The sequence below is a fragment of the Euleptes europaea genome, chromosome 6 (assembly GCF_029931775.1).
Source record: "Euleptes europaea isolate rEulEur1 chromosome 6, rEulEur1.hap1, whole genome shotgun sequence".
NCBI lineage: Eukaryota > Metazoa > Chordata > Lepidosauria > Squamata > Sphaerodactylidae > Euleptes > Euleptes europaea.
The window spans coordinates 10,734,523-10,878,701 of NC_079317.1; the positions used below are offsets into that span (position 1 = coordinate 10,734,523).

Genomic DNA, 144,179 nt, shown 5'->3' on the forward strand with positions numbered 1-144,179 from the left:
CCCTAAGCCAGGCTCAGGGCAGTCGACAACATCAATAAATATAATTTAAAATATAAATAACCATATACAATTCAATTAAACTATAATCACGAAAATTAAGACCAACAATAGCGTACTGGTCATGATTCTCTCAGCTGATGCCTTCACTTTCAGTTCCAGAGAGAAATCATGCAAATGCAGAGTAGAAGAGCTGATGAAGATGTCAACGGGGGGGGCATAGACAGGGACAAGGGAATGGGATGGAAATGAGGGGGAAGGGGGGAAAAGAAAAGGAACAAAGCATCATCAACAAAGCATCTCTTCCCCAAAGCACATAAGACCACAGGAGACATCCCCTTTGTGTCTGCAGGGAGCACCCATTCAGAAACAGCTACCTCCATCATAGGAGGATGCTTGGCTTTCCACCTCCCAACATTTTGCGACTGACCCTAGCACCTCATGGCAGCCGTTTTGGGGTGATGCCCACTCCTCAAACTTCCAGGCTGAACAAGATTGAGGTCCCCCCTCTTTAAGAAACATCAGGTAGAGGACTACCACACTAGGGAGAGGACAAAAGGATTTCCGGGGAGCCTCTGTGAGGGATCTTTTAGCAACCAGAGAGAAAAAGCCTCTGAGAAGTAGAGAAAGGAGGTTCTAAGGGGAGAGCCAGAGAGAGAGAGCTGAAGGGCTGAATGCAGAAGAACTGCCATTCTACTGGAGGAGGAATGGAGTTGTCCAGAGGAAAATATAACCTCTGGAGCTATTGAGAAGCTGGTTGAGGAAGAATTAAAATGAAAGAAATGCCACAGTCTACTGCGGTCCATTTCCCCAGCAGATCTAAGAACGAGGGAAAGGCTGCTTCCCAAAACCCATAAAAAAGGGAGACGTATGCATGCATCCAATCTGACAATAACTAGTCTGGGATATAGACAGAGAGAGGATCCAGGTCTTTTCTGGATTTGGAGGAAAGATCTAGAGACTACAGAAACTTATTTGGGACTACTCAGTATTTGCTGGGGTCTATTCCCCAGTTCAGGTTAGAACAGGCCAACCACAGCTCCATGTCCATTAAGACCTTGAAACCTGGCCCTTTTTGCCGACAGCTGTTGGACGATTTCTTCCTCCCTAGGATATTATTATCCTAGGATATTATTAACCAACAAAACAAACCTTTCTTGTTTTTTACATACGTAGAATGTGAGAACATCAGAGGTACCCTGCTGGTTGAGAATGCTGGCCCATCCTGTCCGGCATCCTATTTCCCACCATGGCCAACCAATTGCCCTGTAAGGTCAACAAACAGGACACAGAGGGCAAGGCTTCCCTCTGGTGTTGCCTCCTAGTGCTGGTATTTAGAGGTTGACTGCCTCTGAATGTGGAGGCACTGGCCTTTTATGCATGGTCTGCTTTGACTGGATCTGCTGCTCTCTAACTGCACAGTATTCACAGTCAAATTCTCAAAACACTAAGCACAAGGGCTTTTTTGCCCCGAAGAAATTCCAGGAGTACTTTGTGATCAATTATGCATTGATGGATCAATTATCCAGCGAAAATGTGGAGCTTCTGAACCATGTGTGAGTCCCTCCCCCTGAAAACACTGCTTTGTAATTGGCTGTGGGGTGTTTTTTTGAAATACGTCGCCTGCCCCCACCAGCCCCGCAGTGGGATTCTTTCATTTGATCTGAACCGATGGCCATTTTACAGCCAAAGCAGAGAAGGGTCTGGACAACCCCCTCCCCTCCACCAATCTGTTTCTGTGTAACTCCATGCAGGGGTCATAAGAACATAAAAACACTCGCACAGTCATTTGGGACATTCATCGTTCCATCGGTAGTCTTGTACTCGCAAACTAACAAAAAAGGCTTCCGTGCCTATAAGAGGACACAAATAAGGCGAGGAAAGCAGCCCGGCTCTGTTCCATCCTGCTGAGAACTGAAACTGACCCACACTCACTGTGAAACTGACCAAAAGCAACCACATAGGTTGTTTGTGATTATTTCAGCCTTCTCTCAACTGTTCTGAAACTGACCCACACTTGCTGTGAAACTGACCAAATAAGCAGCCTCATGGTATTCCAGCATTATTCTCTCACTAGAGCACATAATGGCTTTGAGGGGAGAGGTTGGATGAGGGGGGACAGACACATGGGAGGGAGAAGTGAGAACGAGCGAGGGGAGAAAAACCTGAAGTGACAAGTATGCACAGGACTGGGATCAAAGCAGACTTTAAACTAGGGGTAAAACAGCATCCTAAAATTGCAGGGAAAATGCGAGGGAAGAGCAAGGCAACTTCTGAAGGTCAGAAAAAATATGCATAATTAAAATGAAGCCCCGAACTAGTTGGGAGGGAGTTTGACCGTGATGGGACCAACCCGTGCATAAAACGCCTCTCTTTAGTCAACTTGGCCAGTTGCCTTGGACAGACCTATCCTCCTCGAAAAAAGACAAGGTGAACAAATTCAGTGTACAGAAACAAATTCCAGCGGGAGCGATCCTTTACTGGGTCTCAGCGGATTTTGTTTGCTTCTGCTGCAATTGTAAAGCTTTATCTGTCACTTTTTATTTTTACCGCTGCCTCATTGTTTATTTTTGTTTGCTTTTAGCGACTGATATCTGTCATATGGCCCTGACCTGGATGGCCCAGGTTAGCCTGATCTCATCAGATCTCAAAAGCTAAGCAGGGTCAGCCCTGGTTAGTATTTGGATGGGAGACCACTAAGGAAGTCCAGGGTTGCTATACAGAGGAAGGCACTGGCAAACCCCCTCTGTTAGTCTCTTGCCTTGAAAACCCCATAAGGGGTCGCCATAAGTCGGCTGCGACTTGACGGCACTTTACACACACACACATCTGTCATATGATCCTGACAGTTGCCTTGAACATTTTCCTTTTCCAGGACAGTGTGCCCAATAAGGATTGCGAATAAACAAACAGCAGCGGGCGGCTTCATTGGTTCACTTTCTAAAGAGGAATCCGTGGATGTGCTTTTTCTGCATCTCTCGGGTTCCCGAGGACCAATAACATGGCCAGAGGGAGCAGGAAGACCAGAACATCCCATTGGGTGCTTCTCCGAGGCCCATTAAAAACCATTATTTAGAAACATGCTACATCGCAGAAAGTGGTACATTTTATGAAAGAGCAACAGAACGGCACGAGAGAAGCTTATTTATAGTCTTGCTTCGCCTTTCCATGGCAACCGCAATATGAATCATTAAACTGACACGATCAACCCATTCAGCACTGGGCAATACTGTGGGCATGAAACCCTTCAGCTGAGGCTGCTGGTTCAGATCACAGCGGGGCAAGGGGAGGGGCCGTGGCTCAGTAGTAGAGCATCTGCTTGGTGTGTAGAAGGTCCCAGGTTCAGTCCCCAGCAACTCCAGTTGAAGGGACTAGGCGGGTAGGTGATGTGAATGACCCCTGCCAGAGACCCTGGAGAGCCGCTGCTGGTCTGAGTAGACAATACTGACTTTGATAGACCAAGGGTCTGATTCAGTATAAGGCAGCTTCATGTGTTCATGTGTGCAATGCGCCATTGAAAAGGGAGAGATTGCAGCAGAAGGGCAAGATCCGTGGTGAAGGCTGGCTCTTAAATTGATTTGTAAAACCGTCTTATGCATTCATGTTTTGTTATATCCTTAAAAAGCACTTCGTATCAACTACAGTCATGTGATCAATAGCTAGTAATTCTTCCATTAAATAAAAGGGGTTGGGGCTCTTGGCACCCACATACCTCATACCGAGGCTATTTAATATGTGCAAGCTGAGGCCATTTAGTTGGTTTTTATACCCTGGTTTTCTCTACCTTTTAAACCGGCTTATAATCACCTTTCCTTCCCCTCCTCACAACAGCCACCTTGTAAGGTAGGTGGGGCTGAGAGAGTTCAGAGAGAACTGTGACTGGCCCCAGGTCATCCAGCAGGCTTCATGTGGAAGAGTGGGGAATCGAACCCGGTTCTCCAGAGTCTGCCGCTCTTAACCACTACACCACGCTGAAGGACTGGAAGAGAAAAATGGGGAAGGGAATTCCATGATTCTTTTTTTTCTTTTTTCTTTTTCCGAAAAACTGGAAATTTAGGCGAGCATTGGGGAGGACCCTGCATGACTTATTTTCTCTTTTGGAATGAGAAAAATGCTTTTAAGACAAGGTTTTTGCTTGCTCAAATGGTTTCTAAGATGATTTTTATGTAAGCCAGTCTACAGCATTACATAACAATCTACAAGAAGAATGTAAAAGACGTTCTCAGGTCGGTTGTTTCCATTCCAAACATTTTGTTTCAAAGGGGTTCTTATACGGGACAGATCCTCAACCACTGAACATGTCAGATTCCCAAAGTTCAACAGGAAAAACAGAGACCAGTAATTCACTTATTCGAAAATTGGCTATTTATTCTTTCATGTTTTTAAAACATCTGGGTGGGGTAATGTCTAATTTTGTTTGCCTTCCCTCGGGGATGGAGAGTAACCATGTCTCCCTTACTGATCTATCATAGTATTTAAAACTCTTCTGTTTTATTATATGTCGTGATGAATTTGTTTCATAATGTAGGCAATGGTTTCACAAAGCAAAGATTTTACTTTAATGAAGTTTACAATGACAGATAAGGATGCAATTTTAGAAATGAGATCATGCAATCATTTTTCCATACAATAGTCTTCTGGCAATGACCAGTGATATTTATTTCTAATGATATTTATTTACACAACCTCAGCATTGTAGCCCTGCCCTCTTTTGGAACACAAAATATCCTGCCTTATTTGTTGAATACTATAGCCTGCCATTCACCCACAAACTGCAACTGCTGTTTAAAACAAAGTCAACCAGGTCATGTTGTTAAATGTAAATGCCAGTCTGGGAAATAAAGGTCACCCGATACTAAAAGCCCTCTGCAATTCAATTGTGTTTATTTGTAAAAAGGGAAGGGGTTAATTTGTACAAAAGAGAGAAAGAGAAGAACGGCATGAAATGTTCTTTCTGGGCAGGGCAGAGATACTTCATCTCCATGATATAATATCCACCGGCACCAAGAACAGGGGAGATAAAGTATCCCTTTAGGCCACATTGATTTCTAAATGAGAAACATTCGTTCTTCTAGTTTGCCATAAAGAGAAACCAAGGGATGGATGAAGAAGAAGAGTTGGTTTTTATATACTGATTTTCTCTACAACTTAAGGGAGAATCAAACTGGCTTACAATCACCTTCCCTTCCCTTCCTTACAACAGACACCCTGTTAGGTAGGTGGGGCTGAGAGAGCTCTAAGACAACTGTGACTAACCATACGAACATAAGAACATAAGAAAGGCCCTGCTGGATCAGAGCAAGGCCCATCAAGTCCAGCAGTCTGTTCACTCGGTGGCCAACCAGGTGCCTCTAGGAAGCCCACAAACAAGACGACTGCAGCAGCACCATCCTGCCTGTGTTCCACAGCACCCAAAATAATAGGAATGCTCCTCTGATACTAGAGAGAATAGGTATGGAGCATGACTAGTATCCATTTTAACTAATAGCCATGAATACCCCTCTCCTCCATAAATATTTCCACTCCCCTCTTAAAGCCCTCCAAGCTGGCAGCCATCACCACATCCTGGGGCAGGGAGTTCCACAATTTAACTATGCAATGTGAACTTCCTTTTATCTGCTTTGAATCTGTCACCCTCCAGCTTCAACAAATGACCTCGCGTTCTAGTATTATGGGAGATTATCTAGTATTATAGTTTTTCTCCCTGTCCACTCTCTCAAAACCATGCATAATTTTATAGACCTCTATCACGTCTCCTCTTGGCCGCCTTCTTTCCAAGCTAAACAGCCCTAAGCCTTCAGCTTTACGGGAGCGGAAGAACCAGATTCTCTGCTGTGAATTCCTTGGAGGAAGGGCAGGAACAAAATGGGAAAGATAGTCTTGGACTCTCCTGGCTCATCACAGACAAAACCTTTGCGCACCATCTTTGCTCATCACGGACAAGTAATTTGCCCGCCATCTTTGCTATGGGGTCTGTTATGGGGTTTGAAGATTTTATTGCAGCTTTTATTGTTTTATTGGATTGTATGTTATGTTTTAATGATGCTACCCGCCCTGAGCCAGCTTGTTGGGGAGGGTGGGATACAAATTTGAAAAACAAAAAATTAAACCTCCTGCCTCTTCTGCGCACCGCCTCCCCATGAACACTTGTAAATTTATTTTAATTTCCCCTCTATTACAAGGAATATTTGCATAGGAAATTGTGCTCGACAGAAAAGGGAGCAAACTTGCAAATTTAACAGCGGTAGGTTAATTTCGTGATAATGTCGGACACGCATAATTCTGGAAACAATGTAACCGAGGGAAATAACACCTTTTCAGTACTGTGCATAAATAAACTTTGCTGTTCTAAGCTCAGAGCACATTATTTCTCTCTCTCTCTCTCTCTCTCTCTCTCTCTCTCTCTCTCTCTCTCATTGTTGCCTGTACCCCTTGAAGTTTTTTTTTTAAAGCAAAACAGGGAGGCATCATTGGAGCAAGATGGACATGTGAAGTTGCCATGGATTGTGTGCTGCCCAGTAAGGAATGCATAATGTGCAATTGTCCCTTCTGTTACCATAACAGTAGTAGGTAAAGGTAGTCCCCCGTGCAAGCACTGGGTCATTACTGATCCACGTGGTGATGTCACCACTAGGCAGACTTTGTTTAGAGGGTGGTTTGCCATTACCTTCCCCAGTTGTCTACCCGCAGCATGCTGGGTCCTCATTTCACCGACCTCGGAAGGATGGAAGGCTGAGCCAACCTTGAGGCGGCTACCTGCAACCAACTTCCGTCAGGATCGAACTCAGGTTGTGAGCAGAGCTTGGACTGCAGTACTGCAGCTCTGAGCCACGGGGCTCTCAAACACTAGTAGACATGTGTTATATTCTCCCTGTTGGGAGTCAGCATGGTGTAGTGGTTAAGAGCGGTGGTTTGGAGTGGAGGAGTCTGATCTGGAGAACCGGGTTCGACTCCCCACTCCTCCACATGAGCGGCAGAGGCTAATCTGGTGAACTGGGTTGGTTTCCCCACTCCTACGCATGAAGCCACCTGGGTGACCTTGGGCTAGTCACACTCTCTCAGCCCCACCTACCTCACAGGGTGTCTGCTGTGGGAAGGGGAAGGGGATTGTAGGCCGGTTTGATTCTTCCTTAAGCGATAGAGAAAGTCAGCATATAAAAACCAACTCTTCTTCTTCTTTTACTGCCGTTAAGGATTCTCAAAGCGGTTTCTCCAGATTAGAGTCCACCATTCGTAACTGCTATACCACACTGGGAACAGCGCAGAGTTGAACATGGGACTTCTCCTGCCTTGCCTCTTGTGTACCGTCTCCCCATCGCTTGAGATGCTGTTTGGGTCCCCTGTGTCCTCCATCTCCTCACTGTGTCAGTTGAAACGGTTTGATTTTTATGTTATATTGAAAGGGATTCCTCTGATTATTTTAGAAGCCTTCTCTTTTGCCAGTGGGAAGACAGAAATGTTGTGTGCCCAACCCACAGCCTTCCGCTCAGAAAAGGTTACTAGTGTTAATAAGGTTAATTTTAAGTGATATAATTTTATCTGTGTTTTTTACAAAGAGATTATTTTATCATGTAATGGGTTTTATTGACAAGGTTTGTATTTTTTCTGGCTAATGCAGTAATAATAAATCTCTCTCAACTCTCAGTCTTGTTTTTGAGTGCTTTGTTGTTATATTTGGTGCCACTGTAAAGTAAGCCAGCATGGTGTAGTGGTTAAGGCTGGGGTGTCAAACATAAGGCCTGCGGGCTGGAACCGGCCCCTTGAGAGCTCTTATCCGGCCTGCAAGCCAGCTGAGGCAGCCACCCCCCACCAAATGACATTTATGTAGTATCTAGCCCTCGTAACAATTGAGTTTGACACCCCTGGGTTAAGGTGTTCGACTAGGATCTGGGAGACCCAGGTTTGAATCCCCGCTCTGCCATGAACAGAGCGCAGCCGAAATCTTCCTTGGTTTGGGAAGCTTTCGGTCAAACTCGAATTTTGCAGGACATCCAAATTTAGGAGCGTGTTGAAAATTTTGCTTTCAACCTTCAGTTTTTGGGAACAAAACCAACCCGAGTCAACAGGGCATGCAACCAAAGGGCTACTTCCACCCATGGGCTTCCGTGGATCTTATCGGCCCCACATCTGATTATAACTTCTACAAGCACCACTGACAAACTGATAGACAACCTGCTAGGTGACTTTGGCCCATTCATTCTCTTTCTCTCTCTCAGCCTTACCTACCTCATAGGGTCATTGTGAGGATAAAATGGAGAGCTATGATATACATCGTCCTGAGCTCCTTGGAGGAAGGCTGGGATAAAAATGTAATAAATTTAAATACGTACAGAAAAAAATGTGAGTGTTCCTTGGTAACAATGGAGAGGATGGGATGGACCACAAAGGAATAAATATACCTCCCACACCACACTGATTTCATTCACCTCTTCCAGCTCATCTCAATGTCATCCTGATATGCCCTCAGACGATGACAGTATCACGGACCCAACGGGTTGGAAAGATGTGGAACGGTTCTCACAAATGCTAAAAATAGTAGATGTTTTGTGTTGTGAACCTGTGTAATTTGAAATAAAATTCTGTGCAGGCAAAACACATGCTTCTCATCCTTGGTCTTTGTGGGGATAGGTGAGGGGGAAGCATTCTTACATAAAGCAATTTGCTTTATAAAACAGACATTTCACCAACAATCCTGACAACTGTTGTTTAATAGGAGGTAACGGTTGCATGACAGCAGGATGTTGTTTATGTTTCTGTGAATAAATGCCCTTTATATCAGAGATAATTCATGATCTCAATTCCACCAAGGGGAAAAAAAGGGTAATTAGAATCATAGAGTTGGAAGGGACCACCAGAGCCATCCAGTCCAACCCCCTGCACAATGCAGGAAATTACAAACCACCTCCCCCCCTCACACCCCCAGTGACCCCCTACTTCATGCCCAGAAGATGGCCAAGGTGCGCTCTCATCATCTGCCTAAGGTCATAGAATCAGCATTGCTGACAGATGGCCATCTAGCCTCTTCTTAAAAACCTCCAGGGAAGGAGAGCTCACCACCTCCCGAGGAAGCCTGTTTCACTGAGGAACCACTCTAGCTGTTAGAAAATTCTTCCTAATGTCTAGACGGAAACTCTTTTGATTTAATTTCAACCCCTTGGTTCTGGTCCGACCTTCTGGGGCAACAGAAAACAACTTGACATCCTCCTCCATATGACAGCCCTTCAAGTACTTGGAGATGATTATCATATCCCCTCTCAGTCTTCTCCTCTTCAGGCTAAACACACCCAGCTCCTTCAACCTTTCCTCACAGGACTTGGTCTCCAGACCCCTCACCATCTTTGTTGCCCTCCTCTAGACATTATCTGCTGTAAAACTAACACTGCCTTACACAGGGTTAACGCCTTACTGTGCAATCCTAAGGAGAGTTACTCCAGTCTAAGCCCATTCATTTCAATGGGCTTAGACTGGGGTAACTCTCCTGAGGATTGCACTGGTGGGCTATCATGGTCAGTGGTGGGCTATCATGGTCAGTATTGTCTACTCAGACTGGCAGTGGCTCTTCAGGTCTCAGGATGAGGTCTTTCACCTCACCTACTGCCTAGTTTCCCTGAGATGCTGGGAATTGAACCTGGGACCTTCTGCATGCCAAGCAGATGCTCTACCACTGAGCCAAAGCCTCAGATAAGGTCAGTATTGTCTACTCAGACTGGCAGCGGCTCTCCAGGGTCTCAGGCAGGGGTCTTTCACATCACCTACTGCCTGGGCCTTTTAATTGGAGATGCCGAGGATTGAACCGGGGATTTTGTACATGCATATCGCTGAGCCAGAGCCCCCATAAAAAAATAAAAACCAGCGATTGCCTGTATTATGCAACAATGCATAAAATAGTAATGAAGTTCACATGGAGAACATCGAAACAAGAATGGCTGTGGCGTATGTATTGCAGCAGCATGTCAGGCTTACAAAAATAAATCTCAGCCCGACCCCTATATGGAAGGAATCCCAGGTTTGCACGTGGGAAAATCTCACCAGCCAGTCATACAGACAATAAGAAATAATAACAAGGACTCTTCAACAAATGGAAAAAAAAAAGAGAGAGAGAGTCTTCTGGCACTTTTAACAAATGTATAAACTTTCTGCACAAAATTCTTTGATATATTCAGTTGACAGATACACGCCTCACACAAAACTACAAAAAGAGGTACAAGGGAGTTATTACGAAGAAAGTCCAGAAGGGCAAGTTTCCCAGGACGATGTACACATTACAGTACATTTCAGAGCAAAAATAGAAACAAGATCCGCTCAAAAGAATAAATGATCTACTCAGATAGATCACGATGGGTAGTCATGTTTTAATCAGGGTGACTCTGGCTCCCAACTGTTGGTGTAACACCCTCAATCACTTCTTATGAGTCAAACAGGGTTAAAAAAAAAAGCAAATTAGGACGAATCTGAATAGTGTTCATGAACCTATAAGGAAGGACGATAAAAGGGCTCTGTTATGATCAAGTCCAATACCCATAGATTAGAATTTGCAGGTGAGTTTTAACTCAGCAGCATAAGGACGTAAGAAGAGCCCTGCTGGATCAGGCCAGGGGTCCCAGGATGGCCAACAAATAGGGAAGAGGCCCTGATGTTGTCTCCCAGCTAGGGTTGCCAACCTCCAGGTAGTAGCTGGAGATCTCCTGCCATTACAATTGATCTTTAGCCAATAGAGATCGGTTCACCTGGAGAAAACGGCCACTTTGGCAATCAGACTCTATGGCATTGAAGTCCCTCCCCTCCCCAAACCCCGCCCTCCTCAGCCTCTAGCTCAAAAACCTCCCGGTGATGGTGAAGAGGGACCTGGCAACCCTACTCCCAGCTCTGGTATTTGAAGCTTGGCCACCTCTAAAAATGGAGTTTCTTGGTGGACTCTCCCTTTGAAACTCTTACATTGAAATAGTGCAGCTTTTAAGTCTGTATCCCCTGAGGTTGGTTGCTCGGTTGTGTCTCCACTGGGCATCTCACCCTGTCGTGGGCGAGGAGCTGATTCAGTTTGGAAGGCTGTCTACAAGCAAAGACAAGCCTTAACCCATTCCCACCCACCTCCAGTCCGCAAGAGGGAAGAATTTTCTTGTAGGAGTTAGATCCTGATATACAACTGCCATGATGGTGTAGAGGTTAGAGCAGGGGATCCCAACGTAGTGGTCATGGGCATCGTGGTGGCTGCCCACCCTTTTCCTGGTGCCCACCAAGTGTTTTTAGAAGAGTTGGTTTTTATATGCCGACTTTCTCTACCACTTAAGGGAGACTCAAACCGGCTTACAATCCCTTTCCCTTCCCCTCCCCACAGCAGACACCCTGTGAGGTAGGTGGGGCTGAGAGAGTGTGACTAGCCCAAGGTCCCCCAGCTGGCTTCATGTGTAGGAGCGGGGAGAGCCAGGTGGGGGTTTTACCCTGTAAGGTTTCTGATTGGCTGTACAGATTTTAAATATGGTGCTTTGGTAGCAGCTGCCACTACAACACGAGGATCTTCACCATGCGAACAAAGGTAAGCTGCGCCAGCCATTGTGTGGCTGATGCCACCTCCTGCGCCAGCCATTGTATGGCTGCGCCCACCACGCTGTGTCAGAATTCCAAAGGCGCCCACGGGTTCAAAAAGTTGTGGGCCCCTGGGTTAGAGAGTCAGGCTAGGATATGGGAGACCCTGGTTTGAGTCCCCACTTTGCCACTGGTGCTTAATGGGCGACCTTTGACCTGTCTCTCAGTCTAATCTACCCCACAGGGTTCTTGCTGCGGCAATGAAATAGAGAGAACGGGGAGACTGATGTTGTAACCTGCTCTGGGTTGCCGCGGGGGAGAAATGCAAGGTCTAAATAATAAATCAATGCACAGTAATGCTCTAGAGACGTTTTAGCTGTGAGCTGTAGGTGATACCCAATAGCATTCGGTCATATCCCCTGCTAGGCTGGTTCTGTATGAATTGACTCCTGGCTACCTGGCTACAAGCATGCGTGTCAAGTGCTGTCAAGTCGCTTCCGAATCATGGCGACCCTGGGAATCAACGTCCTCCTTGCTCAGGTCTTGCAAACTGAGGGCCGTGGCTTCCTTTATAGAGTCCATCCATCTCTTGTTGGGTCTTCCTCTTTTCCTGCTGCCTTCAACTTTTCCTAGCATGACTGTCTTTTCCAGTGACTCTTGTCTTCTCATAATGTGACCAAAATAAGATAGCCTCAGTTATAGTCTACAAGCATACCTCGAAGGTATTGGGAATTTGGTTCCAGACCACCGCAATAAAGCGAGTCACACAATTTTTGGGGGGTTTCCAGTGCAAACAAAAGTTATGGTTACACTATAAGCCTATTAAGGGTGCAATAGCATTATGCCTAAAAAATGTACGGTAATAATAATGAAAAAGTGTGAAATATTGAGAGAATACCAAAATGTGACACGTTTTCCTTGGTGGTCTCCCATTCAAGTACTAACCACGACCAACCGGACTTAGCTTCTGAGATCTGACCAGAGGGCTCACCTGGACCATCCAGGTCAGTGAACATGTCGCTGAAGCACGTGCGTGGTATAGTGGTTAAGGGCAGTGGACTCTAATCTGGAGAACCGGGTTTGATTCCTCAGTCCTCCACATGAAGCCAGCTGGGTGACCTTGGGCTAGTCACACTCTCTCAGCCTCACCTACCTCACAGGGTGTCTCTTGTGGGGAGGGGAAGGGAAGGTGATTGTAAGCCAATTTGATTCGCCTTAAACGGTAGAGAAAATTGGCATATAAAAACCAACTCCTCTTTTTCTTCAGCTGAAAAGAATGGAAATAAACCTTCCTGTCACTGCAGATTCTTCTGCTGGGCTCAACTGGTGACTGGACCAGTTGATAATATTGCTGAGCGAGTTGATGGAATCTGTCCCGTGGCATGCAGGAGTTTTGGTATCCTGGCATCCTTCTTGTTCTGTAGAGAAAGAATAGTTGCCGCCACCGCAGGTGGCTTGCTTCATACCTGAAATGTCTTCCTAAGTGCAATTTTTTTTTTTGTGCAAATGCGCAATTTTCGAAAACACACATGGCTGAGAATTAATCCCTGCTGCTGCCACTAAGAAAGGTCAGAAACCGATTACTGATTTTAACGTACACGTGGAGGGGAATGACAACTGAGACGCTGTTGGGATTCTTCATGCTAGAAGAGCACTGGGGAGGGGCTGTGGCTCAGTGGTAGAACATCTGCTTGGCATGCAGAAGGTCCCAGGTTCAATCCCGGGCATCTCCAGTTAAAGGGACTAGGCAGGTAGGTGATGGAAAAGACCTCTCTGCCTGAGACTCTGGAGAGCTGCTGCCGGTCTGAGTAGACAATACTGACTTTGATAGACCGAGGGTCTGATTCACGATAAGGCAGCTTCATGTGTTCACGTGTTAGACTGGAGTCCAGTAGCACCTTGGAGACCAACAAGATTTCCAGGGCCTAAGCTTGTCAGATATCAGAGAGCTTTGACTCTTGGAAGCTTATGCCCTGGAAAACTTGTCGGTGCTACTGGATTCCAATCTAGCTCTTCTACAGCAGACCAACATGGCTATCTGCCTGAAACCATCACATGACCACATGAAGCTGCTTTATACTGAATCAGACCCTTGGTCCATCAAAGTCAGTATTGCCTATACTCAGACTGGCAGCGGCTCTCCAGGGTCTCAGGCAGAGGTCTATTCACATCACCTACTTGCCTGGTCCCAACAGGAGATGCCGGGGATTGAACCTGGGACCTTCTGCATGCCAAGCAGATGCTCTACCACTGAACCACAGCCTCTCCCCTATCCTCACGCTAAAAAGGCACTTTCTATGTTAGCTGCTTTGGTTGCCCTGATGAGGGTAGAAAGGGAGTATACATTTTGTAAATAAATAAAAGGAGGTGGGGAAACAACTTGGAAATCTGGGAAACCGTCGTTTAGCTTCTGAAGTGTCTGATTTTCCCCATGCAAATTTAGGCAAGTCTGGAGCTCAGAGTAAACCACAATTCCTAGGCTTACATGGTAGGGTTGTTCTGTTTACTTTCCCATCCCCATCTCAAACTCATTGTGAACAGGAGAACCAGTGTGATGTGGTGGTTAAGATCAGTGGTTTGAAGCGGTGGAGTCTGATCTGGAGAACCGGGTTCGATTCCCCACTCCTCCACATGAGCGGCGGAGGCTAATCTGCTGAACTGGATTTGTTTCCCCACTCCTACACACGAAGCCAGCTGGGTGGCCTTGGGCTAGTCACAGCTGTCTCAGCCCCACCTACCTCACAGGGTGTTTGGCTAAGCAAACTTCATAGTCATGGGATAAGAGGACAAGTCCTCTTATGGATTGAGAGCTGGCTGCAAAATAGGAAGCAGAGTAGGAATCAATGGTAGTTCTCCCGATGGAGAGAAGTGAGCAGCGGGGTCCCTTAGGGATCTGTGTTAGGACCAGTGCTTTTCAACCTGTTCATCAATGACCTGGAGTTGGGGGTGAACAGCGAAGTAGCCAAGTTTGCAGATGACTCCAAATTATTTAGGGTGGTTAAAACAAAATCGGACTGTGAAGAGATCCAAAAGGATCCTTGGTCTGATCCAGCATGGCTTTTCTTATGTTCTTATGTTGTGGGGAGGGGAAGGCGATAGTAAGCCGGTTTAATTCTGCCTTAAGTGGTAGAGAAAGTCGGCATATAAAAGCCAACTCTTCTTCTTCTTCACTGTGAAGAGCAGTCATGTGAATCAGGCATCAACCTGCCGCCGCCTGCAGATCGCCACGTTCAAGGGACGCCTCCCTTAGAAACGGCAGAGGAGCGCGGCGAAGCAACACGTCCCTCGCTAAGGACTAACCAGTGACCCAATTACAACAGTCCCCAATAACACAGAGGATTGCCAAGAAAGCCAGTGTCTCACGCAGACAACACAGGGTCCAGGGTTGCCAGGCGCCAAGGAAGACAACGCCCCCCCCCCCGGTCCCTACGCATACCATGAATGCAGGGAGGCATCTATTTTCCCACCAGAGCACACGCAATAGCTGTTCCACCTTCTAATGGGGGAAGGGCTGGATCCTGAGCAGAGGATTTCACGGCAAACGATTCTGTGGTGGGAAGAACGCATAAATCGCCATCTGTGTGGTTAGTTGCCTCTCCTCCCCAAAAAACAGGACGCGAGCTAAATATAGGGATATCGCATGTAAAAAACAAAATCAACGAAGTAAGGTAAAACATAAAGGATGCCAGCTGTTGTTAGAATCAGAATCATAGAGTTGGAAGGGACCACCAGGGTCATTTAGTCCAACCCTCTGCACAATGCAGGAAATTCATAACCACCTCCCCCCACACACACCCAGTGTCCCCCTTCTCCATGCCCAGATGATGGCCAAGATGCCCTCCCTCTCATGAGCTGCCTAAGGTCATAGAATCAGCATAGCTGACAGATGGAACTCAAAAGAGTTCCATGTTCCTCACATGGAAAATAGAAAGGTTTCAAAAAGTAAAGACTATAAAAATGGGCACAAGTTAACATTTGCAAAGCAACTGGCCATTTTTGTTCAATGACTGAACTTCAAGCAACAGAGAGATCCCCTTAATGATTCAACTCGCGTTACTTCTAATGACGAAAAACCAGAAATCAGGCATGGATGCAAACTGCCACGTTTTACAACTGAAATTTCACCGATTGCAAATCTTGTTCGAATCATAGAGTTGGAAGGGACCACCAGGGTCATCTAGCCCAGCCCCCTGCACAATGCAGGAAAGTCACAACTACCACACCCCCAGACACCCCTACTCCATGCCCAGATGGCCCAAAAAAACCCAACAACAACTAACCCTCCAGGATCCCTGGCCAATCTGGCCTGGAGGAAAATTGCTTCCTGATCACAACGTGGCGACCTATCCTCACCTTCCCTCATGGGCCAAATGTCTACGCTACTTTAATAAGAATATGGAAGCAGGGATTCTTCTGGATTCACTGACAAGGAATACGCGGCTGTGATACATAACACACACATGACTGCACAGCGTTTAGCACATGAACACACGAAGCTGCCTGATACTGAATCAGACCCTCGGTCCATCAAAGTCAGCATTGTCTACTCAGGCCGGCAGCGGCTCTCTGGGGTCTCAGGGTTTCATGTCCTATACAGCATGCATACGTCCCTGTGCAGCGGGGACTAGCGTCACACCAATCCTTACACCCCCTGAGACACACAGAGACATATTGCATATGCTTAGATACATGCAGGGCCGGTGCTACCATCAGGCGAACCCAGCAGTCGCTTAGGGTGCAGAGTTCAGAGGGGCGCAGAACTGGCCTGAGGGGCACAGTTTTAAACAGGTTCATTTCTTGAAATAAATTGATATTATTTATTCTAAGATAAATACCACAGCGGTGCTATGGCATATAATTAATTATAATGTCTTATAAAAAAAAAGTTTTGTGTTTTATTTTTCTATTTTGGGGGGAGGGGCTGTGGCTCAGCGCTAGAGCCTCGGCTTGGCGTGCGGAAGGTCCCAGGTTCAATCCCCGCCATCTCCAGTGAAAGGGACAAGGCAAGTAGGTGATGTGGAATTCCTCCCTCCTGAGACCCTGGAGAGCCACTGCTGGTCTGAGTAGACATTACTGACTTTGATGGACCAAGGATCTGATTCAGTGTAAGGCAGCATCATGTGTTCATGCGTACAAGACATCTGTTTTTGAAAATTGGTTTGCAACGGGGAGGCCCAAGTAGCCAGCCTTGCCTGCGTGTGTGTTAAGTGCCGTCAAGTCGCTTCCGACTCCTGGCGACCCTGTGAATGAAAGTCCTCCAAAATGTCCTATCTTTGACAGCCTTGCTCAGATCTTGCAAACTGAAGGCTGTGGCTTCCTTGCCTAGGGCGCAAAAATGACTGGCGCCGGCCCTGGATGCGTGCATAGGTTAGATCTACTTCTGCACATTGAGGATCTGCACATTGAGCGATCTGCACATTGAGAGGTAGGCGTCAGGGAGGCGCATGGTGTATGCTTAGGCGCGCACGCATCAATATGCCAATGCACACATGCCCGATGGAGGATGCACAGCCTGGAGCGATGCACCTCCCCATATGCCCACACATGGTGCACGCCTCCCGCTCTCCCCCACCCCCACCCGCGACCCCTCCGTAAGCTCTCGGGGACACGCCGCGTGGCTCGCAGGCGGCTGCCCGGGAGGGGGGGACCACCCACCGCCCCCCCCCGGCGCTGCGTCCCCTCCGGGCGCTCGGCCAGCCCCCTTCCCCTTGCAAAGCGCTTTCCCCGCCACCCACCCACCCCCCGGCGCCTGGCTGCGTTTGCACGCCGGAGCCCCCTCGCCCCTCCCCGGCAGCCCTGCAGCCCCGGTGGGTCCCGGGTCCGCCCCGCGCCGCCCGGCTTCTCACCTGGCGCCGCGGCCGCCGGAGCCGGCGCTGCCTCCCGCCGCCGTTGCGCTCGCCTGCCGCGGCGGCGCGCAGATCGGCCCGACGCCATGCACGCGCTTCGTGCACGGACCGGGGGTGTGTGTGTGCGTGTGCGCGCGCGGCGCCTTTGGCGTGTTGTCCATGCGCACGTGCATTTGCACCCGACGGGAATGGGAGGGTTCGGATCGCCTCCCGCTGCTGGAGCAGATCGGGTGACCTTGGGCCCCAAACGCTCTCCCCCCCCCCCAGCCTAACCTACCTCGAAGGGCTGTTTTTTTTAAAAAATAATTTTTTAATTTTTTCCCCCAAATTAGTTCATATTCAATTACAAATATCCATTAACAAGTTATATAATATAACAAACTTTTTCTTATCATACTAACATATATATCTTTGACTTCCCCTCTCCCCTCCTCTGTTTCTTTGTTATCATTGTTACTCTCTTTGTGTCTATTATCTAATTCTTCCTAATAAAACCCATATCGTTTACTTATGAATATAATTAATTCGTATCTTTTCTTAATTATGTCAGCATATTTGAATTAGATCAAAATATATCCCTTAATGTCACAATTAAATTCATTCATACGATGTTTTGTCCATGCCTCCCATTACCTCGAAGGGCTGTTGTTGTTTTTTTAGTATATTTTTTATTTTTTTCCAAATTAGTTCATATTCAATTACAAATACCCATTAACAAATTATATCATATAACAAACTTTTTCTTATCATACTAACATATATATCTTTGACTTCCCCTCTCCCCTCCTCTGTCTCTTTGTTATCATTGTTACTCTCTTTGTGTCTATTATCTAATTCTTCGTAATAAAACCCATATCATTTACTTATGAATACAATTAATTCATATCTTTTCTTAATTATGTCAGCATATTTGAATTAGATCAAAATATATCCCTTAATGTCACAATTAAATTCATTCATACGATGTTTCGTCCTTGCCTCCCATTACCTCGAAGGGCTGTTGTTGTTGTTTTTAATAATTTTTTTATTTTTTCCCCAAATTAGTTCATATTCAATTAAAAATATCCATTAACAAATTATATAATATAACAAACTTTTTATCATACTAACATATATATCTTTGACTTCCGCGCTCCCCTCCTCTCTCTTTGTTATCATTGTTACTCTCTTTGTGTCTATTATCTAATTCTTCGTAATAAAACCCATATCGTTTACTTATGAATATAATTAATTCATATCTTTTCTTAATTATGTCAGCATATTTGAATTAGATCAAAATATATCCCTCAATGTCACAATTAAATTCATTCGTACAATATTTTGTCCATGCCTCCCATTACCTCGAAGGGCTGTTGTGAGGCTCGGGGGGAGGGGAGGGAGGACGCATAGCGCCCTGCGCTCTTTGGAGGACGGGTGGGATTACAACGTGGACAGGAGGGATGGAAGGGAATGGGAAAAGTACGTTATACAAACAATGTATGTAAAATAAGAAATATATATTGAAACTTTTAGTTTTTTTAAAAAAAATTTATTGCTTTTTATAATTAAACACAAAAAAAGAAAAAGAAAAAAAAGAAAATATAAAACAAAATTAAAATCATAATTCAATACAAAAACATAGATTATCCTTTGTAAAATGCATAGTGCCCGAACCTCCACCACCCACCTTTGTGCCCTCCACCCTTGGACTTCCGGAGCGGTGTTATGACAGTGTATAATAATCTATTATTATAATCATTTATTAAAAAAACACATTAATCTATAATTCATTAACTATAGCTATAAAATCCGTTTTTGCCAATTTATCCCAATATGCAGCGGCCTGAAATATATATTGAAACTTGTATAAAAAGAAACAATAATAAAAAACAACAACAATGTGGACGGAAAAAGCGGGTCCACATTTCGCCCGGTTTGCGCAAGAGGCATTGCGTGTTTACTCCTGCGCTGGAGGGCTGGTGGTTTGCATTGCCATTAGCAAGGATCGTTTGCATGGCTAAGCCGCGGCTGGGATTCTGCATGCTTCTCTCAGTGAATGCTTCGATGTGGGGGCAGAGCAAACACAAAAGGTTGGGGTAAAGGGGCTCTCAAGAAATGTGAAGCAGGTATGTACCGGCTTCGCAGTGACATCTGGAATGACGGTTCAGCGTGAAGAAAAAATATATATATACCAGGCACTTCAGCCTGGAAGGCGCTGCGAATTGCCAAGCATAAAAGGCCTCAGAAAGCAGGGACACCCGAAGCAAGGACCCCGAAGATGACTGTCATCGTGGTCAGGAGGGGTCATAGACCAGTATGGATTACAAAGTATGATCCAAAAAATGCAGTCAATTGCTGCAGCAGGACATTTTCTGTCTTTGGACTGGCATGGATGCAAAACACACCCCAGCGGTTTCAAGGTTGCCAGCTCAGGGTTGGGAGATTTCTAGAGACTGGGGGGTGGAGCCTGGGAAAGGGGGGTTGGGGAAGGGGAGGGAGCTCAGTGGGGTATAATGCCACAGAGTCCACCTTCCAAAATCAGCTCTCCAGGGGAGCTGATCTCTATAGCCAGGCAATCTCCAGCCACCACCTGGAGGTTGGCAACCCTACCTGTGCCTTGGGTAGGTCGTGCGCAGAGCACTTCTCAAGGGGATGCACCTGGTTCCAGAGTTTAGGAGCTGCCGCGTTAACAGATTTTGCACTCACAATCAGTCTCATTAAAATTTTGAATTGCAGTAGAGGTTGATAAGCGGATTGATAAATGGAGAGATTCTAATTTCAGTGCTGAATACCAAACCGGCATAATTTGGGAAAGATTCCCCACTTACAACTTGTGTCTCCTAAACCACATATTTTTCTCAGTTCAAACCGGAGATGCCCTTTATCCTTAAAAACCTGGGGGGGGGGGAAATACTTTTCAAAGAATCCCCTGAGGAACCCAACTCCTGCAGCGCATCTTCTCACATCAAGGAAGCCCAGAGCAGGGACTCCTGCAGAGACACAACAAGCAGGCAGCCTCCTGCCCAGCAAGGGCATTCGGTTGCATTTTGGCTGCCCAGTGACTGGATAATTCCAGGGCAGATGAAGAATTTCCCGTCCCCAGCAAGCACAGGCTGATCAGAGGGCAAGGGTAATAAAAAAAGGGCAAAGAAATAAATCAAGCAGCCTTCTCTAGGGGCAGACGCTGGCTTCGCAAGGGCCTTTAATTAATTATTTCCGGCCTTGTTCTCTGGTATACTGTTCCCTGGGAGAAGGCATCCGAACGGCTGGGCCCCTTCCCTTGAAGACCCTCCCCGCACCTGCTCCCTGCTCTTGAGTCGAGTTAAAAAGAATTTAAAGGCACCATTTGACACCTTAAGCGGTGAAGCTTTTTGTGTTCCGAACAATCAAATAATTGTTCTGTAAATTTCCCCCTCTCCCCAGCAGCTAACTATATATAGCTGGCGCGAAAACAGCCTGACGCCCACAAACCCCACCCTTGTCAAAGCAACCCTGGAAACGTTGATATTGTTCATTGTTATAGGATATATGATTATTTCCCATTTTACATGGCAGAAACCTGGGTGTACTCTTGCCAAGGGCTGCAACCCCATCCTTCCTTCTCTTGAGCATGCCCTCCTAGGGCACATCTGTGTTTGGAAACCCGTGTGTGTCTCCATTCACACATTACATTGGGGAGGGGCCGTGGCTCAGTGGCAGAGCATCTGCTGGGCATGCAGAAGGTCCCAGGTTCAATCCCCGGCATCTCCAGTTAAAGGGACCAGGCAAGTAGGCGATGTGAAAGACCTCTGCCTTAGACCCTGGAGAGCTGCTGCCGGTCGGAGTAGACAATACGGACTTTGATGGACCAAGGGTCTGGTTCAGTATAAGGCAGCTTCATGTGTACTCCAAAGCATGTAAAAGGGGCCAGTGCAATATAGTAGTCAGCATATTGGACTAGAATGTGCTGAAACCTGGGTTCGAATCCCCACCATGACATTTGCTGGCTGACACTGGGCCAGCTACCAACTCTTAGCTTGGGTAAGAGAGGCCAGTGGATCCAGAGGAGGTAGAGGAAATTGGCATATAAAAACCAACTCTTCTTCTATTCTAAAATAAATTATTTAAAGAAGAGTTTGTCTTTATACCCTGCCTTTCTTTACCCTTTTAAGAAGGATCAAGCCGGCTTACACTCTCCCTCCCTTCCTCTCCCCACAACAGACACCTTGTGAGGTAGGTGGTGCCAAGAGTGTTCAGAGAGAGCTGTGACTAGCCCAAGGTCACCCAGCTGGCTTCATGTGGAGGAGTGGGGAATCAAACCCGGTTCTCCAAATTAGAGTCCACCGCTCCTTACCACCACAATGGAAATGTCACAAGTTATCGATCCACAAATGGATCAAACCACTGCTGCGGATGGGGCAGCACACCCACTGGTCTCACAAGGTTGTGGCTCAGTGGTAGAGCAGCTGCTTGGCATGCAGAAGGTCCCCCGTTCAATCCCCAGCATCTCCAGTTAAAGGGACTAGGCAAGTAGGTTATGCGAAAGATGCCTGAGACCCTGGAGAGCCGCTGCCGGTCTGAGTAGACAATATTGACCTTGATGGACCAAAGGTCTGATTCAGTATAAGGCAGCTTCATGTGTTCATGTGTGTGTTCAATCCCTAGGCAGATATACTAAATCTATCTGGCATCCATACTATATCAAACCACAGTTGGTCATTTCAGGCCTCAGAGAGAGCCAGCGTGGTGTAGTGGTTAAGAGCGGTGGTTTGGAGCGGTGGACTCTGATCTGGAGAACCAGATTCCCCACTCCTCCACACGAGCAGCGGAGGCTAATCTGGTGAACTGGATTTGTTTCCCCCCTCCTACACACGAAGCCAGCTGGGTGACTGTGGGCTAGTCACTCTCTCTCAGCCCCACCTACCTCACAGGGTGTCTGTTATGGGGAGGTGAAGGGAAGGTGATTGTAAGCTGGTTTGAGTCTCCCTTAAGTGGTAGAGAAAGTCGGCATATAAAAACCAACTCTTCTTCTTCTTCAGATTTGCCCACCGAATCTAAACCCAGGAGACAAAAAGGGGCACTGATTCAGCCCAACCGTTTTGCTGCACTGCAGATTCAAACGGCAACCATCATTTGTTTCCTCAGCTTGTCAATACGCGGGGCCTCCTGCCCACAAGTTCTGGAACTTGTCATAAAAAAATTAAGTCCCTCTTCATTAATCACAACGAATACATTAAACACCAGAGAGCTCTTCAAGGATGTATCGTTTTATTTGTGCTAATTACAAGTCTGGCAGTGGTTACATTTTCACATTAAAAAGAAAAAAGACGCGTGGTATGTTTTGGTGCCGGGTGCGGAGGGAAGAAAGGCACCGACAGCTCTGATTAAAAACAGATTTTTGCACCTTTGTTTCATTGAAAAGGTGAAGTTTAAAAAACACCATAGAAAAATTAAAAATTTGGCTCGGAGCCTGTTAAAGGACAACCAGAGGAAACGTTCTTTTCCTCGAGTTGCTGGTGGGAGAGATCCAGTCTCACCACAACAAGGGTTGAAGGCATCTATTGACTTTTTAAAAAACAATCCGGTTGGCACCTTAATTTCTGTACATGATTTTGGTGCAAACAGCAAAGGCAAGTGCCGATCTGGGGATTAGGTTATGGGCTTATCCAGGAGCAATTCCACTCTGACATTCCCAGCACTGGAAAGTACTGAAAGATGCTTAGGGCAAAGGGTTCCACTCCATCTCGTTCATTTTCTCCACCAAACTGGTGCAATCTAAATGCTAGCAAATAAATCTTAATAAATCTTAAGGCTCAAACCAGGACCAAGATAGCAGCTTCCTATGTTAATTCCCTGTGTTCCCAGCTGGGTGCAGTAGGGCCATTCTGGAAAAGAGGTATTCTTGGGGAACCAGGTGTCCTCTGGGCGAGGATACACCTGTGGTCATCCTGGGAAGCCCCCTTGAACAGACGCCTGAAGTTGCTATGGTGTGGCTGTGATCTGTGTGGGCTTTGAGCATCCTATGGTTACCCTGGGAAGCCCCCTTTGAACAGATGCCTGTAGCTGCTGTGGTCTGGATATGATCAGTGGGGGTTTTGAGCACCCTCTGGCCATCCTGGGAAGCCCCCTCTGCACAGATGCCTGTAGTTGCTATGGTCTGGCTGTGATCTGTGTGCGCTTTGAGCATCCACCCAGCTTGGAATGTGTGTCTGAGAGGGACCAAAACTCAGCTTCTCGTCCCCCATCACAAGAGCAATTGTGGAAGCCATCCAAAGTTAAATCTACAGCAGCCAGAAAATGAGTATTTAGACTTCAAGTCACCTTGAGCGTCCCTAGTGGAAACTGTATTTAAAAGCAACAAACCGTGCTGGGCAAGGCCAGAATCTTGGCGCTCTGCTGGCAACAAGATTATTGCAAGATTAACTGTCCCCTTTGGCTCTGGTGTACCTGGACTACAGGCCAGGTACAGAGCTTGTTGGAAAAGCAGGACGCTCGTTAAAAAGAAATATGGATTTTTAGCATTGTAAAAAAGGGGGGAGGGATGGAAAACTGGGTGCATGTTTTAAGACTGTTTTACCAAACCAGTTGCCATCTGGGAGATTCAGTTGCCTCACACCGCAGAAGTCTTTGCATACATGTGTCCAAAAGTCATGAGCATAGGGTCTGTGATACTGCTTAAGTGAGCAGCGCATGGGGTCATGCACAGTCTGTCCTGATGTTATGGGGTGCCATCGCCAGAGACAACTGCCCCGCCGCGCTAAAGAAACGGCAAAAATGACCCGCAAACCGCTCGGCTCGATTCTGAGCCAGCAAGCTACGTGTCGGGGCCCTGAGAGGTGTGCAAGAAACAAAAACAGAAGACTTCCAAAATCCCTGATGGGATGCAGTCAGCCTGCTAGGCCATATGCTATGCAGGCTTACGTTAGAGGGCTGGTCGACAGCCAAATTGGCTCTGGGATTTAGACCTGTGAGGAGCTTGGTATATGGGCAGAATTACTTGCTGTCATCCCAGAGGAATGGTAACGCATCCACTGTTACTAGATCACAGGTCACCTAGAATATTTACAGTGCATTCCTAAGGAGAATTACTCCAGTCTAAGCCTATTGAAATGAATGGGCTTAGACTGGAGTAACTCTCCTTAGGAATGCACTGTTAGTAAGTTAAAAACAAATTCAAAATCCTCAGCCTTTATCAGAGACAAGAAGGTGACTACTGACTACTGTAAGCCATCTTATGAACCATTAAAAAAAACAGTTATCAGTATTTAGAAGACCACTGTACAGATTTTCATCTGTAGGGAGTGAAAAAGTAAATCACTCCTTAAAACTGCAGTATTGCAGATTTAAAAAAAAATGCAGGAGAGTTTCCCAAAAGGCTTCTCGTTTCCAGTGTTCAGATCTTTCTGTGACGATTAACTTGTTCATGCCTTGTGAAACCGACATTACTAGAAAGAATAGGAAAGAGGGGGATGTTAGTAGTCCACAGGGCCACCAGTCATGTTGAATGCTGCGAAAACAAATAAAGAGCCCAACACACCCACCAAAATAGCACTGTGTATACACAATGTAAGACTTAGCTCAACAGTTAAAAAGGAAAAAGGAAACATACATATTTCTCCAGGTCTGTGTCTAGGAGAAAAGGCATGTTTCCAATAGCCCTTAACATAAAATCTGGAAGTTCCATATTGATTAGATATGCCATGTTTTTAATTAACATCCGTATCTTACACTGGGGGGTGGAAATGCTACCATTCTATATAAATTATTGCTACAATATCAGGAACGCTTTTTCCATTTCCTAAAAATTATCCTCTCTTTAGAGCCCCTTTAGGTCGTTACATTTAACCGTACATATAATAAATGCACTACATACGATCCTCCTGATATTAAAAAAATCACGGTTTTAAGTCTGACAGAGGCGAGACCCGTTATCTTCAGCCTCATGCATACCATGGCTGAAAACACACACATCACCCCTTTCAGATTATGGTGGTCATGCGTATCGGGAGGATCCCATGTTGTGCATTCTTTCCCCTCAGGGGGTAAAACCTAATTACTTTAAAGGGTTTCAGACTGTCTTGCTTGCTACGACATCCTCACTGGCTGTTGTAGAAAGGTGGTCACCCTGATTTTGACTAGGATACGCTTAAGCTTGCTCCCATTGCCCTTCTTGGCCATTTGGCCCCAGGGTTTACATTTTTTGCTTCCCCTTCTGTACCCACTGGCACCTCTCTCTACTCGTTGGGATCTCCAGTTAAAAGGAATTTACAGCAGCAGGTATCAAAGGAAACGTTTCTCTGTCTCAGACTCGGGATGGTTGCTGCCAGTAAGAGATGATATTGAGCTAGATGGACCAATGAGTTGACTTGGGGTAGCGAAATATAGTTCATCGGTATAAGGAAAAATAGTCCATACATTATGAGCGTGTGTTTATGTATACAGACACGTCAAGTTTCAGATATCACTTCATGCATCTTACAAAGTAGACTGTGGCCCATCAAACTTGACGCCAACCATTTTGAGCCTGCAGGCACATTTGGAATTTTGACACCAACATGGTGCCCATGGGCACGGCAACAAAATGGCTGCAGGAAAATGGCATTAGCTACCATTGGCAATTCTTACTTGGCATCAGTTGTGTACTAAATGCTTTACAGAATTTGGTCAGGGACTCAAGAGGGGCTTCAATAATAAATAATAAAATATAGAGGGTCTATTCAAGAGTGTTCTGGAAGGGAAGGAGGTATTTGTGAGAGTAGAGACCTCACAACGGGCCCCCTCCCATGCCGTTTCCTCATCCGTAAACACACATGATCCTGAAGCGCCCTGGGATCACACCGCAGGGAAGGCGGTGCTCACATAATGGTGCAGGAAGATGTGAACCAGTCCAGTCAGGATGGGAAGGGAGGAAATGAGGAAAAGTGACATGCGAATCAGCTCAATCACAACAGGAATGAGGAAACTACCACACTGTAAGGGTATGATGAGGTGCCATTCTCTGTCTCAGCATCCCTTAAGAACATAAAAAAGCCCTGCTGCATCAGACCAAGGCCCATCAAGTCCAGCAGTCCGTTCACCCAGTGGCCAACCAGGAGCCTCTAGGAAGCCCACAAGTAAGGCGACTGCAGCAGCACCATCCTGCCTGCGTTCCACAGCACCCAATGGAATAGGCATGCTCCTCTGATACTGGAGAGGGTATACATCGTGACAAATATTCATTTTGACTAGTAGCCATGGCTAGCCCTCTCCTCCATGAACACATCCACTACCTTCTTCAAGCCTTCCAAATTGGCAGCCATCCCCTCATCCTGCGGCAGGGAGTCCCCCAATTTAACTATGCTGTTGTGTGAAGAAATACTTCCTCTTGTCTGTTTTCAATCTCTTACCCTCCAGCTTCAGCAGATGACCCCGCAGTCTAGCATAAGCTCCCCTTGCTTATTTAAGAGCAACAGGTCATTCAACGAGCCTTGAAATACTCACCCTGGACTGTCAGTTCGTTCTAGAACAGGCCGGTCACGTCTCCCGTCACTGGGTCCAGATCGATGTCATAGAAGCAAGGCCTAGTAGGGAGTCCGGGCATCGTGCTCATCTGAAAGGAAAGGCAAACAGCACTGAGACTCTTTAACTATTTGACGGTCTTTTGTGAAAAGTATTCCATTCTATTTTCATCCTACCTGTCTCCCGAGGGAGCACAGAGCGATATAGGTTTGCCCCTCTTTGTCTGCCCAACAACCCTCTGAGGTAGGCTAGGCTGAGAAAGAATAACTATCCCCATGGCAGCATGGTTTAGTGGTTAAGAGCGGTGGACTCTAATTTGGAGAACCGGGTTTGATTCCTCACTCCTCCACATGAGCGGCAGACTCTAATCTGTTGAACCGGGTTGGCTTCCCTACTTCTCCACATGAAGCCTGCTTGGTGACCTTGCGCTAGTCACAGTTCTCTCCGAACTCTCTCAGCCCCACCTGCCTCACAAGGTGTCTGCTGTGGGGTGGGGAAGGCGATTGTAAGCCAGTTCGAGCCTCTTTAAAGGTAGAGAAAATCGGGGTATAAAAACCAACTGTTTCTTCTTCATCACATGGTGAGCTTCATGGTGCTCTGAATCCACATCGCCACAGTCCTACTGTAACCAGTGCACCCCTCTACTAAGGGGAAGGTTGTTGCCTCATTTCCCCCATAGGTAAAGCCTAGCATGAGACTGAAATGAAGGACTGCATCACACTGCCTGCCAGGGCATTGGCTAAAGGTACTTAATACATCGCCCTGACCTGGGTGCCCAGGCTGTCCCAAGCTTGTAAGGGCAGGGAAGCTAAGCAGGGTCGGCCCTGGTAAGTACTTGGATGGGAGACCACCAAGGAAGTCCAGGGTTGCTACACACAGAACATAAGAACATAAGAACATAAGAAAAGCCATGCTGGATCAGACCAAGGCCTATCGAGTCCAGCAGTCTGTTCACACAGTGTCCAGCCAGGTGCCTCTAGGAAGCCCACAAACAAGATGACTGCAGCAGCACTGTCCTGCCTGCGTTCTACAGCACCTAATATCAGAGGCCTGCTCCTCTGATCTTGGAGAGAGCAGGTATGCATCATGACTAGTTTCCATTTTTACTAGTAGCCATGAATACCCCCATCCTCCATGAACACATCCACTCCCCGTTTAAAGCCTTCCAAGTTGGCAGCCATCACCACATCCTGGGGCAGGTTCCACAATTTAACTATGCATTGGGTGAAGAAATACTTCCTTTTATCTGTTCTGAATCTCTCACCCTCCAACTTCAGCAGATGACCCCGCGTTCTAGTATTATGAGGGAGGGAGAAAAGCTTCTCCCTGTCCACTCTCCCCAAACCGTGCATAATTTTACAGAACCTCTATCATATCTCCCCTCAACTGCCTTCTTTCCAAGCTAAACAGCCCTAAGAGGCAAACCACCTCTGTTCATCCTCTTGCCTTGAAAACCCTATGGGGTTTCTGTAGGTCAGCTGTGACTTGATGGCACTTATACGTTAATGAAACACAAGCTCATCTGATTAGAACGTAGACGAGAGATTCCCTTGGAAACGCTACATAAGCTGCCTCGAGACCCAATCACCTGTGAGCCACGCCCATCTAATTCCCATTTTAAATCAGGCAAATGACTTCCCTGAAGCAACGTAAGCAAAACCTTAAGCTGGGCTAGGATCGGACTCCTGTGTTTCAAAGATCTTTTGGCTTGATATCCTGGCCACTCAACCGCACCAGGCAGCCAAGTCTTACAAGTGAGGCGGAACAGCAAAGCCACAAAGCCAATCTACTACCATCTGAAAATGGCTCCTGTCTGCCCCAGAACATTATGGGAACGAATTCTAGTCAGGGCTTCTTTTATTGCTGTGTTGAAAATCTGGCTGTGTCTTTAGCTCGGCTTGACTGCAAACCGAAAATTGGTCAGGACGCTGTCTTGATACAATCGAGAATCCTGGGGGACCCAGCATGCTTCTTAGGGTATGAGCTTTTGAGCTGATTCACACACCTGCCACAAGAAGCACGCATGGTTAGGGCTTAAGATGGCATCCACAGCCGCCTTTGCCACTGGGAATTTCAGCTTCGGTTCTGAGCGGCGCCTCGTGGAGGCAGCATGCACGACCGCGTCGAACGACAACGCCTGAAGATATTAGTGGGGCGTGCGTTAACAGAAGCGGCTACCAAGCAGACACAGGCTGGATTGTTTAGTAACCGATTTAACCATTTGCTCAAAAAACGTAAGATCGTATCCAAGAGTGAGAAAACATGCAAGGAGAATATCCTCTTTGCTTTCTTAAGAGAGTTCTGCAGAATCATCCTGACAGTTTGAGTAGTGAAGAACTTGCTGCGATTTTGAGAAACAGGGTTTTTCATTTCCCCTTCAAAAAGCTCAGGGCCAAAGAGGCTGGATGAAGCCCAGAAAAATGGCTGGACGAAGCCCAGAATGTTTGGCTGGACGAATATTTGGCTGGACGAAGCCCAGAAAAATGGCCACTGAACAACCTCTCCCACTCAGACGCTCCACCGTCCCTCCACGTCATTTGTCACAGGATCAGTGTGGGAGAGGTGGAGCATTTGATCCCATCTGCTCCTGTCTGCAGTCAGAAGAGATACAGGCCAGACACACCAGTCTGACATATTCTCTGACACTGTTTGCAAGGAATGGTCCTTGGTTTCATCCACGCGCTACATTTTCAGCAGTATGAATTAAATCTTATGTGCACAAAAATGAGCACAGGGAGTGATCTGATTCACTTTCCAAAAGAGAGAAGGGTCATTTTTTTTTTGCGTCTGTTCCAGTAGCCTCAGGAAATTGCTTCTGTCCCCGAGCATCAGCTAATCTAATTAAGTCCTTCTAGATTACGATATGAACTGCAGATTTGCGGCTATGCTATTATGTCCTGAAAATCCCTCTCCACCCCCCCTTTAAACACTGAACAGTCTAATGAAGATTTGGGGGGAAATGGGAAAACATCCTCACCTGAACACCTGAAGCTGCCTTATACTGAATCAGACCCTTGGTCCATCAAAGTCAGTACTGTCTACTCTGACCGGCAGCGGCTCTCCAGGGTCTCAGGCAGAGGTCTTTGACATCACCTACTTGCCTAGTCCCTTTAACTGGAGATGCCGGTGATTGAACCTGGGACCTTCTGCATGTCAAGCAGATGCTCTACCACTGAGGCACAACCCCTTCCTCACTTTATGACAATTTGGAAGAAAAGAATGGTATCAATTCCTGCTTTATTTTACAAAAACCATGTGAATTGGAAATCTCAGGTCCAGGCTGGGTGAAGAAAAACTGGTTGCCAACTTCATCACGCATGTGTGAACCCACGTAGAGGAGATCACCACAGCTGAACGCCTGAAGTTGCCTTCTACTGAATCAGACCCTTGGTCCATCAAGGTCAGTATTGTCTACTCAGACTGGCAGCAGCTCTCCAGGGTCTCAGGCAGGGGGTCTTTCCCATCACTTACTACCTGACCCTTTTAACTGGAGATGACAGGGGTTCAACTTCTGTAAGCCAAGCAGATGATCCAATGTTGAGCCATGGCTCCCTCCCCACACATGAAGCTGCAGTATAAGAAGAAGTTGGTTTTTATATGCTGACTTTCTCTACCACTTAAGGCAGAATCAAACCGGCTTACAATCACCTTCCCTTCCCCTCCCCAAAACAGAAGCCCTGTGAGGTAGGTGGGGCTGAGAGAGCTCTAACAGAGCTGTGACTAGCCCAAGGTCACCCAGCTGGCTTCGTGTGTTGGAGTGGGGAAACAAATCCAGTTCACCGGATTAGTGTCTGCCACTCATGTGGAGGAGTGGGGAATCAAACCTGGTTCTCCAGATCAGACTCCAAACCACCGCACTTGACCACTATACCACGCTGGCTCCCTGTATACTGAATCAGACCCTTAGTCCATCAAGCTCAGCACCGTCAACTCAAACTGGCAAGCGCTCTCCAAGGTATCATGCTGACGTCTTTCACATCACCTACTGCCTGATCCTTTTAATGGGAGATTGCACCTGGGACCTCCCTCATACCAAGCAGATGCTCTACCACTGAGCCACAGCCCCTTCCCAGCAGCCTTTGCTGCTGATGTGGGCAGGTTTTCCCACAACAATGAGAGGAAGGATCACAAACTACAGGAGTTTCGAATTTCTCTTGAGGGGGGGAGGGGAGCCACACTAGTGAAGGAGGGTCACAACCTTGTACTGAACAGGCGTACAATCAGGGGTCCTTTGACAAACCCTGACTCCAAATGAAACCAACCGGCTCAAACCCACAGGCTCTGCATCATCTCAAAGAGTTCTGTAATGATGTTAACAGGAGCACTGGCAGTGTGCTGAGTGAGTGGGTTGTAAAAATGTCAACTTTAAAAGGGGGTGGGGGAATAACCTGATTCTTTTAACGTTGGCACGACTGACATGCGCTAGTTACGCTCCCTTGTGGGCTTGCGGTTTGAAAAACGGAACGACGGCGACAGGAGGCCACATTTCACTTTCAGTCCCGGCCCACGCAGGGAGGGGAACCTGTGTGCCTAATCTATGGCTGCAGGAATAAAGGCTGGTTCCCTGTGCAGCCTACAGCTAAACAGGCACATGCGGCTTCTTGCAGCAGCTCCTGCACACCTATGCTGATGGCACGGATGCGAGTTTGTGCAACAACTGCAGGGGAACGCGCGAGTCACTTTCAATCACCTGAACTCGACTTGTCATAAGAACATAAGAAAAGCCCTGCTGGATCAGACCGAGGCCCATCAAGTACAGCAGTCTGTTCACACAGTGGCCAACCAGGTGCCTCCAAGAACCAACAAACGACTGCAGCAGCATTATCCTGCCTGTGTTCCACAGCACCTAATGTAATAGGCACACTCCTCTGATCCATGGATAGCCCTCTCCTCCATGAACGTGTCCACTCTTAAGAAGAAAAGCCATGCTGGATCAGAGCAAGGCCCATCAAGTTCAGCAGTCTGTTCACACAGGGGCCAACCAGGTGCTTCTCGGAAGCCCACAAACAAGACGACTGCAGCAGCATTGTCCTGCCTGTGTTCCACAGCACCTAATATAATAGGCACACTCCTCTGATACTATGCATCATGACTAGCATCTATTTTGACTAGTAGCCACAAATAGCCCTCTCCTCCATGAACTATGTCCATTACCCTCTTAAAGCCTTCCAAGTTGGCAGCCATCACCACATCCTGGGGCAGGGAGGCAACTTAAAAAAATCAAAGGGGAACTAACTATGAACACATGAAGCTGCCTCATACTGAATCAGACCCTTGGTCCATCCAAGTCAGTATTGTCTACTCAGACCGGCAGCGGCTCTCCAGGGCCTCAGGCAGAGGTCTTTCCCATCACCTACTTGCCTAGTCCATTTAGTTGGAGATGCCGGGGATTGAACCTGGGACCTTCTGCATGCCAAGTAATGCTCTACCACTGAGCCACAGCCCGTCACCAAGTATAGGTGACATGGCTTACATACAAGCCCCATCACTTATGATTTTGTATACACAGGGCTCTGCACAAAAATGTTACAGATCTACTGCTGCTTAATAATGTGATTTGATTGACAAGTGGCTTGCGGGCCCTCACAAATTTGACTCCAGCATGAACATGAAGCTGCCTTATACCGAAACAGACCATTGGTCCATCAAGTTCAGTATTGTCTACTCTGATTGGCAGCGACTCACCAGGGTCTCAGGCGGGGGTCTTTCACAACACCTACTATCAGTTCCTTTTAACTGGAGATGCCAGGGATTGAACCTGGGACCAGCATAGTGTAGTGGTTAAGAGCGGCGGAGACTAATCTGGTGAACCAGGTTGGTTTCCCCACTCCTACACATGAGGCTAGCTGGGTGACCTTGGGCTATTCACTGTTCTCTCTGAACTCTCTCAGCCCCACCTACCTCACAAGGTGTCTGTTGTGGGGAGAGAGGGAGGGAAAGGGAAGGTGATTGTAAACCGCTTTGAGACCCCCTTAAAGGTAGAGAAAAGGCGGGGTATAAAAATCAACTCTTCTTTTTCTTCTGCATGCCAAGAAGATGCTCTACCACTGAGCTGTGGCCCCTCCCTTCAAACACCTGGGAAAATTCCATCCTGAAGAACAACAGCGAAAGGACACATTCTGTCCTTTTGCTTAAGCTCAGTCACTGAGGTCAGTATTGTCTATTCTGACCAAGGTATCCCGCAACGAACCTTGTTTCAACTGGAGATGTTGAGGATGGAGCCCAAGACCATCTGTATACAAAGGGAGGACTCTGCCCCTGTCATATCCTATAAGTAAACCAATTGCAGACTGAATCTAGAAGCCTTCCACCACTCTGAAGCTATCTAGCTTTTTTCTGTCCTCCTGTTTGGGTACAGGGTTCGCTTCCCTTCCAGTTTGCCCTCACAACATCCCCATTAGGTAGTTTTGGGAGGGCAGCCATGTTGGTCTGTAGTGGAAGAGCTGGGTTTGAGTCCAGTAGCTTCTTCGAGATCAACAAGATCTTCAGGGTGTAAGCTTTCAAGAGTCAAAGATGTCAGACTGTATCTGATGACGGGAGCTCTGAAGGGGGAGGGGCTATGGCTCAGTGGTAGAGCCTCTGCTTGCCATGCAGAAGGTCCCAGGTTCAGTCCCCGGCATCTCCAGTTAAAGGGACTAGGCGAGTGGGCGATGTGAAAGACTTCTTCCTGAGACCCTGGAGAGCCGCTGCCGGTCTGAGTAGACAATACTGACTTTGATGGGCCAAGGGTCTGATTCAGTATAAGGTAGCTTCATGTGTTCATGCGACTCTCGAAAGCTCATACCCTGAAAATCTTGGTCTCTCAGGTGCTACGGGACTCAAATCTAGCCCATTAGGTTGGTTAGACCGAGAGAAAGACTGGCCTAAGATCACCCAGTGACCTTTCTGGCTAAAGAGGATTTGAACCTTTGCCTCCCAGGTCCTAGTCTGACACTCTAACCACAATGCCACACCGGCTGTTATGCAGCCTCGCCTTCTAAGAGCAACCATCCCGTTAACCTATCAACCTGTCCCCTCTTCTGTACCATATGGTTCAAAAAGCAAGTGCTACTGAAAGACTTGTGTAAGAAGCTCAGGGTTTTTAATTAAGACCCACACTGTCCAGGATCTGGCAAAGCCAAAACACGACCCAGTGTTTCAGTCTTCCGAACATTCCTGCAACATGTGCTTTTCTATTTATACCAGAGAACGTTCTTTGCTAAAAGAGCCCACATCTCAGAAGAAAGCATCTTGGAACCTTCCCTTCCCTGGTCTTCTTAAAACCTTCAAAAAAGGTTTTAAGAAAAATTACAAACCCCCCTCTTCACTACTTGGATAGAGATCATTACTAACCGGGCTGCTAATCTAATTTAGTGTGTTGGAGGTTTTCCTTTTTAAAAAATAAAGATTGTAACAATATATGAACTATGTTGAAGGAAAATTGTTCCATGCACATATGAAACCACTCTCACAAACCCTACCGACTTCCCTGCCGCTCATCCGCCTTACTATTAAATCACTGGTGGTGGTGGAAAGTGCTGAATATTGAGTACAATATTCAATATAAATCAGTCCAAAAAGGAGAATCTTCCAAGCAAAAACTTCAATGTCCAACTGAGCGCTGGTTACTTCCAATATCAGGCAACTGTACTGAATACTGTATATGTATATTGACATCTATCTTTGGATTTGAAAAGTCCATTTTGGATTTCTCTGGACTATATGCAGGTATTGAGTCCATTTTGGATTTCAATACAATTTGGATGAGTGGACATTTTGCTTGGCATCTTGTACTCTTTTCATATGCAACCTCCAGGTTGGGCCTGGAGCTCCCCCAGAATTACAACTGATCTCCAGGCGACAGAGATCAAGTCCCCTGGAGAAAAAGGCTGCTTTGGAGAGTGGACTCTATGACATCATACCCAGCTCAGGCCCCTCCCACTGCCTTCACAAGACTCCACCCCAAATACCCAGGGTTTCCCAACCAAGAGCAGGCAACCCTAACTATTGGGCATGCACATGATTAAGAATAGCCCATATAAGGGGCCAAATGGCAGGGCAGTAAGGAAGCACCAGGTCTTCTCCAGGCTGCAGAGGAGAGAGTTGAGAAGACAGGAGGAAGAAGGGGCGGTTAACCCCCTTCCCCCTCTCTCTGCTACCCTGGGGTCTCGGCTGGAACCACAGAGGTGGACAGGGAGAGAAGAAGAAGAAGAGTTGGTTTTTATATGCCAACTTTCTCTACCACTTAAGGAAGAATCAAACCAGCTTACAGTCACCTCCCCTTCCCCTCCCCACAACAGACACCCTGTGAGGTAGGTGGGGCTGGGAGAGCTCTAAGAGAGCTGTGACTAGCCCAAGGTCACCCAGCTGGCTTCATGTGAAGGAGTGGGGAAACCGACCCGGATCACCAGATTAGCGCCCGCCGCTCATGTGGAGGAGTGGGGAATCAAATCCGGTTCTTCAGATCAGAGTCCTCCGCTCCAAACCACCACTCTTAACCACTACACCAAGCTGGACCATGCAGGCACAAATCCACTGGATCCCCACGCTATGGGATCCAACGTTTGTCAACCCAACACTTCCAAGTACCGGGTACTCACCGTTCCTACTAACGGATATAAGAATCCTGCACCCACGCTGGCTCTGATGTCTCTGATGGGCAGGATGAAACCCGTGGGCACGCCTTTCCGTTCTGGGTCATGGGATAGCGACAGGTGGGTTTTAGCCATGCAGATGGGCAAGTTTCCAAACCCCTGCGTGACAAAAAGATGAGGTTAAAGATGCAGAAGAACAGGGCAGTGTTTGAATGGCGTGTGCCAGTAAAAAACTATGTAATCACTCCAATTAAGTTTGTTCAGCTCTGTCACCCTCGATCTAAACAGATCGGTCCTATCACTAATTGATTTATTCATCCACCACCTGCTAGATTGTTCTTGTCAGTCACACACACATTCTGTTCTTTTCCATCTAGTAATTAAGGGAACTTTAAAAAAAAGAAAAGAATTGTCACCAGAGACGGCTATTGTGAATGGGACACAGGTAATTTTGTATACGTTGGGGCTCTGCAAACAAGTGTCACAAATCCACAGCTACTTATTATCATGATTTGATTTACAAGAAACTTACACATATATACACACAAATCTGATTCTAGCACTTTGGAACTGAAGCGTCAACTGAGATCTTCAACTGAAATCAAACCCATCCCTTCAGAAGGGCGTGTTCTACCAACTAGGGTTGCCAGTTCCGGGTTAGGATATACCTGGAGATTCGGGGGGGTTGGAGTCTGAGGAGGGCGGGGTTTGGGGAGGGGAGGGACTTCAATGCCATAAAGTCCAACTGCCAAAGCGGCCATTTTCTCCAGGGGAACTGATTTCTATCAGCTGGACGTCAGTTGTAATAGCGGGAGATCTCCAGCCACCACCCGGAGGTTGGTAACCCTCTCTACCACTGAGACACAGGTCCTCATCAACCACTTTGCAAACTGGTAAATGGGACAATTACTGGTTCATGCTCCTCTCCATGAGAAGTTGAAGAGCCACGCTCAGAAGAAACAAAGTCCTCATTATTACGGTAGCCATTTCAGGGGTGGGAAATTTCTGGAGATTCTAGGGGTGAAGCATGGGGAGGGAGGGGTTTGAGGAAGGGAGGGACTTCAGTCATGTTTAATGCCTTAGAGTCTTCCCTCAAAAGCGGCTGTTTTCTCCAAGGGAATGGATCTCTGTCGTCTGGAGACCAGTTGTAATTCAGAAGATCTCCAGGCCCCACATGGAGTTTGGCAACCCTACTTAGTATCAATGTTGGATGAGAGAAGAATTAGCTCAAACATGCTAACGTGATGCATTTTCTTTTCCTGGTGGATTTCTCTTCTGCAACACACTATTTCTGCAGCTGTGCCCAACTCAGGCTGAGCACGCGTGATCAGAACTTGCGTTTAGTTAAAAAAAAGCAAAACCCAGTTTTTGCAAGCTTACCTGCTTAGTGTACAACATGACTTTCTGCTCTGCTTCGGGCAGCAATTCAACATCATCTGCCCCATATATTTTCTGTGCAATAATTTTGATCTTATCTAGAATTGGCAGCTAGGAGAGAAAAAACAAACAGAAAAAGAAATCTCAGGCGGCTCTTCCAATATTTCTCCTACTCCTACTGGATTCTGAATGAAGACACAGGGGCCTCTAAGAATGTAATTTACAACAATCTGGAAGAAAGAATACCGCAGACTGTACTTATGTATTTATTTCCTTTAGGAGATTTCTATGCTGCCTCTCCAGAGTCCGACTGCAACAGAATAGGGCCAGGGAAAAGGAAGGTTGGCACGGTCTGTTTAGATCAGTGATTCCCCAACGTGAAGAAGAGTTGGTTTTTATATGCCGACTTTCCCTACCACTTAAGGAAGAATCAAACCGGCTTATAATCACCTTCCCCCACCCCCACAACAGACACCCTGTGAGGTAGGTGAGGCTGAGAGCTGTAACTAGCACAAGGTCACCCAGCTGGCTTCGTGTGTAGGAGGGGAAACCAATCCAGTTCACCAGATTAGCCTCCGCCGCTCATGTGGAGGAGTGGGGAATCAAATGCGGTTCCCCAGATCAGAGTCCACCGCTCGTAACCACTACACCACGCTGGCTCCCATGGTGTCCTGGGCACTATAGGGTATCTGACGAAGGGAACTTCGACTCTTGAAAGCTTATCCCCTGGAAATCTTGTTGGTTTTAAGGTGCTACTGGATTCAAATCTTGTCCTTCTACTGCAGAACAACATGGCTACTCTCCTGAAACTGAGCATCACGGCATATTATTGATGGGTTTCCTGGTGCCTACTTCCCTCTCTTCCCCAAAGCAAAGAGCTAACCTTGGCTTTATTGCAAAAGGAGGTGCTTCAGCAAAGCCTAAGAGGTGTCATCTTTGTGTACGCAGGGAGCCTCCATTTGGAAAACAGCTGCCGCCATCATAGGAAGATACTCGGCTGTGGAACTGTTCGGCACCTTAACTCCAGCCCGTTTTGTGGTGGCACTCACTACCCATTCTCAAAACCCCCAAAGTGATCACGGGTTCAATAAAATCGGGGACCCCTAATTTAAATTATTACCTAGAGGCACCGAAGCAAATGTCTGGTCGACTGGAGTTTCCCTTGCTGCAAAATTCAGTGCAGGGATAACAACAGAAGGGAATCAAATGACGCTGATACACCTCTGGCCCTGAGTGATCGCAAGCGTTTTCTTTAAAATATCCATCAAATCACAGTGTTTATCTGAATTCTTTCCTAGAGCTTTGGACAAGGCAATCAGATTTGAGATATTTGGGACAAATGTACGGCTGTGTGCCTTTTGTTTCAGGTTCAGGTTTAATAAACCTGGAATTTTTCAAAAAATATAAGGGATTTGGCTTTTTCGAATAATCAAAAAATTTCAGGTTTAGTAAACCTGAACCTGAAAAATGCACAGCACGCAGCTGAACGCAGATCCCCACTGCCTGCACTTCCAAAGTCCACTTGGAGGCTGCAGCCAGAGATATGAATGCAGAGATATGAATGCAGCAGTGAGGACTCAGCCAGCAGGTGAGGGGGGAGGGAGGAGGGGAGTGGGGAAATGGCAGCAGGGCCAAAGCAGCCCCAAATAATGCCAGAAAAAACGATATTGTTCAGGATCAGCTTTTTCGGCTCCGTTTTATTGCCGGCGATGTTTTTTTACAGGTTAAACTTCCCCCTCCCTGAAAAAATATTTTTCGGGGCTTTTTTTCTGTTCAGCTTAAGCTAAATGCACAGGCCTAGACAAATGACTCTACATCGTTCCAAGGACATTAGAGAGTGATTCGATTACACTGCTGACAACAGAGTATGAATTAGATTTGGTCTGAAGTCAGATTTGTGCGTGTGTCAGGCTGGAGACGGAGGAAGGATGGGGGGGATACAGTTATTGTTGAAAACCAAGGCTGGTTTTAAAAATCCCAAACCCCTGAATATCTGCAACATGCTTCAATGAATATACTTCAGGAGACTTTGGACGATTTTGGAAAAGTATCAGGCTTTAAAGTGAATCAAGAAAAAACAAAGATAATATTTAAAAATTTATCGGAAACACAGCAACAGGAATTTATATCATATACTGGCTGGGAGAAAGCTAACAAAGTTAAATACCTGGGAATTTGGATTACTGCAAAGAATAAAGATCTGATAACCAACAATTACCTCAAGTTATGGGGTAAGATTAAAACTGATATGATTATTTGGTCAAACAAAAAATTGTCACTAATGGGACGTATTTCAACGATCCAAATGAATGTCTTACCGAGGATGCTCTTCTTATTCCAAAATTTACCAATAATATCACAAACTAAATATTTTGAAACTTGGAGGAAAGACATTTCAAACTTCATCTGGCAAGGGAAAAAACCAAGGACTGCTTATAAATACTTGGTGGATCTAAAAACTAGAGGAGGTTTAGCACTGCCTAATTTTCAACTCTATGCTGAAGCGGCAGCTTTAGTATGGCTAAAAGACTGGATGAACTTGTCAAATATACGTTTGTTAGACTTGGAAGGTTATAATAATTTAAGTGGATGGCATGGTTATTTGTGGTATGATAAAATTAAATTACAAGCAACATTTCGTAATCATATAATCAGGTCCTCTTTACTTCGTATCTGGATGAGATATAAACACATTTTGGAACCAGAAACACCGATGTGGATATCGCCTCAAGAAATGCTAACTTTGCGCCCACTTAGACCAGTCAAATTTATTACTTATCAAGATCTAATTAATTGGGAAGGAAAGAAATGCTCACTAAAAGACTTTCAACTTCTTAAGGATGATTTACAATGGCTCCAATACTACCAAATCAAATCAGTTTTTGTACAAGATGCTAAAAAAGGTTTTTCTAAAGAAAAATCTTCTTTTCAAAGGATTTTACTAGATAATAATACAAAACTGATCTCTAAAATGTATAATCTCCTTTTAATAATATATTGTGAGCAGGATACGATTAAACCAACTATGATCGATTGGGCTCAAAATGTGGGACATGATATTGTTTTAAATAAATGGGAAAGATTATGGTTCAAAGATCTAAAAGGAATAAAAGCACAGTCAGTGCGAGAAAATATTTATAAAATGATGTATAGATGGTACCTAACACCCAAGAAAATTGCAAAGATTTATAAAACGATGTCCCCTACTTGTTGGAAATGTAACAAAGAAATTGGTTCCTTTTACCACATGTGGTGGACCTGTGACAAAGCCAAAGACTTCTGGGACATGATTTATAATGAATTGAGATTAATACTACAAAAGAATATACCCAAAACACCAGAAATGATGCTATTGAGTATGATTCCAGACGACTTAGCAATACAAAGAACTTTTTTGATTTATGCCACAACAGCTGCGAGACTGCTTTATGCAGCGAAATGGAAAGGGCTAGAAACTCCTGAGAAAAAAGACTGGATTGTTAAAATGTTTGAAGTGGCAGAAATAGCAAAACTCACAGCCATTCTAAATGAAGAAAATGACGTTCGGTTTTTGGGGGAATGGGGGGCGTGGATGCATTATTGTGAATATGAGTTAAAAATGGGAAGAATACTTTCTAATCTGATCCAGAGGATTATTTCTGATCTTTTTTATAATGATTAAGTATAAGTATATTTACTAACAGATTATGGTTTTTTTTTCCTATATATGGTATTGATAGTTTATTAAGATTAGATTACCTACGACGGGATGAACTTTTTATTAAGAGGCAGATAGAGGTGAAGGGGAAGTCTAAAAACTTTTCCATTTTTCTTTTTTTATTATATGATATGGAACTATAACAACTTTAAGTTAGAATTGAAATTTGATATTATTATAGATGTTGTTCAATGTAATGGAAAACTTCTAGTATAAAACCTAATAAAAATTTATATATAAAAAAAAAGAATATCTGCAACATGCTTTATAAAGACTAAGTACTTTTGAATGCCAGGCTATTGGTCCATATAGATCAGCATAATTAGGGGAAGGGCTGTGGCTCAGTTATAGAGTTTCTACTTGGCATGCAGAAGGTCCCAGGTTCAATCCCTGGCATCTCTAGTTAAAGGGACTAGGCAGATAGGTGATGTGAAAGACCTCTGCCTGAGACCCAGGAGAGCCACTGCCAGTCTGAGTAGACAATACTGACTTTGATGGACCGGGGTCTGATTCAGCATAAGGCAGCTTCATGTGTTCATAATTACTCTGATTGGCAAGGACACTCCAGTGTCCTGGGCAGGGAAGGGTCTTTTTCCAGGGTCTTGGGCAGAGAAGGGTCTTCGCATCATCCTCAATTAAGAGTTATTAGCTGAATGTAGTAGAGATCATGCCATTTTGTTCTTCACGTTTGTTGATGTTATACACATCCTGAAACGCATCACATACAAGGTCAGTTTGAACTGAAAATTAGGGATGGTTCTAAGGAAGGGGAGGGTTGTTATAGAAAGAGTTATTTTATGGACATCATAACTTTATTTTTTTAAAAATTGATGTCAACCCAGGTGTGAGCCGTGAGCCATGTTTTAAGGCACATGGATAAACTATTTTAACATAAAACCATACAGAATGTAAGTTACCGTATTTTTCGCTCCATAAGACGCACCTGACCATAAGACGCACCTAGTTTTTAGAGGAAGGAAAACAAGAAAAATATTCTGCCGAATAAAGACCTCCGTCCGGTTTCCAGGGAGTTCCTAGAAGCCGGGCGGGGGTCTTTAAACTGCTCTGCGCTGCCTGCCTAGGCAGAGCAGAACAGTTTTACCTCCCCCTCTTCCCGGTCTGAGGCTCAGCTGTTGGGCGGGGACCCGCCTGGCTTCTAGGGACTCCCTGGAAGCCGGGCGGGGGGGGGGGTCTTGAAAGTGCTCTGCACTGCCTGGGATGGAAACTGAGCCTCGGGACCTGGAAGCGCTGGGGGGAGGTTAAACTCATCCGCGCTGCCATCCCAGGCAGCGCAGAGCAGTTTAAAGACCCCCCCGCCCAGCTTCTAGGGACTCCCTGGAAGCCCATGGGAGGGTCTTTAAACTCCTCCGCGCTGCTATTCCAGGCAGCGCAGAGCACTTTCAAGACCCCCCCGCCCGGCTTCCAGGGAGTCCCTAGAAGCCGGGCGGGGGGGGGGGGTGTCTTTAAACTGCTCTGCGCTGCCTGGGATGGCAGCGCGGAGGAGTTTAACCTCCCCCCAGCGCTTCCAGGTCCCGAGGCTCAGTTTCCATCCCATTTCCTAGGCAGGCAGCGCGAAGCAGTTTAAATACCCCGCCTCCCAGCCGGCCGTCGGGGTGGCGAATGCCAGTGGCGCGCCCAGCCAGCTGGCGGGAGTCCGCACATTCGCTCCATAAGACGCACCGACATACCTCACTTTTGAGGAGGAAAAAAGTGCGTCTTATGGAGCGAAAAATATGGTAAATACATAATTTCAAGAATTTTTTTAAATTATCTTTTAAAAAAATTAGATTAAAAAAAAATTTGGTTATATAATTTATTAAGTTAATAGTAATTGATTTTTTACCCCTCTTTTTTCTCCTTCCAAAAGGCTTTTATATTTTTTACCTTGTACAACTTATGTGCCAGGATGGGTATTATAAAATTGTGTATGTATGGCCACCGAGGAATGCCTGCAAAAGGCTAAAACACGTCTGGTCAGTTTTGGGTCATTTTATGTACTAACATCAACATGACTTGGAAATATTTGTAACAATGTTTGTGCTTTTTAGGAAGCCTGTATATTAGGCCCTGGGTTTTTAAATACAATTGTGCACAATTCATAATAAAATTAGATGTATTACTTACTATATTAGAAAGTGTTTAGCTCAACCCCTTTGGTTTCTACCATATAGACTGGCATAATCTACTCTTATTGGCCAGTGTCTTGGGCAAAGAAGGGTCTTTTTCCAGGTCCTGCTACCTGCTTTTTGCATGGACACGCCGGAGACGGAACCTGGGACCTGCTGCCTGAAAAATCTACCTGCAAAACCATACTGCACCACGGAACCACAGCCCTTCCTACGGCTCTGCCTCGTGCGCCTAAACTGGGAGTGTCCCTCGTTCTACAAGCACAAAAATAAATGGGATAAATCCAGTTTTGTATGCTTTTAAACTTAAATCCTGATAATATATGTAGATGTAGATGATTTATATTCTACTCTGGGATACGTTTCAAGGCTGCCAAGACCCGTGTCAGTTTGGCGTAGGGGGAGAGTGTTCAGCGCCAGAGTCCCTGCCAACCCGACTACGCTCCCTTTTCTTCCTCATACCTTTATATCCCCGCCAAATGACGATCTTACAAGGAACAACCACGCAGGTTTACATACGAATTCTCACCTCCACATCATACAAGAATCTGAAGTTGTTCGGGGCCTGGGACGCCTGCTGTACTGCTTCCGCCAACGCCAAGGCTCCTTTCCCCCCATCGGCCCAGTGGGTGCATTTCACAGCATCGAAAGCTCCGGCTTCCTTTGCCCGGTGCATGACCAGCTGCAACTCCGCCTCCGTGTCGGATCTGTAAAAATATCCATTTACGAGTGACAGCGGGAAGCAGTTGGTTTTCCTTGGACTGCGGACAGCCTAGCGTACAGAATAATACAGAACAGATCCAACGCCTCTTTCTAAAGGACAAGTAATTAAGCCAGTGGAACTCACTGCCACAGGATGTAGCTGGCTTTCAGAAATGCTCTGTGGCTCCTTGGGAAGCCCTCCATGCTCCCTTCTCCACATCAAACTCTCCTTCCCTTCTGTTGTTAAGCACTCACCAGGGCATACTGTCATGGCGGCAGAGATGAATGCTTACCTCAACCAGGTTTTGGTTTGCAAACCCTGATGAAAACTAACCATGGTTGAGCATTACACGACTCCATGATTAATGCTGGGAGAATTTGCATGGAGGGAAGAAAGAGGAAAGAATATGTGACCCAGCAGGGTGCTTCCAATTTAACCATTGTGATAGTTTGTGATAAAAGATTGTGATATGTTAACATTTACACCAGGGTTTGCAGCCTCTAGGTCAGTGGTTCCCAAAGTGGGCAATACCACCCCCTGGGGGGCGGTGGGATTACCTTGGGGGGCACTACGAGGCAAGAGGGCTGCGGGGGTGGGGTGCTAGAGGTAGCCCCCTTCAACTGTTTTGTTGGATAGGGTAGGGGGTGCTGGGGTTCGGTTTGTGGGACCAAGGAGGTGGTGGCCAGAAATGTTTGGGAACCATTGCTCTAGGTGAATTAGGATTTGTGAAGGAACTGGTAGCAGCCAGCTCAGCTCCAATGAGCCAAAGAGGATGTACACCATAAATCTTTTATGCTGGAAGGAGAAGAAGGCAGGGATTCATTCATGGGTTGTTTTTTTTACTCTATTAATGTCTGCCGCAAACCATTAAGCCCTTAAATCTTCATCCCATCATTGCCTTATTCAATTTGGCTGGTAAGCATTAAGGGAATGAAGGCATTGCCTGGTTAACCAAGGCATTCTGCTTTATCAAGGTCCAAAATTAAGATGTGGAACATGAGAGCAGAAAGTCGTTAGTGGGAATCTCTTTGAGGCACCTTCTGGACAGCTCAGGGCAACATGACGCGGCTGCATATAAGACACAGGTTGGTTTTATCCACACCCAGAAATGGCTTTTGCCGCCTGGCTGTCCTGCCACTTTCCAAGCACTACAGCTGCTCGCATGTGTGAACTGTCCAGCTGATCCTCACAGTTCGGTCTCCTGTGGGCTTCTTCCCCTTTCCTCAACCAGGTTTTGGGAAAGGGAGGGGCTGTGGCTCAGTGGTTGAGCATCTGCTTGCAGAAGGTCCCAGGTTCAATCCCCAGCATCTCCAGTTAAAGGGACTAGGCAAGTAGGTGATGTGAATAGACCTCATTGGCCTGAGACCCTGGAGAGCCGCTGCCGGTCTGAGTAGACAATACTGACTTTGATGGACCACGGGTCTGATTCAGTATAAGGCAGCTTCATGTGTTTCCCTCCTGGCCCTGAGGGTCGACCAGACCTAGGTTTCCTTTGGGTGTTCCCAATTCCTAGAGACCCAAAACGGGAATATGGGAGCCCATCTGAATATGCCCTTTTCACCATGACACTGGAGCCACTCAGCTGTTTGGAACACTGCTAAGTCCCTGAGATGCTATTATGCCTCGGGGGCTTGTCTCATTCTTCACTGGTAAGGACTAGACCAGCATCCTCATTTCCAATTGGCCAACCAGTTACCCTGGGGGGCCAACAATAGGACATAGATGTCAAGGACTTGTCCTGAGATCACCTCCTCTCCTCCTTGCTGTACTGGTATTTACAGATTTGCTGCCTCTGTATACAGAGAGCAAGCGTGGTGTAGTGCTTAAGAGCGGCGGACTCTAATCTGGAGAACCGGGTTTGATTACCCACCCCTCCGCATGAGCAGCGGACTCTAATCTGAAGAACCAGGTTGGTGTCCGCTCTCCTTCACAACAAGCCTGCTGGGTGACCCTGGGACAGTCACAGTTCTCTCCGAACTCTCTCAGCCCCACCTACCTCACAAGGTGTCTGTTGTGAGGAGGGGCAAGGAAGGTAATTATAAGCTGCTTTGAGACTCCTTAAAGGTAGAGAAAACCGGGGTATAAAAACCAACTCTTCTTCTACTCACTGTGGCTAGCAGCACTGATGGCTGTACCCTCCATGAATCTGTCTAATCCCCTTTTAAAGCCATCTACGCTTGTGGCCATCACTACCTCCACAGGCAGTGAACTCTACAAGTTATTATTATCAGTATTATTTATTTAATTAGATGAGTCTGACACTCCTGGATCAGATGTTTTTCCAGGCAGGTTCCAGCTCTATGGTTATGCCAGAGCAAGTGATGTATAGCAGTTAGAATGTCGGACTGGGTCTTCGGAGAGCCGGGTTCAAATCTCCACTCGGCTACGAAGCTCACCGGCCTAGCCTACCTCACAGGGTTGCTGTGATGATAAAGTAGGGGATTTTAAAAAAAAGACAGTTCAGGCTATCTCTTCTCACCATGCAAAACGCTGTATCTCGTGGTTGGTTCGCGGGTTCCCACTTACTTGAATGCATTGACCGCCACCACGACTGGGACGCCAAAGGTCCGGGCATTCTGGATCTGCTTGCTTAAGTTACAACAACCTTTTGCCAGAAGCTGAAGGTTCTGTAAGAAAGGAGACGGAAAATGAAAGGGTTAGTTCCAGTAGCAACGCTGTCAGGGCTTCTGTGCCACCCGCTGTGTAAAAAAATAACTACCGCTAAACAACAAAAGCATGAAAATGAAAGCAAAAAGCTCTATGAAAGAAGAAGAACACAGCCCAAAGTACCTCATTTCAGAAATGCTACATCCTTGTTCACAGAGAAGATAAAACACACTTCAAAGGAAAGAGACACAAGACTGGAGAACGGACTGGAATGAAAGGCGTTTTTTTCACTCTCAAGAACCCGAAAAGGACTTTCACTCCCAACAGCTCCAAGGAAAGGAGTCAGGGCCATGCAGCCTCTGAAGAGAAGTCATGCTATGAAAAGCATTGTGGAAAACGAAAATTTGTTTTCTCTGTAACATGCACAGAGAATGGAGTCACTAGGCATTAACTACAAAATTTAACACATAGCTAAATTGTGGAACTCCCTGCCCCAGGATGTGGTGATGGCTGCCAACTTGGAAGGCTTGAAGAGGGGAGTGGAGATTTTCATGGAGGAGAGGGATATTCATGGCTGCTAGTCAAAATGGATACTAGTCATGATGCATACCTATTCTCTCCAGGATCAGAGGAGTGCACCTATTATATTAGGTGCTGTGGAACACAGGCAGGATATTGCTGCTGCAGTCGTCTTTGTTTGGGGGCTTCCCAGAGGCCCCTGGTTGGCCACTGGGTGAACAGACTGCTGGACTTTGATGGGCCTTGGTCTGATCCAGCATGGCTTTTCTTATGTTCTTATGTTGAGGCGTTTCTAGCAGTGGAATGCTGCATACCTATTTACACAGGAGCCCACACACAGCTGTCATATACTGAATCAGACCATCGCTCCATCAAGATCCGTATTGTCAACTCAGACTGGCAGCGGCTCTCTGGGGTCTCATGCAGAGGTCTTCCACATCGCCTCCGACCTGGATCTTTTTAACTGGAGATGCCAGGGATTGAACCTGGGACCTTCTGCATGCCAAGCTGATGCTCTGCCACTGAGCCACAGCCCCTCATACAATCACAGAGTGGAAGGGGACATACAGGCCATCTAGTCCAACCCCCTGCTCAATGCAGGATCAGCCTAGATCATGAAGCTGAGTCACTCCATTGATGCATCAAGGACAGTATTATCTACTCAGAGTGGCAGCAGCCTCTCCAGGGTCTCAGGCAGGGGAAGGGCTGTGGCTCAGTGGTAGAGCATTTGCTTGGAATGCAGAAGGTCCCTGGTTCAATCCCCACCATCACCAGTTAAAGACTAGGCAAGTTGGTGATATGAAAGATCTCTGCCTGAGGCCCTGGAGAGCCGCTGCCAGTCTATGTAGACAATACTGACTTTGATGGACCAAGGGTCTGATTCAGTATAAAGCAGCTTTATGGGTTCAGCGGTCTTACACATCAGCCACCACTGGATCCTTTTAATTGGAGATGTTGGGGATTGAACCTGGGACCTTCTGCATGCCAAGTAGGCACTCTGCCATTGAGCCACGGACCATACCAATCTGACACCCCTAGGAAGGATAAATACATAGCAGCTGGTGTGGTACTCAAGTGAAAGAGAATGATCTGCAAGCCAACCACCCCCCTGTTTAAAGCACACTTGGGGTATCAATTCAGGGAGAGGCTGTGACTCAGTAGCAGGAGAGAAACAGACTGACAAAGCTGCAGTGGAATCTTTCAGCAGTAACTTGCCGCAATTCCCTCCCAGTGTACTTTGATTTTCTGATAATCCCGCGATACAGACAATTATTTATGTTGGCTAGACTAAATGCCATCCCATCAGGGGAGTTAACAGGCTGTTTAAATAGGGTACCGTACTGTGAAAGAGTATGTCAGTGTGGTTCTGGCCAAATACACACTCTTCAGCATTCCTTGTTTAGATGTGGCTTGCTCAACGAGGCTAGAGACAGATGGATAAAGCCTTTTATTCAGGAATCTGTCTCTGAACGGGACAATCTGAGGGTTCTTTTAGCAAGGGTGGATTTTGATCCTACATTGGCAGTCGCCAAATTTCTTTCCGTCAATTAAGATTAAAAAATACTGATTTCCTTATGGATTATTTAGATAGTTCCTTTTTATTTTGGTCTCAGTGTGACATCGTTCAGGGCTGAATTGGCCACATGAACGGTGTCATTAAAGTAAAGGAATCATCCAGCACAACTTTATTCTAGCTTCTCCAGGCACAAGCTCCATCTTGGGCCAATTGAGGAACCTCAGGTCTTTTTTTCATTCTTTCTCTCTCTCTGTTTGCTTTAAATTGCAAATCGACATTGCAATTAAAACCCAAAAGAGCAGAGCGGCAAATCGATGTCGCAATTACAACTGAACACAGCAGAGCGGCAGTACTTCATTTGGCAGCGCCTCTATGTGCCATGGCCCAAACTGTGCCATCTTCATCCAACGCAAACAGGGAGCAGGGGGGAGGATGGCACTTTTCAAACCCCCTGCTCAGGCGCCACAGCCTCTCCTCTGTATGTCTCTTTTCACGACAAGTGAAGGAATAATCACGTGTACATTGCCTTTAGGCACCATGCCGTATATAGCACTGAATCTTGAGCGCATGGAGCTGCTCTCTACTGACTCAGATCCTTGGTCCATCAAGGTCAGTATTGCCTACTCAGACTGGCAGCACCTCTCCAGAGTGTTAGGTAGAGGGGTCTTTCACATCACGTACCACCTGATCCTTTTAACTGCTAGGGATTGAACCGGGGACCTTCTGTATGCCAACCAGGTGCTCTATCACTGAATCACAACTAGGGTTGCCAGCTACAGGTTGTGAAATACTTGGGAGATTTGGAGGGTACAGCCTGAGGAGGGCAGGGTTTGGGGAGGGTCTTCAATGGGGTGCAATTACATAGAGTCCACCTTCCAGGTGAAATGATCTCTGTTGCCTGGAGATCAGTTGTAATAGTGGCAGATCTCCAGCCACCACTTGGAGGTTGGCCACCCTATCCATGACCCCACCCCACAGTATGACGCTGCCTTATACTGAATGAGACCACAGAACTACCAAGGCCTGTATTGTCTACTCAGACTGGTAGTGGCTCTCCAGGGTCTCAGGCAGAGGTCTTTCACATCACCTGCCACCTGATCCTTTTAACTGGAGATGCTGGGGATTGAACCTAGAACCTTCTGCACACCAAACAGATGCTCTGCCACTGAGCCACAGCCCCTCCCTCTCCCAGCAGCAATCAAAGAGGAAACACCAGCTCACCCCTGCTTAAAGAGGAAGGATTTTCCACCTCCGCCCCCATTCAGGCCAACAATGGGTCTTAAGACCCGGACCAGTGTGAGGCCCGGCTGTATGAAAGCAAAAACCAATAAAGGGCATCAATCCAAAGCAAAGGGGTAGCCGGGGTAGTCTGTCACAGCAAAATAAAACAAAAATCCAGTGGTGCCTTGAAGACTAACAACATTTGTTTCAATATGAGCTTTCATGGGACACAGCCCAACGGTATCTATCTGACAAAGTGGGCAGTGACCCAAGAAAGCTCATATTGAAATAAATGTAGTTCGTTGTCAAGGTGCCACTGGATTTTTCTTTTAATTAAACGCAAGCCATTTTTACCTCTTCTGTGTATTCCTTCGGCAAGGGGACCCCAGCCGTGACCTGCAAAGAACAAGAGAAGGGTATCAACTGTGCGTGTGAGGGGAGATAATCAATTTCCTCTGTACTGCGATTTGATTGCCGAGTCTACCTGCAAGCCTCCCGAAAAGGGGAGGAGAATGCGTGAAACTCCTGTACAAGGACACAACAAAAAGTTGTGTCCTTGTACAAGGCTCAGCTGTATGCCTCTTCAAGAGCTTGGCACTTAACGTAATGAACCAAATAGCAATCGTTTCCTGCTCATTAATTTGCAAAGAGTGATTCACAGCCTCGCGGGGCGTGCTGTTACTTTTCAGTACCAGGTGCAGAGTGCCAAAGAGGAGACACACCAGACTGAAAGGTGTCAGATCACCGTCAGCGCACGGAAGATCTCATTAGCAAAGGATTGGTAGGCTAGCCAGCGTGGTGTAGTAGTTAAGAGCACTGGTTTGGAGTGGACATTGATTCATAGGGTCGCCATGAGTCGGAAGCGACTTCACAGCACTTAACACACACACTCACACCCTGCCTTTCTCCCTAAAGCCATTTACGTCATTCTCCTCTACTCCGTTTTATTCTCAGAACAACCTTGTGAGGTAGGTTAGGTGGAGAAAGTGTGACTGTCCCAAGGTCACCCAGCAAGCTTACGTGGCAGAGTGGGGATTTGAGGTCCTAGCCTGGCATCATAAGAACATAACATAAGAACGGCCCTGCTGGATCAGAGCAAGGCCCATCAAGTCCAGCAGTCTGTTCACACAGTGGCCAACCAGGTGCCTCCAGGAAGCCACTAACAAGACTACTGCAGCAGCACCATCCTGCCTGTGTTCCACTGCACCCAAAATAATGAGCATGCTCCTCTGATACTAGAGAGAATAGGTGTGCAGCATGACTAGTATCCATTCTAACTAATAGCCATGAATACCCCTCTCCTCCATGAATATGTCCACTCCCCTCTTAAAGCCATCCAAGCTGGCAGCCATCACCACATCCTGGGGCAGGGAGTTCCACAATTTAACTATGCTTTGTGTGAAAAAATACTTCCTTTTATCTGTCCTAACCACTATGCCACACTGGCTCTCATTGGATCATCCTGACTCAAAAGGCCAACAAGGGGTGGCAGGGGTCCCCCAGCGCTCACCGTCGGCCCTCCGCCGTGCATTTTGAGTGCTCGGATGGTAGCAACCAAGACGACCACATGGGGCTGGAGGCCAGAATACCGGCACTTGATGTCGAAGAACTTTTCCATGCCAATATCTGCTCCAAAGCCGGCTTCTGTCACTGTAGGCAGAACAAAAACATGTTATTATGAAGACAGGCACAGAAATCAGACTGCACACCTTCTTCCTTTCTGCACGGTGCTATTGTTATTCCCCTCCCTGTGTCATTTCCTATGCTATTCCTCCTTTTTTTTTATTGAAGAGGCAGGGTAAAGAGGGGGGGAAAAGAGGCCTAACAATTGCAAAGCCGAACAATACGATGGAAAATGCCCGAACGCTAGATGGGCAACCGCAGCTAAAGTGCAACGTCAGAAAAGCTCATCATGAGACAAAAAAAGAAAGAAAAGAAATATGGATAACCAGGCTTCTGAACATCCCCCCTCCCCCACATCTCTCAACACCACAGAATTTTTAATTCTTTTTTTAAATCCCACTCTTCCTCAAAGGAGCTCTGTGAGGGAAACGGTCTTTCAAGCCCCATTCCCTTAGCGTTCAGGGGACTGGAAAAGCCCCTGGCTGCTGTCTTGGCTTTCCTGTCTAGCAGAGTTTCAGAGGGTATCCGTCTGGGTCTGCAGTAGAACAGCTAGATTTGAGTCCAGGAGCACCTTAAGAGACCTACGAGATCTCAGGGTAAAATCTTTCGAGAATCAAAGCTCCTTTCGTCAGGTAACCACATCGTTCTGCAGTAGAACAGCTGCATTTGAGTCCAGGAGCACCTTAGAGGCCAACAAGGTTTCAGGGTGTAAGTTTTCAAGAGTCAAAGCTCCCTTTGTCAGCTATCTGACAAAGTCTAGCAGAGGTGTCAGGTGGTAAACCTTCTGTCTTACTCTGTACAGAGGGAATCAAAGGGGTTGAGCTAAACACTATCTAATGTAACAACCAATAAATCTAATTTTATTATATATTGTGCACAATTGTATTTTAAAACACAGGGCCTAAAATAAGGCTTCTTAAAAAGCACAAACATAGCTACAAATATTACCAACACATGTTGATGCTAGTACATAAAATGACCAAAATCTAACCAGATGCATTTCATCCTTTTAGAGGCCTTCCTTAGTGGTCATACAGACACAACTTTACAATACACATCCTGACATATAACAAACGTTGTACACAGTAAAAATATATATAAAAGCCTTTTATTCTGTGTGGCTTTATGTTAAAATAGTTAGTCCATGCATCTTAAAACATGGCTCACGGCTACATCTTGTCCAGCGTTTCAGGATGTGTATAACATCAACCAACGTTGAAGTTATACACATAAATAACAATAGCTCAACCCCTTTCATTTCCCCTGACTTTTAGGTTGAGTTTCTTTGTTCCCCTTTTTTCTTCAGTTGTTATTCTGTACAGAGCCATTTGCATAACTAAGCCCTGAAGTGTCCTGTGATTGGGGTTTGATGACTCGCCCCCGGCACCTTTCCTCTTCCAGCTTTGGATTTTCAGCTGGGGTTCCCGTTCACAGACATTGCGCGGTCCCAGTTTCTTGAAATATCAATGTGATTTCTAGGGTGCAGCGCATTTCTCCACCCACTTGAACAAACAGACGACCAAAGCCAGAGTTAAAGGTCAGCGAGAATCCCCCACAACTTACCCACAAACCCTTCCTTGCCAACCAGCTTCAGGGCAATCTTATCTGCTACGATGGAGGAGTTGCCGTGAGCGATGTTGGCAAACGGACCAGCGTGGACAAACACCGGGTCGCCCTGTCAGAAAGAAAAGGTGGCAAAAACATAGGGGGGTGAAGTAAGAAAAGCTGGTCCAAAATGCTAGGAAAAGAGGAAGACCCAACAAGAGATGGATGGACTCAATAAATGAAGCCACAGCTCTCAATTTGCAAGATCTGAGCAAGGCTGTCAAAGGCAGGACGTTTTGGAGGACTTTGATTCATAGGGTCGCCATGAGTCGGAAGCGACTTGATGGTACTTAACACACACAGCAAAAGGTCACCCGCTGGCAGATATTCCAATATGCAGCCATCTGCTAACGTAGAATATGTAACAGTCAGTTGGGGAGGGGCTGTGGCTCAGCGGTAGAGCATCTGCTTGGCCTGCAGAAGGCCCCAGGCTCAGTCTCCGGCATCTCCAATTAAAGGGACTGGGCAAGTAGGTGATGTGAAAGACCTCAGCCTGAGACCATGGAGAGCCATGAGAGGGGCTGTGGCTCAGTGGCAAAGCATCTGCTCGACACGCAGAAGGTCTCAGGTTCAATCCCTGGCATCTCCAGTTAAAGGGATTAGGCAAGTAGGCGATATGAAAGACCCTCTGCCTGAGTCCCTGGGGAGCCGCTGCCGGTCTGAGTAGACAATACTGACTTTGATGGACCGAGAGTCTGATTCAGTAGAAGGCAGCCTCATGTGTTCATGTGTGTTCACCTACCTCCAAAGTCTGCATGAGGTTTGGCTTAATAGCGTCTTTCATCAGAACTGTCAGAGCGCCACTCACTCCCTAGAGAAAAGAAGGATGAAAAGTTACTTCCATGGCCATTCTTGCCCAGGTCTTGACCTTTCCCATCTCTGTCTTTATTCAGAGCGGCTTCTTCTTCTTCAGGAGCACCTTGTGCAACACGGGGGCCCATCATAGAGAACGCCCCGCCTCTGGTAGCTGTCACCCAACAGTGGAACTCTGGAGTAGGGCCTTGTCAGGTTCTCTATGCCGATGAGAAGGCTTAAAAGAGAACACTCTTAGGGGATTTGTGGGCCCAGATCATGTAGGTTTAAGTTGCTGAGCCTTACATCTAAATTCAAGAGATTTCATCGGAATTATCCCACAAACTACGAGCCAGCTTGCTTGGGCTTAGAATCAGAGCTCTGTCATTTCTTTGAGTCAATCCCTGCAACTTTCATCCCAGATTTCGTTTCTGGCAAGATAATGATCCACTTACCAGATCTTCTGTGGTCACTGGGATGCCTTCCCTACTGGACGCCACCACCATTCTGGCCAGCCGTCTCCTCATGTCTTCCAGACTATCCGTGAGCGCTAAAACAGCCATGATCTCACTGGCTACTGTGATGTCAAACTGGGTCTGGGGAGACAGAGGAAGAGGCAACGGGGAGACATTAAAACAAAGCAGAAGGGAGAGAAAAGAAGAGGAGATGGGTTTTATACCCCGATTTTCTCTACCTTTAAGGAGTCTCCAAGCAGCTTACAATTTCCTTCCCTTCCTCTCCCCACAACAGACACCTTGTGAGGTAGGTGGGGCTGAGAAAGTCCGGAGAGAACTATGACTAGCCCAAGTTCACCCAACAGGCTTCATGTGGAGGAGAGGGGAAACCAACCCTGTTCTCCAGATCAGAGTCTGCCGCTCATAGGGAGGAATAGGGAAACAAACCCAGTTCTCCAGATTAGAGTCCACTGCTCTTTACCACTACACCACGCTAGTCAAGGGCGAAGAATAGTTTCCTAGATCAGAGTCGCCCCTCAAACATTAGATTTATGCTGCTCAAGATCAATGGCTCAAGGAACTTCTGAGGGATAAAGGAAAGATCAGAGTCGCAGAAAATAACGCTCATAAAATTTTGCTCAAGTCCAGCAAATTTGCTGAAGAAGTTTTTTTTTAAAAAGCCACTGTTCTCAGTCTTTTTTTTCCTTTTTCTACAAAGCAAAGACCCCCAAAGGGCAAAGGAAAAGTCACTTACCGTGCGGGAATGCCCTTTCTCTGTCAGCGACTGGCCGATAGTGATCTTCCGCAGAAATCGGTCATTGGTGTCCAACACTGCACAGCGGGAAAGGGGGAGAGAAAAAGAGAGAATGAATGGATGCCAAAAGATTTAAAAAGAGAGCGACAGGAGCCATCTCCTACGTGCACAAGGCCAGAGATTGATGTCTGAAAACTTCAAGATGGAAGAAGTCAGCTTTCAAATCATCCAGGCATGGAGGGGAGAACAAATCTCACTTGGCAGAGTTAAAACAAGCCTGTGAACGTTGCCGGCAGCCCAGAAGGCAGTTGTGCCAAAGAATTTAACAATTCAGCATTTTGAGAACTTCAGCGAAGATGCTCTATTTGATGATGATGATGATGTAAAAGAAAATGTTCCCCAAACTATTAGAAATGGAAGGATTTAATTTACGTTTTGGATGGCATGCATATTTATGGTATGAGGAGAAAGTGAATAAAGAATTTAATTCTCATATCATCAGATTTGGCTTATTTCAAATTTGGAAAAAATATAAAGGATTTTTGGAAAATAAAACCCCAGGGTGGATTAATCCAGTAGAGGCTTCTATGAAAAGAGGTATACAATTAAATTTAGATATGGATATTTATAGAGAAATTATATACTGTAGGGAAGGGGTTTGGTCATTAAAGAGTAGAGAAGAGCTTAAAATAAAAGACTGGTTTATGTATTATGAATTAAAAGATATATTTAATAAAGATAAGGTGAAAGGATTTAATAAAAATAAATCCAAATTAGAAATTATATAAAATAAGGGAAATAAAGGATTGCTAGGAAGGTTTTATAAATTGTTAATTGAAGTAAATCTAGAACAAGAAAGGATTAAACCAGTGATGGTGAAATGGATGAAGGAGTTAGGATATAATATTGATTTGGAAATATGGGAAAATTTGTGGAAAAAAGAATATAAATTTACAATTACTAATGAAATAAGAGAAAATTTATATAAAATGTTTTATAGATGGTACATTACTCCTATCATGATAAGTAAAATGAAAAAAGGTGATTCGGATTTATGTTGGAAATGTGGAAATGAAAAAGGAACATTTATGCATGCATGGTGGTTCTGTAAAAAAATTAAAAGATTTTGGAGAAAAGTATTAAATGAAACTAACAATTTGATTAACTTTAAAGTAAAAATGGATCCTTCCTTTTGCTTATTGGGAATACCTAAAGATAAAATGGATAGAAGTGATAGAGACATATGTCAATATAGTTTTGCAGCAGCAAGAATTACAATAGCTAAAACCTGGAAGCAAGTAAATAAACCTTCAATTATTGACTGGAGACAGAAATTATGGATGTATATGCGGATGGCCAAATTAACAGATTCCTTACATGGAAAGGATATGGAAGAATTTAAGAAAACATGGTCAAAGGCCGCCACATTTTGGGACAAACTGGCGAAAACGAATTTTACTAATTTAGTTAATGAGTTATAGATAATTGATTAATTAGTTTTATAATGTTGTTACTATCTTAATTTTTAAAACTGTTATAGCACTTCTCTGGAAGTTCACTGTGGTGAGGGGACACTGTATTAAGGTGGGTGGTGGGTCTTTAGAGCACTGTGAACTTTGTAAATTTTTATTATATTATGTCGTTTTAACTGATCTATAAGTGCTTGTTTGTATTTTCTTTATACTTTTATGTGTTTGTTTTGTTTTGTTTTTATTATAAAAATAATAAAAATTTATATTAAAAAAAATAGAATGTTCCCTTCCCTCCCTCAGCCAGTTCTTATGACTATGAATATGTGGTCAATGAAAGGTAAAACTTTAGAACCCCGTAGGAAACACCAACTAAGCAGATGTATGTATGTACGTTTATGGTACAGTGGCGATCAGGCCACAAGGCTCCAAAACTGTTAGGCAGTTGCCTCCAGTTTCCCATTCTGTTTGAGCACAGCTTCGTTCCCATCTGGTCTCATAAACAGAACCCGAATGCTGAAAACAAAACCAGAAGGACCACGTATACTTGCAGCACGGCCATCTCAGACAAGGAAGACCGGACTTCAAATCCACATTCTGCCATAAAGACCACTGGGGAACCTTGGGCCAGTCAACGGTCCACAGTATCTGTAAAACTCTCCTCCAACACCACATTTCTAATGAACCCATTTCCTTCCTATTAGGATTCCATTAGCATTCTATTTTCCTTCCTATTAGCCTTCTTCATTGTCCAGCCAGTGCGGTGTGAGAGCCAGAGTGCTGTAGTGGTTAACAGCGGTGGTTTGGAGCGTGGACTCTTATCTGGAGAACCGGGTTCGATTCCTCACTCTTCCACATGAGCGGCAGACGCTAATCTGGTGAACTGGATTTGTTTCCCCACTCCTACACACGAAGCCAGCTGGGTGACCTTGGGCTAGTCACACTCTCTCAGCCCCACCTACCTCACAGGGTGTCTGTTGTGGGGAGGAAAAGGGAAGGTGAATGTAAGCCGGTTTGATTCTCCCTTAAGTGGTAGAGAAAGTCAGCATATAAAAAACCAACTCTACTTCTTCTTCCACACCATACACAGTAACAGGGAATACCATCATACTAATTTTCTTGATCTTGGTTTCCATCGAGGCTTCCCTACACTGAAGGATCTTTTCTGGCTCCTTCATGGATGCCCTTCTCAGTCTCAACCTCCTTCTGATTTCTTGGTTGCAATCTCCCTTTTGGTTGATGATTGAGCCAAGAGTTATACCCTCTTCTAAAGCCCACTGACTTCAACAGACTTAGAAGGGCATAACAGTGCTTAGGACTGCTCCATTGGATGCCTACATTACAGACATGCACGTGATCTGACCCCGTCTAAGTTTTCAGAGGCTGCTGCTTATGGGATAAAATAAGATCTAGTCCCACTAACGTGGCAAGAGCTAGACTTTCAAGAACACATTTCTTAGGAAATGGCAGGAAATTATATATATTATATATACGAGCCCTGTGACACAGAGTCAATGCTCTGCTCACGACCTGAGTTCGATCCCGACGGAAGTTGGTTTCAGGTAGATGACTCAAGATTGACTTGGCCTTCCATCCTTCCCAGATCAGTAAAATGAGTACCCAGCTTGCTGGGGGTAAAATGTAGAGGACTGGAGAAGGCAATAGCAAACCACCCGGTAAACATAAGTCTGCCTAGTAAATGTCGTGATGTGACGTCACCCCATAGGTCAGTAATGACCTGGTGCTTGCACAGGGGACTATCTTTACCTTTATCAAAGTCTCTTGAAAGGGAAACATGCCCCCTTCACCCACTCAGGCTTCTCTTTTCCCCCCAGTAAGCTCAAAAATAGCAAAAAGATTCAAACTTGGAAAGCTAAATGGAAATAACAAATCAGCTTCTCTCAGCATGCCGCTGATTAAAAGGCTACAACGTGAGGCCTTCCAAATTGCTAAATGCGTGCCTCTCGGCAGTTAAGATTTCCATATCCAAGTTCACAGACAGCTTCAGAGGGTAGCCATGTTGGTCTGCAGAGTCCAGCAGTACCGCAGAGACCAACACGATTTTGGAGGTGTCAGCTTTCGAGAGTCAAAGCTCCTTTCGTCAGATAGCTTACCATCTAATTGTGTTTTGCCATCACGTCACAGCTGACTTATGGTGACCCCGTAGGGTTTTCAAGGCAAGGGATGTTGGGAGGTGGTTTGCCATTGTCTGTCTCCACATCATGCCCCCGGTATTCCTTGGAGGTTTCCCATCCAAACACTAGCCAGGGTCAGGGCTGAGAGCGCGTGACTGGCCCAAGGTCACCCAGAAAGGTTCCATGGCACAGTGGGGATTTAAACCTGGGTTTCCCAGGTCCTAATCTGACACTTTAATCAGTACACCATGATGGCTCGCCAACCATCTAATACACTCGTTTAAAATAGGTTTTGGTAAATGTCACATACTTTCAACCTCCACCTAGTGTTCTTGCCCATAAAAGCCCTTTCAACCCCTTCATCCTTTTGAACATTATTCAGTTTCCTTGTCTCTGTTATTTTTGCCTGGATACCTCTTGCCCATGTTATACTCTCCGGATCAATATCCAGTCTCACAAATTTCTTAATCTCATCTTCCGTCAAAGTGTCTGGGTCCGTCTTCTTAATATGTAATCTCTGGAGAGGAAAAGAAGAAATGGGGGGGGGGGGGATGGAAAAAAGAACAAAAAGAAAAGAGAGTTACAGGAAATGGACCGCTAGGCAGTCTCATTGGAGTATTTTCAAAAATAAAACAAGGAGGGAGAAGCCACAAGGAAGTCCACAAACACGGACTGTAGACAACAGCCACCCCCCACTGACTACTCCTAACTATACGGGATATTTGGCTTTTGAATCTGCAGGCCCCATTCATCTATTGTGCCTTACAACGATAGATCAATCCTCTTTCCACCGCGTATCTCAACTTTCCCAGAAGGACTGTAACTTTTAATTGTGTCACCAAAGTGGGGGGGGGGGAACCCTATTTAAGCCTGGTTCCCAAGTCATGTTTATATCTTCGTATCTGAGCTGTCTGGTCTCGTGTATTAGAGGATCAAGATGTGGCGTGCTGCACCAGATATCAAATTCTGTACTGGTGGACATGACGGGCAGACACAGCTCTAAGCATATCTCTGGGGGATGTCGGAGTAAGGGGAGCTACTTGTTCACCTGCAATCTCCGGATCTGGATATCGGAAAACTTCCTGGTGCCATCGATCAAAGGAACCAAGCGAGAGTAAAGCGCCTAGGAAAGCAAGGGGTGTATTTCATAGAATCAGAGAGTTGGAAGGGACCACCAGGGTCATCTAGTCCAACCTCCTGCACAATGCAGGAAATTCAGAACTACCTCCCCCCACACCTCCAGTTACCCCTACTCCATGCCCAGAAGATGACCAAGATGCCCTCCCTCTCATGAAGTGCCTAAGGTCATAGAATCAGCATTGCTGAAGCTGCCTTCTACTGAATCAGACCCTTGGTCCATCAAAGTCAGTATTGTCTACTCAGACCGGCAGCGGCTCTCCAGGGTCTCAGGCAGAGGTCTTTCACATCACCTACTTGCCTAGTCCCTTTAACTGGAGATGCCAGGGATTGAACATGGGAGCGTCTGCATGCCAAGCAGATGTTCTACCACTGAGCCACAGCCCCTCCATCCAGTCTGATGGAGAATCCTCAAGGGCTTGAAAGCTTTCTGCGATGTTCTGCATCAATTCGTAGGAACATAAGAGTTGGAAGGGACCACCAGGGTCATCTAGTCCAACCCCATGCACAATGCAGGAAATTTACAACTACCTCCCTCCCCACACCCCCAGTGACCCCTACTCCATGCCCAGAAGATGGCCAAGATGCCCTCCCTCCCATCATCTGCTTAAGGTCATAGAATCAGCATTGCTGACAGATGGCCATCTAGCCTCTGCTTAAAAACCTCCAGGGAAGGAGAGCTTACCACCTCTCGAGGAAGCCTGTTCCACTGAGGAACCGCTCTAACTGTTAGAAAATTCTTCCTAATGTCTAGACGGAAACTCTTTTGATTTAATTACAACCCGTAGGTTCTGGTCCGACCTTCTGGGGCAACAGAAAACAACTCGGCACCCTCCTCTATATGGACAGCCCTTCAAGTACTTGGAAGATGGTTATCATATTCCCTCTCAGTTTAGCAGCGGCAGGACACCTCACACACTTTGGCACACTGACGTTGTACAGCACAGGCATCGGGGGAAAAACAAGTTGTACTGGGTTTACCTGATCCGACTGCGTCGCTTCGTGAAAAATGCGGGCATCGATGGAGGCGGCCACCAGGTTGTTGGATGCCGTAATCGCATGAATGTCTCCGGTGAGATGGAGATTGAACTGCAGAGGGAAAGGAAGGGGCAAGTAGAGAAGAAGACACACGCCAGCAATTATCTCTAGCCCTTTTCCCAATCTCATTAAAAACCCACAAACCAGGCCTGTCAGCCGTAGAAAGAAATGCCTGGAGGCGAGGTGGAAAATTGCTCTGCGTGTGTCTTATCTAATGGAGACAGGGAGAGAGAGAGAGAGCAAAGCCCTCCTCCACACCGATGTCATCTGGCAAAACTTCCAGAAATGATGACATCGGCGATAAAAGAAAAACACTTCTCTTTCCTGGGCGGGTTGGTGGTGGAAAGTGACACCAAGTCGTAGCTATCTCCTGCTGATCCCCTAGGATTTTCAAGGCAAGAGATGTAGAGAGGTGGTTTGCCATTGCCTGCCTCTGTGTAGCAACCCTGTGGTCTCCCACCCAAGTACTAGCCAGGGCTGACCCTGCTTAGCTTCCAAGAAGTAGTAGTAGTAGATGAAGAGTTGGTTTTGATATGCCGACTTTCTCTACCACTTAAGGAAGAATCAAATCAGCTTGGCTGAGAGAGTGTGACTAGCCCAAGGTCACCCAGCTGGCTTCATGTGGAGGAGTGGGGAAAACCAACCCAGTTCACCAGATTAGCCTCCACCGCTCATGTGGAGGAGTGGGGAATCAAACCCAGTTCTCCAGACTAGAGGCCACTGCTCCAAACCACCGCTCTTAACCACTACACAATGCTGGCTGATGAGATTGGGCTAGCCTGGGCTATCCAGGTCAGGGCTGGGCCTAGGGCTAGAAAAAGTCCCAAGGTCCAGCAATTTTCTGCCCGCACACAGACAAGAACATAAAACTCTCCAACAAGCGAGCCTTCCTGAATTGGACCAAGAGGTTCTTGTAGGTTATCCGGGCTGTGTAACCGTGGTCTTGGTATTTTCTTTCCTGACGTTTCGCCAGCAGCTGTGGCAGGCATCTTCAGAGGAGTAACACTGAAGGACAGTGTCTCTCAGTGTCAGGTGTGTAGGAAGAGTAATATATAGTCAGAAAGGGGTTGGGTTGAGCTGAATCATTGTCCTGCAAAAAGTATCAATGTGCTAATCATTGTCCTGTAAGTATCAAGATAATGTGCTAATGAGGGTGTGGTATGTTAATATGGAACCATTGAATGAATAAGGCTTGGCTTCCTGTCCTGAAAACCTCCAGACTAACAAAGACTACAGTCAACAATAGCCATGCAGATTAGCTTTGGATTTCACTCATTAACAGATCACTTCAGGATACAATGGTTCCATATTAACATACCACACCCTCATTAGCACATTATCTTGATACTTACAGGACAATGATTAGCACATTACCTTTGATACTTTTTGCAGGACAATGATTCAGCTCAACCCAACCCCTTTCTGACTATATATTACTCTTCCTACACACCTGACACTGAGAGACACTGTCCTTCAGTGTTACTCCTCTGAAGATGCCTGCCACAGCTGCTGGTGAAACGTCAGGAAAGAAAATACCAAGACCACGGTTACACAGCCCGGATAACCTACAAGAACCAATGAACTCTGACCGTGAAAGCCTTCGAGAATATTTTGGACCAAGAGGACCAACCATACTGTCTAGCCATGGAACCCTTTCCAGATTCACAAAGTACAGCTACAAACACATGATTGGAAGTCACTTGACATCAGAGTCACATGTAAAGGAAGGGGGAAACAGAGTCATGACTGCGAGTGTTAAGGCCAGGAGAGTGGGCCATAAGGAATTACTACCCAAACACAAGCAGCCGTCCCACAGTGAGAAACAAGCCAAGGGCCAGAGGCATAGAGAAGTCCTCTCTGACCACTGAGCAGGGTTTTCACTTGCCCACTTATGGGGAGAAATAAATTAAAAAGAAAATGCCTCGTCTACTTATAGGAAGTTTTGATCACAGTGTTTCTGGTGATTCCTAGAGCTACCCTTATAACTTCTGGGTAGCTCTAGGAATCGCCAGGAACTTCCTGTGAGGAGAGGAGGCCTTATTAGTAAGTAATTAAATTAGTAAGATCAAAAACATTACCTCCTCCATTGGAACAACCTGAGAATAGCCACCTCCGGCAGCACCACCTGTAAGAACAGGGAATGGGAAGGTTATCACGCATTAGACAAGTGCCAAAATAAACACACCCTACTTATTAAGGGTCCCAAAAGAAGGCTGTGTCCTTTTACCAGTGAAGAAAGTAATTACATATTTTCACATCAATACTCCTTTATTATCCCACCTTTTTTCCAAGGAACTCAGTGTGGCTTTCCTGGGGTCTAGGATACCCGGGTTCAACTCCACTTTCCACCATGAGACTGGCTGGGTGACCTGGGTCCAGTCACTTCCTCTCTCTAACCTACCTCACAAGATTGTTGTGAGTATAAATTGAAGGAGAAAGAACCATGTATCCAACCCTGAGCTTCTTGGAGGAAAGGCAGGATAAGAATATGTTATAGACGGACAGAGAGAATTTCAGGAAACATATCACAGCACCTCTTCTGCGCCCAAAATGTTAGCTGGAAAACAGCAGATTCAGTCTTACTCAACAATAAATAAAAACCTCACATACCCTGCTAGAAATTTTGTTAGTCTTTCAGGTGCTACTAGACTCTTGCTCTTTTCTACTGCTACAGACAGACTAACACAGCTACCCATCGTAGAGTAAAAAAAAAGAGAAAGAGTTTAAGGGCGAAAACGTACGGTCGCTTTAGCCTCCTTTATTCCCTGTTTCAGCCAGGATTAGTTTTCGCCGAACTGCGTTGGATCCTGGCTGAAACAGGGAATAAAGGAGGCTAAAGCGACCGTGCGTTTTCACCCTAAGACATAGCATTAATAGAATTCTGTCAAGCCAGAAGCCAGCAAGAGCAGCAATCCCAAACGGTATTTCTATCTACTGCATTTTGTGTATCTGAATGTGATAAAATTTATTTCTGCATAATAAAACATGGTTTTAAACTGTTATCTGACATAAGCCCTTGGGATAGGGCAGGTTACTAAAAAGCAATAGGAAACAGTATGTGACTACTGATAGGAGATTTTGAGGGTGGTGCCTGGGGAAGGGGGCGTTCAAGAAAGATGTGACATTATTTCCAGGTGAAGTTCTAGGAATCCCTACAATACATCTTTATAGTAAAGACCACAGGACATGGGGTAATTCCTAGTGTCGCTACGGTGTCCATTTTCTGGCCATTTTTTCCCCACATACTGTTTCCTATTGCTTTTTAGTAACCTGCCCTATCCCAAGGGCTTATGTCAGATAACAGTTTAAAACCATTTTTCAAGGGTGGGCAAATGGGAAGACTATATGTGACACAGAGAGGCCAACGCCCAGCTCAGATATGCCGCAGGGCAATACCATGTTCAATGACGAGGAATAGAGAATAAAATATTATAGAGTTTGAAAAGGTGCAGAAAAGAGCAACCAAAATGATTAGGGGACTAGAGCAACTGTCCTATGGGGAGCAGTTAAGACGCTTAGGGCTGTTTAGCTTGGAAAGAAGGCGGCTGAGGGGAGACATGATAGAGGTCTATAAAATTATGCATGGTTTGGAGAGAGTGGACAGGGAGATGTTTTTCTCCCTCTCCCATAATACTAGAACACAGGGTCATATGCTAAAGCTGGAGGGTGAGAGATTCAAAACAGATAAAAGGAAGTATTTTTTCACACAACGCATAGATAATTGTGGAACTCCGTGCCCCAGGATGTGGTGATGTCTGCCAGCTTGGAGGGCTTTAAGAGGGGAGTGGACATTTTCATGGAGGAGAGGGGTATTCATGGCTGTTAGTTAGAATGGATACTAGTCATGCTGCATACCTATTCTCTCTAGTATCAGAGGAGCATGCCCATTATTTTGGGTGCGGTGGAACACAGGCAAGACGATGCTGCTGAACTCATCTTGTTTGTGGGCTTCCTGGAGGCACCTGGTTGGCCACTGTGTGAACAGACTGCTGGACTTGATGGGCCTTGGTCCGATCCAGCAGGGCCTTTCTTATGTTCTTATTATGTTCTTATGTAATGACCAGCTTTCATATCCTTGACTTTTTGCTAACTGGCAGGGTGATTGGGTTGATGTTTCCAGAGCTAGCTGTGCATCCCTACCCAACGGCCTTTGACAGTGCAAGCAGCCATCTGGAATAGACCTGCACCACGTGCTTGGGTTAAGAGCTGGTAGAGAGAGGCAGTGTATCCAGCAAGGCAGTGGGGACAAGAAACAGGTCTGAAATTTGCAATGAAAGAAGCACGGAGTATTATACGCCACTTGTCTCACCAACTGGAACACAGAGCAGCTTACAGTGGTGTCCACTCCTCCCCCATTTTGTCCTAACTCCCACCCTGCGAGGTAGGACAGGCCAAGAGTATGACTGTCCCAAGGCTACCCAGCAAGCTTCTGTGGCAGAGCGGGAATTCACTAGTCTGTGACACTCTAACCACTACACCGCGCTGGCTGTAAACATTTTATCCACTTCTGCTTCTCTCCTGGGTCAGTGTTGTAATTCTATTTCAGAGCAACCATTTGTGCCTCTGTGTTTCTGCCAAACTGACTGCTTGCCTTCTGAGAAACCGCTGATGCTTTAGAAATTTGCATTGATTGCCTAGGTGCCTGTCCGCTCCATGTTCAATGTGCATATCTGTAAACAAACGGGAAAGCCAGCGTGGTGTAGTGGTTAAGAGCGGTGGTTTGGAGCGGTGGACTCTGAGCTGGAGAACCGGTTTTGATTCCCCACTCCACCACATGAGAAGCGGAGGCTAATCTGGTGAACTGGATTCGTTTCCCCATTCCTACACATGAAGCCAGCTGGGTGACCTTGGGCTAGTCACACTCTCTCAGCCTCACCTACCTCCCAGGGTGTCTGTTGTGGGGAGGGGAAGGGAAGGTGATTGTAAGCCGGTTTTATTCTCCCTTAAGTGGTAGAGAAAGTCGGCATATAAAAACCAACTCTTCTTCCTCATTAAAACATTGCTAACGGAAGTGCTCATTAACACACTTGGGGGAAATGGTGGTGCAGCGGTATTTTGCAATGGTTTGGCCTGCTCCGGAATCACCTGTTAACCACTCAGCAGCATCACTAGCTCGATCTCATCAGATCTTGGAAACTAAGCAGGGTCAGCCTTGGCTAATATTTGGTTGGGAGACCTCCAAGGAATACCAAGATTGATCTGCAGAGGCAGGTAATGGCAAACCACCTCTGAACGTTGCTTGCCTTGAAAACCCTATGGGGCATAGTTAAATTGTGGAACTGCCTGCCGCAGGATGTGGTGATGGCTGCCAACTTGGAAGGCTTTAAGAGGGGAGTAGACATGTTCAAGAAGGAGACATGTTAATGGAGAAGAGGGGTATTGAAAAGTCACTGGCTTGCGCATGAGCGTCTGGCACACTGCCTTGGTAGTCCGTTTCCGACCGAAGCACGATGGCGTCGGCGGAGGAGGCCGTTTCGACCCCAACCCCAGCAGCGGCTCCTCGTCTTTCTTTGGACCTGGAGTGGCAGCAAGAATTTCAGGCGAAGGTTCAGCGAGTAAGGAAGAATGCCAGCAAGAATGAGAAGCTGACACCTGGTGTCATTTACCATATCCCAAAGGGCCTTTACAAGCCGCAGCTCAAAGAATATTTTGATCAGTTTGGGACTTGTCACATGGCTTCGACTTTCAAGGAGTAAAAAGACCGGAAACAGCAAAGGCTATGGATTTGTGGAATTTGAATGTGATGAAGTTGCTAAGACAGTCGCTGATACCATGAACAACTATCTTTTCTGTGAACGACTCTTGAAGTGCGAGTTTATGGTACCTGAAAAAGTGCATTAAAACCTCTTCAAAGGCAGTGAACGGAAATTCCGTAAGCCGTCGCACCCAGCGGTGAAACGTTACAATCGGAGGCGATCAACTAAAGAGAAAGCAAAGATGACACGGCGATTGCTGAAGAAAGGAAGGCAGTTGCGAAGGAAATTGGCCGAGAAGGGAATGGATTATGATTTTCCTGGATTTGCAGCTGAAGTGCCTCTAAAGAAAGAAAAGGCCCTGTCAAACTCAGACACCAGCATGGATATACCTGTGGACAGTGAGCTTCCTACCCCGGTATGCACGCCAACAGTTCTCCAACTCCGAAAAGTTCTACCAGATGAAACCGAAGAGAAAGAAATAACTTTAAGACTGCCACTTACAAGTACGAAGGTTAATGCTACACGAATAGCAAAAACAGCTGAGTCACAGAAGAAAACTGCACCTCCCAAGAAACAGAAATGTAATACATAGGCATTCTTTTATCCCGAGGACCCTGAGTAAATATGGATTTTCCCAGCATCTTTGACTTGTATGACAGAAAGGACCTGGTGTGGTTAAAGTTCCGGTAACCTTTTACCTAAGAAGCAACCTTTTTAGTTGCTTCTGCTTTGAGACAGATATTTTCGTCGGGAAAATTTGTTACTTCCTTGAGATTTTCACCCATTATTAAAAACCAGTAAAAAAAAAAAGAGAGAGAAAAGAGGGGTATCCATGGCTACTAGTCAAAATAGCTACTAGTCAAAATGCACACCTATTCTCTCCAGGATCAGAGGAGCATGCCTATTATATTTGGTGTTTTGGAACACAGGCAGGATAAGGCTGCTGCAGTCGTCTTGTTTGTGGGCTTCCTAGAGGCACCTGGTTAGCCACTGTTAACAAACCGCTGGACTTGATGGACCTTGGTCTGATCCAGCATGGCTTTTCTTACGTTCTTATGTTCATGCCTATTCTCTCCAATATCAGAGAGTAAAAATGGATACTAGTCATGTTGCATACCTATTCTCTCCAGGATCAGAAGAACATGCTGACTATATTAGGTGCTGTGAAACAGGCAGGACAATGCTGCTGCAGTCGTCTTGTTTGTGGGCTTCCTAGAGGCACCTGGTTGGCCACTACTGTATGAACAGACTGCTGGATTTGATGGGCCTTGGTCTGATCCAGCATGGCCTTTCTTATGAGGTCGCTGTAAGTCAGCTGTGATCTGATGGCATTTTCCACAACCCATACAGCCACCACCAATACAAAAGCAGCAGCAATGAGTTTTAATGACAGGAAAAGTTACATAGAACATAGCTGGTACATAGAGCCCGTCAAGTTACACTACATTTCAGCAGATTCTTCTCCTTATTGTTGAAGGGGGCCTGTCTGTTGCAGAGAATACATTACCATATGTGATGGTTATGTAATGACGTACTGGCCTTCTGGGATTCAGATCTCTGAGGAGCTCGGTCATCTAACTAGACAGAACGTCACCCTAGATCCACATTTACCATAATTAGGGATTTTGCAAGGACAAAATACAAACGTGTTCCATAAAGACCTAATACTCTTTTCCTGCGTCTGCTGCGAGATTAGAACTTGCTAAGAGAAAGGAAAACAGCCACAAGCTTTTTGTGCAGAATCGCGGTACAGGGCAATATAGAACGACACACTGACAGAGAACGTTAACTTCTCATTTATGATGCTTGAAAGGTTGCTCACAGCTCGATCAATTCAATGGGGGGAAAAACCACTCATTGTTCTCTGGGACTCCAAAACCTGCTATTGTTACATCTTCTTCAGAGATGAATTCTTTTCAGGCAAATGCTGTTGCTAGTTAACTAGAACTGTCGAGCGCTCTAAAGCTGCCTTTCTTCGTGTTTTCAATTTAAGATAACGGCCGTATGCTGTGTTTTGTACGTCTTCCCCTTGGCAATTTATTATTCTTGGTTGTTTGGTGGTATGCAAAACGGTTCTTTGATTTTCTGTGTGTGCTTTGTTTGTCTTATCTGGAAAATCCCTAATTAAAAAAAAATTCAAAAAGAGAAAGAAACTTAGGTTGCTCCTTCAGAGAAAAACACCTGCACCTTACAAAAATTCAGATGTGGTGCAAACTGTCTAGGTAGGGTGAGAAACCTTCCAGGGAAGCAGCCAAGGTAGGTTCAGATAGGTATCCCTGGGGACTGTCTTAACTATATGGTGGTTAGTTTCAGAGGTTAGCTGTGATGGACTGCAGTAGAATAGCTAGATTTGAATTCAGTATCTCCTTAGAGATCAACAAGATTTTCAGGGTATAAGCTTTCAAGAGGGGCTGTGGCTCAGTGGTAGAGCATCCACTTGGCATGCAGAAGGTGCCAGGTTCAATCCCCGGCATCTCCAGTTAAGGGGACTAGGCAAGTAGGTGATGTGAAAGACTTCTGCCTGAGACCCTGGAGAGCCGCTGCCGGTCTGAGTAGACAATACTGACTTAGATGGACCAAGGGTCTGATTCAGTATAAGGCAGCTTCATGTGTTCAAAGCTCCCTTGGACTCTCTAAAACAGGGGGTGGGAATGTCAGGCCCGGGGGCCGTTTAAGGCCCGTGAAATCATTTGGTCTGGCCCTTTGTGGGTCCTGGCAGATTTCTAGCTCAGAAGGATCTAAGACTGGCGATCCGCCCCCTCCAGCGGACAGGAACAGCCTCTATTCAACGCTGATGTGACTCTGTTTTGCTGAGAAAAGGAACCTTTTTCCCCGCTGCAGAAGAGTCATTAGCTATGGAGCTGCTGGGACCGCCCAAGAAACTGTGTTAACCCTTTCCCACCCAGGCCATGGAGAAACTTATTCCCTCTGTACTACAAGAGGGCTGGGGGTGGAAGTGGCAACAATGGAGGGGTTAAAGGGGGAAGGCCAGAATGCGTGGGGGGGGGGGCTTGAGTTCTTAGCCAGTGTGTCCTCATTTCACCCCCGCAGGCGGAGGTAGCAGGAACCGGCTGTAGAATCCGGCCCCGACCATGTGGAGCAGGAGCAACTCCAGCGTGTGGCTGGACGGCTACGCCCGGCTGGTACAACAGACCATCCTGTGCCACCGGTTGGATGCCTGCCTGCTTGCCTGTGCGAGGGGGGGTCATCTGGGGCAGCTGCCTGCTTGGGGCTTGGTTGGCTAAATTTTAAGTTGATAATTTTGTATGGCCCGCAAATGATGTTATAAAATATCCCCTGCATTAGATATTCCAAAATCTGATAAATTTTCTCGGTATCAGCATTCAGATCAGGTAAGAGGAACGGCGTAATCCAAGGTTCTAAGGGAAGATCATATTTGGCTAGAATGGGTAAAATCCGGTGAGTTCTCTCTATCTTCCATTTTTTACAGAACAGGAGCAGATGGTCTAGGGTTTCAATTGAACTGTCTCCACAGTAACACAGATGGTCACTAAAAGGAATTTTCAAAAAGCGACCGTTTAACACCTGTGTGGGAAAAGCATTCAGCCTCGCTAGGGTAAAAGCACGCCTTTGATTTGGGGAAGTTAAAAGATTAAAATATAAGGGGAGGACTTCTGGCAGGGGGATTCCCATTGCAGCAGTGGAGCACACTTCACGCGCTCTGCATTGGGTACTGCTAAAATCTAGGCTAAATACTCTTTGCCTCATTTCTTCACTGGCTTTCTGTTGGTTAAGGCTAATCAAGGGTTGCAAGGGGGGAAAAAAACTAATTTACTGTTTATTAGGTGTTCCCTAGAGCTGGTGAAGTTACCTTTGGCAACAAGATGCAAAAAACCGTTCTGCGAGCTGGAGTCGATGAACATGATTTTAATTTTCCTTTTTCGGGCCTCTAACCAGGCTTTAGATTCAAGGGAGCGCTGTGCAAATTCAAGCCTGGAACCCCTGAGATACTTCGTAGAAAGTATAAGAGCGTTCCATCTAATTTTTCTGTCACTCCCTTGATCCAAATGCATACTCCAAATAATAATTGGGGAATTATTTTGGCGTTAAATGCCTTGAGAGCAGCAGGGACATACCTGGCACCTTTTGAATGAAAGAATATTAATAGTGCCCTTGTAGAGATTCCAGCTGCTTGGGACACTGAACATATATTATGGGTGTTCCATGAGAGATTATAGTTGAATATAATGCCTACATTTCTAAAATGAGAAACCTGCTCTATTCTTCCGCCCAGGTCTTGCCACACTTTAGGGACATGTGTGGGAGTTTTAGAAAATCTCATTATTTTGGACTTCTGGTAGTTTACTGAGAGACCTTAAGAACATAAGAAAAGCCATACTGGATCAGACCAAGGCCCATCAAGTCCAGCAGTCTGTTCACACAGACTCCAATCAGGTGCCTCTAGGAAGCCCACAAACAAGACGACTGCAGCAGCACCATCCTGCCTGTGTTCCACAGCACCTAATAGAATAGGCATGCTCCTCTGATCCTGGAGGAGTGCATCAGTTTACGTTTACAATCAACACAAGCCTTTACTGGCCTTTATTGGCATATAAAAATGAAGAACATACATTTGGATAAAACAGAGTACAAATAAATAAAATTGGATAAAACCATCCCAAATCAGCCATTAAGAAAAGTTATACACCATTCACGAAACCTGATTGCTAACTGTAGGAACCTTGCCACTGATTCAATTATTTTTGGGTTTTGTGTGGTCATAAGATAGGATGTCCTTATTTCACCAAAAATAAGGTGCCATTCCCTGTTTTCAAACAGTGGGTCAAAGAGTTGGGATTGGGTTTACAATCAAAAATTGTTCAACCTGACCATTTTGAAAGCACTGAAGCACTGAAGCATTTTGAAAGCACCTTCTTTACTGCAGTAATCAAGAAACACACTGATTACTGCCCAGAATTTTACTGAATCCCGTAAACATTAGAGGTGCAGTCAAGGGACACAATCTGGATGTCGCTAGTTTTATAAAACAACCGTTTTGTACAACCCTGCTGTGCCTTTCTAAAGACCGATTCACACAACCAGGAGAATCAATATCCGGCAAAGCTCTTTCCAGACTGTACCATTTCAGGCTGCAAGAGGGCATTTATACATTTTCATTTCTTTAAACATGCATATTCTGTCTCTCCGTCAAGTTCAGGGCACCTCACGGCTTCACCGTGTATTCATAACACAGAAACACCAGAAAGAAATCAATAAATGAATACCAGTAATTAAGCAGAAAAAGATCTAGATTTGAGTCCAGTAGTACCTTAAAAACGAACAAGATTTCCAGGGCTTGAGCTTTACAGAGTCAAAACTCCCTTCACCTGATACAAGGGAGATTTGATTCCCAAAAGCTTATACCCTGGAAATCTTGTTGGTCTGTAAGGTGCTGGAAGACTCCAATCTAGCTCTCCTACTGCAGACCAACCTGGCTACCCACCTGGGGGAAAAAAGACCCAAGAACAATCCTAAATGATACACGTGTAGGGTTGCCAACCTCCAGGTACTAGCTGGAGATCTCCTGCTATTACAACTGATCTCCAGCCGATAGAGGTCAGTTCACCTGGAGAAAATGGCCACTTTGGCAATTGGACTCTATGGCATCAAAGTCCCTTCCCTCCCCAAACCCTGCTGTCCTCAGGCTCTGCCCCAAAAACGTCCCACCAGTGGCAAAGAGGGACCTGGCAACTCTAACATCTGCCCCAAAAATCTCCAGGTATTTCCCAACCCGGAGCTGGCAACCCTAACTCACAGGTTTTTGTGACTACTCCATGTGTGTGTGTTAAGTGCCGTCAAGTTGCTTCCAACTCATGGCGACCCTATGAATTAATGTCCTCCAAAACATCCTATCTTTAACAGCCTTGCTCAGCTCTTGCAAATTGAGGGCTGTGGCTTTTTTAATAATCCATCTCTTGTTGGGTCTTCCTCTTTTCCTGCTGCCTTCAACTTTTCCTGTCTTCTCATAAGGTAACCAAAGTATGTCAGCCTCAGTTTAGTCATTTTAGCATCTAGGGTCAGTTCTGGATTGATTTAATCTATAACCCACTGATTTGTTTTTTTGGTCATCCATGGTACCCATAACACTCTCCCCGAACACCACATTTCAAAGGAATCTACTTTCTTCCTATCAGCTTTCCCCATTGTCCAGCTTTTACACCCGTACATAGTAGAATAGCTGAATGCTATTCACATCCGATCTATAAACAGATCAGACCGCTGCCATTTCATACCTTTAATTCCAAACGTGGGGCCCTGGGATGGCTGCCGGACGCAGGCAAAGGCATTCCGACCCAGGTGCGCTCCCAGGGCTTGAACCAGCCCGATGGTCGTGGTGCTCTTCCCTTCTCCCAGAGGCGTTGGGGTTATTCTTTAATCCAAAAAGACAATCCCACAGCACGTTTAAGGTAGCTGCACTGCCACATTCTCAAAGCAGAGACGCTAAGGTAAAGGATGTTTCCTAAATTCACCCCAAGAATTGATGTTTTGTGAAAGTAACGGGCACTCTGGGGTTCAACAGATGGAATATGGGGCTTTGGTAGGGGGGACAGTAAAAGCCAATTCCAGCAGCTCCCCGCTTCCTTGGAGAGAGGCCGTGGCTCAGTGGAAGAGCATCTGCTTGGCATGCAGAAGGTCCCAGGTTCAATCCCCGGCATCTCCCGTTAAAGGGACTAGGCAAATAGGTGATGTGAAAGACCTCAGCCTGAGACTCTGGAGAGCCGCTGCCGGTCTGAGTAGACAATACTGACTTTGATGGACCAAGGGTCTGATCCAATATAAGGCAGCTTCATGTGTTCAAATTACAAGGAGAAATAAAAGCAGTTACTGTAACGATCCAACGCAGTGTAGAGGTCACAGTCTCGGAATGAGACTTTGAGTCCACCTCTCACCAGAGAAGGACAAGTTTCCTTGGGCCAGTCTCTCTCTTTGCCTAGCCCACCTCACAGGGTTGTTGTGACAATCAAAAATGAGGAACCACATACACAACCCTTTCCTTCTCGGGAGGAAGGGCAGGATAAAAGAAAACACTCCCCAAATAGAATAAAATTATTTGTATAAATAAGAGCATCATTTTTGTGGACACCCCACCTAGCCAGTCCATTTATCCACCGCCTTTGCATTCACACCTTGGTGGGAAGCAGCCATGGCTCATTGGTAGAGCCTCTGCTTTGTGTGCAGAAGGTCCCAGGTTCACCCCCCGGCATCTCCAGTTAAAAGGACCAAGTAGTAGTTGATGGGAAAGAGCTCTGCCTGAGACCTAGGAAAGCCACAGAAGCTATCACTTGTAAGTCTGAAGGTGGAAGACCTTTACTCTTCTTCTGTAGATCAATGTAAAAAACATGTGGCCAAATTGATCTACGCTAAAGATAAGAGTTACACTTATTTTGATGCTCGGAGGACATGTTCTCCGCTTGGCCTGGCCTGCAATTTAAGGGTAATCTTCCTTCCTATCTGGATTCTCTGATTAGTCCAAAGTTATGTAGAATCTTTATGCAATCAAGATTTAATTGCCCATTTTCAATGGTTTTGCTGGGCCATATGCTAAGGATCCCTTTTTCAGACCGGCCGTGTCCCTGCCCTCTTCAGTCAGTGGACTCCTTGGTACATATCCTTTTGCACTGTCCTTACGTGTACCAACAGTCTAAAATGGATTATACCATGTTTTAACAAATGGTCTGTATTTTCTCGAGCAACTTTGGAGCAAAAGGTTCAGTTCCTCTTAGAGGACTCCTGACCCTCAGCGTACTTATTCGGTTGCTCGTTTTTTGAAGGCTGCAGAGAAGAGTCAAAGGGAGATATTTTTACAGATGGGTCTTATTTAAGTTTTATGGTTTTATTGTTCAAGACCTCAGTCTAAGGACAGTGGGAAAGAGAGAGACAGACCTTGGAGAGCTGCTGCCAGTCTGAGTAAACAATACTGACAAATGATCATTTATGCCTATGGCGATACTTTAAAGCTTTACTAATAAGCAAATTGGACAATCATTGACTGATGAAGCTTGCTGTGTAAACAGATGAAATTATATCCGATCTCCATTTGATTGATTGATCTTGATTCTTATTGGTGATCCAATTGTGATAGTTACCTGCGATTTACCTGCCATTGGAACGCTGACTTGCAGCTGAATTGGATTGTTTAAGAAGAAAATTGAAAGTTAAGGAAGACCTGGATTCCTGAATTTCGTTTTTGTTTTGTTAGTTGTACAATTTGTGTATTTTGGGGCCAGATTAGCTGTATTTTGGTTGTTATTCACTTGGTATCATTGAATACAATTCGTGTAAATAAGATTAATTTTTGTTACCTAGCCAGGGTGCTGTATTTGTCATTTGGCTGATTCCATATTAGGCAGATTCATGTGTTCATGCAATATCCACATGAGCGAGAAGAGTGATTACAAGGTTCTAGCCTACATGGCGCCTTCTCTGCACCAACTGGGGAAGAGGAAGATGTAGGTGAACCTGCAGCAGTTTGCAACTAGTTCCACAGGCAGTCTGCTTTGGGGCCAAGCCCATCATCCCCTCCCATTACCCACTCTATGCAATCCAGCAGAGAAATTCTCCATCAACCAGGGCTGTCCAGGCCACCTACCCTGTGACCACAACGTATCTGCCGTCCGGCTGGTCTTTCAGGCGTCCCAGGGCCGACAGCAAAATCTTGGCCTTCCTGTGACCGTAGAGTTCCACCTCGTCGGAGAGCAAGCCGATCTCTCTGGCCAGCTGGCCGATGGGCTTGGGAGAGCAAGACCGAGAAATTTCGATGTCACTGGAGGTAAAAAGAAGGTGACGGGGTGGGTGAGCGAGGAACTGCGTTGCTTTTTTGTTTGTTTAAAGAAATTAGGAACACTGACTGGTCTTTAGGCAGAGATGCAAGATATTGTAATCGAGAACATTTCAGAGATGTGTCAGAGCACATGTGCGCTAATACTGATGAGGGTTTACTACATGAATTTTGCAGCATGAGCTGGTAGTGAGTTTGCTTAATTGTTGCTTTTAATACTGAACCAGGTTCGATTCCCCACTCCTCCACATGAGAGGCGGAGGCTAATCTGGTGAACTGGTTTTGTTTCCCCACTCCTACAAATAAAGCCAGCCGAGTGACCTTGGGCGAGTCACAGCTCTGTTAGAGCTCCCTCAGCCCCACCTACCTCACAGGGTGTCTGTTATGGGGAGGGAAGGAAAAGTGTTCATAAGCCAGTTTGATTCTTCCTTATGTGGTAGAGAAAGTCGACATATAAAAAACAACTCTTCTTCTTTCTGCAGTGGGAGGCTTAACTCCCAAAGTGGAGCGTGAGATGCAGGCAAACGCCCCCCCCCCTTCCCAGAAAACACTGTCATCTCCGAAGATGCATCAAAAGGGGTGGGGGTGCACATGTTTGTCTCTCCGACACACTCATTCACACACTTTCTGTCACATCTTACTTCCCATTTCAGCTATACGCTTTATGGCAACTTTACAGCAGTTTTTGCAGCACTGACATTGAGAAATACACACAACTTATCCAGGCAGAAACCGGTGCTGATTTCATCAAATGGACAAAGGAGCACAGCCCCCCCCAATGGAAGCTGGAATAAGATGGGCGCCTTGTTATCGACATGCACCGAATCTATGTTTTGCCCTGGATCTTCCAGATCTGCAAATAAGCCTTTCCTTGGTCAGCACAGTGGTGATTCAGATTACATCTGCCGTTCCCAAAACACAACATATCCCGCAACTCGTATGACCTCAGTAAAGCAATGAGCAGAACAGAAGCATCTATGCAATTAAGCTACCAGCAAGAGTCTTTCACTTTCCAGATGCTACTTACCTTGGAACAGGGGTTCTGGGACTGAGCTGGTTGTACTGAATATTCCACTTGCCGGGTTGGTATTTCTCTAGAAAACGCTGGGCGCTTTCTACTGTGCTCTAAAGCAGTATGCAAAAGACACAACAACAGATGAGAACATAAGAAGAGCCATGTTGGATCTGACCAGCGGTCCATCTAGTCCAGCACCGTTTCACACAGTGACCAATCAATTACTGGTTATAAGAGTGATAAAAGGCTAGTTATGTAGATGGCAGGGAAGGCAGCATGGTATAATCTGATCTCGTCAAAACTCGGAAGCTAAGCAGGGTCAGCCCAGGTTAATATTTGGATGGGAGACCATCGAGGAATACTATGGTTGCTATGCCGAGGAAGGCAATGGCAAACCATCTCTGTTAGTCTCTTGCCTTGAAAACCCCATAAGCGGTCACCATAAGTTGGCTGTGACTTGACGGCACTTCACACACACACACACACATACTTAAGCAGACAGTTCAATCCTGCAGTCTTGTGTTCTGGCGCACTCACTGCGGTTAGTTGCAGTCTCCAACACCAGTCTTGGGAGATTTATGTATTTAAATTTATTTATTTATTGCATTTATATAACTCCCTCTCCCAGCAAGGTGGGCTCAGAGCAGGTCACAGCATTTAAAACATGTGCTGCCTTTCTTGCTTACAGAACCCAATGCCGCTTACAGTACAAATAAGCAGCTTACATAGGGTTGCCAACTGCCAGGTAGTAGCAGGAGATCTCCTGCTAATTCAACTGATCTCCAGCCAATAGAGATCAGATCACCTGGAGAAAAATGGCTGCTTTGGCAATTGAACTCTATGGCATTGAAGTCCCTCCCCTCCCCAAACCCCGCCCTCTTCAGGCTCCGTCCCCAAAATCTCCTGCCGGTTGAGAAGAGGGACCTGGCAACCCTAAGCTTACAGTATAAACTGTATTTATATTGGAGATGGAGCAGGAGGCTTAGCAGGCTGGCTCAACAGCTTTCCCCTCCCACCCTGCCCAGCCAGCAAAGGCAGAATTCTGCAACCCTAGGCCACCGTGCAGAATTTGCAACTACAAAAACTTGGCTGGTGTGCAGAATTTCGATTCCTGAAGTATGCACAGGTGACCACACCGGAGTCCCCCAAATTTGTTCAGCCTATGAGCACTTTTGGAATTTTGAGAGGGGCCTGGGAGCAACCACAAAATGGCTGCCATGGGAGGCGGGACCAATCACAAAATGGCTGCCATGGGAGGTGGGACCAATCACAAAATGGCTGCCATGGGAGGTGGGGCCAAGGGCAAAATATTGGGAGATGCTAAGCCCACCATCCTTCTATGGCATAGGCAGCAGTTTCTGAACAGGTGCTCCATTTAAAAAGAACCAGGTAGGAGGTGATATAAAAGACCTCAGCCTGAGACCCTGGAGAGCTGCTGCCAGTCTGAGTAGACAATATTAACCTAGACGTACCAAGGGTTTGGATTAGTATAAGGCAGCTAAGGAAGGGGCTGTGGCTCAGTGGCAGAGCATCTGCTTGGCTTGCAGAAGGTCCCAGGTTCAATCCCCGGCATCTCCAGTTAAAAGGATGCCCTCCCGGGCTCTTCTCAAGCACCTCTTGCTCCTCTGAAAAGGAAGAGTACCAGGATTGGCTACGGGCTTTAAGGAAGAAGCAAGTGGGTGCTAGGCAACACACTAGCAGAAACCAGGGCACCCATGGCAGCCTAATGAGAATTGCTAGTACAGATACTTTGGGGAAAAAACAAGACTGTTTCGAGGTGGAGTGGGAAAGGGGAGCACAGGTTATATGTAGGCGACACATAGACAATCAGCCCAAGATCCTCCCCACAAACGCCATACATCAGGGGTCCCCAAAATGGTGCCTGTGGTCGCTATGGCACTCGTCAACACCCTTCCCGGCACCCACTAAGTGTTTCTAGAAAGTGGGAGGGGGCAGGTGGGGCTTTTGCCCATCGTGGCTTCTGACTGGCTGTGCAGATTTTTTAAAAACGTTGTTGTCCCCACAGCACAAGGATCTTCACTTTGTGACTGAAGGTAAGCTGTGGCTCCCGTGGCAGCCATTTTGTGTTGGCGCCCATCACACTGTGTCAGAATTCCAACGGTGACAGTGGGCTTAGAAAGGTAGGCCTACCTGCATCAGCATGGCCACAGTCATTGGTCCGACCCCACCAGGCACTGGGGTGATGTAAGAGGCTTTCTCCTTGGCTGTACTGTACGCCACATCCCCAACTACCCTTTTCCCACTGGCCTTTGTGCTATCTGGAAAAGAGAGATGAGGGGCGGGGAGAGAAGACACATCGCACATCAGAACTGTAAGAGGAAAAAATAGTCAAAGACCCAACATACAATTGTTTTAAACCTGGTGGGTATTCCCCATTTACTAAGTGTCATGAGCAGAAGCTATCTCTGCTTCATAGTGAGAGGGGCTGCGGTGGGGCCGTGGCTCAGTGGCAGAGCATCTGCTTGGCTTGCAGAAGGTCCCAGGTTCAATCCCCGGCATCTCCAGTTAAAAAGAACCAGGTAGCAGGTGATGTGAAAGACCTCAGCCTGAGACCCTAGAGAGCTGCTGCCAGTCTGAGTAGGCAATATTAACCTAGACGGACCAAGGGTTTGGGTTAGTATAAGGCAGCTAAGGAAGGGGCAGTGGCTCAGTGGTAGAGCATCTGCTTGGCTTGCAGAAGGTCCCAGGTTCAATCCCCAGCATCTCCAGTTAAAAGAATCAGGTAGAAGGTGATGAGAAAGACTTCTACTAGAGACTCTGGAGAGCTGCTACCTGTCTGAGTAGACAGTACTGACCCTGATGAACAAAGGGTTTGATCCAGCAGAAGGCAAGGGGTGTGTGTGGTGGTGGAATCATGAAATGTAGAGTTAGGACCACCAGGGTCATCTAGTCCAACCCCCTCAATGCAGGAAATTCACAACGACCTCCCCCCCCCCGTACCCCCAGTGGCCCCTACTCCATGCCCAGAAGATGGCCAAGGTGCCCTCCCTCTCATGATCTGCCTAAGGTCACAGAATCAGCATTACTGACAGATGGCCATCTAGCCCCCGCTTTAAAATCTCCAGGGAAGGAGAGCTCACCACCTCCCGAGGAAGCCTGTTCCACTGAGGAACCTCTCTGTTAGAAAATTCTTCCTAAAATATATACCCTGAATAAAGAGGATCACAGGTTCAATCCCTGGCATCTCCATGTAAAAGGAGACCAGACAGCATCTTACTATGAAGCCCCTAATTTTCATGAGACCCCAGAAAATCACTACTAGCTAGGAGGGGCAAAAACTGGTCCCCCTAACCCAGTGGTCTCTGATTAGACATTTGGCAGCTTTGAGGGAGCTGGTTTTCTTTAAGAATGTTGTTTGCTCAAGATTTGAGTAGCTTCTTATTCTGCCAGAGAAGCTGCTTCATTAGTTTCCCTGCCTGTCCTGAGATGGCCCTTCAGATGAGGTCATGCATTGCAGTGAGGAAACCACACAGCGAAACCAAAAGAGTCCTGTGGAACCTGAAAAGATTTGCACGTTGAGCTTAGGTGGCTCAAGCCCACGTTGAATTTGGAAAACTGTTGAATTAGATTTCATCAATGAGTTTGGGAGCGTTAACCAGGAGCAAAATGCGCCAGCCAATTTTCTCCGTCTCTCACGGTGTTAAATTGCCGAACATAACAAAGGAGGCCGCTGTTACCGCCGAACGCAGTTCCTGCACACGATCGCTGTGCTGATCTGCATAATTTTCCAGTTTTGCAAAGAAAAGTCACAAACAAAGACCTTTTAAGGTGTTCCACATTTCCCCCGTCTCCTCTCTGTTGCCGAGAATTTAATTTGTGCTTCTGACAAGGTGAGCTCAACCTTACGCTGCTGATCTTTAAGGCACCACAATACTCTGTTTCAGAGGAGAGAGACCGCTGGCACTCCGGCACACAAATGGTTTTAAGAAAAAAGAACAGCAACGTAAGCCACAACAAAAGTTCTAATATGCGTATTAAATGCTATTATCAAGAATAACGAGCATGACAATAATACAATTGAGGAAAAACCCAAAATGAATGAAATATACAATAATCCACACAATTAAACGTGGAATAAACTATGAAAAGTTCATGTTGGCAAAGATGAGAGTCTCTTTAGGAAGGCCCAAAATTGGTTCCACAGAATTAGGCAGTTTGGTTGTAGATGGAAGCAAGACAGTAGAAACCAGAGGAAAACCTAGCAGTCGTGATGCAGCTGTAAATTGAAGCTGGACAATAGGAGCCAGCAAGGGAACCCACGGCCCCAATCCAAGCAGGAACTGGAGACACTGTAGGTGGACAACAGGGCTGTGCGTGGCACATGGACTACTGAAGCCGGCAAGGTCTTCGCGCCAACGATCCAAATCAAAGCTGGAGGAAATGAAACAACTAAAGCCGGTGCTTACACAAGTGGATTTGGCGTGCCTTGCTGTCCTCAGCTTCTCCGAGGGCTCTCTCCAACCCAGTGATGCAGAAGGAAGTTGGTAAACGCCCGTGGCGTCCAAAAGTCTGCCGTGGAAGCGAGCCAATGGTTTCCCTGCCTGCCAACCCTCCTGTCTGTGCAGATGTTCGTGCAGCCAAGCAAACCCAAAAGTGTTGCCAGCATTCACCCATTGAACTTGTGTGAGTTCACCTGCAACCGTTTTGTTCAGACTAGAACAAGTGAGGTTCTCACACATGAACACACATGAGAAGCTGCCTTATACTGAATCAGACCACTGGTCCATCAAGGTCAGTGTTGACTACTGACCATGATGAGCCAGCATGCTGTAGTGGTTAGGAGCGGTGGTTTGGAGCAGTGGACTCTGATCTGCAGAACTGGGTTTGATTCCCCACTCCTCCACATGAGTGGCAGAGGCTAATCTGCTGAACTGGATTTGTTTCCCTGCTCCTACACACGAAGCCAGCTGGGTGACTTGGGCTAGTCACACTCTCTCAGCCCCACCTACCTCAAAGGGTGTCTGTTGTGGGGAGGGGAAGGGAAGGTGATTGTAAGCCAGTTTGAGTCTCCCCTAAGTGATAGAGAAAGTCGCCATATAAAAACCAACTCTTCTTCTTAGACTGGCAGCGGCTCACCAGGATCTCAGGCAGAGGTCTTTTACATCACCTACTGCTTGGTCCTTTTAACTGGAGGTGCTGGGGACTGAACCTGGGGCCTTCTGCACGCAAAGCAGATGCTCTTCCACTGAGCCTCAGCCCCTTCCTAGCTGCTTTATACTGAACCAGACGATTGGTCCATCAAGGTCAATATTGTCTACTCAGACTGGCAGCGGCTCTCCAGGGTCTCAGGCAAAGGTCTTTCGCCTCAGGATTGAACCTGGGGCCTTCTGCATGCAAAGCAGAAGGCTCTGCTGCAGATGGGCTCCTCAGATGAACTTCAGCATTCGAACCTAACCCCAAGAAGCCTCTTTTGGAGTGCATTGTGCGGATGAATTATTGCAATCCAACACATCTGTCACCAAACTAAAACTAAAATAATGGGAGCAGGAGGAGTGCTTTAACAAAGAAACATACAAAAAAACCCTTCCATTAGGTAATTGCAATAAATGACTGATCACTTATAAAAGCAGCGCTCTTTTAGAAAAGCGGGAAGTGGGAGGACGGCAACAGCTTGGTAGGTATGACTAATCCTCTTGAAAATTCAGTGGAGAGACTGCAACCAAAGGGGACAAACTCACAATCCAGCCTCTGGTTCAATAGTTCAGTCACTGGAGGTCTCAATGGGATGGTGATTCCATTCAAAACCTGGCCCAAGTTGATGAACACAGGTTCAATTCCCAGCATCTTCAACTCAAAGGGTGAGGGGTTGTGGCTCAGCATGGTGTAGTGGTTAAGAGCGGTGGTTTGGAGCGGTGGACTCTGATCTGGAGAACTGGGTTTGATTCCCCACTCCTCCACATGAGTTGTGGAAGCTACTCTGGTGAACTGGATTTGTTTCCCCACTCCTACACATGAACCCAGCTGGGTGACCTTGGGCCAGTCACAGTTCTCTCAGCCCCACCTACCTCACAGGGTGTCCGTTGTGGGGAAGGGAAGGTGATTGTAAGCCAGTTTGAGTCTCCCTTAAGTGGTAGAGAAAGTCAGCATATAAAAACCAACTCCTCTTCTTCTTAATCTCCCTTTGAAATCCCTTGTAAGAGAACTGCTACTCTTAAATCAGCAACTGCATGTCCTGGAAGATTAAAATGTTCCCCCACTGGTTTCTGATGTCAGACTTATGTCCATTTAATCTTTGTTGCAGGGACAATTTGTCCAATGTAGAGGGTGGAAGGGCATTGCTGGCATGTGATGGCATAAATCACGTTCGAGGATGAACAGGAGTATGAACCTGAGATAGTATGGCTGACAGTAGAGCAAGTGGTGGGCTTCTTTGCTTCTGGATGTCAAAAGCTCTGTTTACATCTGAGAACGCTGGCTCTTCCAAGAGGCCGACGACGCCAAATCCCACTGAGGGTTCACCATGCCTGCTTACCTCTCTGGAATCTGGAAAACCCAAAATACACTTCCATATATTCCCACACCATGCAATCCGACACCTCCTCCTTAGTCAATTACCTGGTATGTGGTTGATCCCGCAATCTATCACGACCGCGCCAGGTTTAATCCACTCCCCTTTCACCATCTCAGCTTTGCCAGCAGCAACCACCAAGATATCCGCTTTACCAACCTGTAAAACCCAGTCTGCAATCAAAACAGGGCTCCCCAAAAAAGGCTCTTAAAAAACAACAACACACACACAACAGAGCCAGCGTGGTGTAGTGGTTCAGACCGGTGGTTTGGACCGGTGGACTCTGATCTGGAGAACTGGGTTTGATCCCCCACTCCTCCACATGAGCAGCGGATGCTAATCTGGTGGACTGGATTTGTTTCCCCACTCCTTCACACGAAGCCAGCTGGGTGACCTTGGGCTAGTCACAGCTGTTGGAGCTCTCTCAGCCTCACCTACCTCACAGGGTGTCTGTGATTGTAGAAGGTGATTGTAAGTTGGTTTGAGTCTTCTTTAAGTGGTAGAAAAAGTCAGCATATAAAAACCAACTTTTCTTCTTCTATGTACAAAAAAAATATTTAAGGGAGGGATCTAAGAAAGGTCAATGAATCACAGAATTGGAAGGGGCATACAGGCCATCTAATCCAACCTTCTGCTCAATGCAGGATCAGCTTAGAGCATCCCTGACAAGTGCTTGTCCAGCCTCTGCTTAAAGACTGCAAGTGAAGGGAAGCTCACCACCTCCCTAGGTAGCCGATTCCACTGTCGAACAACTCTTCCTAATGTCCAGTTGGTACCTTCCCCCCTTAATTTAAACCCATTATTGCCAGTTGTATCCTCTGCTGCCAACAGGAGCAGCTTCCTGCCCTCCTCTAAGTGACAGCCCTTCAAATATTTAAAGAGAGCAATCATGTCCCCCCCTCAACCTCCTCACGTCCTTCAAATGTGAGCATCTTCACTTATGAACAGAAGGGTGTGTGGATGGAACATTTAGAAAACTGGTAACTTTAGCCATGAGCAAAGTTCCAGCAAGTGCCTCAGAAATAAGAGATCTCTCCAGAAACGACAAATACCAACATCATACATTTTCTTTAAGCCACTCTTCCAGGGTCGCAGTTCTGATTTCTTTAAAAACGCACACACTCACAAGCCCTTCCTGCACAAAGAAGTGTGTCAGGAAGAAATGTTTCTACACTAGCCTTTTCCCTGAGTAATTCTTCCTGACACACTAGCTATATACCGGCGGGGAGTTTTTGGTGCAAGGAAGGGTTTGGTGGTGATGGAAAGTGCTGTCAAGTCACAGCTGACCTCTGGCGACCCCGTAGGGTTTTCAAGGCAAGACACGTCCAGAGGTGGTTTGCCATTGCCTGCCTCAGTGTGGGCTGAGAGAACTGTGACTGGCCCAAGGTCACCCAGCGCGCTTAATGTGGAGGAGTTGGGAATCGAACCCGGTTCTCCAAATTAGCCTCTGCCGCTCTTAACCACTACACCACACTGACTAGCTATGGGAGGGTTTGTCTCCCCCAAAATCCATTCCAAGTGGAGATGCTAGAGGTTGAACTCACGACCTTCCCTATGCAAACGTCCGCTCTTCCATAGTCCCAACTATGACCCCACAGAGTTCACTTTTCACAGCTGCGCCAGCTGCCAGCTTCTTTGTATTACTCTGCCAGAAAAATCTATTGGGAGTCTAAGCTTGATGAATGGCCCTTTTCTGGGAAATAAATCAATGCAGCTGAGATGATGCCACGGCTCAGTGTCAGAAGACGTGTTCTGCATAAAAACTGGGACTTCTTTCTACAAGTCTCCACATCTCTGGATAGAAAAGGAGTCCAGGAGGAGGAGGAAGAACAAGAGGAAGAGAAAGAAGAGGAAGAGGAAGAAGAGGTAGAGGAAGAAGAGTTGTTTTTTATATGCTGACTTACTCTACCACTTAAGGAAGAATCAAACCGGCTTACAATCACCTTCCTTTCCTCTCTCCACAACAGACGTCCTGTGAGGGAGGTGGGGCTGAAAGAGTGTGACTAGTCCAAGGTCACCCAGCTGGCTTCATGTGTGGGAGTGGGGAAACCAACCCGGTTCACCAGATTAGCCTCCGCCGCTCACGTGGAAGAGTGGGGAATCAAACTCGGTTCTCCAGATCAGACTGCACCGCTCCAAACCACTGCTCTTAACCACTACACCACGCTGGCTCTCTGCAGCTGACACAAACCTTTGCTCATCTGCAATTTCAAAATATTTAAATGCAAATTCCATCAAATAATACAAGGTGTATATATGTGGACCGGGGCACCACATTTCCGTAGCAAGAGGGTGTCCAGCACACCAAGAAAAGTCTTCCAGCCTTACTTCCTCAGCCAGCGAAGCAGTCTTGGAGTGGCATGTGGTCACCGTGGCATGGTTCCAGAGCAGAAGGTCATGCATCGGCGCTCCAACTATCTTGCTCCGCCCGATCACCACGGCTCTCTTGCCCGCCACTTGGATACCTGCAAGACACAACCTCATTTTCAACATTTTGGAGCCCCAAAAGGCCTAGGTGAAGTTTGAGGTGTGAATCTTCTTCCTTCCTGTACTCCATTGTCAACCCCTGCGCCCCTGAGAAATTTCAAAACCTAGTCAGATCACTGGTATATCAAGCTCAGTGTTGTTTGTTCCAGTCGCCATCAACCCTTCCAGACCAGGGACCCAATAAGCGTGGCATTCACTGACATCAAAGCAAATGAAGGGAAGTCACAAGACCGGTCATGTGACAGGAAGAGAGTTATAGAGAATCCTGGAAACAGAGTTGGAAGGGGCCATACAGGCTATCTAATCCAACCCCCTGCTCAATGCAGGATCAGCCTAGAGCATCCCTGACAAGTGACATCACTTGTCAATGCTAGGAATATCAGCAGCAGACCAAAGAACAGACAGGAAATGCAAACAGACAACCAGGAGATGTCCAAGGAACAAGCCCAGAGTCAAGAGCCATCAAGAAGACTCTCTACCATCAAGTGGCCTTTCCTGCTGCTCCACTTGGCATGCATGAAAAGAGGGTTAGATCAGCGGTATGCACTCTGTGGCTTAAGAACATAAGAAAGGCCCTGCTGGATCAGACCAAGGCCCATCCAGTCCAGCAGTCTGTTCACACAGTGGCCAACCAGGTGCCTCCAGGAAGCCCACAAACAAGACGACTGAAGCAGCATTGTCCTGCCTGTGTTCCACAGCACCTAAGATAATGGGCATGCTCCTCTGATCCTGGAGAGAATAGGGATGCATCGTGACTAGTATTCATTTTGACTAGTAGCCATGAATAGCCTTGTCCTCCAAGAACATGTCCACTCCCCTCTTACAGCCTTCCAAGTTGGCGCCATCCCCACCTCCTGGGGCAAGGTTGCAGAGAGCCACATCTGCAAATCCCATCAACCAAAAGAGCCACATTTATTTCCATTCCTGGCATGAGGACTGCACCTCAGGGAGGTTCGCAGCTTACCTCTAGTGGAAGCTGTCTCAAGGTGGGAACCACCTGCCAATCACAAGTGCCACCAGGCAAGAGCTTTGCCCGCTTTCCTGAAGCATGAGGCAGGAGCCACACTGGGAAACAGTGCTCAGAAGAGCCACAAGAGGCATGCCAGAGTCACATGCAGCTCCCAGAGTATCAATCTGTGTGTGTGTGTGTGTGTGTGTGCTTTTGCCATCAAGTCACAGCTGACTTATGGCAACCCCATAGGGTTTTCAAGGCAAGAGAAATTCAGAGGTGGTTTGCCATTGCCTGCCTCCATATGGGCTCAGAGAGTTCTGGGAGAACTGTGACTGGCCTTCATGTGGAGGAGTGGGGAATCGGACCCGGTTCTCCAGATTACAGTCCCTTAACCACTGCACCACACTGGCTCTCTTATTGGATTAAATGAATTCCAGGAGGAGCTCAATCAATGGCTGTTAGCTGTAAATACCCAAGAACATTACTTTGGGGCTCAAAGGTGTCAATACCTTTGGGTGACAGGTAAGACCACCTGGCTGCCTCCACCATGTTTGACTGGAGATCTTCCCAGGGCATGGCTGTCCACTGTCAGAGACATAGCACTGGGGACAGATGGAGGGACTAGCTCCAAGTCCCAGAACAGTCAGCAAGGTTTGGAAATACAAAGGCTCCCCCCTATTCCAAGGTACTTAGTAGCATCTACTCCCCAGAGACCAGACATCAGTGATCTCTGCCATCAGCATCCTTCCTGGTGATGCTGAGGCAGGATGGCACATGCTCTCTTGTTCCTCACCTGTTTGCCTGATGAGTTCCATGCACCCTTTGGGCGTGCAAGGGATGAAACAGTCGCCCAGGTCTCCTCTGGAAAGCTTCCCTGCATTGATGCTGCTCAAGCTGGGAAGGCAGAAGGAACAGGACAGTCAGCAGCTTTTGAAGACGCTTAAGACACACCTGACCCAACTCTTATTTGCTCACATATTATACCTTTTCTCCCCGCAATGGGGACCCAAAGTGGCTTATGACATCATTCTCCCCTCGTCCATTTTATCTTAACGACAACCCTGTGAGGTAGGCACGGCTGAGGGAAAGAGCGACTGACCCAAAGTCACCCAGAGAGCTCCAATGGCAGAGTAGGGATCAAACCTGAGTCTCCTAGTCCCTGGTATGATGCTGGAGAACCAGCGTGGTGTAGTGGTTAAGAGCGGTGATTTGAAGCGGTGGACTCTGACCTGGAGAAACAGGCTTGATTCCTCGTTCCTCCACATGAAAGGCGGAGGCTAATCTCGTGTACTGAATTTGTTTCCCCGCTCCTCCACACGAAGCCATCTGGGTGACCTTGGGCAAGTCACAGCTCTCTCCGAACTCTCTCAGCCCCACCTACCTCACAGGGTGTCTGTTGCGGAGAGGGGAAGGGAAGGTGATGGGAAGGTGATGGTCTCCCTTAAGTGGTAGAGAAAGTCGGCATATAAAAACCAACTTTTCTTCTTCTTCCTCTAACCACTATGAACTATTAGCCCTCTCTTGATCCGGGTAGGATTCTTCTTTCCTCACACACTCTTCCTGCCTGACGTTGATTTGAGATAAAGATCGATTTGCCATATCAGATTTGTTACAATAAAAACTGACCTATTGCAGGCTAGTGCCGTGTTTACTTCAGCTAGGGCACTGTTGAGAGCCAGCTTGGTGTAGTGTTTAAGAGTGGATGAATCTGATCTGGAGAACCGTATTCGATTCCCCACTCCTCCACATGAAGCCTGCTGGGTGACTTTGGGCAAGTCTCAGTTCTCTCCGAACTCTCTTAGCCCACACGGAGGGAGGCAATGGCAAACCCTTTGCGGACATCTCTTGCCTTGCAAAACCTGACAGGGTTGCCATAAATCAGCTGTGACTTGACGGCACCTTCACCACCACCACCACCACCAGGGCACTGTTTTCTAAAGGGAGATCATTCCAGTTAATCTTGCAGAAGATATCGTTGTAAATAATTACAGGAGTTTTCCTTCTTAGATTATGCACTGATCAAAGGCACGTTTGGGGGAGAGTCAACAGCCTTGTAGTTAATAAGTAAAAACATGGGATAACAGACTGTACTGCCTAGGCTTTCTCTGTACTATAATTTATCTTAAGCGTTTCTTCTCCAGAAAACCGTATTCAAATATGACAACAGCAGTAATGAAAAAAGGGACTGCTGCTTTCTTTAACACCTCCCATTTGAAGTGGCTTTCTAAAGAAGGAGAAGAGTTGTTTTTTATACCCCGATTTTCTCTACCGAAAGGAGTCTCAAAGTGGCTTACAATCACCTTTCCTTTTTCTCCCTACAACAGGTACCTTGTGAGGTAGGTGAGGCTGAGAGAGGTCAGAGAGAATTGTGACTGGCCCAAGGTCACCCAGCAGGCTTCATGTGGGGGCGGGGCCAAAGGGAAAGTGATTGTAAGCTGCTTTGAGATTACTTTTGGTAGAGAAAAGTGGGGTATAAAAACCAACTCTTCTTTGTGACCTTCTCCACAGGGTGGGAGCCTCTCCCCACAACAGACACCCTGTGAGGTAAGTGGGGCTGAGAGAACTGTGACTAGCCCAAGGTCACCCAGCTGGCTTCGTGTGTAGGAGTGGGGAAACCAACCCAGTTCACCAGATTAGTCTCCGCTGCTCATGTGGAGGAGTGGGGAATCACACCCAGTTCTCCAGATCAGACTCCACCACATGAACAGGTAGCTGCCGATCGTACCACTTCACAGGGTGGCACCTTCAGAAGGCTTTCCTCAGGTGAATAAAGGTGCCACAGCGAAGTACAATGAGAGAGGTGGTTCTACGGGTTTGTGGGTCCATTCAGGGCTTTGTAGGCCGCAACCGGAACCTTGAACTGAACTTGGTTAACTATAAGAAACAAGCAAGCTTACCCATCCACATCCTTTTCGGGCACCACAGCATTGGTTATTTTCTCGGTGTTGATGGGCTTGTTCGAATCCAGAGGCAGTTGTACGATAAACCCGTGAATGGCCGGATCTTCGTTCAGCGCATTAACGCACCTCAGCACCTGAGCATTTAAGGGGCACGCAGTCAGGAGGAAAATAAGTTTCAGAATGTTCATGACAGAAAGATAAAAATGTTAAGACCTCGCTTGGAGTACTGAATTCAGTTTTGGGGTACTGAAGTTTAAGAAGGATGGTTGACAAGGTGGAACGTGCGTTACCCACATCACGGCCCTGAGCCGAAATGGTGCCCTTCCCAGTCGTCATTATTCTGAGGAACTGGATTTGTTTCCCCACTCCTACACATGAAGCCAGCTGGGTGACCTTGGGCAAGTCACACTCTCTCAGTCCCACCTACCTCACAGGGTCTGTTGTGGAAAGAGGAAGGGAAGGTGATTGTAAGCCAGTTTGATTCTCCCTTAAGTGGCAGAGAAAGTCGGCATATAAAAACCAACTCTTCTTCTTTAAAAGAACAAAAAACGCACTGAGGAGACCCAATAATGGATCTGCATCTGGTTAAGAAGAAGAAGAGTTGGTTTTTATATGCTGATTTTCTCTACCACCTTAGGAAGAATCAAACTGGCTTACAATCACCTTCCCTTCCCCTCCCCACAACAGACACCCTGTGAGGAGAGCTGTGGCTAACCCAAGGTCACCCAGCAGGCTTCATGTGTAGGAATGGGGAATCAAACCCGGTTCACCACATTAGCGTCCCCCGCTCATGTGTAGGAGTGGGGAATCAAATCCGGTTCTCCAGATCAGAGTCCACCCCTCCAAACCACAGCTGTTAACCACTACACCACTACACTCAACAGAGAATGGTGGTGAAACATTTTAACAGAACAGGCTGGTTGTCATTTTTTAAAAAAACTTGTGTTTTTATTCTGTTATTTTCTAATTTCTTGATGAGCTCTTATATTGGTTTTATACGTTTGCAATTTCTTGTCGCTAGAGCCTAAGGATATGTTAAATAAACACACACGCACACAAGACATTAAATATAAATCAAACAAACAAATATTAAGTAGGCTTGTGACCCTGTCGTTCCACTGGTATATTTCTAAATACATTTCAAAACCCTTTTCAGGTGTGGACACATTTTCCCAGCCCTGAAATACCCAAAACATCCCTCTATAGATTACACTGTGTCCCACAGATCTGTTCCACTAAGGTAGCCACCTCCCCTGGCACAATGAGTCTTTTCCTCATGCAAGAGGTTCTTTGAAATCTCTTGCACCAAGCGAAGGCTCTTCGCACCAGGGGAAAAGGGCAATCATATACAGAACAGATCCTTAGGAGCCAACCTATTCCCCTTTCATGTACAAACTGCTTGTAAATTTAATGGTCATTCCCAACTATTTCTGCATGTTCCTCTTGGAGCAGACTTTTAATCCCAACAAGTTTCAAGACTGAAGCAGGGGGGATGCAGGTCCATCGATTTAGCTCCAAATTAGCACTAAAGTGGACTTTACACATGAACACATGACCTTGACTTATACCACCAGTCCATCAAAGTCAGTATTGCCTACTCAGACTGGCAGCAGCTCTCCAGGGTCTCAGGAAGGGGTCTTTCACATCATCGGCTACCTGGTCCTTTTAACTGGAGATGCCAGATATTGAACCTGGGACCTTCTGCATGCAAAGCTGAGGCTCCTCCTTTCAGTCAAATATAGCCAGTCGTATAAGAAAAGAGTCATGACACGGTGATAATGCTTCCTGTCCAATGCGTCCTCCTCACAAGACAGATTTAGGTTAGCCATAGCCAGAAGGCAGGCAGATTTTTTAAAAAAAACTTTAACTTCCTTCAGGCAGAAATCAAATATAATTCAGGCACCATGCGGTGAGATCAGGAGAAATAACTGCCAAGAGAGAACAGTCGGATTATCCTGTCAAACTTTATCATGTACGCTCACTCCCACGAACACAGACACAAAATTCAAAGTGAAATGAGTTACCTCAGCTTCTGATGCAGTATTTGGCAGCTTGATGTGATTGGCATTGATCCCGATCTGGAAAAGCAAGAAGGCCCAGCAGTCATTAGGTTTTAGGCATCACGATTATATGAAAAAAGTTTCTCATCTCGAAAGGTTCATCAAGTTTCCCATAAGCAGAGACGTGACCAAAAGGGAAAACAAACCAACAAAAATCCTGTCCTGCAAATGCAAGTTGGGCAGATTTGGGGAGAGTAAATAATGGCAAAAAACGTGATCCCTTTTGTAAGGAAACCCATTTCCATGGCAACACTTTCTGTGCTGGGAAGGCCCGCCATTAATTTTCATACCCTACTCAATGGTACTTTCATAATTATCCTGTTCATCAACCCAACTAGCTGTTGCTCCAGTGCCATATATTTTTGTTTCCCATGAAGCCCCATTCACCAAAAGGTTCCCCCAAACACAAAACTTTATCTTTTTCACTCCTGTCCACTGCTCTCATCAGCTGCTCCATTTTGCTTCCAAATAAATATTGGCCTGCCTATGAACAGTGACACTGCCGTGGGTTACAGTAAGTGCCATCAAGTCGCTTCCGATTCATGACAACCCTATAAATCAATGTCCTCCAAAACAATGTTTTATCCTTAACAGCCTTGCTCAGGTCTTCCAAACTGAGGGCTGGGGCTTCCTTTATATGGTCAATCCATCTCATGTTGGGTCTTCCTCTTTTCCTGCTGCCTTCCACTTTTCCTAGCATTATTTGCTTTTCCAGCGACGCCTGACTTTTCACGATGTGACCAAAGGATACAATGGTTCCATATTAACATACCACACCCTCATTAGCACATTAACTTGATACTTACAGGACAATGGTTAGCACATTACCTTTGTTACTTTTTGCAGGACAATGATTCAGCTCAAACCCAACCCCTTTCTGACTATATATTACTCTTCCTACACACTTGACACTGAGAGACACTGTCCTTCAGTGTTACTCCTCTGAAGATGCCTGCCACAGCTGCTGGCGAAACGTCAGGAAAGAAAATACCAAGACCACAGTTACACAGCCCGGATAACCTACGAGAACCAATGAGCTCTGACCGTGAAAGCCTTCGACAATATTTTGACCAAAGTACGACTCATTTTAGCTTCTAGGATCAGTTCATACAGCCAGTCAAATCTGACTACATGGTGACATCAAATCTGGCTACATGGAGGTTTTTGGGGCAGAGCCTGGGGAGGTTGGTGTTTGGGGAGGGGAGGGACTTCAGTACCATAGATCCCAATTGCCAAAGCGGCCATTTTCTCCAGGTGAACTGATCTCTATTGGCTGGGGATCAGTTGTAATAGTGGGAGATCTCCAGCTAGTACCTGGAGGTTGGCAACCCTAACGTCGCCTGTAAATCTTTGGACCTGACTGGAAGCTGGGTGGCTCCAGGAGATGACAGGCGAAAGCCACACCAACGCAAAATGAGACCTCAGGGTGTCCAAAGGCTGACAGTCTGGTAGCCAAGTCACTACCTTTAACTCCACTGAGGCCTTCTCAGGCCCCACTGAGGGTATAATCACATAATCTGCCAAGAGGAGCCATGGCTTATTGATTTTATATTATTAACTGACTATTTTAAGTTTAAGAGCCCCGTGGCGCAGAGTGGTAAAGCTGCAGCGCTGCAGTCCAAGCTCTGCTCACGACCTGAGTTCGATCCCGACGGAAGTCGGTTTCAGGCAGCCGGCTCAAGGTTGACTCAGCCTTCCATCCTCCCGAGGCCGGTAAAATGAGGACCCAGGGAAGACGACTGGGGAAGGCCCCGGCAAACCACCCCATAAAAACAAAGTCTGCCTAGGAAACGTCGGGATGTGACGTCACCCTATGGGTCAGGAAAGACCCGGTGCTTGCACAGGGGACCTTTACCTTTTATTTTAACTTTAAGCCACCTCGAGCAGGACTCTGTTGAGGCACAGAAGCCTCTTCAAATACATAAACAACACACTTTGTACTCAGCAACCTCCTCTCCCAGTCTTTCTGTGAAAAGAGAAGACAAAAACCACAGAATCCTCTGGTGGAACGGGGAGAAATATTACCTCAGCGGCCGCCTTCAGCTTCATGCGAATGAAGAGATTTGAATCATCCCGATCACCAACCTTGAAAGAATGGAAAAGGTCACTGAGGAGAATTTGGCTGTTTTCATTTCAATCTATTTTATCCTACCCTCCCTTCAGTGAGCTCAGGGAAGCATACGTGATTCTACACACACACACCCCATTTTGTCCTCACAACTGCCCTACGAGGTAACGGCTAGATTCGAATTCAGTAGCACCTCAAGAGACGTGCAAGAGTTTTGGGGTCTAAGCTTTTGAGAGCCAAAGCTCCCTGAGTCAGGCATGTCGTCAGATATCGGATGAAGGGAGTTTTGACTCTCGAAAGCTCACACCCCGAAAATCTTGTTGGCCTCTGAGGGGGTACTGGACTCGAATCTAGCACTTCTACTGCAGACCAACATGGCTACCCACTGAACCTATGAGGCAAGTTCGCTGAGGTAACAACAGCTGACCCAAGCTCTCGGTGAACGGTGGGACCGAGTAGGGTCTTAAACCTGGCTTTCCCACATCTTAGTCGGACAGTCTAGCCAAAACACCCGCTTGTATTATGGCCCTCTTTCAGGAAGCTCTCTATAGTTGACGCTTTATTAGAATTTATGTATTAAAATACGGGGCAGCCAGGCAGTCTCCCAGCCAGGCACTGACCAAGCCTACTTTTGCTTATCTACAGTGACACCTTCTACCTACAATCCTTTCCCTGGACACAGCAAAAGGAGCGGCCTTAAACCTGGCTCACACACGCAAGAGTGTAATGAGGTAGCAGAGCCCCAAGATGGTAAAGAAGAAGAAGAAGAGTTGGTTTTTATATGTTGCCTTTATCTAGCACTTAAGGAAGAACAGAACTGTCTTAGAAGAAGAGTTGGTTTTTATATGCCCATTTTTTCTACCACTTAAGGAAGAATCAAACCAGCTTACAATCACCTTCCTTTTCCCCTCCCCACAACAGGCACCCTGTGAGGGAGGTGGGGCTGAGAGAGCTCTAAGAGAGCTGTGACTAGCTTATGGTCACCCAGCAGGCTTCATGTGTAGGAGTGGAGAAACAAATCCAGTTCACCAGATTAGCCTCCGCCGCTCCTGTGGAGGAGTGGGGAATCAAACCCGGTCCTCCAGATCAGACTCCACTGCTCCAAACCACCACTCTTAACCACTACACCAAGCTGGCTCTAAAGTGGACAGTGAACCCTTTTAAGGTGTAAGTGGGGGATTTCAGCTTTGAACGTTCCTCGGCACAAAACCTCCCTGCAGGTACAAAATGAGCACAGTGGAGAGAAAGGGCAAAAACGCACGGTCGCTTTAGTCTCTTTTATTCCCTGTTTCAGCCAGGATTCAGCCAGGATTGAACGCATGCGTTTTGCCAAATGTGCATTCGATCCTGGCTGAATCCTGGCTGAAACAGGGAATAAAAGAGGCTAAAGCGACCATGCGTTTTTGCCCAACGATTCCATATACCACCCCAGCTTGCTGACCTGGGTTTCTCTCTGCAGGGAGGGCGGAGAAAGGATAACTACTCCTCTTCTCCCTTGCACACTCCCTCCAACTGTCATGCCCATTTCTTTTTTTAAAAATTAAATTTTTATTTTTATAACAACATAACACATACAAACAGAAAACATAAACTCCTCATACATAATAATTACCCCACATCTATAACAATAGCCTCGCCAACTTCCGCACTGGAGTGGAGATAAGCCATTCCATAATACCTACTATTAAACATTAGATCTTAAAAGCGATTAAACCTTTTAACATAAAGGTGATTAAATCTTTAACGTAACTGAAATACACCCATCTATACTCATATGCATGTGATCTAGCTACCTTACGCAACGATATTATACTGTATTCTATTAATATGCTGTTTATCATGCCCATTTCTGAAAGAGAAGTCATGGCCCTTTGAACAGATGCTGAAAAAACTGGGGTGGGGGGGGAAATGTCACTGATACCTGCAAAATTGCAAGGCCTGGTCTGAATCCTGGGGCTGTCTCCTTTAACTTTGCCACTTGGTTCTGCAGTCTCTCCCGTACTTGCCTAGAAGAGGAGATGGGGGGGAAGGACATTGGAGGAAGAGAGAGAGAAAAAGCAAATTCACATCACAAATCCTGAAGCAGGAAGACCCAGAACAAAAAGGACTGGCAGTAGGGTTGCCAGCCTCCAGGTACTAATTGGAGATCTCCTGCTATTACAACTGATCTCCAGTCGATAGAGATTGGTTCCCCTGGAGAAAAGGGCCGCTTTGGCAATTGGACTCTACGGCACTGAAGCCCCTCCCCAAACCCCACCCTCCTCAGGCTCCGCCCCAAAACCTCCCACCGGTGGCGAAGAGGGACCTGGGAACCCTACTCCAGGTTGGGCATAGAGATCTCCTGGAATTACAACTGATCTCCAAACCAGAGAGATCAGTTGTCTTGGAGAAAATTGTTGCTTTTGGAGGGAGGCATCTATGGTATCGTATCCTCCCTCCCCTACCCAGCTCCACCCCAAAAATTTCCCACATATTTCCAGTAACTGGCAGTTATGTTTATATGAGAGGCACCAAACCTGGAATGTGCATCATTTGATCAGGGTAGCCCCTAACTGTATGGGTGGGCTGTGCTGACTCTGGGTGAAGCAAAAGCACTCTGCATATGCCCAGGAATACTCTCTACCATTACTTGAAGGATCATTCCAAAATTAAGTGGGTTAGTGGGTGATGGTAACAAAGGAGGTATTAGTCTAACAGAGGGTAGAAAAGGTAAAACTGATTGTATGTTCTATAGCTGACTGATCGGTACTTTTATCAGGAAGGGAAGTTGAAGAGGAGTTGGTTTTTATAGCTCGCTTTTCTCTACCTTTAAGGAGTCTCAAAGTGGCTTACAATCGCCCTCCCTTCCCCTCCCCACAACAGACACCCTGTGAGGTAGGTGTAGCTAAGAGAGTTCAGAGAGAACTGTGACTAGCCCAAGGTCACCCAGCAGGCTTCATGCAAAGGTTTTTTTTTTTTTTTTTTTTGTATTCTGCTAAAACCATCCAATTCTGAGCTACAATGTGGCATACTGCAGGGAATTTAGTCCTTTTCACAGCTCCAAGAACTTTTCAAGAGACTTTTGCTACTGTCAGTCTTCCCAAACAGAGGGGTAATACACACAGCTTCACAGAAAAACACTGCAACTATGAGTCTGACTGTGTATTAGCAAAACCAATGAAATGTGCCAGAACGTGGACTCAACGTGGTTCGTTCATACATATTACGTAAAAAATCTCATGCTTTAAGGAGCAGTTTCTGGGTCTATGAGATAGAATCATAGAGTTGGAAGGGACCACCAGGGCCATCTAATCCAACCCCCTGCACAATGCAGGAAATTCACAACTGTCTCCCCCCCCTCCACACCCCTAGTGACCAGAAGATGGCCATGATGCCCTCCCTCTCACCATCTGCCCAAGGTCACAGAATCAGCATTGCTGACAGATGGCCATCTAACCTCTTCTTAAAAACCTCCAGGGAAGGAGAGCTTAACACCTGAGATACCTGATCTCAAACCAAATTCAGACTAGTTAGAGCACTGGTTCCCAACCGGGGGTCCGTGGACCTCCAGGGGTCCGCGAGAACTAAATTAAGGTCCACGAAACAAAGTTATAAACCCATAATAAATTAATATTTTCGATTAAAAGTTCTCTATTATAAAAACATATATTCAAATATTATTCTAAGTTTAATGTTTAAATTAAACTTGGTTAAAATTTGGTTTGTTTATTATTTCAATTCATAGCTCGCCCTCCTCGGCCAAGGCCAGGCTCAGGGCGACAACAGCCATAAAATCAAATAAATATGCCAATAAAACAAATACTAAAACACAGCACAGAAATCCTGTTAAAACCATAGGTGGCGCATAAGATCGGAAACCATTTGCTGAAAGGCTGATTGAAGTTTATTTTCAAATCCTCGGAATTTTTATTTTGAACCTTGGGGTCCCTGCTCCGAACAAAAAAAGTCCTAGTGGTCCCTGGCCAAAAAAAGGTTGGGAACCACTGAGTTAGAGGAGTGTCGCCTGTCACGTTCACAGCTCATTTCAAGTCTGTAAGATTTAAAGAACGGCCTGAGCGGGGGGGGGGGGGGAGAGAGATCAAATGGAGCAGTAGGTTCCTATAAGCGTCACTCAAAGCAAAGAATCCAGATTCCCCACATTACAGTGCCATCTAGTGAGCACAGGGTGCAACTGCAGAAACATGAAAGTTGTGAACATTTTAGCTTTAAATCTTGACAGTGTTTGAGGGAACAGTTACAAAAGATGTGAGAAAGCAAGACCGCGAAATTGAAACACTGGAGCGAGCGGAGCATTGAGTATCCTAAAAAAACATAAAATTGTATCGGGGGGCTGAGCCAGCGTGGTGTAGTGGTTCAGACCGGTGGTTTGGAGCAGTGGACTCTGATCTGGAGAACCGGGTTCGATTCGCCACTCCTCCACATGAGCGGCGGAGGCTAATCTGGTGAACTGGGTTGGTTTCCCCACTCCTCCACATGAAGCCAGCTGGGTGGCCTTGGGCCAGTCACACTCTCTCAGCCCCACCTACCTCACAGGGTGTCTGTTGTGGGGAGGGGAAGGGAAGGTGATTGTAAGCCAGTTTGATTCTTCCTTAAGTGGTAGAGAAAGTCGGCATATAAAAACCAACCTTCTTCTTCTCTTTCTAGTGTTGCTTCCTCCACTTGTGTGTGTGTGCATGTGTGTATTAAGTGCTGTCAAGTTGCTTCCAACTCCGGCGACCCTATGAATCAGTGTCCTCCACTTTTAAATAGGGTTAAAAATAACTCCACTTTCCCATGACATACACATGGAGGCACATGGGTTAGTTCTCAGTTCCCCTGACCCTACTAACCAGCATCTTAAACCAGAGATTAATCCAGGTTTAAAACCCCATTGAGTGGAGGGGAAACCCAGCTCCAGGTAACATGCGTGCCCGCCTTCGTAAGTCACAGGTAACTGGCATTACATTCCCCTGCATAAGAAAAGGGAGGAGGGGCGTGATTTTGTCCACCAGCCAGGTGTGTGTATATTTTTACCTATCTGCAGTTAAGTGCGACATCAGAACGAAGCCAACGTTTGATGATAGTGTCCAGGAAGAGATTTCAGACATTCCCCCAAGCAGGGTCTATGCTTAAATACGCAGCACTGGCTTTGAAAATTAAGCTGAACACCTAGGATTTTTTTTTTTTTTTTTGCCTTCCTTGGGTTAGACTAGCAAGTTACCCATTCACACATCACAATGTGCAGTGCCATCCTAAGTAGAGTTACACCCTTCAAAGCTAGAGCCAGCGTGGTGTAGTGGTTAAGAGCGGCGGACTCTAATCTGGAGAACCGGATTCCATTCCCCACTCCTCCACATGAAGCCAGCTGGGTGGCCTTGGGCCAGTCACAGTTCTCTCCGCACCCTCTCAGCCCCACCTACCTCACAAGGTGCCTGTTGTGGGGAGGGGAAGGGAAGGCGATTGTAAGCCGCTTTGAGACTCCTTAAAAGTAGAGAAAATCGGGGTATAAAAACCAACTCTTCTACTTCTAATGGACTTATTGGACTTAAAAGGTAAAAGTAGTCCGAAAGAGGCCATTAGCTGTTAAGAAGCCTGATTTCATGTGTCATCCCTTTCAGCTTTTATTACGCAATAACATTTTATTTTACTCAATGATTCCGATTACAGGGGGTGGGGGGAGATAAGAGGTGAAGGACCTCTGTTCTTATCTCCAGTTAATAGTTCACCAGATCCTGCTAATATAAAACCCCTTACCTGCCTTAAACAGTTCATCCCTGTAGCTAATCTTTACTACAACAGAAGGAAAAAAATGTTACCTGCTTTTGTCCCCCTCTGCTAATAACAAGCATTTTAAACTGCAGCTGAAACTTACAAAGTTTCAGACTGGCCAGTCACCTCTGTTACTGTATTTTGTCTCATAGCTGTAAAGACCATTTGAATCCAAGGGCCTGCAACGTTCACCAAAGGACCCAAAGAAACATAAAAAATTTAAGGTATGCTGCTGTTGTAGTAGATGATGTGAAAGACTTCCACCGGAGACTTCGGAAGGCTGCTGCCAGTCACAGTAGACCAGACTGAGCGTATTTACTTAACTTCATTCATTCCCTGCCTTTCTCCCTAACAGAGGTCCAAAACCAGCTCACATTGTTCTCTCCTCCATTTTATCATCACAACAGCCCTGAAAGGTAGGTTAGGCAGATAAAGAGTAGCCAGCCCAAGGTCACCTGCTCAGCATTCCAGAAACAAGCTATTCCAACTTGATCTTGCATCCTGGCACAGTGCAACAAGACGGCAGATTGTTGTGCAAAGGAAGCAGACTCTGCCAGCGCAGTGAGAGAAGGAAAGCTGCCAATAAGAACGGGAGCCTGCATCTCTCCCTTCGCGCACGGCCTGATTGTGACAACACAGCATGGATTAACTGAAGTCACATGAGCCCAAGGGCTTGTGACTTTCCGCCTGGTTTACAGGAAGAGGCTAGAGACCCCTCCCTTTCCCTAGGAAGGTCACCCTCCCATGCCCAAAGCCGCCTGACCTCTTTCCCTCTCTAGGCTCTGTGTATTGTATCATGGGCATAAAATAGTTGCTAATTTTCCAACATAGTTGATGATTAAAAAAATGGCTTTGTGGTGGACAGTGCTGTCAAGAGGAGGGAAGGGGCCGTGGCTCAGTGGTAGAGCATCTGCTCGGTATGCAGAAGGTCTCAGGTTCAATCCCCGGCATCTCCAGTTAAAGAGACCAGGCAAGTAAGGGATGTGAAAGACCTCCGCCTGAGACCCTGGAGAGCCGCTGTCAGTCTGAGTAGACAGTACTGACGTTGATGGGCCAAGGGTCTGATTCAGTATAAGGCAGCTTCATGAGTTCATGTCACAGACGACTGACAATAAGCCCGCAGGGTTTTCAAGGCAAAAGACGTTCGGAGGTGGTTTGCCATCGCCTGGCTCCATGTGGGCTCAGAGAGTTCGGAGAGAACTGTGACTGGCCCACGGTCACCCAGTAGGCTTCAAGTGGGGGACTGGGGAATTGAACCTGGTTCTCCTGGTCCACCGCTCTTAACCACTATACCACGCTGGTTCTCAATATGGCTTGGGACCTGCATAACTGAGGTCCACCTACTCACTTATGAACCTATCTGACCACTAATGTTCACCTTTTGAGGCCATGATTCAGGTGACCCTGGCTTCTGAAGCTAGATGGGTGGCAGCTCAGAGGGCCTTCTTAATTGTGGCACCAAAACTCTGGAACCCTCTCCCCTAAGAGACTCACCTGTCCCCTTCTATTTAAGTCTTCTGGCAGCAGGTGAAGATTTTTTTGGGGTTTCATCTGGCATTCCCTTAGTGATCCTGCCCCATGTTCCAATTGCTGTTGTTTTCATATGTGTATTTTAGCTCTGTTTTTCGCAATGCCTTTTTGTTTGATTTTAGTGGTTTTTAAGATGAGCTTTATCAATTTACCTGTCAGCTGCTTTGGTAGCCCTGATAAGGGCTGAAAGGCAGGGCATAAACTTTTGGAGATGACACACGAAGCTGCCTCATACTGCATCAGACTCGGGGTCCATCGAGATCAGTATTGTCAGAGAGAGGTCTTTCACATCACCTACTGCCTGGTCCTTGTAAACAGAGATGCTGGGGATCGAACCCGGGACATTCCGCATGCCAAGCAGAAACTCTACCACTGAGTGACAATCCCTTCCTAGCTGCCTTATACTGAATCAGACCTCTGGTCCATCAAGGTTAGTACTATCTACGCAGATTGGCAGCGGCTCTCCAGGGCCAACCGTCAAGGTTTTTCACATCACCTGCTACTTGATTCAATAAAATAAATAATAACAAAGAGCCATTACCTTTCCTTGATTCAAGATGTATTCTCAAAACCACAAAGGATCTACAAATCTTGCAGTGTTTCCTAATTTGCAATCTATTCCAAGTACTGCACACTCCCTCGCTCCACCCTTAAGTGTTGGCATGAGGAGACACTAACGGAAAGCAAAGGCCGCACATGACCCTTTCCAAGCACGGATTCCATTTGAAAATAAATTTAATTTGAGAAAGAGGCAGGCGGTGGCCAGCCTCACGTTTGAACATGAGACAGGCCATTACCATACGGCTTCAAGACCAAACGGGCGGCCAACTTTTCTTACTGCCCCTACTCCGAGATACTAAGAACTATAGTAGGTAACACTTTACCGGTCTGTTTTCCCGAGAAAAGGTTTGTCTGTTAAATTTCTGGCGTTAGTCACTTATGCAGGCAGACAGATAATGCTACGTCTCAAAACCACACCAAAGGGCTATTTTAATCTCAAACACGGGAAGGTGCCTTATACCGACTCAGACCACTGGTCAATTAGTATTGTCTGCTCTGACTGGCAGATGCTGCCCAGGGTCTTGGGCAGAGAAAGGACTTTCAAAACACCAGCTATCTGAGATATTTTAACCAGAGATGGCAGGGACTGAACCTGGAACCCTCTGCACAGAAAGCAGGTGTTTCTCCCACTGGGCCACGGCCCTTCCCTTTCTTTTTGCTGCCCAGGGAAGCTTAGAAAGATGACTGGGTTTTTCAGTGGAGTGGTTGGGGAAATGCAGTCTTATCAAATCATAAGGGTACCACTCATAGATGCTACAGCAGGATGCAAAGCATTCAGCAGCAGTGCAAATGACAACTCACCCACAGCATGCCTCCAGGGGATAGCTCCTACTCCTAGGCCATTAAAGTATTTATTTTTTGCCGTCAAGTCATAGCTCCCTTATGGCAAGCCTGATAAACCGAGGGCCTGGCTCAGTATAAGGCAGCTCCATGTGTTCAAGTGTGCGCAGGGTCGCAGCTTCAGAGGGAACAAAGATAAAGAAGACAGAATCGCGTTCCTGGGATCACTTTTTTTTTTAAGCCACCCATCCGCCAGAGTTCCTCATGTACCCTGGGGATAGAGTTGCCAGCTCCGGGTTGGGAAATACCTGGAGATTGTTGGGGTGGAGCCTGAGGAGGGCGGGGTTTGGGGAGGGGAGGGACTTCAATGCCATAGAGTCCACTTTCCAAAGCAGCCATTTTCTCCAGGGGAGCCGATCTCTATCACCTGGAGATCAGTTGTGACAGTGGGAGGTCTCCAGCCACGACCTGGAGGTTGTAACAAAAAAACCACACCTCCGTGTACAAAAAAAGTAGTCAAACCCAAGTCTGACACAGAAGGGCTACAATAGTATAACGCTGAACCAAAACTATATTATACAATCTATTTACAACCCATAACAATGCAACATAGTACAGCAAAAATTCCATTACATGACAGAATCTTTGATGTGCATATTGCTGGAATCTTTTGCTGTACTATGTTGCATTGTTATGGGTTGTAAACAGATCGTATAATATAGTTTTGGTTCAGCGTTATACTATTGTAGCCCTTCTGTGTCAGGCTTGAGTTTGACCGCCTGGAGGTTGGCAACCCTACCTGGGGATGCTTTATTTCCCTCCGATTTAGCGATAGACATTTCCCTTTCTAAACTTTAGTTCCGTCCACACGGGGGTCACTGCGGATTGAAGATCCCCCACCGGTGATGCAAGCGGCCAAGCTGGGAGAGGCGTAAGCTGGAGCCCCCCCAACGCCTCCTTGCAAGAGTGAGAAATGTATTTGTATGTGGCCAGAGGCCTTCACAAAACATCATCCACAAAGTAATACAATATTTAAAAAAGACATGTACAAGAAAAGAAAATCTAGTAGGGTTAACATGGATACGAAGCACCAACAACAACATCATTTGTGGGATTCTGCTCTAGAGCTTAGTTCTTATTTTCCTTACTGCCAGAGCAAACAATGATGTTCTATGAGAAATATACTCATTGGAGTCAGACAGCAAGAATTTTCTTCTTTTCTGCGTGGAGGTTTGTACCCACTAGCAGAGGCGGATCTACTGTGAAACTAATGAAGCTTAAGCTTCAGGGCCCCTAATCCCGGAGGGGCCCCCTTAAGCAACTTTTTTTAATGAGTGAATTTCTCAACTAAATCAATGGGAGTTTTTCAGTGATAGAATCATAAGCCAATGGGTGGAAGTACTTAATATTGACTTTAGAATATGCTCTAATTTAAGCTTAAGACCTTTGGTCAAAGGAGCTAGTAAATAAATGGGGGGGAAATGGAATATGCTCTAATACCCATTTCATATGGCCTGAAAATGACCCTGTAATTGGTCAAATTTCAAAATTTTCTTGGGGGTCTCCAGCTGTAAGGGTTCACTGAGCTCGCCAGGATCTATTCACAGCCTACATTTTGGTAGTGGGGTCCTCAAATCCTTCACTGGTGCACAGCTTAATAGTTCTGTAGTTTTATTTCAGCCCTGACCTAGATGGCCCAGGCTAGCCTGGTCTCGTCAGATCTCAGAAGCTAAGAAGGGCCAGCCCTGGTTAGTATTTGGATGGGAGACCACCAAGGAAAACCAGGGTTGCTGTGCAGAGGAAGGCACTGGCAAAACACCTCTGTTAGTCTCTTGCCATGAAAACCCCAACAGTGGTCGCCAAATGTCAGCTGCGACTTGACTGTACTTTACACACACAGAGTTTTATTTCATCACTGTATGGCCCATTTTCAAGGACTCCACCCCACCCCCCTGTTCTCCACCATTTGGGCCTCCAGGTCCTTGCAAGGGACCCTTTGGACCTTGCTGGATGTTGCCCTGGGGTTGCTGGTTGTGAAGAGGCCCCCATAAAAGTTCAAGCTGCAGGGCCCCCAAAACGCAGGTCCGCCACTGCCCACTAGCAGCCCATCCAGAAACTGAGCCCTGGGCTGAGCCTCCCCCCGCCACCCCTCCTAGGTAGGCCCCAGCTCCCCCCCTTGCAGGACTCCACCCACCCCCCTGTTCTCCACCATTTGGGCCTCCAGGTCCTTGCAAGGGACCTTGCAAGGGACTCTTTGGACCCTGCTGGATGTTGCCCTGGGGTTGCTGGTTGCGAAGGGGCCCCCATCACAGTTCAAGCTGCAGGGCCCCCAAAACGTAGGTCCATTAGCAGCCCATCCAGAAACTGAGCCCTGGGCTGAGCCTCCCTCCGCCACCCCTCCTAGGTAGGCCCCAGCTCCCTCCCTTGCAGGACTCCACCCACCCCCCTGTTCTCCACCATTTGGGCCTCCAGGTCCTTGCAAGGGACCTTGCAAGGGACTCTTTGGACCCTGCTGGATGTTGCCCTGGGGTTGCTGGTTGCGAAGGGGCCCCCATCACAGTGCAAGCTGCAGGACCCCCAAAACGTAGGTCCACTAGCAGCCCATCCAGAAACTGAGCCCCCCCTCCGCCACCCCTCCTAGGTAGGCCCCAGCTCCCCCCATTGCAGGACTCCACCCCACCCCCCTGTTCTTCACCATCTGGGCCTCCAGGTCCTTGCAAGGGACCTTGCAAGGGACTCTTTGGACCCTGCTGGATGTTGCCCTGGGGTTGCTGGTTGCGAAGGGGCCCCCATCACAGTTCAAGCTGCAGGGCCCCCAAAACGTAGGTCCACTAGCAGCCCATCCAGAAACTGAGCCCTGGGCTGAACCTCCCTCCGCCACCCCTCCTAGGTAGGCCCCAGCTCCCCCCCTTGCAGGACTCCACCCCACCCCCCTGTTCTCTACCATTTGGGCCTCCAGGTCCTTGCAAGGGACCTTGCAAGGGACCCTTTGGACCTTGCTGGATGTTGCCCTGGGGTTGCTGGTTGCGAAGGGGCCCCCATCACAGTTCAAGCTGCAGGGCCCCCAAATCGTAGGTCAACTAGCAGCCCATCTAGAAACTTAGCCCTGGGCTGAACCTCCCTCCGCCACCCCTCCTAGGTAGGCCCCAGCTCCCCCCCTTGCAGGACTCCACCCCACCCCCCTGTTCTCTACCATTTGGGCCTCCAGGTCCATGCAAGGGACCCATCACAGTTCAAGCTGCAGGGCCCCCAAAACGTAGGTCCACCAGCAGCCCATCCAGAAACTTAGCCCTGGGCTGAACCTCCCTCCGCCACCCCTCCTAGGTAGGCCCCAGCTCCCCCCCTTGCAGGAACCGGCTCGCCCTTTTTAGATCCCCCCCCCAGATCTCCCCCCCGGCCCCGAGCAGAGGGGGAGGGCAGCCTACGCGGAGACGGTCTTGCCGCTGAGGATCTGGGCGGCGGCCATGGCGCGTCCTGCTGCTCCGGCGGCGGCTCGCGCGCTCAGTGCCGCTCCGATGGCGCCGGGAGGGGCTCAAAAACCCACCCCGCGGCGGCCCCCCGCCCACCCACGAGCGGCCCACGTGGTGGGGAAACTTTTGCGCCGGGAGGAGGAGGAGGAGGAGGAGGAGGAAGCCGCCCCCCCCCGCCGGCCAGAGGAGGAGCCCGGGCAGCGCGGAGGCGAGTGGCTGCGCCCGGTCCGCCCCTCGGTGCGCGCTCCGAGGCGCGTCTCCAAGCAGGCGGCGCCTGGCCGCACCGGGAAAGTGTTGAGCGCCGTCAGGTCGTTTCACGCTCATGGCGACCCGATGCATCAATAGCCTCCATAAGTGCCCTATAACCCTTCGAGTAGCCTTGCTCAGATCTTGCAAAAAAAATTTAAAAAAAATTATTCTTCTTTTTCTATACTGATTAGGCAAAGCCTTCAACAATCCATAGGGGTACACATCCGAGTATAAATTCTAATGAATGATTGTTGGAAATACGTCCATATAGAGATAACAATAAAATATCGGGACTTCCCCTACGCCTCCCTCGATCTTGGCATCTCTTTGGGATCTCCTTGGTTTCACATTCGCATCCTAATGTTGTCGCAGACGTTTCTAACGCACGCTGTTTCATTGACCTGTATTGAAAGAAAGGAAAAGAAAGGAAAAGCATAAAAGAAAAAGAAAGAAAAGCAAATATATATAAAACGATTAAAAATGGATTCGATGATAAGTATCATTTTTAACTTCCTTTAAGAATGAGGGCAGCAGGAAAAGAGGAAGACCCAACAAGAGATGGATGGACTCAATCAAGGAAGCCACAGCCTTCAATTTGCAGGATCTGAGCAGGGCTGTCAAAGATAGGACATTTTGGAGGACTTTCGTTCATAGGGTCGCCATGAGTCGGAAGCGACTTGACGGCACTTAACACACACACAAGAATGAATATTCTAATTCCTCCATTTCTCCCACATATCTAATAAGTATCAATTAGATCTTTCAAATTGAGGGCTGTGGCTTCCTTTATCGAGTCCGTCCATCTCTTGTTGGGTCTTCCTCTTTTCCTGCTGCCTTCCACTTTTCCTGGCATGACTGTCTTTTCCAGTGACTCTGTCTTCTCATATGTCCAAAGTAGGACAGCCTCAGTGTAGTCATTTGAGCTTCTAGGGTCAGTTCAGGCTTGATTTGATCCAAAACCCACTGATGTGTTTTTTTTGGCGGTCCAGGGTATCCGTAACTCTCTCCTCCAACACCACATTTCAAAGGAATCTACTTTCTTCCTATCAGCTTTCTTCACTGTCCAGCTTTCACACCCATACATAGTAATAGGGAATACAATGGCATGAATTAACTTCATCTTGGTGGCCAGGGACACATCCTTACACTTCAGAATCTTTTCTAGCTCCTTCATGGCTGCCCTTCCCAGTCTCAACCTCCTTCTGCTTTCTTGGCTGCAGTCTCCCTTTTGGTTGATGATCGAACCAAGGAATAGAAAGTCAACAATTTCAATTTCCTCATTGTCAACCTTACAGTTGTGTAATTCCCTTCTACCACGACAGAAGATCGCAGTACATTCTCCCCATATTGACATCCTTTCCTGGGAGATCAGAAGAAGCTAAAGTTTCCCTTCTCTTAGCAGACTCCTCTTAGGAGATAACCATTCAAGTAGTCAAATTTTGCCTCTGGGCTAGTGGGATTCGTAAACGGCTAATTGAAAACCCTTCCCCATAGATAGGGTTCCCAACCTCCAGGTAATAGCTGGCACACTCCTGCTATTACAGCTGATCTCCAGCCAAAAGAGATCAGTGCACCTGGAGAAAATGGCTGCTTTGGCCATTGGACTTTATGGCATTGAAGTCCCTCCCCTGCCCAAACCCCGCCCTCCTCAGGCTCCACCCCAAAAACCTCCCCCCCGGTGGCAAAGAGGGACCTGGCAACCCTACCCATAGAAGATCTTTCCTCCTCCTCTTCAAATCATCCTTCCCAGAACCATCAACTTTTATTATTTTATTTTATTATTTAAAACCCAACCCAACTTTGATTTTATTCAGAGCTGATATTGTATCGAAATAAAACTTGATTGATACAGGGGTTTGCAAACTAGGGTTGCCAACTCCAGGTTGGGAAATTCCTGGAGATTTGGGGGTGGAGCCTGGAGAGGGCATAGGGTTGCCAGGTCCCTGGTTTGGGGGCGGAGCCTGAGGAAGGCAGGGTTTGGGGAGGGATTTCAATTAGGGTTGCCAGCCTCAATTAAACAATTAAAACGCAGGCACTTCTTGTGACCTACCAACTGTTTGCATTGGACTTTTTCACTGTCCTTCTGGTATCTGATGTATTGTCTGTGCACTGTTCACACAGTGAGATTCTTGTAATTGCATGTATAATTGTAGAAAAGGTTGTTGAAATAGAAATATATACAATATATGATTGTTACTTGCATGTTTTTAAGCCAGCAGTGCTGCTTGCTTTGTAGTACTCTAAACCTCCAGGTAGTAGCTGGAGATCTGCTATTACAACTGATCTCCAGCTGACAGAGATCAGTTCACCTGGAGAAAATGGCCGCTTTGGCGATTTGGAAAAGTGGAAGGCACTGAAGTCCCTCCCCAAACCCTGCCCTCCTCAGGCTCCATCCCAAAAACCTCCCGCTGGTGGCAAAGAGGGACCTGGCAACCCTAACTTCAATGCCATAGAGTCCAATTGCCAAAGTGGCCATTTTCTCCAGGGGAACTGATCTCTATCGGCTGGAGATTAGTTGTAATAGCAGGAGATCTCCAGCTAGTACCTGGTGGTTGGCAACCCTAAGAGGGCAGGACCTCAGTGGGGGTATCAAGTGGTACAGTCCACCCCCAACGCTACCATTTTCGTCAGGAGATCAGTTCACCTGGAGAAAATGGCCGCTTTTGCAATTGGACTCTATGGTATCAAAGTCCCCTCCCCAAACCCCGCCCTCCTCAGGCTCTCCCCCACAAAAAAACCTCCAGGTATTTCCCAACCCAGAGCTGGCAACCCTGACTAATTCTCTTTCGTCTAAATAAACAAAATAGTCAGCTTGAGACACGGTTATCTCAAGAACTTTTTGCTCCCCTGGAAGCCTGACCATGTCTTAAGACCATCTGCTGAAATCCAGTTGTAGCTGTCTCCGTAGGGTTGCCAACTGCCAGGTAGTAGCAGGAGATCTCCTGCTAATTCAACTGATCTCCAGCCGATAGAGATCAGTTCACCTGGAGAAAAATGGCCACTTTGGCAATTGAACTCTATGGCATTGAAGTCCCTCCCCTTCCCAAACCCCGCCCTCCTCAGGCTCCGCCCCAAAAAATTCTTGTTGGTGGCGAGAGGGACCTGGCAACCCTATGTTTCCACCCCTGTTCAGAAGTGGTTAACCAAAACAGCAGCACTATGACCAAACAATTCCAATATCAAAATATATTCAATCAACCAATCCAAATGTACTCTATTATACCTGTTACAAACAAAGCAGTCCAAAAATACCCTACAACTACTACAATATACTTATATATAAGATTTCAGCAGTTCATAATTCCAAAAACAAAGTCCAAAGGTAAATGATCCAGTCCACCGTGAGAGAGGAATTTCCTAATTCATGAAATAATGTTTCTTCAGTCGCATTTGAAAAAGCTGTACTCAACCGCAGTGTTCTTCAATCCATGCTGTGGCCAAACTGGCAGTTGTTGGTGTATGCATAAATTTTAGTTGTTCACTGGAGATGCATACTGGCAGTCTTCCTTCCTCTGGTTGCATGCGTTGTTCAGAAGTGAGCAGGGACTGTTGGGTGGTGATGCCCAGCTCATAGAATGCCTGCTTTACTGACCTTTCACCATCTGTTAAAAACCTTTTAAAATGTACTCAGGTCAGTGCTAGCTTGGGAGTCCCTGTAGCTTGTGGGTTTCTGTTGGCAAGATTTCAATATTTTTTGCTGCTTTTTCTTTTTAATTGAACTTTTCTTTTGATCATTGAATGCTGAGTTGTAGGTCTCCTTGGTGGGCTATAAATGAAGTAAATAAAGGTCTGGTGGGAATGTTTTTTTAAAATAAGTAAATAATGAGCATTAAGGAAAGGTTCTGCAGAAATATTTGGTTGTCTTACTAGCTGTTCTTGTAGATCACATACTTTGCCAGAACTCCACAGCCATCTCTTTCTGCCTGCTCGCCCTTCTGACCCAAAATTATGTTCCCAGCAACCATGTGGGGCAGGTAAGTGTAATTATTTTACTCACAGAGTCCTGCGTATGAGCGAATAAAGGGATCTATTAATAATACGTGTCTAATGTATTTTGCAATGTAGGCTGGCAGCCTCCGGAACAATCCCCGATCACCCCTTTTGTTTGAGGTTATCTTGACTTTTTAAGGGCAAGAAATGATTCAGAAGGAGCAAGCGGGTTTTGCAAATTGACATTTCCTGAAGAAGGAATAACAAGTCTTGAGTACTTGCCAAGCGGCTGGATGTATCTACGGGATCTGCAAGGTAATTAACCCTGCCGGTGATCCAGGTGGAGTAGGTGCCGTTCTAGCCCCACCTCATCTGTCGGAATGATTGAAGGACACTCACAATATTTGGGTAATCAGAAGTTTCCAGAGAAATAGGGGCTTTGCACAGAAGACAAGCTGTAACATTGAAATACTAAGGTCGATTTTAAAAACGGGGAACAGAGAATTCTGATGCAAACTAAATTAGGGTCTTGAAAGGGCAGGGTGGAAGGATGAACGAAGAGACAGCATGGGGAGCCATGGCGGAGGGGAGGTGCCCTGAACCTGTCTGTCTCTTAGTGAATATGGACAGTTCTTTACCAAGGTGTTCAGCGAGCCCCATGACACCGAGCGGTAAGCTGCAGTACTGTAGTCCAAGCTCTGCTCATGACCTGAGTTCAATCCCCGACAGATGTTGGTTTCAGGTAGCCGGCTCAAGGTTGACTCAGCCTTCCATCCTTCTGAGGTTGGTAAACTGAGTACCCAGTCTGCTGGGGGTTAGGGTTGCCAACCTCCAGGTACTAGCTGAAGATCTCCTGCTATTACAACTGATCTCCAGCCGACAGAGATCAGTTCCCCTGGAGCAAATGGCCTCTTTGGCCGTTGGACACTATGGCATTGAAGTCCTGCCCCTCTCCAAACCCCGCTCTCCTCAGGCTCCACCCCCAAAACCTGCCACCAGTGGCGAAGAGGGACCTTGCAACAGGAGATCAGTTGTAATAGCAGATCTCCAGCTAGTACCTGGAGGTTGGCAACCCTACTAGGGGTAAAGTGTAGATGACTGGGGAAGGCAATGGCAAACCACCCTGTAAACATAGTCTGCCTGCTAAACATTGTGATGTGTTATCTCCCCATGGGTCAGTAATGACCCGGTGCTTGCACAGGGGTCTATCGTTATCTTTTACCTTGCCAAGGTGTAGTTTACCTCCACGTGTATGTAAGGGCCAAATTGTACATTGCAAAGGAGATGGAGAACATACGAAGAGCCCTGCTGGATCAGACCGGTGGTCCATTTAGTCCAGCATTCTTTTTACATAGTGGCCGACCAAAGTACTGGGATATTTGGTTAATGTAGCCGAGCTTGCCCAGTCACAGAAGCGTGACATTGAGGCCAGTAAATAAATCTCCCAAGAAGTATATTGCAAAAAGTAAAACTTACATTTATTCAAGTAGTTTCTGTTCCTATTCAGGTTGCCGTCAAAAGGGCAACAATAAAAGCGGGGGACTCAACCAGACAAGCAGAGGGAGCTTCAAAGGTTGAGCTAAAAACTATAAACTATAAGAAAATAATTATATTTATTACAAGGTATACACAACAACAACATGTTTGCAATAAGTACAAAGACTATAGAGTGCAAAACTATGACTAAACAAAGTCAGAAACAAGGTGTACACTATACAATTGTTAAAACACAGGGTCTGTATTACAGGCTACATATAAAATTATCTGTTACAAAATTCTTATACACTGTCGATATACATTCAATATAAATGACCGATACTGAACCATACGCGTTTCAGCCTGAATATTGGTCATAAATACAGCAACGAATTAAAAACACCTCTGTGAATGCGCCTTATGAGGTATTTTTATCTAACATCTTGTGTGGCTTGATGTAAATTCTTAACCCAAATCGTGGGTCTTGCCACTTGGGACAGTTGTTCACACAATCTGGCACCGCACTGATTTCCTGTAGCAGTAGGGTTGCCAACCTCCAGGTACTAGCTGGAGATCAGCTATTACAAGTGATCTTCAGCTGATAGAAATCAGTTCACCTGCAGAAAAATGGCCACTTTGGGAATTGGACTCTATGGCGTTAATGTCCCTCCCCAAACCCTGCCCTCCTCAGGCTCCGCCCTAAAACCTCCCGCCGGTTGTGAAGAGGGACCTGGCAACCCTATGTAGCAGCCATTCCCCAACTCCCACATCACCAAGTACGTTTTTTCCCCTAAGGTTTTTTTTAATTCCAATAATTTAAACAGATCAATTACCAATTAAAAAAAACACCCTTAAAAATGCCCTCCCCATGGCATGTCAGTGCAGGGTTGCCAGGTCCCTCTTTGCCACCGGCGGGATGTTTTGGGGGCGTAGCCGGAGGAGGGCGGGGTTTGGGGAGGGACTTCAACGCCATAGAGTCCAATTGCCAAAGTGGCCATTTTCTCCAGGGTAACTTATCTCTATTGGCTGGAGATCAGTTGTAATAGTAGGAGATCTCTAGCTAGTAACTGGAGGCTGGCAACCCTAGACGGCCACCATGGATCTGAGGGAGGGAAAATTGCCGCTTTGTGGATGAGACTGGGAAAATCTTGTTTTTCCAGCCCATACAGCAGCCGGACTGGCGTTGCTGCGATCTTTTCCAAAAGATTGTAACAAAGCAGGTTTAGCAAAGATCATGGAAGGGACGGAAAAAACCCGGGCAGTTCACAGAAGTACCACAATGCTTAGGGGGAGGGGAGGATGGACCCCTGCTTCCCAGTTGCAACCAAGCCAGGTCAAATAACACATGTCCTGCAACTCAAGGAATATCACAGTGTTCGAAAAAACGCAGTAAGAAGTGTAATATATACTGCCATCCCTGTGATGAAGCTGGATTACAAAATCGGAGAATGCCACACTGTAGTAAAGACAATGAAACAGGATTGCAAGAGAGGAGAACGATGCAGGGAAATAGTATATTGCATACATAAACAATGTACTAAAACTGGATTACCAAATTAGAAAGCGATCTGCTCTAGTGACAGTGAATACGTTATTGTTTCTGGATCTGATTTATTCCTCAGCCAACATGCCTGCTGGGGAGAAAAAATGTCCTGTCCCTTTAATACAGGCTTACTGGGAAGTTGTTTCCCAGGTAATGTTATTGATCTTCATGCCATGGAAACCTGCTGCTGCCCATTTTATCACCTTAAAGGGACAGGGCAGTTTTCTTCAGGCCTGTTAGCAACCCTATCCCTTACAAGTGTATCAAATCTGGCTAATTTCCTGAGGAAACAGTAGCTAAAGTAACTTCTGAAACCTGTTTTTGGTCCTTCTCGTTTCTCCACAGATTTTCATTTCCTCGGTTGGTGTCTCTTTCTTGATAGCCTGGCAACCAAACAAGTCCGGCCTTCGTGCCGGCACAATTAATTACTAATGCCAACCTTAGTCATAATATGAGTAATTTGACTTTTCCAGAGATAATAATTTTGACATCAGACTTGGTTAGCAAAAATGACAAAGCTCAGAAACCAGTGGGAGACCAATTCAATCGACCCAGACTCTTTGCTGCTGGCCTGAAAGACACCTTCGTTCAACTAAGGGAGACTCCCCATGAAACTGATGGATTGGATTGAATTTATCAATAGGTGTAATTGTATCAACGGGGACTTAAACGAAGACAATGGCTAGGATCCTAAGAAGTTCCTCGCACACTAGGTAGTCTCTATCATAGAGCACCCTTTGAGGGTTGCCAGCCTCCAGGCGGGGCCTGGAGATCTCCTGGAATTTCAACTGATCTCCAGACGACAGAGATCAGCCTCCCTGGTGCAAATGGCTGCTTTGGAGGGTGGACTCTATGGCATCACATCCCTGTTGAGGTCCCTCCCCCCTCAAGCTCCACACTCTCCAGGCTCCACCCCTAAAGCCTCCAGGAATTTCCCAGCCTGGAGTTGGCAACCCTATTCCTCTTCCAGCATGGTGCTGGACGCCAGCACAGTGTAGTGGTTAAGAGTGGTGGACTCTAATCTGGAGAACCGGGTTTGATTCCCGACTCCTAAACATAAAGCCTGCTGGGTAACCTTGGGCTAGTCACAGTTTTTTCTGGACCCTCTCAGCCTCACCTACCTCACAAGGTGTCTGTTGTGGGGGGCAAGGGAAAGCGACCGTAAGCCGCTTTGAGACTCCTTAAACATAGAGAAAAGTCGGGTATAAAAACCAGCTCTTCTTCTTCTACTACTAAAACTTCTGTTTGCACAAGATCAATGCTCCCTCAAGCAAATGGAAGTGCTTCTCCACAGCAAAGCAATTGGGACTTATTCATAGGATCCAATCCTATCCATTTCTCATCCACTACAGGTATTAAATTAGTTTACCTAGCTGGATTGTGTTATCACCAGTTATTATGATAGGCTGTGATAGTGTGCCACTGTGAAGCATGCTTATTATACATGTCGAGGGTCAAGAGCAGGACTAATAACAAAAACTGACAACCTTTCCTGGAGATAAATTTTTGGTTAAACATATTAAAAAATGGGATGGGATATCAATAGAGCTATTCCAAGCCACAGAAACGGAGTCCATCAAAATCATGACAAGAATATGCCAACAGATATGGAAAACAAAACAATGGCCCTCAGACTGGAAATGATCCATTTACATTCCAATTCCCAAGAAAGGAGACATCAAAGATTGCAACAACTATCGGACCATTGCATTAATTTCTCATGCAAGTAAAGTGATGCTCAAAATCTTACAGCAAAGGCTGTTACCATATATGGAACGAAATGCCTGATGTTCAAGCTGGTTTCAGAAAAGGAAGAGGCACTAGAGATCATATTGCAAATATACGCTGGTTACTGGAGCGTACGAGAGAATTTCAGAAGAAAATCAGCTTGTGTTTCATAGATTACAGCAAAGCTTTTGACTGTGTGGATCATGAAAAGCTATGGCTGGTTTTAAAGGAAATGGGTGTGCCACTACATCTGATCGTTTTGATGCGCAACCTGTACTCTGGGCAAGAGACCACAGAGTATGGAGAAATGGAATGGTTTCCAATTGGCAAAGGTGTCAGACAAGGATGTATTTTATCTCCCTATCTCTTCAATCTATATGCAGAACATATAATTAGGAAAGCTGGATTAGATTTAGATGAAGGTGGAGTGAAAATTGGAGGGAGGAACATTAATAATTTGAGATATGCTGATGACACTACATTATTGGCAGAAAATAGTGAAGATTTGAAACAACTACTGCTGAAAGTTAAAAGAGAAAGTGCCAAAGCAGGACTACAGCTGAACATCAAGAAAACAAAAATAATGACTACAGGAGAATTACACAACTTTAAGGTTGACAATGAGGAAATTGAAATTGTTCAAGACTTTCTATTCCTTGGCTCCACCATCAACCAAAAGGGAGACTGCAGCCAAGAAATCAGAAGGAGATTGAGACTGGGAAGGGCAGCCATGAAGGAGCTAGAAAAGATTTTGAAGTGTAAGGATGTGACTCTGGCCACCAAGACTAGATTAATTCATGCCATCATATTCCCTATTACTATGTATGGGTGTGAAAGCTGGACAGTGAAGAAAGCTGATAGGAAGAAAATAGATGCCTTTGAAATGTGGTGTTGGAGGAGAGTGTGACGGATTCCGTGGACTGCCAAAAAAACAAATCAGTGGGTTATAGATCAAATCAGGCCTGAACTGACCCTAGAAGCTAAAATGACTAAACTGAGGCTGTCGTATTTTGGTCACGTCATGAGACGACAAGAGTCACTGGAAAAGACCGTCATGATAGGAAAAGTTGAGGGCAGCAGGAAAAAGGAAGACCCAACAAGAGATGGATGGACTCAATAAAGGAAGCCACAGCCTTCAATTTGCAAGATCTGAGCAAGGCTGTCAAAGATAGGACATTTTGGAGGACTTTCATTCATAGGGTCGCCATGAGTCGGAAGTGACTTGACAGCAGTTAACACACACACATATTAAAAAAACGAAGAAGAAAAAGAAGAAGAGTTGTTTTTTAGCGTGCCAACTTTCTTTACCACTTAAGGGAGAATCAATCTGTCTTACAATCACCTTCCCTTCCCCTCCCCACAACAGACACCCTGTGAAGTAGGTGGGGCCCAGAGAGCTCTAAAAGAGCTGTGACTAGCCCAAGGTCACCCAGCTGGCTTCATGTGTAGGAGTGGGGAATCAAACCCGGTTCTCCAGATCAGAGTCCACCACTCCAAACCACCGTTCTGAACCACTACACAATGGAGAGAACGTGACATGGAGTAGCCATCACTTGTTATATAGAATCATAGAATCATAGAGTTGGAAGGGACCACCAGGGTCATCAAGTCCAACCCCCTGCACAATGCAGGAAATTCACAGCTACCTCCCCCCCACACCCCTAGTGACCAGAAGATGGCCATGATGCCCTCCCTTTCATCATCCGCCTAAGGTCACAGAATCAGCATTGTTGACAGATGGCCATCTAACCTCTTCTTAAAAACCTCCAGGGAAGGAGAGCTTACCACCTCCTGAGGAAGCCTGTTCCACTGAGGAACCGCTCTAACTGTTAGAAAATTCTTCCTAATGTCTAGATGGAAACCCTTTTGATTTAATTTCAACCCATTGGTTCTGGTCCAACCTTCTTGGGCAACAGAAAACAACTCGGCACCATCCTCTATATGACATCCCCTCAAGTACTTGAACATGGTTATCATATCCCCTCTCAGTCATCTCCTCTTCAGGCTAAACATACCCAGCTCCTTCAACCTTTCCTCATAGGACTTGGTCTCCAGACCCCTCACCATCTTTGTTGCCCTCCTCTGGACCCATTCCAGCTTGTCTACATCTTTCTTAAATTGTGGTGCCCAAAACTGAACACAGTACTCTAGTTGAGGTCTAACCAGAGCGGAGTAAAGCGATACCATCACTTCACGTGATCTGGACACTATACTTCTGTTGATGCAGCCCAAGGCTGCATTTGCCTTTTTAGCTACTGCATCACACTGCTGACTCATGTTCACTGTTTGGTCTACTAAGACCTCAAGATCCTTTTCACACACACTTCTGCTCAGACAAGTCTCCCCCATCCTATAATTATGCATTTGATTTTTCCTACCTAAATGCATAACTTTACATTTGTCTTTGTTGAAGTGCATTTTATTAGTTCTAGCCCACTTCTCCAGCCTGTCAAGATCATCCTGCATCTTGGCTCTGTCTTCTACCATATTTGCTACCCCTCCCAATTTAGTATCATCTGCAAATTTAATAAGCATCCCCTCTATTCCTTCATCCAAATCATTTATAAAGATGTTGAACAACACAGGGCCCAGCACAGATCCCTGAGGAACTCCACTAGTCACTTCTCTCCAAGTGGATGAGGAACCATTAACTAGCACTCTTTGGGTACGATCTCTCAACCAGTTGCAGATCCACCTAACAATAATAGGATCTAACCCACATTTTCCCAATTTGTCAACTAGAATACTATGTGGAACCTTATCAAAAGCTTTACTGAAATCTAGATAAACTATGTCTACAGCATTTATCATCTTGCCCCCCCCAAAGGTGAGACTGTTGTGTAGTTACCAAAGGAGCCAGGTAGGATGAAAGAACTGGCCTCTTTCAGAGGATCATGGACCACTCGTTCCTTCATGGAAGTATTTATTACACTTATCCTGGGCAATGGTTTGCAGCAGAACTAATCCAGATAGGCAAGGATCTAAAGCACTTGTCAAAAGAGCTTCCTAAAAAACCTTGTACGCACGCTCGGGCTGCAGCCACGGACATTCCTAAAAGCAACTGCGACATCAGATGAGGACATCACTGATAAAAATGTGATGCCATGAAGACGCATCAAGGTCAACACAGAAGTGGGAGATTTCATTGGCAACGCACTTGGCAAACCATTTCACAGCGGGACCGCCACTCACTATCCCCAAAAGATTCATCATGTGACACTGCGTAGATGCAAAGGTGGTGGAGAAATAACTACATCTTGTGACCATCACAATTACAGAAGAAGCCTGGAAAATCTTCTGACTTTTCTTACTCGACAGTCCTCAATTACAAATGTGCGTTCATGGAAAGATGAGTCCAAAGTGGATGCTACAGGGTCATGCCGTTGGGAAACAAATGTTGATGCAACGCGGTTACGTCTCCTTGGTAGGCTTTGGCTCAACACGCAATTTTGGGTCAACAACCAGCATTATCAGCAGATTGCCGCAACCTCATGGCATGGAGATGCAAACATTGCAGTAGGAGAGGCAAAAATTTAGAATCGATAGTAGCTGCAAGGGACAGCCAAGGAAAACAGAAATCTGGCAGGCACTAATGGAGGTGGAACTCAATGTCTTTTAAAGCATTGCTCCATACACTGATTGATAACTTGGTTGCTTGGCTTTAAATGAGAGCTGCATTTTACCTAGTGAGTAAATGGTTTCAATTAATTGATCACAACCAATTTGATTGACTAAAAAGTTGCTTGTGATTAATGATGAAAAAAGTTTCAAAATCTAAAATAATATCTTCAGCACCAGGAGTTTCCAACACCAGGAGGAAAAGAGGGAAGAAAGTGTCGTCAAGTCACAGCCGCCTTACAGCGACCCTATAGAGTTTTCAAGATGAGAGATGTTCAGAGGTGGTTTGGTGTTGCCTGGCTCTGCATAGCAACCCTGAACTTCCTCGGTGAGCTCCCACCCAAGTACAAACCAAGATGGGTCTAGCCTGGGTCATCTAGGGCCTTTTATGCATGGTCTGTTTCCGTTGGATATGCTGCTCTCTAATTGCACAGTATTTGCAGCCGAATTCTCAAAAAACCATGCCTGCGGAGAACTGAAACTGACCCACACTCACTGTGAAACTGACCAAATTAGCAGCCAGGTCGCTTGTGATTATTTTCAGCATTCTCCTAACCCTTCGATCTGAAAGTGACCTACACTGGCAGTGAAACTGAATAAGCAGCCTCTCTCGCTAGTGCACTCAATAATGGCTTGAGGGGAGGGGGTTGGATGAGGGGGACAGACACGTGGGAGGGAGAAGCAAGAATGGGCTGGGGAGAGAAACCCCAAATGACAAGCATGCACAGGACCAGCTTTCAAGTTGTGATTAAGGCAAACCTTAAACTGGGGGTAAAACAGCACCCTGAAAACACAGGGAAAATGCAAGAGGAGAGCGAGGTCACTTCTGAAGGTCGGATAATCCATACATAATTAAAATGAAGTCCCGAAGTAGTCCAGGGGTGACCGCAACAGGAACAACCCTTGCATAATAGGCCTAGGTAAGGATTCTTAGAAGAGGCATTCCCTCTTTTCTCAAAGATTAGGGAATACCTCTTCTGACAAGGCCTTCTGCAACCTATGTGTGCATAATATAAGAATAGCCCCCTTGAGGCTTACAGGGGTGTCTACCTTACTTTCCTTTAGGCACCAAGCCAAAACATCTCTCTTTATCCAGGCTTATATCTGAGGGGTTTTATCGTTTTTAAAAAGTTGTTTTACAGTTTGTTGCTTCTAGACTGTTTGACCAATACAGTTGTTTGTTTGTGTGAACTTGCATTTTTTATTTTGGCTTGGCTTGTTTGGTTGACTTGTTTTTATTGCCGTGACCTTTGTTGTATTGTTTTAGTGTTGAGCCACCTCGAGTGGGCTGGTATACAGATACAGATGTTCAAAATAAGTAGGTAAAATATGGTTCCTCCCCCAGAACTCTCTTTTCCATGCAGACTTATTCAGATTTACTCAAGCAATCAAAATACATAGGATTGTCGAGGTGGGTGAGAAGGATCAAAACTGGTCTTAGTTAATATAGTTTGGGTTGTTGTTTTAATGGTTAAGAGTGTTGGATTCTAATCTGGAGGACCGGGTTTAATTTCCTCCTCCTCCACATGAAGTCTGCAGGGTGATCTTGGGACCTTGGTAGCAGTTCCCTCAGGACTCTCAGCCCGCGCAGAGGCAGGCAATGGCAAACCCCCTCCGAACATCTCTTGCCTTGAAAACCCTACAGGGTCGCCGTAAGTCAGCTGTGACTTTACAGCACTTTCCACCATCATTTTATTTCATGTATATTTTATTACATTTTTGGTATAGCATTAATAAAAGTATTTGCATTTTAAGTTGGTTTTAATTGTTTAAATGGCATGTTTTTATTTGACTTTAATGGCTTTTAAGATGTGCTTTTATTGTGTCTGTTTTCACCCTGTTAGCCGACTAGGTAGCCCTAATGAATACGGTTGCCAACCTCCAGGTACTTGCTGGAGATCTCCCACTATTACAACTGATCTCCAGCCGATAGAGAAAATAGCCGCTTTGGCAATTGGACTCTATGGCATAGAAGTCCCTCCCCTCCCCAAACCCCGCCCTCCTCAGGCTTCGCCCAAAAAGCCTCCTGCTGGTGGCGAAGAGGGACCTGGCAACCCTACTAATGAAGGCTGAAAGTCAGGGTATACATTTAATTTGTAAATAAATAAAATACATAATAGCAGCAGTTAGGCTTGCCAAGTGGATTCCCCCACCCCCCTGAATGTAAACACAGGTGATCACAAAGTTATGAAAGGTTGGCCATGCCAGAAGAAAGACACTCTAAGCCAGGGGTGGGGAACCTTTTTTCCACCAAGGGCCATTTGGTATTTATAACATCATTCGCATTTCTCCACAGCCCGGGTGGGAAAGGGTTAATACAATTTCTTGAGTGGTCCTAGCAGCTCCATAGCTAATGACTCTTCTGCAAGGGGGGGAAAGGTTCCTTTTCTCGGCAAAACAAACTCACATCCGCCTTGAATAGAGGCTATTCCTGTCTGCGGGAGGGGGCGGATCGCCAGTCTTAGATCCTTCTGAGCTAGAGATCTGCCAGGACCCACAAAGTGCCAGACCAAATGATTTCACGGGCCTCAAACAGCCCCCGGGCCTATCATTCCCCACCCCTGCTCTAGGCTTCTCAAAAGGGCAGGCAAAAGAACGTTGGCAGCCATACAGAAGGGCTGCCAAAGATATGACGGAGATATTTTCACTGAGTAGCCAAACGTGGCAGCAGGATAACCCTCAGAGCAGAAGCCTCTAGACAGAAGGGTTTCCATGGAGGCTCCCAAGGGAGCAGCCAATGGAGGAACAGCTACAGGGAAGGAAACTAGAAGCAAAAGTATCTGCTATGTACTGGCAACCATTTCAAGCCATGTTTTTTGCCATCAAGTCACATCTGACTTATGCCAACCCTTCAGGGTTTTCAAGCCCAGAGATGTTCAGAGGTGGCGTGCCATGGCCTGCCTCCGCATCACAACCCTGGTGTTCCTTGGAGGTCGCCCATCCAAATACTTGCCAGGGTTGAAGCTGAGAGTGTGCGACTGGCCCAAGGGTACTCATCAAGTTTCCCTGGCAGAGTGGGTTTCCCAGATCCCAGTCCGACACCTTAACCACTACATAGGGTTGCCTGGTGCCTCTTCACCACAGGCGGGAGGTTTTGGGGGCAGAGCCTGAGGAGGGTGGGGTTTGGGGAGGGGAGGGACTTCAATGCCATAGAGTCCAATTGCCAAAGCAGCCATTTTCTCCAGGTGAACTGATCTCTATCGGCTGGAGGTCAGTTGTAATAGCAGGAGATCTTCAGCTAGTACCTGGAAGTTGGCAACCCTACCACTACACCACGCTGGCTCTCTTTAAGCCATTAGGCCAGGGTGGGCGAGTGGGAATCAGGTACAGGTTAGATGTGAGCTTTGTGTTATGGCGAGGAGAACCAGAGTTAAGCAGGAAAATCACCATCATGCTAGATACAAAAATTCTACCACACTTCCCCATTAGTCAGGAAGATTTGGGGAAGGCTATCGTGCACACAGCTGGCTTAAACCCACCGGAGAGGCCTGAGGACTTCCTGGCACGTGGTTCTCTCATCCATTTTAATCTCACAACACCCTTATGAAGTAGGCTACCGTGAGTTCACCCCAGCACGTCTCATGGCAGGGGAGGATTTGAACTCAGATTTCTTAGATCCTAGTTCAACACACTAATGACTGAACCACAGTGGCTTTCCGCCAGAGAACATCTGCGTCAAACTTGAGCAGTGTAGGAGTCTGATAAGGAGCACACCTCTTGCTGGAAATTTCTCTGTGCATTGAGACACCAAAATTAAGCTTCCCAAACTGGGGAACTGGCATGTATTGCTGTAGGTCTGGCTGTTTTCCCAACCCCACCTCTCTATAGCAAATTATGCCTGGATCTGGGCCCACATAGCTTGAACGGCTCGAATATCTGTGGAAATCCATTTTCTTGGAACGAAGTCTGTTAGAGAATGCTTGTTTCATCTGGAAGAAGGCACAGATCTTGTCTCAGAGGAAGAACTGCTGCTTAAAGCACATTTCCCTTATCTGACAAAGGGAACTTTGACTCTCGAAAACGTATGCCCTGAAAATATTGTTGGTATTATACCTCAGTGGGGTATAATGCCATAGAGTCCACCTTCCAAAGTGGCCATTTTCTTCAGGTGAACTAATCGCTGTAACCTGGAGATCAGTTGTAATCCCAGGAGATCTCCAGCCCCTGCATGGAGGTTGGCAACCCTAGATCCAACCCATTATACTTTTTTATTGTCTTATCATTGCTGTTGTCTTTTTCATGCTATATAGTCGCTGCTAGTGCCTATATTTGCAGTTGTCTTTTCATTGTTGCTGTTATTTTGTTTTAGGGTTTTGGTTGTGTGTGCATGTTTATATTTCAATACCAGTGTTTTCATGGTTTTTTATTTTAAACATTTATTTTTGTTTTTTTGTTTTATTAACAACAACAACATGAACTTTAAAACATTAGCAGTAAATTGACATTATTTAAACACTTGCCTTGCATAGCATGGAAGTATTCCAGCATCTTTTCTTACACAGATAATTGCATTCATTCAATATATGTTCACTTTTGGACCATGACAAATAAAATTGTGCTGCTAATTAGCTGCAACTGAGAATTAATGTAACTGTGAGAATCAAAAATAAATTTCCAATGTATGGTAAAAAATGCCATCAAGTTGCAGCTGACTTAGGGCAACCCTGTAGGGTTTTAAAGGCAAGAGACGAACAGAGATGGTTTGCCATTACCTGCCTCTGCGTAGCGACCCTGGACTTCCTTGGTGGTCTCTCATCCAAGTACTAGCCAAGGCCAACTCTGCTTAATCGTCCAAGATCTGATGAGATCAGGCTAGCCTGGGCCAATCCAACTCAGGGTTACCAATGTATTAATATTTTTAATATTAATATTTGGGGTGTGTAATATTAATAACATCAATATTTTTGGGGTGTGTAAAATGTACCAATATCCATACAACCTTTGAGTGCAAAGTTTGGTAAAAGCATAGAACTGGTTCAGGACGCAAGAGAAAGGTGGAAGCAAGTTTAATTGGGGGGAAATTAAGACATAAGAACATAAGGAAGACCATGCTGGATCACACGAAGGCCCATCAAGTCCAGCAGTCAGTTCACACAGTGGCCAAGCAGGTGCCTCTAGGAAGTCCACAAACAAGACGACTGCAGCAGCATTGTCCTGCCTGCGTTCCAAAGCGCCTAATGTAATAGGCCTGCTCCTCTGATCCTGGCGAGAATAGGTAGGCATCATGACTAGAATCCATTTTTACTATTAGCCATGAATAGCCCTCTCCTCCGCATCACAAAATCCAGATAATGGTTTCGTGTAAATGGATCATATAATGAACCAATTCAGAAGACCAGTGTTTATCAGTGATGAGATGGCCGGATTTGATTCTTCTAAAAATACACAATTCTCAAAGGCATGTTTTCCTCTTAACAGTAGGGGGAGATCTTGTAACAAGGAACTGCTGCGGAGAATAATGCCGGAATGGTTGCTTCGTTTCGCACTGCCAGGCTGGCAATGCCCTGAAATAACTCCGGGGAGGACAACTGGTGAGCCGGCCCTTCAGCTAAAGCAGGCACATTTGTCCGAAGAACACTTTCCCCAACAGCCCACAGCAATAGGGTTGCCAGGTCCCTCTTTGCACCGGCGGGAGATTTTGGGGGCGAAGCCTGAGGAGGGTGAGGTTTGGGGAGGGGCTTCAATGCCATAGAGTCCAATTGCCAAAGCGGCCATTTTCTCCAGGTGAACTGATCGCTATTGGGTGGAGAGTAGTTGTAATAGTGGGAGATCTCCAGCTATTACCTGGAGGTTGGCAACCCTACAAAGCAAACGCAGCACACAGCAGAGTAACAGGGACAGTTCAGAGGGAAAGCAGAATTTCGACCCCCACTGATGACTAGGGTTGCCAACCTCCAGGTACTTAGTACAAGAATATGCTGAGATATCTGCAAAAACAGTTTGTATTGGAAAACCAAACAAACAATAACAGCAAAGTGCTATATACAGAGGTGACAAATCACATCAGTGAAGTGCTATGTACATAAATTGTGATTTGTCACCTCTGTATATAGCACTTTGCTGTTATTGTTTGCTTGGTTTTCCAATACAAACTGTTTTTGCAGATATCTCAGCATATTCTTGTACTAATTTCCTAACCTATGGTAACAGTACAGAGATGTTTGTTTTTGTTGGTAACCTCCAGGTACTAGCTGGAGATCTCAATGCCATAGAGTCCAATGGCCATAGTGGCCATTTTCTCCAGGGGAACTGATCTCTATCGGCTGGAGATCAGTTGTCATAGTGGGAGATCTCCAGCTGGTACCTGGAGGTTAGCAACGGTAATGGTGTGTTAGCATTCCCACACTCCCCTCCCCTGATGTGTATTGCACAGAAGATTCACCCACCCATGCCGAGGCTGACTTTTTAGTTACTCTGAGGAAGGGGCTGGACCCTGAAGAAGGACAACAGTGTTGACTCATAAGCACATAAGAAAAGCCATGCTGCTGCTTATGAAGATGCTTAACCACACTCAGAACTGGGGAAATTCATTTTAGTTCTGGGCTAGGGGAGCTGCAGAATTGTTGGGAGGTGGCGTTGATTTCCACCTTAGAATTGCCTTGGCTTTTGATTTTGTGTTCAAAACATATAATTACTTTAAAATGTTTTATGGTGGTTCTTGCAGCACTTAATGGTAGATATTATTATTTTTTCCTGTCCCCTTTGTCTCTCCTGGGGACTGGTCGTGTGGCCTGGGTGGGAGTTTTTGTATTTTCTGTTCATATAATGTCTATGTATTTTAATTTTTAAAAAGCTATGCTGGATCAGACCAAGGCCCATCAAGTCCAGCCGTCTGTTCACACAGTGGCCAACCAGGTGCCTCTAGGAAGCCCATAACCAAGACGGCTGCAGCAGCACCATCCTGCCTGTGTTCCACAGCACATAATACAATAGGCATGCTCCCCTGATCCTGGAGAGAATAGGAATGCGTCACGACTAGTATCCATTTTGACTAGTAGCCCTATCCTCCATGAACATGTCCACTCCATGAACATATCCACATGGATAGCCCTCTCCTCCATGAACATGTCCACTCCCCTCTTCAAGCCTTCCAAGTTGGCAGCCATCCCCACAGCCTGGGGCAGGGAGTTCCACAATTTAGCTATGCATTGTGTGAAGAAACACTTCCATTTGTCTGTTTTGAATCTCTCACATTAGCAACATTTAAACAAGGCATCCCCTAAGGATAGGGATAGAACAAAAGAAAATACTTTCTTACAAAATGTGTGGTTCCCTTGTGGCACTCCCTGCCACAGGCTGTAGTGATGCCCACTGCTCTTGGTGGCTTTAAAAGGGCGTTTTTAAAAGTCATGAAGGTGAAGGAGAAGTATCAGTGGCCATTTATCGTGATGGCTAATCCATGTTCAGATGTAGTGTACCTCTGAATGCCAGCTGCTGAACTTTATGCCCTGCTGGTGGAATTCCAAGCAACATCTGCTTGGCAGTTGTGAGAAAAGAGAATGCTGTTGTTCTGATCCAATAGGATGCGTGTATTCCTGTGATTTCCCAGGTTCTGAAATTCCTGGGATGTACCAGGGAAGGGAACCAGAAAACATAGATTTCTTGCAGAAAATAGGAAGAAGAAGAAGAGGAAGAGGAAGAGGAGTTGGTTTTTATATGCCACTTAAGGGAGAATCAAACCGGCTTACAATCACCTTCCCTTCCCCACAACAGACACCCTGTGAGGTAGGTGGGGCTGAGAGAGCTCTTAATAGAGCTGTGACTAGCCCAAGGGCACCCAGCTGGCTTTGTGTGTAGCAGCGGGGAAACAAATCCAGTTCACCAGATTAGCCTCCGCCGCTCACGTGGAGGAGTGAGGAATCAAACCCAGTTCTCCAGATTAGAGTCCACTACTCCAAACCACCACTCTTAACCACTACACCACATTGGCTCCCAGTGTTCTCTTTCTTTCTTTCTTTCTTTCTTTCTTTCTTTCTTTCTTTCTTTCTTTCTTTCTTTCTTTCTTTCTTTCTTTCTTTCTTCATTCCTTCCTTCCTTCCTTCCTTCCTTCCTTCCTTCCTTCCTTCCTTCCTTCCTTTCTTTCTTTCTTTCTTTCTTTCTTTCTTTCTTTCTTTCTTTCTTTCTTTCTTTCTTTCTTTCTTTCTTTCTTTCTTTCTTTCTTTCTTACATTGTATGCTGCTTTTCCACCCAATCAAAGTCCCCAAGGCAGCAAACGTAAAAATATTAAAACACTTGAACAATTAAAAGGACATTACAAATTATAAAATAATTCAGTGAAAACACGTACACTTTAGTTTAGAAAGAGAGACTGCTCTATTAGAACTAATAATGAAGCTCAAGACTATGCATTCTCCTGGACTTAATAGAGATCTGGGATTCCTGTCTCATTACCAATGCTGATTTCTCCCCGCCTACTACCCCTCTGCATATCACACCTAATCCAATCATGCCTGCTAATGTCACTTACTTGCTTTTGACATTTACATTGCCATTGTGTGTCTAATTCACTCCTCTCTACTTAAGGATAGATGGAATCACATGTGAAGAAGTGAGCTGTGGCTTACGAAAGTTCCTACCCTGCCTGAAATTGTGTTAGTCTTTAAGGTGCTACTGGACTCTTGCTCTTTTCTACTGCTAGTGACAGACTAACACAGCTTCCCATCATGACTTAAACTTTAGGTTTACTTTAGGTTGTAAACCACTGGCAGTGGTGGAAAGTGACTTCAAGTTGCAGCCGACTTATGGCAACCCTTCATGGGGTTTTCAAGGTAAAACACAATCAAAGGTGGTTTTCCCATTGCCTGCCTTAGCATAGCAACCCTAGACTCCCTTTGTTGTCTCCCATCCAAATACTAACCAGGGCTGACCATGCTTAGCTTCCAGGATCTAACAAGATCGAGCTAGCCTGGGCCATCCAGGTTGGAACTAGGGACACATTCAAAACATCTTTCAAAATGTAATCTGATAACAGATTGGGGAGGGGCTGTTGCTCAGTGCTAGAGCATCTGCTTGGCATTCAGAAGGTCCCAGGTTCAATCCCCGGTATCTCCAGTTAAAGGGACCAGGCCGGTAGGTGATGTGAAAGTCCCCTGCCTGAGACCCTGGAGAACCGCTGCCGGTCTGAGTAGACAATACTGACCTTGATGGACCAAGGATCTGATTTAGTACAAAGCAGCTTCATGTGATCATGTGAACCCCTACTCCTGGCTGGAAAAGGCAATAACCGTAATTCACATCCATACTAACGCTCAGGCACTCTGGATTTTCCAGCTCTGGTTTAAAAGGCATTCATTACTCGTTTAGAACTAGACACATGCAAACTCTGCAGGACCTGGAGCATTTCCAGTTCTAAATGCAGCTTCAGAGACAAGACTAGAGAAGCGCGGTGTGAATGCACCTCCAGCACGGCGAATGTCTCATACAATTCGCCCACATGCGCCGGAGAAAAATTAAATTACCCTATCACGTCTAGTAATGCCTCTGCTTGACAGCATCTAGCCCGCTTGAGAACTTCATGCGGACAGCAGATATTCTGCAAATGTTTGGGGGTGTCTGGTTCTAAGCAGCCTATTTCTTCCTCTAAATAAAGGTTGGTTTTTTTAAAAAAATCTGATCAGGAAAGGTCTTTTATCTTTAGAACATAAGAACGTAAGAAAAGCCATACTTGATCAGACCAAGGCCCATCATGTCCAGAGGTCTGTTCACACAGTGGCCAACCAGGTGCCTCCAGGAAGCCCACAAACAAGACAACTGCAGCAGCATTGTCCTGCCTGTGTTCCAAAGCATCTAGTATAACAGGCATGCTCCTCTGATCCTGGAGAGAATAGGTATGCATCATGACTAGTATCCATTTTGACCAGTAGCCATGAATACGCCTCTCCACCATGAACATGTCCACTCCCCTCTTCAAGCCTTCCAAGTTGGCAGCCATCACCACATCCTGGGGCAGGGAGTTCCACAATTTAACTATGCGTTAAATACCTTTTATCTGTTTTGATTCTGTCACTCTCCTGCTTCAGCAGATCACCCCGCATTCTAGTATTATGAGAGGGAGAAAAGCTTCTCCCTGTCCACTCTCTCCATACCATGCATAATTTTATAGACCTCTATCATGTTTCCCCTTAATCGCCTTCTTTCCAAACTAAACAGCCCTAAGCGTTTTAACCACTCCTCATAGGGCAGTTGCTCCAGTCCCCTGATCATTTTGGTTCCTCTTTTCTGCACCTTTTCAAGCTCTGCAATATTCTTTTTTAGGTGTGGTGATCAGAACTATACACAGTATTCCAAGTGTGGTCTCACCATAGATTTATACAAGGGCAGTTTTTTTTCTATTCCTCGTCTAATTATGGCCAGCATGGAATTTGCCTTTTTTACAGCAGCCACACACTGGGTTTACATCTTCATCGAGTGATCCACTACCACCCCAAGATCCCTTTCTTGGTCTGTCGCTGCCAGCACAGTGTATATGTGAAGTTGGGATTTTCGTGCCCCAATATGCATCACTTTACACTTGCTCACACTGAATTTCATTTGCCATTTTAATGCCCATACTTCCAGTTTGTAGAGATCCTTTTGGAGTTCTTCACAGTCCGATTTTGTTTTAACCACCCTAAATAATTTGGTGTCAACTGCAAACTTGGCCACCTTACTGTTCACCCTCAACTCCAGGTCATTGATGAACAGGTTGAAAAGCACCGGTCCCAACACAGATCCCTGAGGGACCCCACTGCTCACATCCCTCCATTGGGAGAACTGATCATTTATTCCTACTCTCTGCTTCCTATTTTTCAGCTAGCTTTCAATCCATAAGAGGACTTGTCCTCTTATCCCATGACCTTGAAGTATGCTTAACAGTCTTGGTGGAGGACTTTGTCAAAACCTTTTGGAAATCCAGATACACAATGTCCTTTCCACATGTTTATTGACACTTTCAAAACACTCTAAATTATTTGTTCTAGATATTGAGAGCTTGTTCAGGGAAGCATAGCGATTCAGACTGCAATCCTATGCACACTTATTTAGAGCTGTTGTGGAAGGGGGTACAAAATTCCAGGGGTCATGGTCATCCTTGGCTTCTTGGGAAGCATTAAAAGTTTTCTTGTGGTATAAAAGTTGGGTCCGGGTACTATAGAACGGCAAGGGGAATCTTATAGCCTGGGGACCCAGGGTGGCTCTCTGCAGCCTCTGAATCAGCCTCATGGAATTCAGAGAGTTACTTCTGAGTAAATATGCATAGGAGGGAAATGCATTGTGCTGCACTCGTCAGATCTCGGAAGCTAACTAGGGTTTGAACTTGGAAGGGAGACCACCGAGGAAGACTCTGCAGAGGAAAGCAATGGCAAACTACCTCTGCTTCTTGATTGCCTTGAAAGCCCCTTGCTGGGATCGCCATAAGTCAGTTGCGACTTGATGGCATTTTACACAACACATTCTGTTTAAATGTTTCATGTTTGGCCAGCATTGTGTAGTGGCTAGGAGCAGTGGATTCTAATCTGGAGAACTGGGTTTGATTCCCCACTCCTCCACATGAGCGGCGGATTCTAATCTGGAGAACTGGGTTGGTTTCCCCACTCCTACACATTAAGCCAGCTGGGTGACCTTGGGCCAGTCACAGTTCTCTCTGCTCTCTCTCAGCCCCACCTATCTCACAAGGTGTCTGTTGTGAGGAAGGGAAGGGAAGGAGATTTTAAGCAGGTTTGATTCTCCTTAAAAGGTAGAGAAAGGTAGTTTATGCATGGGTACTTTCACTCACGTTCGCTCCCCGTCAGTCTCCGTTGTTTCTTGGAGTTATGCATGAGTTTTCCGTCCATTAGAGATGACCTCGCGGCTAGCCCTCACAATGTCTGGGTCTTCCCATTCCTCTGTTAACCCAATTCTTCCATCTTCCCTGAACAAAGCCCATGCATAAGGCAAAGTGTGAAACACACAAGCTTGGTTTTGCTGACCGTCAGTTACAAAGCAGCATGTCCAGAGGTGGGGATTCAAATACTTCCTGTTTCCTGGGAGCTCTTTCTGAGCAGAAAATCTTTTTAAAACCCAGGCTTGGATTTCTCCCCCTCACACACACACCGGTCAGATTGCTCCGTTGTTGTTGTTGCTGCTCTTAAAATGCTTTTTATGTGGCAATTGGGTTTGGGGGCGGGATTTTCTCTCACAGTAAGCACTACAAGTAAGCCGATTACAAAGCAGCATTTCAAGGGGCGGGGACTTGATTTGAGCTTGGAGACAGCTGGTGCAGAGATTCCCCACAGGAAAATGTGGGTCCAGCCAGCAACGAACCTCAGGTCAAACTCCCATGCATAAATGACCAAAGTTGGCATGTAAAAACCAATTCTTCTTCTTCTTCTTCTTATTCAGAAGAAGAAGAAGAAGAAGAAGAAAGTCAAGACCGACTTTTAAAAAATAAATAAATGAAATGTTATTACATAAAATGAAAACCAAGTAACTAATGTCTTCAGCTGTGAACAGTCACAGATTTACATTAGTTACACCTCTCCTTTCACCAAATTTACAAGGCTAACAAATCAAGAAAACAAAAACCGGGAAAACGTCTGTCAGGGGCTGGCTTTCTGAGAAAGAGGGCCAGATCTTATACCTAAGAGCTGTTTTAAAAGGTTTATCTTTTTTTTAAGTGTGCTTTTTTTTTTTAAATCTGCTGTTGGTTGAAAGTCCTACTGCTCAAACGTGTTTCCATGAGAACTGGAGCTGTGGCTTGAAGCTGAACTGGAAACTAGCTAATGCAAAAAGCTGTGGGGGGGGGGGGGAATACCACACAACAAGAAGAATTGAGAACAAATGGCCCGCCTGTGCGGGCCTGTTTAAATTCAGGTGAACGAAGTGTTAAAGCTTTCCTTCAAACCCCTGCTTCTGCCACCGAAGCTCACTGGGTGATCTCGGGCCCACCACAAATGCTCAGCCAGACTTACCTTACAGGGTTGTGAGTAGGGTTGCCAACTGCCTGGTTGTGGTGGGCAATTGCCCGCCAATCAACCGGGCTGCCCGCTAACCAGCTGATGGTCAGCGGGAGGAAGCAGTAAGGGAGGAGTAATCCCCCCCCCGCGTACTCCTGTGAACGCTCCAGCCTCCTGTTCCAAACTGCATGCCAGATTGGTCGCGATCGGGCTTGCAGCTTGGAAAGGGAGGCTGGAGCCTTCCTCCTAGCCCTGCTGTGAGCGCGCTCCACAGAGGTATCACAGCCGGTACTCATATATCTGTAAAATATACAGCTCTGTAAGGACAGCATCAGCCGTGATAGACATACCACAGACTTGGGGAGGGGCTAGAGATCCCAACTGCCCAGTTATGACTCAGTGGAAGAACACCTGCTTGGCATGCAGAAGGTCCCAGTTTCAATACCCGGCATCTCCAGTTAAAAGGACCAGGTAGTAGGTGATGTCAATCAATCAATCAATCAAGTTTTATTTGGATAAAAATCAAAGTTAGGTTAAAATAGTAAAATAAAATAATAAAAGTTGATGATTCTGGGAGGGATGATTTGAAGAAGAGGAGGAAAGATCTTCTATGGGGAAAGATTTTTAATTAGCCATTTACGAATCCCACTAGCCCGGAGGCAAAATTTGGCTACTTGAATGGTTATTGTTAAGTCCGCGTGGGGAGGACACACAAGGTCGAGATGGAGTTCCAACAACAACGCTTTTATTGAAGAACAGAACAGAACTGAGAACTGTACAACCAGGCCCTGCTTAAATGCTCCCCTGGCCCCTGGTGGCCGCTCCCCCCTGATCCGTGATAGGGGGAAAACAACCCCTGGGTCACCAATGGCATGACCTGGCTTAGGGCCAATGGGATGCGTTGGCTTGGCCAAAAGTGCGAGCAGGCTTAGGAGCCTTCGCCCAGGACCCAAGCTCCTAGGCTTCCCTTGCTATGCTCTTAGCTACTCACATACATTACACCCCTCCCCCCTAAGTCCGAACACTCACGAGCACACAAAGTCTTTCAGGTGGCTGGGTTGTGTTTGTATCCGCTGCGACCTACGCGGTGCCGGAACTGGCGTAGCGGGTGCTGGGGCCGCGTCTGTGGCAGCGGTCGGTTCGGGTTCGCTTGAAGTAGGGGAAGCGGCTTCAGATATTTCTTCTTGCGTGCCGGCAGACAGGCGCTCCTCGCTCAGCTTGCTCTCCGCTGGCGTGGCTTTCTCTGGCACTCTGGGGAACTCCGTAGCTTCCGCAGTAGCGGTGCTGTCAGGTGCGTCAGCCGGTCAGCGGAGCAGCTGATCAATGTGTCGCCGGAGGACTCGACCCTCGGGGGTGGCAACCTGGTAGGATACCGCACCGGTTGCGTCTTGCACGGTGGCCGGAATCCAGGCTGGGCCCGTTCCATAGATTCGGGAGTAGACGGGGGCGTCCTGTTCTACGACCCATGGGGATGCCAGGTCTTCTCTGTGGCGAGGGCGCTCCGGCGTGAGGTCGGGGTGTAGCCGGTCGAGTGGCGTTTTCAGCCGGCGCCCCATGAGGAGCTCTGCGGGGCTTTTTCCGGTTGCAGAGTTGGGCATGGTGTGCTGGTACAGAAGAAATCCTGCCAGCCCCCTGTCCCAGTCATTGCGCTCGATGCGCCTCATCACTTCCTTGGTCGTTCAGACCATTCGCTCTGCCTGTCCGTTTGTGGCAGGGTGGAACGAGGCCGAGGTAGTGTGGCAGATTCTGTTTTTGGTCAAGAACTCTTGGAATTCCGCGGATGTAAATTGGGCCCCGTTGTCGGAGACCACCATGTCTGGCAAGCCGTGGGTGGCAAAAATCTTTTGCAGCTCCCGAACCACCACTTGCGATGTCATGGAGCCGACGTCGGCGACCTCCAGCCACTTGGAGTAGGAGTCCACGACGATCAGGAACGTTTTGCCCTGGAACGGACCCACAAAGTCTATGGGGAGGCGGGACCAGGGTTTGTGGGTGGACTCCCAATGGTGGGTAGGGGCTCGCGGCATCTCGGGCCACAACTCTTGGCACAGCCGGCGGCGGCTCACCCACTCCTCTACAGCAGCGTCTATGCCCGGCCACCAAACATAGCTCCTAGCCTGGGCTTCGAGCGGAAAGCGGCTGAGGGTGTCTGTGTTCGCTATGCTGGACCTGGGGCAGTGCAGCAGCCTGAAGTCATAGGCGTTGAGAAAAATTGACCACCGGAGCATGCGGGGGGACAAGATTTGCGGCGTCTGTCGATCCGGCATGAACAGCCCCAGAGCGGCTTGTGGTCCGTGATGATGGAGAAGGGGCGGCCGTAAATGTAGTCGTGGAATTTTTTCACGCCAGCCAGTCGAGTTCCAGGAGACCTGCGCGAGGACCCTCGACCACGATGAGGCGGAGGCAGCCGGAACGGTCCTGGAATCGGACTGGCACACGGGCCTCCCCCCGGACCGGCACCCGGCACCTCTGATAGTCCCAAATGGTGACGCCGGACGATTGCAGCTCGGGGAGGGAGGTGGCACGACGGGCCAGGTCGCGGTACATGTCCAGCAATATAATGGAGAGAGCCGAGCCGGAGTCCACTTCCAACTCGCAAGGCGCGCCGCCGATCTCGACGACGATGGAGACCTTGTCCGCTCCATGCACTTTGTGGAGGGAGATGCTGTGCAGCTCGAAATCGCGGCGACCCCGGCGGCCGATGGCAGGCTCGTCATCATCCAAGTCGTGGACAGGCCGCAGGCTGCCATCTTTCCTGGCCGGGCGTGACGACCGGCCCTTCGGTGCTGAACGGCAGACCTTGGCTATGTGGCCGACCCTGCCGCAAGCCCGGCAAGAGGCATCGCGGAACCGGCAGGAGCGGTGGTTGTGTTGCTCGCCGCAGCTGGCACACAGGTGGTCAGCAGCACCCCGCGCCCAGGAGACCCCCTGGTCGCTCTGCTTGTGGGCCTCGTCCTCGTCGCTGTGTAAGGCAGCTTCATGTAAAAGTGAAGTAGGTAGTTGTGAATTTCCTGCATTGTGCAGGGGGTTGGACTAGATGACCCTGGTGGTCCCTTCCAACTCTATGATTCTATGTGTTCATGTGTATATATGTGTATTCTGTATTAGAGGGGTTCCCCCCCCCCTCGTGGTGGTCATGTCGCCTGTGCCGTTGTTACACTTTGCATTTGCAACAGAAGTTCCACATGGCACAGAGTAATCTGTTTTTCCCCACCCTTGTTTGCCCTGATTTCTCTTTTCCATCATATGTGGATTGTGTCTAGGGTTGCCAACCTCCAGGTGGTGGCTGGAGATTAATATTTTTAAATAATTTTAATCTTGACATAGCGCTTCTAATAAATTATATATTTTCATTATTTATATATATTTTGTCATCCCACCCAACCTTGGGTACCCAGCTTCTATTTTCTAGGTTGGGTTTTATTCCCCTCTTTTTTCTTCTGTTCCTTGGTGGTCTCCCATCCAAGTACTAACCAGGGCTGATCCTGCTAACCTTCTGAGATCTGACGAGGTGGGGCTAGCCTGAGCCATCCAGCTCAGGGCATTACAAATTGACAATCATGAAAATCTTGGGAAAGTATCAGTTTTAACTTGAAAGAGAAAACCAGTAATTAAAGCCTTTCAGTGCCCTGGGAAAAAGAACTGATCAATGATCCATTTGGGAATGCCATCCAAGTGAACGAGGAAGTAATTAATTAAGCACAGAGAAGCTGCAGCAGCCACTGAACGAAATTGGAAAGCAAGGCAGGGAGAAGATGGGTGCGCGCGCTGCTGAGTAGACTTACTTCCAAGGCCGTTTATGCATGGGAGTTTTACCTGAGGTTCGTTGCTTGCTGGACCCACGCTTTACTGTTGGGAATCTCTGCACCAGCAGTCTCCAACCATAAATCCCCGCCAATTTAAATGCTGCTCTGTAATTGGCTTACTTTGTAGTGCTTTCTGTGAGAGAAAAGCCCTCCCCACAAACCCAATGGCAGCATAAAAAAAGCATTTTAAGGGGAAAAAACGGAGCAATCTGAAGGGGGTGAGGAGAAATTCAAGCCTCATTTTTAAAAAGCCTTTCTTTTGCTCAGAGAGAGCTCCAAGGAAGCAGGAAGCATTTGAATCCCCGCCTCTTTACATGCTGCTTTGTAATTGCATAACTCCAAGGAACAACCAAGACAGACCAGGGGTGAACTTGAGTGAAAGTACCCATGCATAAACAACCCAAGTAAACATAATAGTGGGATCTTGCCCTTGGAGGTGTGCATTGCCAGATTTTTATGGGGGAATGTTGTATAACATTGTGCCCTATGGGACCATTGTTTCTGTTTCCCTTGCCGCTGAATTCAGAGAAGGCATCCTTCAGAGAGCTAGTGTGGTGTAGTGATTAAGAGCAGTGGACTCTAATCTGGAGAAACGGGTTTGATTCCCAACTCCTCCACATGAAGCCTGCTGGGTGACCTTGGGCTAGTCACAGTTCTCTGAACTCTCTCAGCCTCACCTACCTCACAAGGTATCTGTTGTGGGAGGGGAAGGGAAGGAGAGTGTAAGCCAGTTTGATTCCCCTTAAAGGGTAGAGAAAGTCAGCATATAAAAACCAACTCTTCTTCTTCTTCTTCTTGAAGGTAATTACACGTGCCAACCTTCAGGGAGACAGGGACTTCAAAATGATCTCTGTATCCGGGTTAGGGTTGCCAGATTCCTCGTCACCACCGGCAGGAGGTTTTAAGGGGTGGAGTCCAAGAAGGGCGGGGTTTGAGGAGGGGAGGCTCTCTCAGCCCCACCTACCTCACAGGGTGTCTGTTGGGGTTGAGGGGAAGGGAAGGACTTCAATTCCCTAGAGTCCAATGGCCAAAGCAGCCATTTTCTCCAGGGAAAATGATCTCTATCGGCTGGAGATCAGTTGTAATAGCAGGAGATCTCCAGCTAGTACCTGGAGGTTGGCAACCCTAATCCAGGTACTGTTCCCCAATGAAAATCCTGCCACTGATTATTCTGCTGGTTCCATCCACAGCATCTTTTAAAGCCATTTGGAAATGCCTCTTGCCCCAGCTCCGAAGAGCCATCGCTGCAAGAAATCCATCGCTCCAAGCAGGCGAGATCGCGCCAGTTTTACCGTAAGCGGAGGCTCCCGGCATATAATAGATGCAATTTCTTGCAATCACAAAATGTTCCTGACCTTTTACTGGTCATAAAGCAAATGTACCTTTTACTTATGTCAAGTAACATCAAATTTTCTCTCCTGTTGACTCCAAAGAATGAAGTTATACACCATCCAGGCTAATAGGAAATTTTGAACAAAGTATTCGATTAGAGCGTTGTCGTTTAAGAGTTTAATGGCCGTCAAAGTGCCTCCTCAATTTTCTTCTTCAATCCAATCCCCCCCCCCCCCCGCATTCTTTTTGGGCACCTAAGACAGCTGAAAAAGGAGAGTGTGGAGAATCACACCAGAATAGGAGAAATTTGGAACGAAGGCTTCAAAAATGCATTCTCTGAATATTATCTGTATACTAGTCAATGAAACAGGCCTTCTGCAAACTCAGCAGCCTGAATAGGCCAACTTAGTTCGAACTCATCAGAGCTTGGAAGCTAAGCAGGGTCAGCCACCGTTAGTACTTGGGTGGGACATAGGGTTGCCAACCTCCAGGTACTAGTACACAAATGCACAGAGCCAGTTAGCAAAATGCAAATATTAATAGGTGCTAGAAAAGAGAGACAAACAGTGTGAAGCAAATATTCCTAACAACTGTGACTAAACAATTTACAATATATACATGGAATTAGTAATTTTACAGGCAAAAAAGTCCTCTTCTTAAATATTTCAAAGATGATCCGTTCCAATGGCATAAGTTATTCTCAGGTATAAATCCAACAGGTATAGATCCAAAATTTATAGATCAAAAGATGGGGGACGGCCGTTTCACCTTGGTTTCTTCAGCCCCACATTATCTCATCCATACAATGGTAATTCAAAGCCTAGCAAAGTCCATAAAGGTTCAATATTAAGCCACAGCAATGTCCACAAGTTCCCAAATGGGATACTAACGTAGTGAAATACTTCACTCTTTGCTCACAGTTAAAGAGTGAAGTATTTCACTACGTTAGTATCCCATTTGGGAACTTGTGGACATTGCTGTGGCTTAATATTGAACCTTTATGGACTTTGCTAGGCTTTGAATTACCATTGAATGGATGAGATAATGTGGGGCTGAAGAAACCAAGGTGAAACGGCCGTCCCCCATCTTTTGATCTATAAATTTTGGATCTATACCTGTTGGATTTATACCTGAGAATAACTTATGCCATTGGAACGGATCATCTTTGAAATATTTAAGAAGAGGACTTTTTTGCCTGTAAAATTACTAATTCCATGTATATATTGTAAATTGTTTAGTCACAGTTGTTAGGAATATTTGCTTCACACTGTTTGTCTCTCTTTTCTAGCACCTATTAATATTTGCATTTTGCTAACTGGCTCTGTGCATTTGTGTACCTTTTACCCGTGCTAATTTCCAAACCGCCAAGGTATAGGCACGGAGGTGCCTTTGTTTTGTTTTTGCTAAACCTCCAGGTACTAGCTGGAGATCTCCTGCTATTACAACTGACCTCCAGCCGATAGAGATAAGTTCACTTGGAGAAAATGACTGCTTTGGCCATTGTACTCTAGGGCATTGAAGTCCCTCCCCTCCCCAAGGTGATTGCAAGCCGGTTTGATTCTCTCTTAAGTGGTAGAGAAAGTCGGCATATAAAAAGCAGCTCTTCTTCTTCTTCTTCTTCTTCTTCTTCTTCTTCTTCTTCTTCTTCTTCTTCTTCTTCTTCTTCTTCTTCTTCTGCAGCAGCAGCAGCAGCAGCAGCAGCAGCAGCAGCAGCAGCAGCAGCAGCAGCAGCAGCCGCCCTTGTTGTCCATTGGCTAAGGCTGCCCCTGGACTCATTTCCTTGAGAACTGCCCTTATCTTCCTCAATCATAGACTTAAAGGTCTAAAACGCATGGTCAGTTAGCCCAGTTCCAGCCCCGTTCCAGCCCAGTTCCCTCCCAGTTTCACCCAGGATCAAATCTTCGCAAACGGACGGTACTGTCAGGCTGCTATCTCGGTTTCGTTATTGCCTCTGTCTCTGTGCTGTATTGTCTGCCCCCCAAGGTCGCATACCTAGGCCTGGGAACTCAGCTCCTGGGAAACTGTATTCATGCGTGTAATCTCCCGCCTTTCCTGCCTTATAATATCTCCCAGCTAGTGAGCCTCTCATAGCTGTCATTTTATTCGTTTGCACTGTATGCCTATTTGATCAGTAAAAGCCATCTGTTTGGACTCTATATGACTTTGTGGTGATTTCTGGTTCTGTGGGCCAAGGGCTGACATTATGACAGCTATCACTCATCTTCACCGTTCTCCTAGCCAGGCTGGAGCCCAGGGGGGTTCGCCTGCCACTTGGATGGGAGCTGTGCAGCTCTCCAGGTGATCTACTACCCTGGAACCCTTCTCAGAGGACCCTACTCTGTTACAAGACTTAATCGCTGAACTTTTCCGGACGACCCGAGAGGTTTGCCGCTTGAGGGGACTGGTACAGGCGCAGTGGCAATCTCTTACAGGACGTCTCTGGATGTTAACATCGGAGGATACTGATGCTCGTTTAGATCTTCAGGACTTGGATCAATTACTGGACGATGCCCGATTGGCGACTGAGGATTTACAAATATTAACTGGACTTTTGGATAATCTTATTTCTCGACAAACTCTTTCTACCATGGCGGGAGCCCCGCCGGAGGGTTTTTCCCTGATCCCGGATGCGGCCAGCTGCCAGGCTGAGGCCAAGCGAGTCGCTATTAGCACCGCTCTTCTCCTTGTGGAATGTACAAAGGACACCCCGGTAGCCACCTTGGCTCAAGTTTTGACCCCGACGTTTGGAGCCGAGGCATCCGCACTGGCGGTTCGAGTACAACCTCTGCTGGGCGGGGAACCTGACCCCATACTCTTGCTCCTCGAGACAGAACTTTTGCCGCGCATTACGGCAGAGACTGCCCTAAGACTTGAGAACGCCAAAGTTCTTGCGGATCAGCAAGCCGCCGAAGCGGCTAGGGTCGCAAGAGAGAGAGAGGCGGCGGAAGCAGCCAGGGCGGCTGCAGCAAGGATTAGGAATCAGGCGAACGTGGACACGCGCCCCAAGGACTATGTACTGGGACTATCAGGTCTAACTTTTTCCCCGGCGTTTGTCCCGTCGCGTGCGACCCAACGCGCACGCCGTTTGGCTGACCGACGTCGAGACTCAGATGAGTCTGAAGACGAGGATTTATATGGGGATAGCTCTCAATGGGCCACGAGCTTCCGAACCAGTAAGCCTCATCTTACTGGTGGCCCAGAGGAGGTTCATCTTTTACGAGCCCAGAATCGGGAGCTCTCCGACCGTGTTGATCAACTCCAGGAAGTAATGGAACTTATGCTTCAAGAGAACAGGCAATTACAACAAACCCTGATAGCTCAGAGACAGCCCGTTCCGATACCGGGTCAGGGGGTACCCGTACAACCACCCGCTAATGTGCCTGCTCCACCCTTACCTCCTGGAGCTCCTGTTGCTCCTCCGCCCGGACCACCCGTGCAACCACCTGCTAATGTGCCTGCTCCACCCTTGCCTCCTGGAGCTCCTGTTGCTCCTCCTCCCGGACCACCCGTGCAACCGGGTCAACCCGCGCCCGGCCCTTGGAAGCAACTCAAATTGAGGACTACGTATGACGGATCTCTTGAGACTTTGCCTTGTTTCTTGCATCAAGTGGACAGTTATATGCGAGAACAAGGTCAACTTTTCCCCACGGAAGATAGCCGGGTGCGGTACGTAGCTTCCCTCCTGACAGGCAAAGCGGCTGACTGGATGGTCCTCCAGTTTGACACCCGCTCTCGTGCGATTCGTTCCCTCAACAACTTCATGACTGCCCTGAGAAGGAGGTTTGAGGACCCCTTCCTGGGGGAAAGAGCCAAAACGGAACTCTTACAATTAAAACAAGGCTCTGCTACAGTTCGGGAATTTGCCGATGAATTTCAGCGACTGGCAAGTAAAATTGTAGGTTGGCCCGAGACCACCCTAATCCATCATTTCAGGGAAGCCTTGCATCCTGACATTCTGAACTGGTCTTACATGCGGGGCGATCCCGATACCCTCGAAGGCTGGATCCTATTAGCCGAGGAAGTGGAAAGCCGCCGCCGCTTTATTTCTCTCGTCCGTCAAAAGCACAAGGAGAAGGGCACCCAAAAGCCTCAACCCAAGGCACCACTGCTCGTCCCACGAAATCCCCCACGTCCGCTCCAGGAACGTGAAGCCCGATTTCAGAGGGGTGCCTGTCTTACATGCGGAGAAATGGGCCACTTTGCAGCCGTTTGCCCACGCCGCCAGGAATTATTTCGTCCCAGCACGACAACCCGCGCCCGAGGTCGTCCACCACGCAGAGGCACCGCGGCCACCCGCAGCGCAGCTCCGGGAAGGCCCACACCCTCTGCACTCCATGCCGGGGACCCAGCCTCCCTGCCTGCTTCCAACGACCCCGCCGGGTCTCGGATTACAAGTGCCCCATTGGGGGACAGCTTTCCCTCTTCGGATGAGGAAAACCCTTGGATTTCTCCAGCCTTAAACCTGGAATCTCCCCTCGACTTGTCAAAAAACGGCTCCGGTCTGTGGTGAATGGAGCATCTCCACAGACCTCTCAGGATCTTCCTATCAAACCGAATGCTCCTACCAAAATCAAAGAAGTGGACTCCACCGTCTACGTGGATGCAGTTTTACAACAACTTAACGGAGGTCCACAAATCCCCGTCAAAGCACTAATTGACTCCGGTTGCTGTCGCACTCTCATAAGCGAAGCCACGTTTGCTGCACTCAGAGCCGACTCAGAGGCTTTACCCGCCCCCGTCCAATTTGCTCAAATGGACGGGAGCCAATTCCAGGGGGGTCCAGTTGATCACCGCACCATAGGGGTGGCAATGGGAATTGGTTCCCACTGGGAACAAATAGACTTCACTATAGCCCCTATCCGATTTGAAGTGGTCTTGGGAATTAACTGGATTAAAGGACATAGTCCCAGTATTGATTGGGAAACAAACACTATCTCTTTCGCTAGTCCCACCTGCGACCAGCATCGGCAAAACTTTGCTCTGCCATTTCCGCCCGTTCCAGCATTAACCTCTACTGCCCCAGTACCACCGGCTCTACCCGCTGTATACCGGGACTTTGAAGATGTCTTCGACCTTAGGGAATGTGATGCCTTACCCCCCCACCGGGCCTCAGACTGTGCGATTGAAGTAGTAAAGGACTGCACATTAACCAAAAGTAAGATTTACCCTATGAGCGCTTCCGAGCGCACTGTCCTCCGGGACTTTTTGGACAAAAACCTCGCCAGAGGGTTCATTCGCCCTTCGAATGCCCCAAACTCGGCCCCCGCGTTTTTCGTCCGGAAAAAAGAGGGCGACCTTCGCCTGTGCATTGACTTCAGAAAGCTCAATGCGGTTACCCAGACCAACGCCTATCCTATCCCATTAATATCGGATATTTTGGGACAATTACAGGAAGGCCGTGTGTTCTCTAAATTAGACTTGGTGGAAGCCTACTACCGAGTCCGTATCCGCGAAGGAGATGAACACCTCACTGCCTTCTCTAGCTGTTTCGGAATGTATGAATTCCTTGTAATGCCATTCGGATTAAAAGGGGCCCCGGGGGTCTTCATGCAACTCATCAATGAAATCCTACATGACCTTCTATATCGTGGGGTGGTGGTCTACTTAGATGACATTCTCATTTATTCGAAAACTGTGGACGAGCATGTGACTCTGGTCAGGGAAGTTCTACAACGCCTGCGTAACCATCAACTGTTCGCTAAACTAGCTAAGTGTGAATTTCACCAAAGCAAACTCACGTTTTTGGGATACATCATCTCCCACCAAGGTCTTCGCATGGACCCCGCCAAAGTCCAAGCCGTCCTCGATTGGACTCCCCCCACCAACCGTAAGCAAGTACAGCAATTTCTGGGATTTGCAAACTTCTATCGGGGATTCATCCCTAACTTCGCCCAAGTGGCTCTACCCATTACGGACCTGCTGAAAACTAAGGGAAAAGTAAGCTCGGCTGCCTTGCCCTCCGCGAAAATCCTATGGACTGAGCAATGCCAAGCCGCCTTTCTGGCCCTCAAACGCCTCTTCACTTCGGAGCCGGTGCTACGGCACCCAGACCCAAATCAAATGTTCATTGTGCAAGTCGATGCTTCCGATGTAGCCATGGGAGGGGCTCTCCTCCAGCAAGGACCGGACGGTCTTCTTCACCCTTGCGCTTACTTTTCAAAAAAATTTGCGCACGCTCAATTAAACTGGCCCATCTGGGAGAAAGAGGCCTCTGCAGTTCATCATGCACTGACTTTATGGCGGCAATTCTTGGAAGGGTCTAAAGTACCCTTTGAAGTTTGGACCGATCACAAAAATCTAGCTGCCCTCACGGGGTCCCATAAGCTATCGGCGAAACAACAACGGTGGGCGGAGTTCTTTGCTCAGTTCCGTTTCACCCTGAAGCACGTCCCTGGGAAGCAGAACGTTCTCGCGGATGCCCTCTCCCGTTTACCACAATATCCGGTAAAACTCGAAAGACCCACCAACTCTCTGTTCACCCCTATGCAACGTGGGGCCCTACCTATGCTGGCTGTGCAAACCCGATCCCAGCATCAGCACACCTTCCCTAACTCGCAAGCTCCGCCAGCCCAACCGGCTGCCCAGCCGCCACCGCAACAGACCGGAGTTCCCGCCCCTCCTACCCCTCCGACCGCTCAGCCGCCTGCAGTCTGCGCGCCGCCGCACGTAAGCACTAGCCCTATAACTGTTTCTCAGATCTCCATGACCGACGGGGGGGCTCCCTCCAAAATCCCCATCTCCGAATCCTTTTTAACTGTCCTTCGGGACCAGTGCCTTTTAGAACGTTCCGCTCATACCCTACCTCCTGGTGTTTTGGAACAAGGGGGGTCCTGGTACAAAGACTCAAAATTGTATGTACCCAAAGCTCTCCGGAAGGACGTTTTACATTTAGCTCATGGAGCCAAAACAGCTGGGCACTTTGGGTTTCTGAAGACCCTTCACTTATTGCGCAGACAGTTCTGGTGGGGGGGAATGCGTTCCGACATTGACTCCTTCATCCGCAGCTGTCCCGTTTGTGCCGCTGCGAAACGATCGCAGGGCAAACCCCCGGGACTGCTACAACCTCTTGAAACGCCCAGCAGACCTTGGGAAGTGATTGCTATGGACTTCATGACTGATCTCCCTCTCAGTGGGGGTAAAACTGTGTTGTGGGTTGTTACTGATTTGTTTTCTAAGCAAATACATTTGATTCCATGCGCAGGGATCCCCTCTGCTCAGAAACTGGCCCGCCTCTTCGTGACGCATATCTTTCGTTTACATTCGTTTCCGCGTAAAATAATTTGTGACCGCGGAAGTGGTTTCGTTTCTAAGTTTTGGAAAGCTTTCCTCAAGTTGGTGGGGGTGGAACAGGGATTGTCTAGTGCATACCATCCTCAAACTGATGGTCAAACTGAACGTGTCAATGCTGTACTTGAATGTTATTTGCGTTGTTATGTTAACTACCACCAGGATAACTGGGTGGAACTGTTACCTTTAGCAGAATATGCCTACAATAATGCCATGCATCAATCCACAGGTTTTAGCCCGTTTTTTGCTGTGTATGGACAAGATTTCAGTCCCATCGCTCCTACAGATGATGTAGAGGGGGAGGGGAACCCCGACATTGCCTCCTGGGCACACGCCCTCCGTACCACTTGGCCCTGGCTCGTTAGCAACCTCGACCGGGCCAAACGTAAATACAAAGCGCAAGCTGACAAACATCGCTCCCCCGGGGGTGATCTGCAAGTGGGTGCTTTGGTTTACCTTTCCACCAAAAATCTCCGTTCCACCCAACCGTGCCATAAGCTCAGCGCCAAATTCATTGGCCCTTTCCCCATTACTCGGGTCATAAACCCTGTCACAGTGGAACTGGCTCTCCCCAAATCCTTGAGGCGTGTGCATCCTGTTTTCCACATAAGCCTCCTCAAACCCCATGTTGCTTCTCCACGGTGGCATCCGGACCCACCGCCTGCGCAACCCATCATGGTGGGGGGGGAAGAACACTTCGAAGTCTCCAAGATCCTTGACTCCCGTATTCACCATGGCAATCTGCAATATCTAGTTCGTTGGAAACATTTCCCCCCTGCCTATGACGAATGGGTGCGCGCACGGGATGTCTCCGCCCCCGACCTCGTCGACGCCTTTCACATTGCTTACCCGGACAGGCCAGCCCCCTTGCGAACTGGGAGGGGGCCTTGAAGGGAGCAGAATGTCAGGCTGCTATCTCGGTTTCGTTATTGCCTCTGTCTCTGTGCTGTATTGTCTGCCCCCCAAGGTCGCATACCTAGGCCTGGGAACTCAGCTCCTGGGAAACTGTATTCATGCGTGTAATCTCCCGCCTTTCCTGCCTTATAATATCTCCCAGCTAGTGAGCCTCTCATAGCTGTCATTTTATTCGTTTGCACTGTATGCCTATTTGATCAGTAAAAGCCATCTGTTTGGACTCTATATGACTTTGTGGTGATTTCTGGTTCTGTGGGCCAAGGGCTGACAGGTACCTTGTTTACTCTTCTTTCAGCCCTGTATCGAAGAGAAGTGAACCCGCCTTTTCCCATTCCTCTTCTGGGAGAAACAGAAACAGAAATAGGGGAAACACAGATGACTGGCATCACTCACAGCCAAGTTTGTGAAGAGGCAGGAATTCAAATGCTTCCTGCCTGCTGCTACTTGGGAGCTTTTTCTGAGAAAAAGAAAGTCTTTTTTAAAACGAGGCTTGGATTCCCTCCCCCTTCTTTCAGGTAGCTCCGTTTTTTGTTTTTTAGTTCTTAAAATGCTTTTAAAATTACAAGCGGGGGGGGGGAGAAGCCTCCATTAGTCAATTAGAAAGGACCAGTCACCAGGA

At 46.7% G+C, this 144,179-nt stretch overlaps 1 protein-coding gene and 1 pseudogene across 1 annotated transcript; one reads left to right on the top strand and one right to left on the bottom strand.

Moving 5' to 3' along the window:
- Window positions 1–26,823: 26,823 nt before the first annotated feature.
- Window positions 26,824–104,764, bottom strand: MTHFD1 (methylenetetrahydrofolate dehydrogenase, cyclohydrolase and formyltetrahydrofolate synthetase 1). The gene is made up of 27 exons (XM_056851511.1): window positions 104,721–104,764; window positions 94,598–94,682; window positions 92,634–92,693; window positions 90,573–90,626; window positions 88,546–88,682; window positions 86,442–86,542; window positions 84,538–84,674; window positions 82,257–82,368; window positions 77,832–77,959; window positions 75,693–75,790; window positions 74,477–74,650; window positions 72,120–72,256; window positions 62,248–62,294; window positions 60,113–60,220; window positions 59,043–59,117; window positions 58,409–58,511; window positions 54,391–54,467; window positions 53,637–53,777; window positions 53,132–53,200; window positions 52,348–52,459; window positions 50,672–50,811; window positions 49,516–49,557; window positions 45,825–45,925; window positions 43,125–43,302; window positions 36,776–36,883; window positions 35,402–35,554; window positions 26,824–26,913 (listed from the first exon to the last, which is right to left on the bottom strand). The coding sequence occupies exons 1-27, from the start codon at window positions 104,759–104,761 to the stop codon at window positions 26,824–26,826; spliced, it is 2,808 nt and encodes a 935-aa protein (XP_056707489.1). The 5' UTR covers window positions 104,762–104,764.
- On the top strand, window positions 65,620–66,457 carry LOC130479165 (MKI67 FHA domain-interacting nucleolar phosphoprotein-like; annotated as a pseudogene).
- Window positions 104,765–144,179: the final 39,415 nt, after the last annotated feature.

Coding starts and splice junctions, on each gene's coding strand:
- MTHFD1 (XM_056851511.1), bottom strand. CDS start 104,761: ATGGCCGCCGCCCAGATCCTCAGCGGCAAGACCGTCTCCGC. Junction 77,960..82,256: donor CGGGATCAACCACATACCAG/GTAATTGACTAA, acceptor TCTCTTTTCCAG/ATAGCACAAAGGCCAGTGGG. Junction 72,257..74,476: donor AGATACGTTGTGGTCACAGG/GTAGGTGGCCTG, acceptor TTTGGATTAAAG/AATAACCCCAACGCCTCTGG.